Source organism: Falco biarmicus, chromosome 11 (genome assembly GCF_023638135.1).
Source record: "Falco biarmicus isolate bFalBia1 chromosome 11, bFalBia1.pri, whole genome shotgun sequence".
Lineage (NCBI taxonomy): Eukaryota > Metazoa > Chordata > Aves > Falconiformes > Falconidae > Falco > Falco biarmicus.
In genome coordinates, this window is record NC_079298.1 from 9,370,635 (window position 1) to 9,477,384 (window position 106,750).

General features: G+C 40.9%; 5 protein-coding genes across 14 annotated transcripts; 2 read left to right on the forward strand and 3 right to left on the reverse strand.

Annotated features, from left to right (window-relative positions):
* Positions 1 to 8,908: 8,908 nt before the first annotated feature.
* Positions 8,909 to 35,406, reverse strand: PODN (podocan). 4 transcript variants are annotated; one of them, XM_056356686.1, is made up of 12 exons: positions 35,207 to 35,377; positions 34,248 to 34,536; positions 31,562 to 31,818; positions 29,669 to 29,762; positions 28,011 to 28,075; positions 23,705 to 23,814; positions 21,300 to 21,456; positions 19,175 to 19,290; positions 16,505 to 17,162; positions 13,731 to 13,879; positions 11,651 to 11,852; positions 8,909 to 10,336 (listed from the first exon to the last, which is right to left on the reverse strand). In XM_056356686.1, the coding sequence occupies exons 2-11, from the start codon at positions 34,282 to 34,284 to the stop codon at positions 11,684 to 11,686; spliced, it is 1,812 nt and encodes a 603-aa protein (XP_056212661.1). In that variant the 5' UTR covers positions 34,285 to 34,536; positions 35,207 to 35,377; the 3' UTR covers positions 8,909 to 10,336; positions 11,651 to 11,683. The 4 variants fall into 4 exon arrangements, with proteins under 4 accessions (XP_056212661.1, XP_056212660.1, XP_056212662.1 ...); XM_056356685.1 differs by having other exon boundaries at positions 35,244 to 35,371; XM_056356687.1 differs by having other exon boundaries at positions 34,248 to 34,437; positions 35,244 to 35,336.
* A 6,082-nt stretch (positions 35,407 to 41,488) lies between these two features.
* On the reverse strand, positions 41,489 to 63,031 carry SCP2 (sterol carrier protein 2). Its single transcript, XM_056356691.1, has 16 exons — positions 62,927 to 63,031; positions 60,528 to 60,582; positions 59,883 to 59,954; positions 57,860 to 57,991; positions 56,878 to 56,942; positions 55,678 to 55,804; positions 54,748 to 54,811; positions 54,398 to 54,484; positions 53,670 to 53,820; positions 52,622 to 52,769; positions 50,544 to 50,651; positions 48,802 to 48,955; positions 45,762 to 45,855; positions 45,044 to 45,173; positions 43,558 to 43,637; positions 41,489 to 42,396 (listed from the first exon to the last, which is right to left on the reverse strand). The coding sequence occupies exons 1-16, from the start codon at positions 62,966 to 62,968 to the stop codon at positions 42,301 to 42,303; spliced, it is 1,605 nt and encodes a 534-aa protein (XP_056212666.1). The 5' UTR covers positions 62,969 to 63,031; the 3' UTR covers positions 41,489 to 42,300.
* Positions 62,967 to 70,295, forward strand: ECHDC2 (enoyl-CoA hydratase domain containing 2). Of its 3 annotated transcripts, XM_056356695.1 has the most exons (10): positions 63,138 to 63,293; positions 64,730 to 64,797; positions 65,407 to 65,494; positions 66,001 to 66,087; positions 67,268 to 67,360; positions 67,991 to 68,047; positions 68,441 to 68,628; positions 69,078 to 69,128; positions 69,389 to 69,436; positions 70,086 to 70,295. In XM_056356695.1, the coding sequence occupies exons 1-10, from the start codon at positions 63,176 to 63,178 to the stop codon at positions 70,161 to 70,163; spliced, it is 876 nt and encodes a 291-aa protein (XP_056212670.1). In that variant the 5' UTR covers positions 63,138 to 63,175; the 3' UTR covers positions 70,164 to 70,295. The 3 variants fall into 3 exon arrangements, with proteins under 3 accessions (XP_056212667.1, XP_056212669.1, XP_056212670.1); XM_056356692.1 differs by lacking the exon at positions 64,730 to 64,797 and having other exon boundaries at positions 62,967 to 63,293; XM_056356694.1 differs by lacking the exons at positions 64,730 to 64,797; positions 70,086 to 70,295 and having other exon boundaries at positions 62,967 to 63,293; positions 69,310 to 69,436.
* A 146-nt stretch (positions 70,296 to 70,441) lies between these two features.
* Positions 70,442 to 92,867, reverse strand: LOC130157265 (protein zyg-11 homolog B-like). 5 transcript variants are annotated; one of them, XR_008824760.1, is made up of 15 exons: positions 92,772 to 92,844; positions 86,915 to 87,080; positions 83,766 to 84,520; positions 80,963 to 81,103; positions 79,563 to 79,739; positions 79,334 to 79,398; positions 78,596 to 78,695; positions 78,461 to 78,511; positions 77,688 to 77,849; positions 77,535 to 77,582; positions 76,686 to 76,883; positions 76,542 to 76,594; positions 75,799 to 75,896; positions 74,561 to 74,777; positions 73,325 to 73,463 (listed from the first exon to the last, which is right to left on the reverse strand). XR_008824760.1 is itself a non-coding variant. In XM_056356678.1 (14 exons), the coding sequence occupies exons 1-14, from the start codon at positions 92,772 to 92,774 to the stop codon at positions 70,917 to 70,919; spliced, it is 2,097 nt and encodes a 698-aa protein (XP_056212653.1). In that variant the 5' UTR covers positions 92,775 to 92,844; the 3' UTR covers positions 70,442 to 70,916. The 5 variants fall into 5 exon arrangements, 4 of the variants coding, with proteins under 4 accessions (XP_056212653.1, XP_056212652.1, XP_056212654.1 ...); XM_056356678.1 differs by lacking the exons at positions 73,325 to 73,463; positions 74,561 to 74,777 and adding an exon at positions 70,442 to 70,996; XM_056356677.1 differs by lacking the exon at positions 74,561 to 74,777 and having other exon boundaries at positions 71,464 to 73,463; positions 92,772 to 92,867.
* A 2,334-nt stretch (positions 92,868 to 95,201) lies between these two features.
* Positions 95,202 to 97,266, forward strand: LOC130157274 (cytochrome c oxidase assembly factor 7). Its single transcript, XM_056356699.1, has 3 exons — positions 95,202 to 95,401; positions 95,482 to 95,622; positions 96,686 to 97,266. Exons 1-3 carry the CDS (start codon positions 95,296 to 95,298, stop codon positions 97,132 to 97,134), a joined length of 696 nt encoding a protein of 231 aa, XP_056212674.1. The 5' UTR covers positions 95,202 to 95,295; the 3' UTR covers positions 97,135 to 97,266.
* Positions 97,267 to 106,750: the final 9,484 nt, after the last annotated feature.

Below are 106,750 nucleotides of genomic sequence, written 5' to 3' on the forward strand. Positions count from 1 at the left end.
CAGCTATGTGAAGTGACAGTAAAATCCTGCCAGTCATCTATCACTTTACAGTCACTTTGCGTAGATAAAAATGAAGAGGCCAAGCAGATCCAAGATTTGGAATGAGTAGTTCCAAACTACTAAGTGGGTTTGGATGAGTCTGCCCACACACCATTCCAATGTGCCACAGTCTGCCAAGCAGCAAGTGCTACCAGCCTTACCACCAGCACCTTCTCTAGCCACCTACAACCTCTGGCTAACTACAAAGTGCAAATCCTTTTGCCTGCTTGCCTGAGACAGCTTACTTAGTCTGACACTCTTCAGCTTAGCCATGTCTCAAGAGGTCTAAGCCAACTCTAGTGCTAAGAAGCTGTGACTTCTACAAGTAGAACTTCAGATGAAGTAAACCTCTAAAGACCAGAAGAAGCCGCTTGTTGTCCAACATGAGTCCTACACAACAAAGAAAACCATAATTTTGCCCTTTACACTCTGCTAAGTAGGGAATGTGGAAATCTCATGTGTGAAGGCATGTTTTTATGGAATCAACAGGCTGTTTTAAAATTAGCCTTCTGTATTCAAACCCTATTCAAAGAGTGTCCAGTTTTGCTCTGCAAATTTGAAATGCCCTTTTTTTCTTTTTACATATTGTTTGGATCTTTAAAACTTGGGTTTTATACCAATATGTGCCTCCCATTCAGCTGGGAGGAAGGCAGTGGTCCAGTTTCTCACCTGACCTTTATCATTTGTTGTATCATGTAGTGCTAAACACAGGCCTACGTCACTTCAGCTCTTTGTTCTGGTAAATATTAGTTGCTTAGTGTGGTGTGACTATGACTGGAGCATTTGACTGCTACTACAGTCATTCTGCACTGAACACAAGACACCACTGTTAACTGGAGAGAGGCAAACACTGAAGTTAAAACCGTTTTTATGGTAAGTTTTCCTCCATGTTAGCTGTTTTCTGTGTCTCATGGTGTTTGTTGTCAAGCAGCTTGACACATGGTGCAATTAGGCTAGCAGTAGGTGCCGTATCATACTTGCACGCATGGATCTGTTCACATTTTCCAGCTATAATCACAGTTCCTTCCAACAAAAATAATGAAGCAGTTGATTATGGAGTTAAAGTGTAAGCTTTGTGTTGGTAAATATGCTTCTCCTACTTTCAAAGCATAAAAACAAACATGTGACCTTTATAGTTTCAAAACTTTCATATTAAAAAAAATCAATCAATCAACCAATCAATCACTAATTACAACAGTTTGCATGGAATACTTTCAAGTATATGTGGAAAGAACATATTTCTTAACTGGCAACATTCAACCTTATTTTGAAGTTGCCTCCCCTTGCTAAAAAGAAAGGGAACTTAGCCAATTAAAGTATACTCAAGACACCCTAGGGGAGAGTGTTGAGGAGGGAGAGAGGATAATTAAGAAAGGTGGTGCATTGTATACAACTATGGAAGAAATAATTTGGGAAGTAAGCCAAATTAACATATACATACCAGAGACTGTTGTTTTATCCTTGTTAATTTGCAACTGCATTGCTCTAGTGACACTACTGGGAGGAAAGAAGCCACTCCAGATTGTTGTGGCATAAAATATCATTAAAGACATCTTTAACAGGTTCTTGAGGATTTTGCAAACACCAAGGAAGTTTTGAAGTGTTGAATTGCTGTAATAAATCCTTGTGCAAGAATTAGAAGTGGGAGAAGGAGACATAACCACAGCACTTACGCATCCCACTAAATCCCAAGAGCTTTTGGCTGTCATCCCAAATGTTTATGGAACTAATGTTTATGGAAAAGTTTATGGAACTAATACAGTTAGTCATTTTCTCAGCTAGACTTAATTGATGTCACTTAAACAACTTAATTGCAGCTAAGCTTATTTGTGCCACCTGAATATGTATCCCAACATACAAATAAGATATTCTAAATAATTAGCCGGAGCATTAAATTGTTATACTCCATGCTATACTAGCAATTCTAAAGCACTTAGAATGTACAGTAAGTCTGTAACTTCCCATTTGATGAGGTCTCTCAATTCTACAACATTTATTTTCGTCCCCTTGTAACAGCAGCAAACTCATTTGTAATACTTTCAAAGCAGACAGAAAGCTTCATCTTCAAGCCAGATGCATAGTCTTGGAAACGACCTCAGTCCTGTCTGTGTTTTTCATAAAAATGAGGTAACTACTAGCAGAAGGTGGTTGATGTGTGCAAGCGAAATGTGTAACCTGGGAAATGAATTGAATCTGGAAAACTCAGGCTGCCTTTGATCTTGCCCAATGCTAAGTACTCCTGGGTCTGTGTCTCTATTGAATGACCAGGTGCATTTTTACATCAAGACAGCTATCTTTCATTACAGACACAGTGGCAATGAGGAATTGCTGGTTTTCCCCTCCAGGCACTAAGATAGCTGAGATTACAGCTCTCCAGCTGAGGACTAAATACAGTAAGGAGAGAAAGCAGCGTAGGTTTTTCAGCAGGGATTTTTCTTACAGGGATGCTACTGCTGCCTATCTTGCAGTAGGGGATCACATCTTTTTGCAATAGTAATAGCTGGAAAATGTCTGACTTTGCTGCATTTGGAAAAGAGGCCCCAGAATAGACAAATTTAATGTATCCATTCACTAAGTGCCAAGCTGCAAATGAAATACATGTATTAAATTTCTCGCTTTAGCCTATGATTGCAGATAAAACTAAGGCGGCAATATATGCTCAAAATTACATTCCTCACTAACTACTTTGGAGCATACTGATTGATATTTCTGGAATTTATAGGAGGGTTTGTCCCACGAAACCCCAAATGGATGAAAAAAATAGAACAGGAAGGGTGGCCACTGACTAAGTGCAGTTCGTTATTCACTATCACAGATTTCTCATGTGATCTTATGGTCAAGTGACCACAAGAACGCAGGGTTTGCTTTCCATCTGTAAACAGAGAAAAAGTAGTTTTCTAATTCAGCAGGGTGTTGCATGGTAAAGATAAATCACCTGAAGACTGAGACCGTTACATAACACATTAAAGGGGACTCATATGATTACCCTGGATTAGCCACTTCTCCCTCTCTGGATGCACAGGATCGCTACTCACAATACTCACAGGAGTTGCCAGGCTCCTGTTTTAAGTGACAAAACCTCAGATTCCATCATTTATGAAGTAGCAACGGTTGCATCCCCATAGCCTAGAAGATGATATATGGGAATGGATTTGGCACAGCTGAGACTTTTGGCAGATTTGTGTCACAGGATATTTTAGATATTTTACAGGCTGTCAAAGTAAAATCATAGCAGTCTGGTACTGAGAGAGTGGTATTTTAGGGAACAAATAAAGAAGGCTTCAGGAAGACAAGATGGTGAGTATTGCTAGGTGAAGAGGAAGAGTGTTTAATCACTTATTCTCCTGCAATAGAATCAAACCTCCTTTCCTGGCTGGTTTCAAGATAAAAAGGTACCAGCAGCTGGAGATGTAGGGATGGAGCAAGCCATCCCTTTCCTCACAAAGCTTCTGCTTGTGGACAGCCACTAAAGACAGGTCTGCAGGTATCCACAAGCATCTGTGACTCACTGGCTACCCCATCACAACTAATTCTTGGCCACCTCTCACTTACTGAAAATTATCGGAACAGACTATTCAGTTAATGGAACAACTCTTTGCCTTCTCCTATTTGTGCTATGATGAAAACTTATTTGTATTCACAAAGACTTCTGGTGGTAGGGCATCCTGGCCTTTCTTCCAAACTAGCATAAAGCATTCAGTCCAGCACAAGAAGGAACAAATATTGTTCCTAAAGTGTTTTCAATTAAGGCACTACAAAACCCTAGACTTCCCATGCCACTGAGAATTACAGTTGTGCTCATGGTAGGTCGCAGTTCTGCTTTTCAAGTTCCATCATAGGAGTTTGACTTCTGTAAGGTACAGAGTTCTGCATCTGTTGCTTTAAAAGCAGTCATCTTTCATCACAAAGAGGTATCTGCATTTCATTTAGGAATGAAATGTACGCTTGCATGTGTCTGCACACAACGCTAGCTGAAAGCCATTATTTGACCCACCACATGAAACTTACTGTAGTTAACTGTTGCTTTTGAACTTTCCTAATAAGGGTATAATATCTCTGGCTTCTCCCCACCACCACCCCCACGAAGAAGCATATTTTAATAAGATGGAAAAAGCAGGGGAAGCAAAACAAGAAGTGTTTTATGTTCGCAGATATCTCACATTACATCTGCTACAAATTCTGTATGGGCTAAATGGCAAAACCAAAAGAAAAACAAGACTGACCTTGAGATGTTTCATTATGATTTCATTGCTTCTAGTGGTTTTATTGGGTTTTACCACTAGGCTATTAAAAACATGTGGAAATTATACAGAACTAAGTAAAACTGAGTTTTTTCAATCCTAATCTTCCATCTTCTTTTCCATTTAAATATTTCAAATAGTTCTTTTATATTTCATGACTTTTCTTCAAAACAAACTCAAAGTACAGAGTTTTGGGTAGTCTATATTTTCCTTATAGTTTAATCAGTAAATGTATGATCTTTGTTTTAGAAAAATCATCCAATCTTCTAGGGTTTTTTTAATAGAAGAAAGCATTTCTCTGACATGAAATCCTTCCTAACCAAATATCTGGGGAGAAAGAAATCAGGATGGCCAGGAGGGTATCAGTCCAGCACTGTGGCTGGAGCTAGCTTGAACAGAAAGTTCAGAAAGGAAGTCTCAAAACTCTCCGATGGAGAGAATTTCCACTATGACTGCTCATTCTCAGTTGTTTTCTCACTGGTGCTATGTGCAGGGCTAATGTACAGCTCCATACTATACTTTCTGCTCAAGTAATCTGCAGCTCTCCAGAGTAAATTTCACAAAAGGTACTGGAGATTATCTGCATCCCAGAGATTTGTTTGTCCCCTCTCTGAAAGCAGGTGGGAACGACCTAGAAGACTCACTTTGGTTGTTTGTACCTGGTTTGGCATTGGAAGATTCACTGTCATCAGTCCTACCTGCTTTACAGAGAGAGTAGGAACAACCAAAGTGCGTCTTCCAGTGCCAAATCTTTTAAGCTGTGGATGATGAGGGTGCCTCATCAACAGTGCAGCAACTCTACCTTCTTCTGCACATCAGTAAAGTGCTTTGAGTTTTATCCTACTGCTGCATTTGAATTAAACAGACCCAAAACAGAGGTCCACCATAAAGAAGGGGAGAGACCTATATAAGTGCTATAGAAGTAATCAAAGTTAATTTTAATCCTGTGTAAAAGATACAGCCTAAGTAAAGATTTTTAAAAGCTAATGCCTTTGATGACTGTCAACAAACACACAATTATATCCTCAGTAACAAAAGCATGAGATTCATTCATTTCTTGTCTGCAACTGGAGCTGAGAATATTGCAGATCAATCTGAATTTTTATCAGAAGCAACATTCTCAGAAGTATCATAATCCTATGCTAAAAACAGATTCTGGAACTACCATGGGGAAAACTTGAGATAGCCTGTACAACTGTGCGTTAAAACAGCCTTTGCCTGATTCAAAACCATTTAAAGGACTTTATTGATGGACTGTTTAATGTCCTTGGATACTACTGAAGAATTTTTATGGAAACACTTTGTATACTGGATTATTAGAACACATTTATCATCCACTGCCTCCACATATATCTCACAGCTGGCTGACTTTACAATAGCAGTATGAATCAGAGCTACAAGGCACACCAATATTTTCCTCACTAAAGGAAACTGAGTTCTTTAGGGAATTTACTCACTGTTCTTATATTAGCAACATAATAAAGCAATTACAATAACCTCCATAAATTAATCCCATTAGAGACTGAAATATCTTTAAAAAATAGGGCTACATTCATATTACACAAAACTTGATATACATTTAAGTTTCTAGGACAATTATTCCCAAACTCAGGAAGAAAGTCTCACCAATATAACAGCATAAAGTGAAATCAATCAATAGGATATTGGACCATATCATAGAAGCTTTCCCAGAGACTGCTTCCTGTCAAAAATGTTAATTGTGGAATATGTCTATATTCTTACTATGTTTTTGTAAGCAAAATTTGTAAAACTGCTAGTGGGCTTATTCAACATGGTGACAAACAGCATCATAAACTAAACCCTTACTGACCACCAGGAACCACTGTCAAAAGAGAACAACTATGATGTTTCGAAGAGATTCCTCCTGCCTCTCCACTCTGTGTGGACCACTGAGGAGCAGAAAAATGGTAGTCAGGTCCAAGGGAGGAGCTTTATTAATGCAGGTCCGTAGCCTTACTCCTGCACATACCTAACTTGTGCTACTCCAGATCCTCAGCCTTTTCAGAAAAAAGTCCCCTCTATCTGTCTGGCAAAGCAGCAGAAGAGGAGGAAGGGGTTTGTACCACAGATGCCTTAGGAGCAGGCCCACCAGCTCGACTCTCCAGCACCTGCAAGAGTTGCAGGATCCTCTCCCCCACCATCCCTTTAATGGACAATCCTGTAGTATTTAAGGGAGGAAGTGAAGAAAAATAACCTCCAAGTCCCCAAAGCAGCTATACTTTTGTTCAGAAGATACAGCAGATCTTCACCCCGGCGCGGCTGACCCCGCGGCGGCTGTGAGGAGGGTGGCTGGCAGCTCTCCGGGGCAGCAGCCGCGCAGATGCTGCACCGCTGCCAGAGGTCTGCAGCTGGTGGTTCCTTGGGAGCTGCCGCCGCTTCCCCAAGGGACCACCTTGTAGCCTCCCTCCTGCCCCACCACACCCCTGTTCAAATTTGGCCAAAAGTTTTTCTGTGGAGGTTTTTGTTGGGGTTTTTTTTTCTTAATTAATTTTTCCTTAGAAGAATATCTGCTTACTGTGTAAAGCACCTTTTTCTCATGAAACATAACACTTGAACCCCAGAGAGCACAGCATGGCATGTCAAGGCCCTCGAGGCAGAGCAGAAGCCCCCTCACCACACCACAAAGGCCCTTGGCCTCCCCCAGCCCCTCAGCCCACCTCCCTCCCTGGCAGCATGGCTGCTGCTGTCCCCCACAACTCACCCCTCTGCCAGCTGAGGCTGGGGTCGGCTGGTCACCGGCAAGGTCCTGTCATTCCTTGAAGAGGGGCTCACAGGGCGCCATCTTGGAGGAGGGAAGGCCTTGGCCTTGTGCCACCTCCCTCTGCACAGCAGAGTCATGTCCAGGGCACCTCCTCTCCTCACAGCAGACGGGACAGCTCCAGCTCCTTTGCGGGGGACTTTTCCCTTCCCTCCGTTTGGGGCAGGAGGAGCCCTCCACTTCTGTGAACATGGGGAGCAGAAGGCAACAGGCTCTCTCCAGGTGCAGCCTGGCACACAGCCCCTCAGCGCAGGCCCTGCAGCCCCACCTGGCACCCTGGGAGGGAAACAGGCCACAACCCTCTTGTGAGGAGATCAAACTCCTGGAGACACAGTTATCCTCCGCCTTTTTTCCCCGAGCTCCCCCAGGAAGCCGCTGGGGTTAGCCAGAGGGGAGCAAAGGTGGGAGTGGGTGCTGGGTGCCCCAGCCTCGGGGCGAGGGGGGAGCCTGAGGGAGCAGGGACGAGGGGGAGAATGGCTGCACAATGGCCCCTCAATGCTGCAGTCACAGCCGGGCCCTGTGCCCACCATCCACAATAAAAGCTCATTATCCAGGGGCTATTTTTGGCACCCGTTGAGTTCTTGATAGCTCATGTGCCACATTTGTACTCCTGTGGCTGTGACAAATCGTATCCAATCTCAGAAAAATCCCATTTCCCCGCCATTTTGTGCAGCATCCTCTGTAATGAGGAAATGTGGCCTTTGAAAGAAAAACAGCAAATAAACCCAGACCCGGGCTGCACAGAGAATCACGCACAAATACCAAGCAGGTGCAAATGCATACTTAGGAATAAAGGCACCAACTGAATGTTTTAGACTTCAAGTTTTCACTATCCATACATCTACCCCAACCTTAAAAACTTTCTATTCCTCTCTTTGCCAAATCCAAACAATTCACTGGAAGAAAGTTACAGGAAAACAACAGGTCTGCTGCCTCTTCCTGGCCCAACTTTGTGGCCCAAGGAGCAGCCAACTTCCCAGCTCTCCTCATTTTCGTTAAATGAAGTTAGACCCTGTTCCTGGGTCCTGCTCCACCTAAGGTCTGGGCTGGACCTCTGGATTACAGGTACCACCCACAGCCAAAAAGATATGCCGGCTTAGTCCCATAGACTTCTGACTGTTCCTCATCATCTCTCATGGAGCCTCTTATTCCTTTGAAAGAAACAAACAACCATTTTATTTTGATATTTTTATGTCCTATGTCATAGCTGCTGATGATACCAGGTAAGTGAGGAACCCAGCTTGTGGCTCCACCTCATCGATCTCTTACAGGATAATGAAGACATTCCTCTTGAGGTTCTGAGGCTTTTACTGGAGAGGGTGTATTTTTTTTTCCCTTTTTTTTTTTTTTCTGCTGGAAAACTTTCCCCTTTAAAGGACAGATTCAGCATGCAATTATTTTGAAATTAACCTGGAAAAGGGTTTCCTAACTCTACTTGGTCTAAAAGGATATGCTCCTTCATCTATAGGTGGATCTCCTTTGGCAAAGGCTGATACTTAATTAAGAAGTTTAACAGTGTATGTATCATCCCGAAATTTTGGGCCTGATTCTACAAGGTGTTAAAATCTACCTTCACCCCTGCATTCACCACATCAGACTCTAAAGGCATTCAAAGGGATTCTGGGGCACATGACTTCTCATAGAATCAGTGTAAGGGACTGAAATTTAGGGATAATCAAGCAGTTTTCCATAAAACTACAAATTTGCATATTCTCAGCTTGATCAGGAGCATAATAAATTGGTCTGTTTCACCAAAGACTAGCAGAACTTCCACTGGGCTCTGCTGGAGATAGCTGGTTGATCTGAACTATATTCTGTAAATATTTTATGTAGAAATCTATCCCAAAAGTCAGTTGGAAGGCTATTTTATTGCATAGCCGAAATTCAAAAATGTGGGGGTTTTGCAATTTTTAGAGCCAAGCTTTTTTTTTTTTTTTTTTTTTTTCAGGAAGCAATCTTTCCTTCTATGATTCATGATCATGTTGAATTGTCTAAGGTAGCAAATATCAGATTGAAATTACTGTCATGTGCTATGGGAACCCAAAGGAGAGTGCAGAACCAGATCTTCTCCAGACGGAAAAAACTTAAGCCAACTGTGTTTCCAAGTAAATCCTGGAATGCAGTATGCAAAACAACACGTGTTCAATCAGAAATCCTCAAAAGAAAAGACCATTTCATGAAGCAGATTAGCTGCCTCAGATGAAGGACATTTTAATCAAATAAGCAACTTGCCATCCAGGTACCTCTGTAGGTCTTCTTTTCCTTGGTTTCTTTATTTTCCATGATACCAACGGGAGCTGAGAATACTCAACACCATAAAACATGTGAGGCTTTAAGAGCATATGACAGCAGGCACTGTCTCCAGAGTTGAACTAAACAGAAATTTCTCTTGTTTTCTCTTAAGATGCCCCACATTCACTTATCTCTTTTGCTTCATTAGTCTCACTTCAGACTCTTTAACGTGAATGATACACAAGATGTGAAAAATTCTACCACATATATTAAACTGCATACTGTTACTCAATCTCCTGGACATACCTTCAGAGACATCCACACAACTCCCACATGGGCAAACAACGGCAAGACAAAAACCTTACCAAAGCTCTAGAAGGCAGACATACAGATTTTTTATATATATTCACAACAGCATTTGTTTTATCTTAAAACCTTTCTAAAACAGGCATGTACTGCAGGCTTTGGCAGTAGAGATAAAATATTATGGGATCCAGCCTTACTTTTTTTTTTGCATCCAAATATACACATTGTTAGAGGAATAGTTGCATCCAGAATTATTACTGCCGCTTGATGACCAAAATGCCTCATACACTGCTCCACACATGAAACTACTGTTGATATCCGTCTCGCCTGATCAGCAACAGCTTCTTTGAGGTGGAGGAAAAGAAAAGAAGCATATGCATGGTTCACTTAAGATGCAGTGACAAAAACAGCATTTGAAGGCATGTGTTCAAAACAGTCCCATATTGTTATTACAGATGGAAACAGTGAAGGAAGAGAAACAGAAGAAACAAAAGCCAGCTTTTGTGAGTTCCAGAGCAATCCCTTATGATCCGTGGTCTTGTATAAGATGATTTGGAAGCTTTGGAAAGGCATTCAGGGTCTCTCCCTGAATAAGGCACTGTAACACACTGTCTTCCATAAGCCTGGCCCAGTGCCATGACAGTTTCTGCGTAATTCATTGCACATTTTGCTAAGTGTTCTCTGTATATCTATATAGATATATACACATAGACATATATGTGATTTTCCGTATGCTTTCCTGTAAAACATCAGAAAAACAAAATCAATTACATAATGGAATCCAGAATCCAGAATATGCTAAACATAGTACCTGCTGACATGTCACACGTGCCCCAAACTAAACAAGAGATGCACTGATTCACAAATTTTATGCACTTTAAGTCTGTAGACAAATTATTTCTTCTCTCACAAAGTTTTCATATAGCCCAGCCAGGAGTTCTAGTGTTTGACTTTCCAAGAAGCTTCTGCCCTTTTCAAGCCCCATTATCTTTTCAACATATTAGCACTAGTCCTAGTAATTCCTTGTGTCATTCTCCATGACAAAATATCCATTAGGGACAAAACTAAACATTTTTTTCAAGTCTTGGAGTTTACATCTCCAAAAGTAGACAGTAGTGTCTTGAACCTCATCATCTTTGAACACCAAATGCTTAAGAGATGCATTAAGCACTTCCCTATTCTTCTAATGGAAAAATGCACGTTCTTCAAACATCATCCCTTCATCTCTTCTTCTGCCGTTGAAAAGAAATAAGGTTCAGCTAGAGAGATTGAGTGGCTGGCCAGATTGTTTACAGAATAGTGAGATGTTAAGTTCAATTACCAGTCTGGAATCAAAATCAGTAGCAATCACAACCTGTAACTGGCCAGAGGCCTTTCAATGAATCTGGATGAAGTGAGCAATGAACCCTCACCAAGACTTACCAGCAGCAAAAGCACAGGCTGTTGTGAGGACTGGTTATCCTGGACCAGCCCTGCATACCACCTCCAAAAGTGATCTGAAGCAGATATTCTTTCCCCAAGAAATATACCAAGTATAGAATTATCTTCCCACTCCAAGTGGTCAGTACTTGAAATAGAGGTTATAAACTTAGTGCTGTGTTTAAACAGACACCGAGGGGTCTATCCTTCTTTTATTTGGTTCATTTTTTTAACCCATTTTCAGCTCACATGGTCTTCTGCATCAGTACACTTCACAGTTTGTTTTTTTGTTTTCCTTAACTCGGTGCTTAAAAATACCATGAAATACCATGTCATTTTCAGTTATCAGAATTAGTAAATAATGACCTTCACATTTACCTATTGTGCGGCTATAAGATGAAGCCACTATGAACAGTCCACTGCCTGTGACAAAACACAGATATGTACTATTTCATTTCACAAAATAATGTATTTTCAACCCTTTTTGATTCTGCATTTCCCAGTCATGTTTTAGTGGCAGTCTTTGAGCCTAGGGCTCAGACACCCACTTGTTTCAGTCATACTTGTGAATTGGGATTATTTACACAAGAGCCTGAGAACTGGGTCCTTGATTTAACTAAACTACAGCTGTTACCTCCCACATGATGTGATTGTGTGAATTCACATTTTATCTCAGCTGTTCTTCCTCTTCCTCATCTTCCACTTCCTCTTCTGAGTCATCTTTATTCTTTGAACTGTTGCTGAATTCAAGGTTCCCTTCAATATCCAGTACCTGTAAGTGCTTTAGGTTTTGGAAGGTACTTTCCTTCAGTGCTCCAACTGCAATCTTATTAAACCTTTAAAAAAAACAAAAAAAGGCCTTCCTGTCAAAATAAACCCATTTTTATATCCAACAGAATTGTTCCTAGATGAGACTAGGAAGAAACCATTCTCCAGAGTTACTCTAACTTACACTGACCCAAGTTACTCTAACTTTTCACTCACCCACAACAGTACTCTAGAAGTCCTGATTCCTCTGGATGGAAAAAGGAAGGGAAAGCAGGTACTGATTAGCAAGCAGGCAAATGCAGTGACTGAACAAAGTTTGCTGACAGCACTGTATCATCGCAAAGGACCTTGCAAGGAAATACTGGGAAACATTAAGTATCTCGCACTGAATTCAAGGTCACTGACTGAGCTTTCAAAAAAAACCACTTTTCCCTGCCCCAGTCCCTCTTCCCCCTTCTAGAACTGTATTCTGCAAAGAAAAAAAAAATCGTAACATTGGAAATCCTCCCCTACAAATTCTTTCTCTTGGTATTTCGCTGTCTCCTTCCCAGAGAGGAAAGGCATCTGCTCCATAGCACACATTTCAAAGTGTAACTTGATTTTTCATGAGATTCTGTGTAGTTTGATTCTTCTCCCAAAAAACTCAAAATACTGGTACAAAGTATCCCTTTAGAAACAAACCAAGATGCGATAAATTTTCATCTGTTATTTGGGTTTCCAACAATATAAATAAACCAATCTGCAATTTAAGAACCTCTCACATATACTGCTTGGTCTGTTACTCTCAAACATGCTTAAAATTTTATTCTGTCTAATACTTCAGATGTATATTATTATTTCACATCACTGCAGTGATTAATAGCCACCCATTAAGAAATACAACTTCGCTTGGGTGGAGTTACCTCCTAAATATGTTAGCAAAACAGTTTTGCAAATTCCTTTTTTCTCTTTATATAGAAATATAGAATGTGGTGTGTGGTTTCTGGTTTGCATCCAAGCATTCACTAAAATCTCATAAATGCGAGCAGCTGAATAGACAGACTGCTCTAATTTACACCAGACTTTGTAATTTTATTTGCTTGGTATAGAACCATTCATCCAAAAAGTTATGCTTCAGAACTATCCAGAACTACAGAATAGTTTAGTTGCACAGAGACAAAATAAGGCCATATTTAGTCTGGTGCAGCAGGCAGCCTAGGCTTTTTGAACACATCCACTGGATCAGCTTAATCAAATATTCTGTAAGGGTTCATAAATTACTTCTAAGCAATATTTTCAGTAACGTTCCATCAGATTAAAACTGAATATATTACTAAGCCAGATTCTTGCTTCACTTCTTGTGGTATAAATCTCTGCTTAAATCAGTTACATTACTGTGAGTTTACATTATATGTTAAAAAAGTTCAGTATCTGTCACCTATAAAAACAAAGTCCTTGTCTAACTGACAGAGTAGGAAAAAACCCAGAAAGGCTTCTAAACTTAGTTACATAACTGTCACAGTCGTAACTTGTCATTTGTTTCTGACAAAACCATCAACGGAATACACACAACTTCAAGACTAGTCATACATGCCTCACTAGAGGGGGACTTTGCCAAAAGCCAGGGCTAACAGACACAGGCAATGCTACAGTCCTACAAGTGGACTGTAAACTTTTAGCTCACAGCTGAATACTGGAATATGACATAACATTAAACATTAATTTCCCAGAATTTCTAACATGCCCAGTCCATTCTAATAAGCAAAGGAAGGACAAACTCTCCGAAGAGAAAGAACTTATTATGTGTATCCATGACTTTTCTGAGCATAGTTTCATCATACGTTACTGTAAAACAAAGTTGTTTATTTAGAAAGTTAAGATTTTAAATACTTTCTAAAAAGTAAGCAGTTACAAAGTGGATGAAAAAGAAAAAAATCTTGTGTGCTGAAGTCGAAACTTGACCTTACCTGAGGTAAATCCCCTTTATTTTGGGTGTGGATTCAAAAGCATTCTCTGAAACCGTTGTGATCTTGTTGTTCTGCAGATACAGATATTCTAGAGATTCTGGCAGGTCTGATGGGATAGAAGTCAGCTGGTTGCCAGCCATATCTAGTGACTGCAAGGAAGAGACAACAAAGGGCCAAATAAATAATTTAATTTAAATATTATCAGCACTCCAAAAAGAGATTTAAGTTTGACAACCAATGAGCTTCCAAAGGCTGGCTCTATACACACCCCCCCCACCTCCTTTATCCATTGCTTTTTATACATATACACATAAGTCTATAAAAATACGTACATACGTATATATGTACTTATAAAAAAACTTAGTATAGTAACAGTGAAGAAGTGAGATGTTTATGCAAAGCTTATCCAGGATTTTTTGTTTGAAAATCAACTGGAAACAGGCTTTATTTTTCGTATGGGACCTTGGTGAGTCTTGCTTCAGAATCTCCCTTCTGGTGAGGTCAAGAAAATGACAAACACTGTGTACAGTGGAAACTACAAATTGTCAGCTGTGCAGAAAGGTTCAGTTTGAGTTCATGGTGGAAAAAGTGAAGTGATATTTATTATAGCATAAACTAATTTAATCTACCTCTAATTTGCATCAAGGTAAGTGTGGCCATGGCAACTCTGCTTTCTTACACTACTAGTTAGCATCATGATTTCACAGGAGACATCATGCTGTTTTGTTTAGGAGTTCCAACATTTCTTTATCTCTGTCCCCAGGCTTTAGCCCATGCCTGCTTTAAGTGAATTAAAAGCAGACTGGGTTTCAGATATGCTTGATATGACGTGCCTTTTGATACTCCTTGGAAGCTGCTACTGCAAACGCTTCCCTAGCTCAGGTTAGTGAATACTTATGAGTTACGCATAAAAACATACGGAAATATTCTAACATGGAGAATGTATGAAGACATCAGGACTAAAGGCCATGATCACTCCTCAGATTAATCACATTCAAGAAAATGGATCAATACTAGCATTTTGTCATGCTGTATTGCAGCATTTTCATAGCACCGAGCTGACACAACAGTTACACATTATTCAGAGTCACACTCCTACAAATGATTGTCATGATTTCAGTGTTTTCAATTTCCATATAATCCCAGTCTGGAAAACAATTATGTAAATGCCTAGCTTTGCAATTGCAGATAGTCTTCAGTGATTTCCATGGAAACAGTGTCACTGAAGCGTATGCGAAGTACACGCATGATCAGGATCTTATGTGATGGTTATTTGTCAAATCCACTCCAGTGCACCAACTCATAAACCAATTGCACAGTTAAGGCCTTAATGATAAAAAAGATTCATATATATGATCCTGGAAACAGGTAGTAAGTAACACTGTTCCAGAAAAAAGCAACAGACAAAAATGCATTGTTAGTCTAACAGAATTTTAAGTCTGTGCTACTATCTTAACCTTGTGTAATATGCGCAGGGTTTGCTGTGGGGTAGGTACAACTGAAAGGCCAATATTTGAATCGGCAACACATTACTCTGGTTTGACACTGACTACAAGGGAGTGACAGGAGAATAAAAGCAACGTGAAGTAGCTATGAATCAGGCCTTCTGAAAAGGAAAGCTTGTCATTCCAACCAGCAACTAAAGCTGCCTAACAAGTCTCATGACCCACTTTTGTTCGAAAACAACAAACAAATCAGGTGACAGTGCCTACATTTTATTAAGCACTGCAGTGAAATAATTCCAGCATCTGTAATGCCCAACAGCATCTTCCCTCCATACTACTTTTCATCTTAGATATATTTACACCCCCACACCCCAACAGCTCTACAGATACTGTTGCTGCAGTGCTGACACATGTTAATTGAAAAACAACCTATTGTTTACTCCCGGAAACAACCGAAAGGGAAATGTTCACATAGATAAACATTTGGATTGTCTGAAAACACACTGGGGGCCAGTGTGACATACGCTTGATGTCCCTTACCCCTGCTCTACTCTGAGATGTACAAACTTTGCCAGTACAGTGACCTAACCATATGCATCCTAGATGGTTGCCATATGACATAGGTAATACCTTCTACTGTGGGAAACAGGCTGTTGCCTAAAAGGAAATGCAAGACAAATCCTTCAGCCAGCATAACAATTCTGAAAGGTCATTTTGCACAGCACAAATGTGATTGTTCCTGCCTGCCTTATGGTTTGTGTTTAACTTTCTCCAACAATTAAGCAAATGAGAAGACTGCTGATTGAATCCAGACCTCCTAGCTGCTATCCAGGTGCCTTAGCCAGCTGAGCTGCTAAATCCTACAGCTTGGCCTGTCTGACTATAAGCTGATGTGGGGGCTTTGAGAATTAAGAGTGTTTTTGTTTATGCATTCCTTCCTCCTGCTGTCTCTCTTCAGAGCTGATTTTAAACCTTTTGGGAGATAAGCTATTTGAAAGACCTAATTTCAGTTTTAATGACAACATTCACTAATGTTTATCTGAAAATATAGGACACCATTAGGGTTCAGAAACAAAGATATCTTTACATTTCCCTCCCAGAATTAGGAGTGCATTGGTGGACCACCACCCTGGTCAGCAGTGGGCAGTACTCACCTCGGGCACAACAGCACATCATTTCTACTCTAGAAACAGAGATTGTAGCACCTAGAATGCAAGCCCAAAACATGAGGACCATGCACACCTACTATTGCTGCTATACAAACTGGCTTAGGCAGACAGACAAGGACATCAGCATTACTAAAACAATTAGAGAAGGTGATGTTTCTACCTGGAGACTGCTGAGCTCTCTCCACGCTCTTGAATAAATTGAATTTACTTTCAGTTTATTGTTGCTCAAATACAGTTCCCGCAGCTTTGTCATCCCAGACAAAGTCCCTTTTGGGATAATGCTTATCTCATTCTCCTTCAGCTTCAGAATCTGCAAGTTCTTTGGAAAGCCAAAGGGCACGGTGTGGAGATTGTTTCCAGAAAGATCCAAGGACTTTAGTTGCCTCAGTTTACGGAAGGCCTCCCGATGGATCTGGGGACTTTTGAGTTTATTGTAGCTCAGGTTCAGCTCTTCAAGGAAGTAAGTGGTGGCAAAGTCGTTCCTGTTAATCTCAGAGATCTGATTATGAAGGATCATAAGTGTTTTCACTCGCCGGGGCAGCCCGCTGGGAATCCTTTCCAGCATGTTGTTGTACAGGTGGACAGTGTGCAGCTTCTTTAAGCCTTGGAAGGCTAAGGGATGAATACCTCGGGCTTTTAACTTGTTATTGTGGAGCAGAAGGTACTCCAGGTTCTTAATTTGGGTCAAGACATCTCTGCCAATCACCTTAATTGCATTCTTCTCCAGGTGGAGGAGGACAATGTTTCGAGGTAAACCACTTGGAATTTGTGAGAGGTTATTGCTGGACAAATCCAGATATTCGAGACTAGACAATTTCCTTGGGAAAGCAGAAAAGAGAACACTCTTCATTTAGATTCTGCAATGTGAAACAATAACCAACTCCCGCCAGGATTTTACAATCTTTGCTTTAGAGTCTTTTTACCCAACATAGCTCCCACTACTGCCCATTTCTGTCTCATGATATGACTGATTTGGACAGCAAAGCAGGGAGCTCCCGTACTGCCATTAGGGAGCAGGACTAGGCACCACCATTGCTCCCCAGCCATACTAGCCAGAGAACCCGCTGGAGTCCACAGACATTTAGCCACTGGGTTGAGACCTGAGATCAGTTTTGCAGCCTACTGTTATCTCATTTGACACCACAGGCAGCAACATATGAGCAATTTCAGTGAACAAATACCACAAGAACGACACCATGGGAGCACCACCAGGACACAGAATTTAGCTCTCAGTTTCACAAAAATGTAGTCTGAGCATGAGTAATTTCTGTCTCTCTGAAAGTGTGTATTGAAACTGAAATGCAGGTCTGCTTTATAGATGATGAAATATTACTCTTAGGAAAAGCAGAAATGCTAATTCAGTGTCCTAGACTAAGGCAGTGAACTTCTCCTGACCCTCCAGCATTATGGAAGCGACTCAGGGCTAGAGCTGCTTTGTGTAAGCTACTGAATCTGGATTCCACGGACTCAGTTGAGGCTAAAATAAATCCTTAGACCAGCCATTTATACCAACTGGATGTGGATCAATGGCATTATATGCCAGGACTGAGAAGCCTTGTATTCCCTTGTATTTCAAGTCAGTTTCTCATTCAAATGAGACTTTTGATCTGCATGGCACTACATAACCCACTGCAGATGACTAGAAGTTTTCAGGAAATGCGAGAACTAATGCATTACAGACATTACTTACTGGTTACTACACTGCCATTCACAGCTATCCAAGAATGCTCTGAATGAGCAAATATACTCTACGGGTAAAGCACTTCATTGATGCAAGTTGTAACGTTTCCCCAGTTTGGGTACATCTCAATAGCACTGTGCTGTGCTGTACAGACAGTACCATGAGAGCAAGGAGCAATACCCACCCCTTCTGCTATGACTTGTGCCTCAGCTACAGCCACTGTACTCTGTTCACCAGAATCTTAACGGAAATGGTATGTCCAACATAACCTGGAGGTGGACACAACACGGCTAAGGTAAATTACTAAGGGAGGTTTCTGGAACTGGGAAGTGGAAAAGTAAAGCACAGTTTGATACATTTTCATGTACGGAGGTCAGAAAAGGTTACAGAATTAAGCTATGGGCAGGACAGATTATGTGATCTAAATTTTCAGGTAGAACAAGGGCAGCACTCAGTGCAAGCAGAGACACAAATGTTAACTTTTTGAAGTGCTAAGTCCCAGGCTAAATTTAGGACAGCCAAAGGCTATTTTTGCTGCACCAGTTCGTAGCAAAGCTTTTGCAGCCATCTGGCTATTGAACAGCACCATTGCATCCCTGCCTACTCCAACAACCATCTGCCCTGAGGTATAGCTGTGCCAGATGAATTCACAACTGTGTATCTGTGGCTGCTTTCAAGTCACCTTCACGGAAACACAGAAGTGGCTTTAGCAAAGACGAAGGTCTGGCCTAAACTTCCAGTGAACTGCCCTTGAACTGGGAAGTCCCAAGGAACCTCACTTTTGACTGGTTCGGAAGAACAGAGACCAGCTTTCAACATTGTTCTACGTGGCCTTTTCCCAGAAGGCACTTAGTACCTGGTGCAGTCGGGTCTGTGGCAATCAGGGAGCGATGCAGTCTGATGTTCAGTGTTGTGTCTTTTGTATAAAAGTATTCTGCAGTGTGAATTCAAACTGCTCACCCAGACCTTTGCTTTCGAATGGCAGCATCTGAATCTAAGCCTTTTCACATAGACTTAGCAGAGACATGCATATCGTCATGCAGGTTTTACTAAATGTACTTTTTAAGATTTACTTTATTCAGCAGATGTACTACTGTACCAGAAGAGATAGACAGACACAAAGGTACAAACTACAGATCTCAGTCTCACCAGAAAGTTTCATTGTCCATTCCTTCATTAGTCAAGTAGTTATTCTGTAAATACAGCTCCCGCAGACCTGTAAGTTCACTGAAGGCTCCTTTGGGAATCTTCTCTAGCTTGTTGTTCTAGAGTCACCAGAAGCACAAAGCACGTTATTTGGCATGAAACAACACAGGACATTCAGGTTCTGCTCAACTAACACCAGGCAGTGAAACTTCAAAAGGGCTAGACATAAGATATTTCAGGGGGCTTATAATTAAGAAATAAATACTAATGCTAGACTGAAATATTACAACCTATTTTTATTGATTCCTCATGGAATCTTTGGGCTAAGGAGTTAGAATTTAGTCCCTGCCCCCCAGACAGTTTTATTCTGTACTTGTAGTCCTTCCACCTATGTACAAATGTATAATGTAACCTAGGCAACTACCTCTGGAGCTTGCTCAAAACTTCTGGATTTTCTAAGACAGATTTCATCATAAAGAATTAGGTTGGAAGCTGGGAACGAGCCATCCTTCTATCATTAATAGCATTCCAAAAGGTACAGTTAGTTCCTGCAATGTAGATTCCAAAATAATTATTCCTATTGCCTTAGTGTCACTTTGGAGTGGCCTGCAGGCAGACACACAAAAAAATATAAAACTAAATCCCACTTAGAAATTTCATATCAGAACTCTAGGAATTAGAAAAGGATAAAACACCAGGAATTATGAAAGGATGTATAGAACACTGACACTGAATTTGTTAAACTTCCCAGAATCCATGTCTATACAATAACATGACGGACAGACTGGAGTAGATTCATGTGACAACTAATATAAAGTGGATATCACCAAAGACAGATGTGGCTGAGTGTCTCAATGAATAGTGAAAGGAAAAAAAAAAAAAAAAAAAAAGGATTTGTCCCATCTAAGGTACACCTTTTAGACACTTTTGGTCCACCATTGGCTGTCTCTCATTTCTCACTGTCCTGTTTTTTCCCCAGTCAAAATATAAAGGTAAATGTTACTACTGAGAGGCAGTGCACTTGAAAACAAAATGTGCATTTCCCTCTTCAGCTCCTCCACCCTTAACACAACCGGTGACAGCAGGGAAGGACAGGAGTTCAAAGTGTAGTCCTTGCAGTCTGAGACCCCTTTGGGAACTAATGATTACAATAAATGGCCATAAAATTCAGGGGACTAGTAACTTCACACTTTGCAGAGAAAGTCCAGCAGTTTGAAAGATCAGACTGCCTTTACTTATCTTCAAGCTGAAAAAGCCTGTTTTCCAGAAGACTTTAATGGGAATTAGTGGTGAAATGTTCAAGGGAAAAGAAAGCTGGGAGGCAACACAGAACTGCCTAAGTCCAGGGGCTGATAACAGACTCCAGTCTACCCAGGTCCAAGGAGCTGTCAACACCAGGAGCAAGCAGAACCACGACTCCCCACTGCTGCAGCTCTCCCATTGTTAACAAGACCGGGATCTCTAGCACAGACATGATGAAGCATTTTTATCAAAATCAGATGACACAGAATTCAAAATGCTGGAGACTAGTTAATACCACAGCTTCTGCTATTGCACTATTGCTGGAGGAGTTGTAGCAGTAAAGACCCACTGATCCAAACTTCCTCTGTTGTCTGAATTGCCAGTTCAGTAGCAAACAAAAATCACTGATGCTAGGAAACAGTAGTCTATGTGAAATCGGTTAGCGAACAAAGCTAGTACGTAGCGGGTGAGCAGCTGTCAGGGGAAAGAGCATGGTCGTGGCAAACTTAACTGTGAGGCCAGTCACCGGATAGCCATGGAGAATGATCTACCTTCCTGTACTAGTACGCGTTAGTATCACTATATGCAAGGAAGAGACCAACAATGCTACCACACAGGCATCTGCAATACATTCCCCTGAAAACACAGAAAAGCATTTTTGTCCCCTGTGAGCATTTTTGTGTTTTGCAAAAACACACTGTTACTACTTACGAACAAAAAAGTAAGGACACGGGAGACAGCTACTGTTGAGGATGTAGCAAATGAGACAATGGGCCTGGGAATGTTTCCAAGCACAATGAAATGCCTTGGCTGTATGGTTTGAATCCCATACAAACACGGTACTTTGTCACAATTGTAAAGGAATACAAAACCTTGCCGTCATTACCTTTAAGTGTAATTTATATAGTGCTGGAGGGAGATTCTTTGGAACATACTTCAAGAAATTGCTGGACATGATGAGTATCTCCACATTATCAGAGCCATTGAACATATTATCAGGTAACCCAGCATCTGAAAGTTTGTTGTTATGAAGATATACAGATCTATTGGAAGGAGGAAAAAGATGAAGTAAAACAGATAGTGAGATCTGAGGCTTTTTGTTTACCAAGAGAAAGCTCTTTGAAAACTATATTTCAATCTTTTCTTCTTTTCCTGAGGTAATTAGATTTGCTTTTAAAATGTGCCCTTTAATTTAGCAAGGGGCATAGATGCAAAACCAAATGGCTGGTCCAAATACTCTCTGAAATTTACGCCTATTGAAATTCCAGACCTGGATGTGAATACAAATTTCACAAGTAGCCTTATCTTCTTAAAAAGAAACAAAGTGCAAGTCTGGGATTGTGCAGTGCTTTGCAACAAAGAATGGCAGCGCGGTGGCCTCACTCAAGAGGGTTAAAACTAATCTCTGATTAAATAGATATGCCCCCAATTTTAACTTCTATTTGGAATTAAATCTGGGCTTCTTGGGCTTGAAAAAAATCAACCTGTAGATCTTTATAGAAAGGGCTGTCTCTCACCCCTCCATTCTTTCTGCCCCTCATGAAGGCTGGAAATACCCAGGAAACAGTTTTTCTCTTACTCCTAGAACTCAGAAAGGCATAGAATATTGACAGAAAGACAGCAGATTTACTCAGACTGGAAGAGTTTTGGTTTTTATTGAACTGTTGGGATCAAGAGAAAGAGAGCTTCTTATTTTCTCTTTGCTCTTCTTACTTTTAACCTTTAATACTCACAGAAATGTTTCTCCAGTCAGATTTTTAAAAACGGATTTATTCTTTTTTACACAGGTTTTAATTCCGTACAAAACAATAGACCCCTGTGAAGTTATTCTGCTTTTCATTGGCTTAACTGCTAAATGAATTCATTTGACTTCTTTTTAACAAAATAAATTACAGGATTTTATTGACTTTGACTGCCTCTTCCTTTCCCATGTTTACCCCAATATGCAGCAGGCAACTAAAACTGTAGAGACAGGTTAAAGCTGCAAAAGAGCACAGTGTCAAAGTGCACTTTCTTAACTTGTTCTTGGATTCTCTACCAGTTGCAGGGAACTTGGCAACATCCTTCTGGAAGGAAGAAAAGGCTCAGTGTGGAAACACAATTGTGTGCTCACACACTCCAGGGAGTTCAGAGCCACACTGAAAATATTGTTCACCCTGCATGGTCAGCTGTACTTTTAGCTCACAAATATTTGCCTTTCTGAAAACCTTGCTTTCCAAATAATCAGTCTGAGACTGATGAACTCTGCTGAGGGCAAATAAACAAACTGAAACAACTGTGTTAGGATTTTATATCAGCAATCTTGGAAATCAATGGGTTACTGTTCTGATTAAAACGAGTGCTGGTATAGGAAAGTGTGAAAGTCACTTCAGAAAAGTACAGGAATTTTAATATGAAATCAAAATACAGCAGCTTCTGCAACTCAGGTTAAAGAAGAACACATACATAAATCTAGCTTCTTTCATGATTTGATACTGCCAGAAATCAGTGAGTGACTCAGCCTTTTCAGCTACCAAGACCCTATGAGACTAAAGGCCTAGGAAGTACAGAGTGGGAATAGGGAGTTCTCCAGTTCATCACAAGACTGGGCTCTGGGAGTTCAACTGGGTCAGCTATTATTAACTACTTCCAAACTTCCAAATGCTTGGGCGCATAGATCGCTACCAGGAGTTTGAGATGTCTTTGCAGGATTTAGATGCTGCAGTGCCCACACAGATTACTCAAAATGCCTTTGGAAAATCACCTCCCATAGGAGGTGATCTATGTGCATCTCAATTTGAGATGGGCCAATGTGCTGCACTGGATGCAGCTGAGAAAATCACAACCTGAAACTAGCAGAGACCTGTGAAACCAGATCTGAGGGTATGAACCACTTCTGAAGGTGCTAAAGGTTTAGCTTTGATATAGTTAAATTATATTCAGCTATGCTGAGTGCTAGACTCTTAACCTGATTCTATTTATTTAAATTAATGGACTACAACAAAACTAGAGATTTCTGAACAGTTAGTCTCCATTTTAAGAAACCAAAGTTGTTCTTTTCAACTCATAACAAATAAAATGGAGACAATTTAATTTTTATCTATGTATGTGTCTGGCAGCTAGTAAAAGCCCTTGGAATGTGTTTGTCTGAGAGATTATTTGATCTTTCATGCTGAGAATAACAAACAGTCAGCTTCTTTCCAAAAAACATATGTAGGCAATAACGTGGTTTAGCCAGATAGTTTCTTATCACCCACCAACTGCACCCAACCAGTGGCAGAACACTTATTGTTTTACTTCCCAATCCATCACCTCAAGTTTGGTTTCTGTCCAAATGTGAGCCCATATATCTTGGTGAGATAATTGGCTGCAAAATCTGCACTGATCAAGGTATTTGGTAGGAATTTCGGAGCCACTGTTAGCTGTAAAAGAAATATACAATTAAATGCAACAATGTTTTAATCAATTATTAGACCAGCAACATAACACTTGCAACTTTATTTCCGCTAAACAGGCAAAAATAAATTAAACTAAATACAGCTTACATGAACAAAAACAAATTGTCCTCACTCACTAATCTCTCCAGGAAGGAGACAGACTTTTGCTTAGAGATATGTGAATGTTTGTTTTGGTTGGAAGAGTCCTGTCTCTTTTTGATAGAAGAAGTCACAAATTGTTATTCAGAGAGCAAACACTTTGTTTCTTGTTGTTCCTAACTCCCCAGTCTGCTGTGCCAAAAAAATCCAACCCACCTCACAGTGGCCTACTACTTACTCTCTTATGAAAGTAAAATGCGGGGGGGAAGTGTCACTTCATATGTCTGCTCCAATATTGCATACATTTACAATGATCTTTTCAATGGAGGATTCAGGTTCCCAAAGGACAGGGATGCTTCTGAGCCATGGAATATCAAATGGGACTTCAAAGCAAAGACCTACTGTACAGTGATATTTTGTTCATTAAACAAGCGATGTATCAGAAACAAAATATAGAAAGGTCCTGTCTCGAAAACTTTGTAGTTGATGAGAGGTATGGGATTCGATGTGTTTGCGCCTGGTCTATTGCGATTTTCACCAGCGGTTTAAAAAAATAATGCTAGGAACATCCGCATCTGAACAAAAATTGGTGGAGTAAAAACTAGTGATCAAAAAAGCTCAGTTTTACAGAGCATCCAGAAAATACAACAGCTAGATTCACTGCGGGTGCTAATAGCAAAGCCATTCAGCTAGAAACCAGGAATACGGGTTATAATACAGGCTGGAGAACAGTCTTCTGGAAAGCATAAACCCAGATTTATGCATCAAGATTAAACCCTTGGGTAACAGATGCTGTAGTAGATACGACCCTTGAGTACATAAGCAGAAGACTATAATGAATTGCAGTAGGCAGGTGCAATCGCAGTGGCTACAGATGTCAAATACAGCACTAATGAAACCACTCTTAACAGTATTTTATGTACACACTGAGGGGCTCTGGAGAGAACATCTTTTCTAGGGAGACAGTGAATTCTTTGTCATCTAAAGCTTTGAGATCAGGATGGGAAACTTGGGCAATGGAAGAGATCTGCCTTCTGACCTGCCTGAACTTTTTTGAATCTGTAAAGCTTCTTCCTCACAGCGCTGTTGTGTGATACAGTCCTTACAGCCAGCAAGGCACAGCAAGACTCACAGGATGAGAAAATGATTTTTCAAATTTTTACTACCATAAACTGCAATTGGTTATTAATAATAGTGTAAAACAAAAAATATCTAAAAGATGAACAACGTGTGAGAGAACAGACACTTTATTGGAGAACTACCTAACCTGAGCCTTCAACTACATATTTACCTAAAGTTTGCCTAGAACTCTCTTTACTAGTTTGACAAGTGTGCATTGACGGACTATATCCATGAACTTGTCATTTACTGGACTCATAATACAGTCCTATTTTTGAAAGATAAAAGTACATTATTTTCAGGTTTTCATTTTCACCTGTGGCAAACCCTCCATCCTTAAGCTGTCTTAAACACTTAATGGCCACAAACACAAGAAAGATCTCTCCCGCAAATCACATTCCTATCAGTACTTCCAGACAGTATGTAAGCCGTGGAAACAGGCATCCTACGCATTACTACAGTTGCCACAGTACTGCTCTTGGCCTTACCAGTAATCTCTCACCTCCTGATCTGGGAGAGATGATTTCAGGGAAGTGGATAAGGCACTCATCTCCAACTAGGAAGGTCTGACAGTGCCTCAGGAAGTAGTAAGACTCTACCGTGACATAATATTGAGAATTCAAACACAGGAAACAGACTTAATCACTTTCATACACAGTGGCACATTAAAGCTTTCCTCCAGAAACACGGTCTGTTAGGTCATAACTTTTACACAAAACAAAGGGCATGGCTCAGATATGTGAAATGAGAAATATCAGAACCACAAGAAAGGGGAAAGAGAAAGAGAAGTTTCATCCAAAAAGAGTTTTCACTTGCTCAGGAATTTGCTTTGGCATTTCAGCACTTAAGTCATGAGACTAACTGATCTTCACTGGTTGACTGCTTGAAGGATTAACGCTAGATTGTTGTGCTAGCACAAATAAAGTTGACTGAGTAGGTTTGACTGGTATATTGCCTAATAAGTAGCAATTTGCATTTCTCCAGGTGCAATTTTTTTGCAGCTTTACTGCTGGATCTGCCTTTCCATATGGCAGATAGTGTTTCTCCACTGTTAACTAATGAGTTAACCAATGAATTCAGCAGGATTATACAAAAGTTATTACTAGATTTGGAACAAGTTTCCTTGCTTATAACAAGCTTTGATATAAACAGAAGTACTGGATGCAGGTGAATCCCATTTCACTTTGGAGATACTGAGGAATGTAAAACCTTCTGTCACCCAAATCACCAGCTTACCAGTAAATGGTAATGACAGCTCAGGACACAGACTACAGTTTGGTGGAAGAGATTTCTGTTACAACATGTGATAGATACAAATTATGAGAGTGAGGTGAAAAATTGAAAAGGAAACTACAGCATCCATTCTTTACTTGAAGTACTTTTTACTCATAAGCCACAGAAGGATAATAGTCTCTTATGATTTCTTTTCTCCCACCAGCTATGCCAGTTTAACAAAAGACAATTTAGCTATGTCTGATGGGATCACAATTGAAGATAAAGCAGCATTAAGATAATCCATAAAACAAGGAGCAAACTACCAGCAAATCCCTGCTCTCCTCCAGATACCAGAGTTACTTGATCTGCAGTGTTTCCTGCTGTAGAGTGGATGCAATCTGAAGCCAATCTGGTTTGTCCTGGCTTGTGATTTATAAAGAAATGTGTTATTTTTGTAGGTCCACAACTTCTCACTATAACTAGTTCTGACATTCGCTGACGTTTGCATTTTCTTTTGGGATCCTTTCCTCTCTGCAGTAAAGCCAGAAAAACCAAACACTTTGTTTTGTCACACAGGGAAAATTGGAGTGCAAAGTTCTGGAATATTAGTCACAGTCTGGCTTGTTCCTTTTTATGGAGTTATTAACTGCCAAGACTGTTATATGGAAATGGTGCTTGAAAAGGAGAAAAGAACACAATGTTACTGTACTAAGGAATGGGTTCTATTCTCAATCACTCCATACAGAAATCTATGGAGTGATTCTGGATGTGTCTTGGCCTAACTGAAACCTGAATGTGGCCACATGTATATAAACAAAACATCAAAAGGTCACAGATTTTAAGAGGATAATAAAAAATATATACAGACATGTATATAAATGTATCTATATAAAGAGAGAGAGGGAGGGATGGAAGGGCAGGGTTTTTGTAGACAAAAGAAGCTCTGCCTGATGTTTTAACTTATACTTTTCTGTGGCATCCCAGTTTCTTCTGTAGGAAGTATTTGTGGACAATCGCTGGGGATAAAGACAGTCATAATGGGAACCACCCAGAGGTAAGGATATGTGAGAAGTTATTTCCTAGCCTTGGCAGGAAAGATGTGCTTCTGTCATGACATCCACCTTGGATCATTAATAGGAAAGCACCTAGGACCTTCTCCGTTAAAAAAAAATTAAACTCCTACCGGAGCAGCTAAAAGGATAAATTGCTAAATCGCAGTTTCACTCTGTGTGGGTATCCCTGCCCCGCCCCCATCAGACCTGATAAGAATGGGAGCCAGGGAAAACTGGATAGCTTTTCACAGATCTTGATGGCTTAAACACAGGTTTTAGGACATGTTTGTTCACAGATTTTTCAACCAGCCTCATCTGATGAGATATGCAGCATTTCACATCATTACCACACAGCTTATTTGCATACAGGCAGCTACCAAACCTGCATGCAGCTGGTCCAAAGCCTACTGAAGACAGTGGTAATTTATAAATGCAGGGGCTCTCTGTACCTCCCTACACACATAAGGGAAACCTTTCACCAGTTGCACAAATAAGTAAGTGTTCAAAATATACCGGCATGTGTACCCTCTAATTTTTTAGCATACTGATTGTCTTGACCTTAGATGAACCTGCAATGGAATATCACTTTAGCACAATTTTATGTAGGGTGTATGTTTTAAAAGAATTGAAGGCTTGCTTATTTAACTTTCAGAACTCAATTAGAAAAGAACTCTGAAAGCCTTCTGAGCCTCTTACCTTATTGTTTGCCAGGTACAGGTAATTCAGGTTCTCCAGATGCTCAAATGCTTCCTCTGGTAACCCTTAAAAACAGGAATAACTGATCAGTGACATTGGCACCTTATTGCCTCTCTCAGTGAAAATACCAGAAGGCAGCTTTCTCTCTCAGACAGTACCTTTAACGCAAGATTTAAATATTTTTCATTGCCACTGAAACGATCTAATTCAGACCTATTGTTGCCTTTGGTGGTTTTTTTTTAATTAAAAAAACAAAACAAAACAAAAACATAGACTGGTAAGAGCAATGGAAGACCATTAAAAATCCTAAGCATGCAAGGCTTGTGGCCAACCCCACTGGCAAGGCTCAGGTACAGAGCTGTGTAGACTTGCTGCACAGCCAATTATCGGAGCTTGCAGCAACCATGCTATCTGAAAAGCTTCTTTTGTAGTTTGCTCATGAATCTGAAAATCATTTTTCTTGGAAGGACATAATCCGAGGCGGTTTAATGATCAGTCTGATCTATGACCACTATGTTGGCAAAATAACACCAGTATCTGCATGTCATAACCCTTCTCTTGTTCTGCTACCCCACAATCCAGATAGCCACGCAGTAACCAGCTGAGAGCTGAACTCGGAGCTTACCCTCCCCCAATAATTATTAATTTTCAGCTGAATCGCTCCACATCCAGCTGATCACACAAGCACAATTGCTGTCACAGTGGAAAGGCTGCAAATAACATTTTCACCTGGCACTTAGATAACTGTAAGTCAAAGGTGAAGCTATTTCCCACGTCAAAACATACTGGAAACTCGGGGCTGCACTGAAGCTTGTGAAGAAACATCAGGCCTCAAAAGGTAATAATGTCAAAGTCTGAATCAATTAAGCACAGCCCTCCTTGTGCCATGTAAGAGTGCTGTGGTTTGGGTCCCACGCATCATATGCCCACATTCTCAATAAAGGCTGTTCTCTCTCAGTGGAATAGGGATAGCAACAGCATTCAGAGCAACTGGGTAACGTACAAGTTAACAACTGCAGCTTTTGTACTGCATATCCTCCCCTCTTACTATTTACTCCAGTTCCTCTGTCTCTTTTGCTTTCCTTTACAAACCCCTTAAGCTTCTCTAATAAGCACATGACTCAGCAAGCAAAACCCACCTACGAAGATCAAAATGGTTTTAGAAGGGTAGAAGTTGTTTTATTTGCAATATATATTTGTAATTATACTAAATTTGACAAGGACTGAACTGGACTGAACTGCACCAACTGACTGACTAGACTGAACTAAACAAGTGGACTAAGAAACAAGGTCAGTCAGAAGGAAATCATTCAGCGTGTAGATGTTTCTGGTTCTCAAGTGTTGCATTGATGTGCCTGTGGGACCAGAGGGAGTTTCCTGGATAAGAAGATCTCACGCCACAGTACACAATGCTGCTGCCAGGTCTCCTCCACTGGTTCAGAAAGGCTGCATTCTTACAAACTGAGTATTATGTTTCGCATGATAAAGTGCCTCCATGATCTGTGTGATGGCCAAAGGAGTGAGGCTTATAGCTAACTACTCCAACCAAATTAATTCATCACTCTGTGGCTTTCCTTATCAGCTGTCACTGGTCTCAGTACGTTAACTGGTGTTCTGGAGGCACAGGCTCTGTCCACTTCATGGCTCTGCTGGCTTACCTTTTGAAGTTAGCCTGTTGTTTTGCAAATTGAGAGTTTCCAGTCTGTAAAGACGAGCGAGCTCTTCTGGAAAGATTTCTTCTATCTGGTTATTCTAAGAAAATGGAGAGTATTAATCATCAGCAAAGTAATCCAAGAAGGATCCCAATAAACCAAGACTGTGACCTGCAATAAAATTTGGAAATGAACCCACCATGCCAAATCATTGTCAAGAGTTCTCTCTGTAATGAGCCAGACTCACATCTCAAAACCAAGACATCCAAACCCAGCAGCATCTGAAGGCCTGAACCAAGTTTTGTAGCTTGTGCTCATCTCCAGAAATAACTGGCTTATGCACTGGTAGCACACAAAGAGTATGATTACGCCTGGCAAGGCCTACAATCCATCTGCCACAGCCAAACCTTGTAGCTGCAGCGAAGCGTTTGCTACAAGGTTGGCACTGTGGATTTCCAAGTTTACTGCTTCTGTTATTCAAGTGTCGTTTTAAAAACAACTTGTCATGGGCAGGGAGAGTCAAACTTTCTCTGGTTCTGCTGTTGGGGGTGACTGCCATCAGATTTTCATTAACATGCTGACTAACATTTTAACCATTAACGGTTGATTTGAGTGTTTTAGCATCTAGGGACCAGTCAAGGACCCACCATGCTGGAAGCCAGGCCAATACACTGAAAGTGACAGCTGCTGCTCCAAAAAGCTTCTTTGCTTTTGGCAGTAAAGGCAGGAGCCATAGCTAGCACACACCTGGGACAGATCTGCTGAGGAAGGTGCCAGCTTACATTACGTTTTTTCTAACTACGCTGCACTTGGATGGAAAGCTCTGAATAAAATCTGCACTTCACCCAGTGAACAGAATTGGCAAATAGAAGCCATAACAAACCCCAGCTGGTGAAGGGCCAAAGAGGCATTGAAAGCCTGGAACTACAGCCACTGCTCAGGAGGAGACATGGCCGGGGCTGCTGTGCTCCAGCCCTACCCACACTCTCAGGTGTCAGGGCACAGGCAGTGGATGGGTGCCTGCCCCAGCGCTGGGCACAGTGATCAACTAACTCAGGAGCACTGAAACCCGCTGGCGGTCTAGGACAGACTGCTGCTTCTCCCTGACGTTTGAATTGCATGTCCTTGCGTGCCCTTGTCCTGAGCAGACACGACATCTCTGCAGGGGAACTATTTGCTGCAGGCACGACACCAGCCCCGTGGCCACGGGCAGTGCTTATGGTGAGGGGTGGAATCAACCATGTTATGGCTGCTCCTGGCCCAATCCGAGCCCCACAGCCCCTAGCACCGCTCACGGCGAGGGATGGCGATGGCCATGTTACACCCTGGCCGCTGGCACCGCTCACGGCGAGGGATGGCGATGGCCATGTTACACCCCGGCCGCAGGCACCGCTCATGGCGAGGGATGGCGATGGCCATGTTACACCCCGGCCGCTGGCACTGCTCACAGTGAGGGATGGTGTTGGCCACATTACACCTGCTCCTGGCCCAGTCTGCATGCTGCAGGGAGAGATGGGACGCTGGGGGACACTGGTCGGGGCTGTGTCTGCACTGGTATGCTGTGTTTACAACACTAACACGTAGCGAGTGCCGCCACAAAAACTCTTGTTAATGAAGTGATTTAGGCCATCCTTTCCAGAGACACCCCAAAACACAAGGCCTTAGGCAGAAACAGAATAATGCGCTTGGTCAAAATTTCTGCTCTCGGAGGCGGGAGCGCACGTTTCCTATCTGTTTTCCTGCCTGGATCTGTGGGGTGGGAATTAACGCCGGCACCGGGCGCGTTTGGGCCTGCGGCACCTCCTGCTGCCGGCGCGAAGCCGCCGAAGGCAGCGGGCAGGCGCCGGCCCGGCCCGGCGGCCCCGGAGCGGGAGCTGGGGGCGGCCGCGGCTCCCTTACCTGCAGGGAGAGGTGGTTGGTCAGCTCGGGCAGCAGCAGCGGGAACTCCTTCAGGTCGATGCCGCCGCAGTCCACGACGCCCTCCTGTGTGCAGCCGCAGTCGCGGGGGCAGGCGGGGCCCGGGCCGGGCGGCCGCCGCCGCTGAGCAGCGCCCTCAGGGAAGTCGTTGCCGGCGGGCGGCGACGGGCGGGCGGCGGCGCAGCCCAGCGCCAGGAGCCCCAGCGCCAGCAGGGCCCGGCCGCCGGCGGGCATCGCCCCTGCAAGGCGAGAGCGCGGCGGTCAGGCCCCGGCGGGAGGGGGCCCGGCCCGGCCGAGTCCCGCGCTCCCCCGGCCCCGCGTTCCCGCTGCCCCCGGCCGCCTTTGGGGCGCGGGCCGAGACGCAGCCGCGCCGGCGGGACCCCGGCTGCAGCCGGCGGGCTGGCAGCATCCCCCCGCGCCGTCCCGGGCTCCTCGGGTTATTTATTGCCTTTTTCATATTGAGAAACGCCAGATGACCCCGGAGGTTTCTAGAAGAGGTGATGCAATGTTATTCCTATCTAACTGCTGGTCATGCTGTTCCTCAGTTTTGCAGAGGGAAGAAAATGCTCATTAGCGTAAACCAGGTGTGCTGGGAAGTGACTGTGGCTGTCAGGGTGCCTGTCGGAGGGCTGCCTCACCGGCACCCAACAGTAACGCAAGCTCACGGCTACTGAAAACAAAATGGGCTTCCTATTGATTTTGGACAGTGCTATCTGAACCTCAGAGGCCTGGCTAACGTTCAGCTTTTATCTTTCTGGCAGCAGGTTACAATAACTCAAACAGGAGTATCTACCGGACCAGCCAGCTGGCCCTAATCCAGCCCCCTCGGTCTTATCTGTCCCCTTCTCTGATTTGGCACCTAACGATTTGCAGTCCGGGCTTGTAATTACTTGTCTTTTATCCTTTTGGCTATTGGCACAAGTATTTCACAGCGATGAGAAATTCTTATTTAAGCAGATCTTCTAAGGCAAAAAAGCACAACGCATTCATGACCTTAATACGAAACAAGCGCTCTGTTCACCTCTGCTGGCCCAGGTTCCTGCTTTGCATTGGGACAAGAACGTCCCAGAGCCAGACTGGCAGCCGTCAGAGCTGGCACGTCTCTGTTTACATCCACAGGGCTTCGCAGCTTTATGCCAGCTGAATTCTCTGGGGCTCTCACAGACTTTGGGTGCTAAAAAAGCATTGGAGGGATCCTGCTCTCAGCCACAGTCATGAAAATCTTAAATAACTTCTGTAAACACTGACTTGTACTTGAAGAAACCAGGAGAAGGTGGGATTACAGGACAGAGCATCCTGAAACATGGATGGTTTTGCTTTAGTCCTGGTCTTTGCTACCAACATGCTGGATGATTTTAAGCATTTAACATTGCTTGCTTGATCCCTCTTCTCCCTGCTCCACTATTTCACAGCTTCCGTATCTGCAAAAGCTGAATATAATGAAATTAATCTCCTTTATAAAACATTCCAGAGGTCAGATAGTGTTCCTTATGTGGCAGCTAGATATTAATAGTGAATTCAAAACTGGCCGTGTGAGTATGCCAACAGTGGATTACTAAAATCCTTAGTATTTGGTGATCTAATCTCAGAAAATATTTCGGAAATCTTAAAGAAAATAATCTCAGAAAGTATGATATATCAGATCTCTAACAAAATATTCTTCGTATATATCAGCTTACCCTTATAGATACTTACAAAAGAAACTAAAGAAAAAAATATGCAGGTCACAACCAGCCTTGCTGTAGCAATACCAACACTGTTCCCAGAGCACACAGTTAACATCATGGTTAGTTTTGGGCTGTACAGACTTGCAACATACTGACTTTTCCACACATATAGCTGAAAAGACGTTAAAAAATTAACAGGAAATATTTTATCTATTGCACACTAAAATTTGTGAGGCAATCTCACCCTGTTGTCATCAATATGCATGCTTCTGCTACGATGCCTTTGAAGTGAACGCTGCTCTGGTGCCACAGGGAGACACTTTGGATACAGAAACATCTGCTTGCATCTGGAGCGCAGGCAGTAAAACCAGGCATGATTTTGATTTTCTTTTAGTTCAAAGAAAAGTCTGAACTCACTCACTCCATTTCAACTCATTCCCATGGGCCTGATCCAAAGCCTTATTAAGAAACCTTACTGAAGGAGTAGCTCAAAACCCACTAGAAAGAGTCAGTCCTCTTCCCCTTACTGTCAGTGTGTTTTGGATCAGGTCCTTCCACCCAAAGACTGAAATTAACACTGAAATCAGCTCAGGGGTTTCTATGGTTGCATCTTTCTGAGTCCACACAAAACCACTACCGATTTCTGCACTTTGCTGCCACACAGCACCAGAGGCAGAGTGCTACAAAAGGCACAGTCTCAAGAAGTAAACTGAAGTTTCAGCACTTACTGTATGCTTCTCAGTGGTTACAGTTACCTCAATAAACAACAGAATCATGTTCAAAATACCCCATCTCTGTACCTATTTTTCTCCACACACATTCTCACAGGAGACACACAGATGGAAAAACATCCTCTCCTTCAAAATCAACAGGTTAACTGAGTTTGTTACCTACACTGAACATCTTTCTAAAAGCTGCAGCTGAAAGGCAGGCTGCTGGATGTTGTCCGACAATCCAGCTTTAAAAAAAAAAAAAAAAAAATGAAGTGCTGAAAAACTCACCTTTGCTGTCAGAAATCAGATGAATGGAGAGGAACATTTCTCTTGCCCCCACAGGCTCCCTCGGCTCATGCCATGTCAGTTACATGCGCTGAGCTCAGAGTGAGTCTCTCCTTTCCAAGCCAGATCCTTTCCAGATGTGAGCAGCAGAACGAGAGAGAGTAATAGGCAACCCTCTACCAACGAGAGTTTCCTGCACTTCCCAACGAAATCGGAGAGGAATTTTCCAAAGTCACCATATGGGAAAATGTGAGTAGGAAAGAGGAAGCAGCTATAGTCTGAATATAAAGACCTGGGGAAGAAACAATCTCCCATTGCTTTTTGTCAACAGCTTGCAAGATCCATGAGATATGCCAAAAGAAAGCATGCTGGAATTGACAGAAGCAGAGACAGCGTGTGCTTTAGCATTTTGTTGCAGGACACCAGAGCTGCACTATCTGTTCCTAGATCTTTAATTTTAGTCACATTCAACAGAAAAACTGAATTCCAGGTGGGAATGTCATCCCATTCTCTGGGGGTCTGGTTCAAATCATCCAGGAACAGACAGATCAGCAGTTTTTCCTGCGTTTCATCTCCCTCCCCTTTTAACTTCCCCCCTGGATTTCAATCCATCAACTGATCTTCAGGGACCAGGGATAGATAGGCTGAAACTACAAATGTCTTAGAGGCAAAAGTCCCCAAATTTGATATAACACCCCATCTACCCAATCTCTTTTTTTATCTTCTAAGCCTCATATTACACCACTAAACATGAAAACAACCCTCCACCACACATAGACACCCACTCCAGCCCTAGTCACATTTAGCCCCGCAGACTCACATTTCTTATTTTTCCCCTATTAGTAAAAGAGAGGAACATGCTGTTTATAACACAGTATGCTCTAAGTGCAGCAATACCTCCAAGAAAGAAACACAGCTTTTTGCCACTGACAGGAAAGTCACTATTTTAAATATAAAGCCACCTGTTTTGTGAATGCCCCACAGTGCTCCATACAGTACCTCCACAAATCTGCAGAGGATCTATCCTCACCAAGAACACGACCTTCTTGCTCAATTCCAAAAGAAGGTACACTGATTCTTTCCTCTCAACTCCAGCTGAACTAAAGTCTAAAGCAATTAAGTTATTTCCTCCCTCTCCCGGGCTCATATCAACTGGAACTGATCCCCCCCCCCCCCCCAATGCCACGTGTAAGCTGCAAAAGTGTGGGAAGTGTGTTTTTACTAAAACAAAAATAAGAAAAAAAACCAAAGCTGGCTGTTTTTTCTTAGTGATTCAGAGATCCAGGATGCATTTGCCTGCTACCCTTTCTATAGTTCAGTACTCTGAGTCCATACAACGTAATTTATGCAGAGTTTTCAGAAAGAGAAAAAGTGTGCTTATATTGGGGGACCACTCCATCTTACCCCAGTCTGCAGAGAGGAGGAAGAGGAAGAGTAGGTTGATAACCTGGTTCACTATTGACGCCAGAACAGCTGACAAAGGAGAGGAGGAGAGCAGGATTCACCCTTCCCCAAAACTGCCTTTTTTCTGTGTTTTTGTTGTATGTCACATAGCTTTCAGAAGTATTACAAGACATTATGAAAAAGAGGGGCATTACGCCTCCTTTAGTGGGGAAACAGAGGGACACAAGTGTCATAGCCAACCCAGGACTATCCAGCAGGACAGAGCCGGTACCAGAAACCAGATAACCCATGTGCAGAGGTAACACAGCCTTACACTATGCTACAGATTACCTATATAGGCTGGGGTTTTTTCCAGGCTTTCACTTCCTCCACACCTTATCCCGTTACATCAATATATCCCAAACTCACAATCTCCTATCTCCAGGCCCAGTGCTGCATTTCCATCATCGGAACCCATACAAATTCCCAGGAAAACCAGAGCTGGAGTCAAACCTACCTGAAGGCATTCCAACCCACCACTAAGCCAAAGGCTGTGCCCTAGCACTGCAGATGGACTCAGGGAACCACTGCTTCTGTTCACTACAGCTTTCTGGTGCTTTCAGAGGAAAGAACTTCCACTGCAGAACTCGCAACACAGAATTAGCGGCAGGAAATATTTCCAGTCAAACCTGAGTCTTTGTACTCTGGCGTGTTCCCTGCTGATAGCTGTGAGTAGTGGTTGCAGCCTAAACGAAGAAACATTTTTTAGGTTTAAAACCTGAAGCTCAGTTTAAACTTTGGTATGGTCACTTCTTCAGATCATGTAGATGGCAGAGAAACAGGTCCCTGGGCAAACAACTGCTAGGGTACTTCATTGAACAACTGGCAGCTGTGACAGACAGCAAGACTAAACCTTCTGCACTGACTCCAGCAGACAAAAAGCAGTGGTGGTCAAGGATAGACTGCTAACTGAGCTCTTACTTTTCAAAGATACTCTTGCAGACCTCAGCATAAGGACACGTCCAGGGCCAAGCTGCAGTATGCAGTACACTATATTCCACTACTGTAACTGAGAAAACTGGACAATTTTGTCTAGATTACACCAAGGCTGCACTTGCTTTGTGGAATCACTGAGGATCAGGATAGCACAGGGGTAGCTCAAACCTGTGAGACCCACTCAGCTCTGGCTTTGGAACTATTGTCACTCTCCTAAAGAGATTATAGGTTAAATTTAGATGTGATATCACAAACTCAAGTAACAGACACCCCAGTCAAGCAACAACAGGGCAGAGAACAAAAGGTACAACAGAACTATTGAAACATGAGCTCCAAAACAGTGGTTCTACAGGCATCAGCTCACTTGTGATCAGCATGAAGTGAAGCATGAGGCATTCAGGAATTTAAAGTTTTTGGTGTATCTTAAAGGGTAGTAAAAGATTCTCTACTCTCATCTTTATTTATCTGATTTAAATAAGACTCTGCAGAAATACCACCATTCCTGAAGTGTCCACTGCTATGTGCTGAAACTGTGCCTTTATTTGAAAGGAGAGAAAAAAGCCCATTAAAATTCTTTTAAATAACTTGCCGTCATTTGCTTCAAAAAATGAATAATCAAAACACAAAGAGTAAAAGAGGGTTTTGTCTCCAAAACAGGAAGGGAAGTATTTTTCAAACCTAAGAATGCACAACAGAGCCTGGCCACAAGCCTGTTGGCATCTGTGTCTTGATCTGAATGAACTTTAAGATGTCTGTTCTCCCAGAGGACATGTACTGTTTAAAAAAATAAAAATAACAATCCATGACTGCTTTTAATCTACCTGGAATATGGGATACAGACAGCATATTTTGTACTTATTTTATACTACCCATGTTCCATTTAGCCTGCTGCAACATTATTAGGATATTTCTGTTCCTGTATCACAGTATATAACTAACATTACCCAGAGAACCCACCCAGGGCCATATAAAGCCATCTGCTTTTAAGTTAGCAATGAACTCTTCTTAGAGATACAAGGTACAGAACAGCTCATGCTGTCACTCCAACAAATTACGCCGCTATTTAAGTAATAAAGGAATTTGTTCCAAACAGTTGGGGTTTTTTTCCAGCATTTGTTCTCCACATGTGGTTTGCTTCCTCAAGTGTTGATTTTTCATAGTTAAGAGACTTTTTCCTGCCTTTTATCCACCAGGCTAATTGCATTCTTATTCTTTTCTGTTTAACAAGAGCTGACATCCAGCCCAGTGCTCTGTAAAACAGGAAGTGATGTTTTTCCTGTCCCAAGGAGGTAACAGTTTAAACTGACCTCTGATGAATTGGACATATGGGAAATGGACAAATCCAGCCTTGTGATTATTTGAAATTTTTCCTATTGTGAGAGGGGAGTGAAGTCCCTTTGTCCCATCCTCCCGCATCCTGAAATGATCTATTGCTCAAAAGAATAGCTCCTTAAACAAGCTGCCACAAACCACACTCAGCTGTTCATACCCTCCTCGCTTGAGCAAACTAATCTCTCTGCTGCTTACCAAAGGAATCCCAGATTACCTTGTACTAGGAGGACTTTACACAAATAAAGCCACCTGCCAGATTCTCCATTCCCTAACACTTGCAGATACGAGCACCTGCAACAGGCACTCAAGTGTTACACACCCCCATGAAGTTATTCAAGAGGTAAAGTCAGCTCCATACATACAGCTGCAATAACTGCCTTCCACCTAGACTACCTCATCTGCCCAGAGATATGCCATCATTTATTTATCCACAGAGAGCTCTCTCACAAACATCCCAAATTCAGCATTTCGTGACAAATTCCTATTTGTTATCCTGATTAACATAGGATAGGAACAGAGATTTCTTGAAGTAGCACATTTTCTTAAGGAAAGGAGCCATGTTCTGACCCTCAGCATTTCTTCTAATGACTCTAATTGTAATAAAAACAGCAATCACTTCTGCAAACACAAATGGTGTAAAGAGTGTAAGTGTAAAGTACTGCATTGTACCTATTTCTGACTAGGCAAAGCAGCAGAACTGAAACACAAAACTCGAGTTCAAAAATAAAATCTGTGCTCCAAAACCAAAGCATTCACTCAAATCCCTGCAAGCCAGATCTGCCAAGTCAGGCATCACTCTGCTCACTGGCTCCTACTCTGATGAATCTATTTGCATTTCTTACAGCAAGGAAACATGTTTTACTTTTTTCTTTATTATGAAAACTCATATCTGAAAAAGTTACATGAATTTTACAAAAGAAAGTAAAGATATACCTGCCTACCCAACAGTATCTCTGTATTAACACATTTATCATAGATGGTAAGAAAAAAAACCAAGACCCCATCCCAAACAAACAAACAAAAAACCACCAACCCACCCCCTCAAAAAAAACCCACAACAAACCAACCACAAAACAATAGCTGCAAAGGGTATTCACCAGAGTCTGTGAAGAAAGAACAAGCATTTTATGTCTAAAGCTGAAATTTCCTCTTATGTGAACCGGCAGTCTCAGAACACTAAACCCTCTCCTTAGAGGATCAGGATTTTTTTTTCTTTTCACAAGGCCTTTGAAACCAAAAATGTAAACTTTGCTATGTTCAGTGACCGGCCACCTCTTTGCATCTCTAGCTACCTTTCTAGTTCTGCCCTCAGGTTAACAAAACAGAATTGCAATAACACAAACTTCCTAAGAAAGGCTAAGTTACAGAGAATTTTAGCTGGAGAAGAGATACTTAACGCTGCTTGGTCAAGACAGCATTACAGACTGAGAAAGCAAACTTTTGTAGAGATACTTCTAAAATGGTACAAACTTAGGTAATGCTTTAAGTTGTGCAGAGAAAATGTAACAGAACCTAAAGATAATGTCAAAATCTGCTCCGTATCACAACAGCTTTGCCTACTTCCTCATCATGATGAACAGGGCACATTATTTCTGTCCACTGTGGAACTTATTTATTCAAAGTTACTAGATTCTAAGACTGAAGAATCTAAATGGCATTTTTTAGAAAAGACCCCACCCACACCTCACTCCCAGAAAAAAGAAAATTATAAAAAGTATACTTCAAAAATACTCAGCAAGTTATGACACAAAGAAAGTGCTGAAAGTGAAGTAACACAAGACAGATGTCTAAATATGACATTAACTGGTAGATGGGGTAAATATACAACTTTGTCCTTTACTCCACCTTCTAAATACTGCAGAAGGAGAAATACAAAACTATATAGTTCTTTTACTTCCAAGCAGAGAAAGCAGGCTGTGCTAATCTCTCTATTACTCCCTCTAGCTACAATTGATAAGTGAACTAAACATCTACATTTAATCTGGGATTTTTCTGTTATAATATCATATCAGCAAGTGCTTGAACCTAAAAGTCTTGGGTCTGTACCAACCTAGAGATTTCTCTGAAGGCCAGGGTCTCAGACTTGGATATTCTCTCTCAGTAGTGAACAAATGCCAAAGTTATTTCTGCACTGTATTTTTGGGGGGGAAATGTTATTTTGTAGAGAGCTAACGCTGCTTTCATTTGAAAGACAACTACCTACTTCAGTCCTTTGTGGAAGTCAATAATACACAAGAGGAAACCTGACTCATATGGCCAAACTGTATTTCAAGAAGTTTACAGTGGAGCAAGGCCATATTCGTCCTATTTAACACCAGACTAATGCCTTGGAAAAGAAGATAAAACAGTGGGGTGATAAAAGCTGACTCATCCAGACATTGAAGACCACGGCTGAGTACAAGAGCTGCAGACAGGTCTGAACACTGAGTGCCCAGACAGTAAAGCAGTTGAAATTCAATATAAATAGAAGGTATGCATATAGAACAGTAATTTAAAAAAAGTTTCAGCTTCACAGTGCAGAAATAAGCACCAAGTTAATATAAAAGAAATGAGCCCTCAGTTTTAAGAGATCCAAGAAAGCAATAGCTCAAAACTAGCAGGGGTCAGAAAAGCACCTGGGGAAAGAAAAATAAAAGCAAAGAAGGATCTTGTATCTTGAAAGCTTTTTAACAGGCCAATCAGAATGCAGCATACAGGAAGGATACATGGATGTCTAAAAGGTCACAAGGGTCTCTCCACGTGAGACAGTTAAATAGAACGTCCTCTTCTTTAAGCTATGAAGCCTGAAGGTGGTAGGGCAACACTATGAACAGGAGGAGTGCTTTGATGCTGTTCGCTGTTTCTTCCATTAAAAATAAACAAACAACAACAAAAAAGCAACTAAGACTTATAAAACAAAACAGCAATGTATAAGATAAAAAGGAATAAATTTAATTCCACATGACATGTAGGTAAACTACAGAAATTCTTGACCCATCCTAAAAAAGCTGTCAAGGATTCAAAAGGAACTGGACAAGCTCATGAAAGACTATCCACCAAGAACTTTAGGTACAGACATACCACTTCAAATTCGTGAGCTGGGAAAAAAAAATTAGTATCACTCTCATCTAGGAAAGTATCCTGGGTAAACAGATGTTTGGGGCATCTTCATATTTCTTCCAAAGTATCAATGGTCAGAAATTATAGTGGGCTATATTTCTGGTCTGATTCAGTACAGCCATTCTTACTGCTCAGCAAACTCTTAACCATTCACGCAAGACAAGCAGAATGATTGGCTTGAATTAGCTAATTTATTATGATTTTAGTCAAACCAGAGAAGTGAAAGTTTATGCATAAAGTTCCTCAGTTGTGGCCCACACACGAGGATATGAAGTGTATATATACTGGACTGAGATGTAGTATCTACTGACAATGACCAAGGAGGAAAAAATGGATGACTGCAGGCACCCTTCGTGAGAACCTGTACAAAATACTAAATTCAGTGCATTAACATGAAATTCATGTATACAAACCTGACGAAGGGACACACAGGAGAACAGGAAAAGTATATTTAATTTTCTATTAAATTTCCAACCAGAATACATTTTCCCAAAACAGAAGTTAAAGCTTTTACATTACTGACAAGAATTTCATAATGATCAACACCAGATTTTCTCAGGAGAAAGCAGGTGAAGTGTTGGTTATACTCCCTCTCTGCTCTCCTGGCAAATCCAATCTTTTTTCAAGGTGAAGTATTATCAGACTCTGTGAATCTCAAAGCAACGTTCTAGTTCTTCCTTACTCCTGGGTATTTTGTTTATTTTTAAATTCCAAAGTAGTAATAAGAAAAGTATTTTATAGCAAATTCCTAAAGCCTATTCTAAAAAAACGTTGTTAGAGATCCCCTTTATAAGACCACTTTAATTTAAGCAGCAGCAAATTTGTTAGAATGGAAGTCTGAAAGTATTTGTATGACCTGATACTACAGCTTTAAAAAAAGCAACTCATTTCATTGATATGTCAAACTGCTTATAACTTTCCTCACTCTCCTTCCAACTAACCTGAACAACAGGGTAAGCAGCCTCATTCAACTCTAAGTTTCTGTTTTAATCAATATGAAAAGTTTTATGAAATTGTCACAAATACCCACCACATACCATTTGTAAGAGTTAGTGCCTCAAGCTTAGCCTAAAAATCTTTCCCATAGAGAAACTGATGGAATTTATTAAGATAATTAAGGTTCCTAACCACAGATTTTAGGTGAGAGGTCCAATCAAACCCAGCCTGTGCCATATTACTGATAATGTCTAGTTTCATTCTACTTTTTTGTCAAGAATATAAGTACTGACTCTTTACTCTAATGAGCTCAAAGTTTAGCTTTGCCTGGCTGAAGCTGTAGATTCTGAAGTTTCATTGCCATGCCCATGTTCCCAGAAATCTTCAATTTGCCTTGAAAGAATGCCTAAAAAAGAAAGATTATATGAAATGCAATACAACATATTAGCCCAAATTCAACAGAAATGTATTTCCTGACATAGAAAGTAGAATAGTGAACTGAAGAAGTTATAAGCTTATTGTATTTTTGTGATATCTAAAGAGAATGAACTTCATATTGCCTGTTTCTTGGATCCATCGTAATGATGGATCTGCATACAAAGCAGGGCAGATTACCCAACATTTTGGTAGTGACAGTTCATAGAATAAAAGTTTACTATTTTAATTGAAGACAGAAAAGCAATAGTGTACAGAAGATGCCAGAACTGATTCCTTACTCGAATCCATCCCAGCCATTACTGGTTCTGTTACTGATGAATTCAGCTTTACAAGTCTAGTTTGTGAAGCAGACATGCTAAAAATTTGGGTTTTTTCCTCCGGACCTTGTAAAAAGATGAACTGCATGCCCTCAAATATCCAAACTGTAGATGTAAAATTGCAATTGCTCCTGAACTTCCTACACGTACGTTACAGTATTTCTATAATGTGTTTTACCTTCAAATTTCTCGTAGACACAGTTTAGGTTGTGAAAATTCTTACTTACCCTGCGATTAACAGACCAAAAACTTAAAAAGAACGTTACCCAGAGCATTTCAAATTTAGAAGTATGGAACAGCAACTGAAAATTAACTTAAACATCCGGTTTACTTATACACTATGGCTACTTTTGACATTCAGAGGAATAAAAAACTCAAACATAGTCATTCAGTGGATGCTTGCCACTGTTTCTATTTTTCAGCATCAAGATTACTCCTTACGCTAATGCCAGCTGTGTGTGTAAAGCCTGCCAAACAAAGGGCCAACATTCCCCCTTTTCTTAAGTTATGCTGCAAACAGTAGTTTCCCCCTCTTCTCTGCAAACCAAGCACTATTATATCCCCTTCTGGACTACCTACAGGATTGTCTGAGAGAATATGTACCTGTTCATACTCACACGTACCTCATCATACTCTTAAGAGTAGATATTGTCTGTCTTGATTAATCTTAGTTTAGCCAATTTGTTCAGAGAAAGTAATTTTTCAGATCAGCCATGGCAGTTTTGGAGGAGGGGTTTTATTTAAATGATTTCAACTTAAACACACTCACAACAAAAACGTCAGTCCTCTTATCTCATCTTAGCTATACTTACTGTCTGAGGATTCATTTTGCCAGTCATAAGCGCTAACAGATCAGCGTCAGCCATCGTAATTGTACAATCTGCCTTCTTATCTGTAAGACAGAGTCGACCATGAAGATTCAAACTGAGAGATGAAACAACAACAGAAGCTGCAACTCCATGAAAAATCTGTTGATACTACAGGTTAGCAAAATGGTACCTGAAGTACATACAGCAAGAGATCACCCAATAGCCAAGAGGCATCTGTGCCACCTTGTAGCACAAACTATCCCAACACTGAAGAAAGACGGACCTTTCTGAAAGGTGCTAAATGAATTAATTCCTTCAAGAAATAATAATCTACTTTTAATCAGAGAGAATGTTAATTGCAGCACTGGCAATCGTCTTAAGTTTTATCAAGCTTAAGTTTGCTAGTATTAGGATCGACTCAAATAAATGTGGTTCCCTCTGTGACACTCTGAAGATACTCATCACTGAAATTTCAAGCATTTCCTGCCCTCTCCTTCAACGGGAAAAACATGTGCATTCTAAAAGCACTCAATTGAATTAATTCAAACCCAGAAGTTTTTAGGATCTTCTTACTAGAAGCAAGCTGAAACATTATTTTAATGAACTCTGATAGAAACACCGATATATATACCAAAGGGCTAAATACCGCACACATCTTTTCCTACACCCATCTTATTATTAAACTTAACTCTTTGATAAAATGTTGTCCATACAACAGAAAACAGTGTTTTTCTTTTTTGTAATAACTTAGATCAATGAATTACAAATCAAATCCCCTGTCATGATTTTAATTAAAAGCTTTACGATGCAGGTTCGTGGATATATGGGATCCTGCGGACAGACTGCTGCTTTGGCTTTTTATTTACATAGGATGTATAACTTCAGATACAAGGCAGACATCTTCACGGTAAGGGTACAAACCCTTTGTTTCCAATACTTTTATGGGGCTCACCACCAGCACCCAGCCTGCATCTTTTTTACGTCTGCCTTTTTTAAAGTGGAACTTGAAGTTTACACCAGCTGGTACAGTATTGAAATCAGTCAAATTTTATTGCTTAACTAGCTGCAAAGAAGAACTAACCTGACGAGATAGACCAGCTTAACACCCACCACTGCCTCCAACAACACAACTGAAGAAACAGCTACATGTCTGGCCCAAATTTTAAGAGGCGAGAACAACAAAACCCCTGAGGTTTGAAAATCATTATTTATTTATTTTTAATTCTGATTCCTGTAAAAGTCATATGACAGATTTGCCTGGAGCCTCCAAGAAAACACACAATTATCTATACAGAACTAAGAGTAGAAGACATGTAATTCCTGGTCTGAAACATTATGGATTAAGTGTCAGTAGTAAGAAAAGTTTAGAATGATGGTAGCCCTACACCACTTTTAGTCAAGGTCACTACAGCTTAAACAGAATGTGAATTTATATTCTTTGCATTAGTTGTACGCGTTTTCTGCGGTGACAAAACAAAACAGCACTGACCTGAATTAACTGCCACAGAGCCTTTACCATTTTTCACATCTACTACCCAAGTTGCTTCTTTCCCACCAGGACCATCTTTTATTTTGAAGGCAAAGACTCCACCAATTTTCTTGACAAATTGTTCTCCTTCCTGTAATGACCACGTAATGCACAAATTAATCATTTACTTCAAAATAATTTAGGAATAGTTTGAATTAAACAGAAAATAAATTAAAAACCTTTACCCTTTCTACTAACATAGAAATATCTATTTCCCTCTACAAGGCTTCACTTAAACCATTAAAAAACCCCAAATAAAAAACCCCACGAACACAAACTATGACTATTTATATTAAAATCTATCAACTAAGAAAAATGACCACTGTCCTAACAGCCTTGGCTTGATGTAATATGACAAAAAGAATTTTCTTCTTCTAATCACATTTACCAAGCAACAAACATCAAACACAAACTTAAAAGTTTCTTGTGTTGCTCAGTGAGCTCCTCACATACAATCTAAGCTTGCCTTTACTGAAATACCCTTATGCAGGTAGGAACTGTCTGGAAAAAAAAAATTAAAATCATGACACAGTACAGAAAGAAAGTGAAATTCAAAGCTGTAACATTTGTTTCAACAAGCAGTACTGAGGAAGTGATTGATGCTACTATATTCCCATTAGGTTTCACACACATTTTGTCCGAAATTAAAATCCTGTTGTAGATAAAAGTAGTCAAATACCTCTTGGAGCTTCTTTTCAATTTCTTTGAAGACCAAATGTGACTTAAATCCATCAACAGCTGCGCTGAGAGGCACAGCCGCAAGACGGCCGGTGCTGAAATGAAAAACCCGTTCATTTACATATCTTTAATCACATTTTCAGTATCTTCAAATTATCATGAATAGGCCTAACACCAGTGAGAACTGCCACACTGAAACACTTTTAGCAGTATAGAGCAGCTTATGATACCAAAGTGAAGCTTACTCTTTGATGGGCTTGGTAACCTGAATGACAATCACTTGAAGTAGCCAGATGTTTTTGCACGTACAGACAGGACACTAATTTTATTATGAAAGTAAATAATTAATCTTGTTAAGATATATCAGCAAACACTTCTGTCACACCTTGTGTGAAGAGATCTCTACATGCACCATCTCAGAGAAATACCACTGGGTTGGGTTTTTTTGGCAAAACAAATCCCCTTTTCACTCCCAATTCATGTGGGTCTCTTAACTGTCACCAGAAGTACTAAGCATTTTTCCTGATTCTCTGGAGCAGTCACCCTGCCTGGCCCAACCACAGTACAAAACCCAGTTCTTAAATTTCTGCAGAGGCACCTGGAGCCAAAGTACGTATAGAGGTGTCCAAAGAAATGGCAATTCAAACAGGAGAAAAAACAAGTTTACCATTATTACTATTGCTTTGCAGCACAGTTCAAAACTATGGTCAGGTTTGATGTTGTTAAAAGTGACAGAATCACTTAAAAAACATTGCTAGAAGTTATTTGTGTGGTACTAACTATCCTATAGATGTATGCTAGAGTAGCAATAGTAGGGACTGTCTCATCTGAAGACGACATATCAATTTTGCTAATAAAGCAACGCTGTACGAACAGGATGTACAATTTTAAGGTGTCAAAAAAACCAGCAGAACTGTTTCAAAGACTAATCCAAGATGGATCAATGTACAATGATGTACATTCTTGGCAGCTATTATTAAAGCCAAAGCCACTTATTACAGGCTAGATCTGAATCCAATAATTAAGTCTACATGTATTGCTGTAGGAAAAATGGTATGAAGTATCTTCATAAACGTGAAATACACCACCTTTCCCTTAATTACACAATACACAACATCAATTACATAAGCAGCGTCTGAACAGAAACGCTGTTTCATTCCAAAGTCTGATATAAATTAGCGTAACACCTTGTGTCAGGTATCTCCCACTCAAAAAGCCTTTGCGAGAGCTAAAGATTTTTAAGCTTCTCTAATGTAAGACAAAACTAGTATTGCTAAGATTTCTCTATTTTGAGATGTACCTAAGAAAGAAATTAAAAAATTCTCAGTATCAATGAAGGTGAAGTGAGCTGCAGTAAATTAGACTTAATTTCTCCAGAAGTGTTATCTACACATGCAAAAGTTTTTTCTTGATAGGAAGACACTACTTCTAGCAGAACCTCAAGGTTAAGGGTATAAAAATAGCAAGAGATTCCCTGTTCCATAAAATTACAGTGTTTTGAGAGACAAAGCTCAGAGCAATGGAAAACAGTATATTCCCTATAACAGTCTTTTTGCCTCTAATTTAAAAACTGTGTACCAACACCAACTGCCAAGTTTTGGGAGCATGTTTGAAGAGAATCCATGAGAAAACCCGATTTTTCTTGTATCACACATTTTCTCATATGTTCTAGCCTCATACACATTACAGAAGTGTTAACAGTTATCACTTCTGACACCATACTTCAAAAAGTTACTCCTGCAGCCCTTCAAATTTCAATTGCTTCTCTCATTACTTCTTCTACAGATTATACTGTCACCTCCCTGGAATTGTACAAGTCTAGCTACATCAGATATCAGGAATATTAGCCAGGAGAGGAACATTTCTTTCTGGAGGTCCAATACATGATAAATTTTACTGTTCACAGGTTTTTAGAGCAAATAGAAAGTACTGGCATCGAACTTTAAAACCAAAACCATAATACCCACAAAGAGTAGCTCAATCTTTCTAATCAAAGTTGAGAATGAAAACATAAAGGCAACTGTGTATTAAAGGTCTCTCCTGAAATTCTGGTATATTTATAAATTGTAAGTGTTTTCTCTCAGTTTCCATCCTTAGCATAGAACAGTAGCAGATTCTGAGACACCTTCGTAGCACTGTTCTCTCCGAAAATATGCTACAATTGCGAGCGCAAATTCTTTAGCCAGGACTGGACCAGTAACATGCCTGAATGCTAATGACTACTTGGAATACCACATGTAACAGGCAGCTGAAAGCACTTCTTCATGAAACCAAACTAGTAACAATGTTAGCAGTGAAAGCAGTAGGCATCTCTGTTCCCATGAGTGTCTTGCTTTTTTGGCAAGACCCTATTTTCAATTAGTTCCTTTTAGCATGGCCTGTTTTATTCTTGTGGTTTTTTGTTTTGTTGGCTATTTTTGTACAAACATTAGACTTTTCCTTACAGGAAACCATGCAAACTATTTTTATGGGCCAGTTCGCTCTTTTCAATAATTTACAACTCACAGTGCATACTGTTTATCAGAAATAAGGTGCCATGTAAGTTACAATCTCTGTATACACCTGCAGGGCTATAAGTACACAACAGTTGCAACTACTGAGCAAGCTTTAGTTTACAGTGAAATTTCTTCTTTACACAGAGGAAAATTATAATTCTAAAAATAGAAATTTTGAAACACAAAGATATGGGAGCACAGTCAACACAAAGTGAGCTTAGTTTACACCACCACTGAACCACAGCAAACATTTCCAATGACAGTATAACCAAGCACCATACACGGATACTGAACACACACTTTCATTCAGCAGGGCATTTTCTTGCACTACATTTATAGAGTTAAGAGCCTGAAAGGTGACTATTTATTACTGTAAGGTCTTCCAGTACTGGCAGTACTATTCTCCTCCTCAGGAAGTCAGGTACAGGCAGAGGGCAGACCCTCAGCTGCCTCACCACTGCTTCTCCCAGGGCCTTACGCAGCGGAACAGGACCCTCCCGCCTGGCTCAAGCGCTGCGGGCAGGCACAGCGCCGCGGGGCTCTCACCTGGCGGCTCCGGGGAAGCCCATGCCGTACAGGGTCACCACCACGGCCCCGCCGATGCCCAGGTTATGCTGCAGCGCGACCTTTGCCCCGGGGACCTGTCTCCTCCCGGCCAGGCCGCGCAGCTGCCAGCAGAGTTCGGCGCACTGCGCCAGGCCTGAGAAATCGAGCACAGAGCTTAGCTGGGTGAACGAAGCAAGGCACGTACCACAGGTGTATTCCATCAGCTTCCTGCCCTAACAAGATATTAAGCGAACACATGCAACAGGATTTGAGAAAAGTTAATTCTTGACAGCTCAGATCCTAGAAATATATTTTCTCAGGAGGCCCAGAATGAAGAAGAGTCCCTTTCTGTCCCAGCTGTGATTTTCAGGTGCCATTTCCCCTGGTCTCCCCCATGCCATCTGTGGTCCACTTCCACCTCCACCGCACACGCACTTCTCCCCTCTGTCACGCACAGACCTCCATTCCTTCATCTCCCTTCCCCTAGACAACCCTGTAGGCCCCTGGGCAAGGCAGAAGAGGAACCTGCATTTTATGCGCCAAATTTTACACCTTGCCAACCAAAACGTTACAAAGAGGACGAGTAAGATGTTCTGTAATTGAAGTCATAGATGAGAGTTACCAGGTTTCACTTACATTCCTCTCAGCCTCAGGGAGAGAACGTGTACCGTAGTACAACCTGCCCTGGAACAGTTTGGAAATTTAAGACGACTTGTATGACCCCTGATTATCATATAGCTAGCCCTCAGACTGTTCTATAGGGAAATTAAGCCAATAGTCCATAGACATTGTCATTTTCTGCATTTTAATGACTCTCCCCCCTATCCATAGCAACAGAGAGAGGCAGGAACTCCAGCAATTGCCTCTACATTTATCACTGTGTAACTGATGAAAATGTAAACACAAACCTAGGAATTTAACACTCTCATCCTGTTAGGTACTCACAGCCTCATTTACCTGGAATGTTTTTCTTCTGATACTCCCCCCCCGCCCCGCAACTGCAACTTATCTAGCTGTTACAGCTGGTCAGATTAAGGTCTGTTGTTTTACTAGTTTCCTCTTTCTTAGTTTTCTGACAATTTCTCCTTTCCAAACAAGGAAGATGAATTATCTTCACAAATCCAAACACATTTTATCCAAGAGCCATCTCATTTGGAAACAAGTATAGCGGTTTAAAGAAAACAAAAAACAAAACAACAAAAAAAGGAAAACCTATGTTGCTGGGAAACGGTGACTAACTGAGCTTCTGTTGTAAACATCAGATAAATATTTTGACATCCAAGGCTTAACAGAAATAGCTTTTATTACAGCTAACAAGGAACAGTACAGGCTATTCAGATGCAGTAAAAATCTCCAAAATCTGAACTCTGGAGGATGACAACATACGAAAACAGTAATTCCAACTAGACTCAGCAGAAGTTGTACTATTGAGCACTTATTTAGAAAAAAGTTAAGCTGTTTTGCAGGTTGCTTTCTAACAACAACAGGGGGAAAAAAGCACCATAAAATTAAGTAAGTGCAAAAATGATTAAAATCACACTCCAAGCCTTTTGGTTTGAGCAGTCCTACAGTCAACCTGCCCTAATGCTTGCGTTAGAAGTGAGAATCAACTCCAGAGCTTCCTTCTAGTTTTATGAAGCCTTCATGTTTTGTGCAGACAAATAGAAGTGGGAGGTATCTGCCCGCTCAAGAGCTGTATCTCCTGTCTAACTGGCATGACAAAATGAAGTTGGTTTGCATACCTGTAGCACCAAGTGGGTGTCCCTTTGAAATCAAGCCACCACTAGGATTAATAACCCATTTTCCTCCATAAGTATTGTCTCCTCTGTCAATCAGGTCACATGCTTTTCCTATAAAACAATATTTATAAAAGAAAAATGTTTAATTTTTAAGTGATTTTTCAATTCTGCTGTCATTACTGGAGATGCTGCATGTCAGTCAAAACCTAGGAAATACTACAGCACAGATTTTACAAAGAGCAGACTGAAATTAGCCCAGCTACATTAATAAGACTTGCTCCTATGACTGGAGAATGTGTAATGTGGAAAAGAATTAGAAAGGGTAATGTTGATGCAAAAGCTTTTTAAAATTAGCTGTTGAACTGTTTTGTTGACGTACAGTAATACAATCAATATAATGAAGCTTTCAATGTTTTATTAATGAAACTGCAGTGATAACTGTGTTTTTTGTAAAAGAGGGGTTAGTCATAATTTATGACCCCCAGGACATGGATGTCCTGGTGAACATCAAGTTGAACATGAACCCTTGCCACAAAGAAGGCTAATGGCACCCTGGGCTCCATGAAGACATTGAGATAGTAAATAAAAGTACTCATAAGACTAATACTTAGAATTGCTTAGCTTTCCAGACTATTAGTTCCCATGCCTTCAGCAGCCAGTTCTCCCTTTTAACCCGTTCCTTATTCCTTTGTTCCTCTACCAGCTTCTTCAGCCTATGTTATTAATGCTGAAGCCTAAAAAATATCTGCCATGTTTCCTGTATTTCTAACTTACTTCTGCCATTAAACAACAATACCAGGTTAGTCCACATCTAAATCCACAACGTGGATTTCACCATTTCACTAATCGCTATGTCTAATTTGTCCACAGTTCCAAGATAAGTTTGACATACTATTAAGGTCAGACTGACTGAAAGGTGGTGACAATTGTACTATTAAATTGCCATACACAAGGCTTATTAGTCAAAAAGGCAATTACCGTCAGGATTTTTCAGTGTCTTTGATTAAAGGAATGAAGTTAAAACTTAATGTACCTATAGTTAAATAATGTCAAACGTACTATTTTTATTGCAGATACCATAAAAACACAGTAAAGACAACAGTAAAAAGCAAGCATTCATAACCAAATATTTGAGACCTACAAACACAAAAAAAATCTTCCCGAGTTTCTATGAAATGCTTGTCTCAGTGAGAAAGCTTAGCCTGGACACAATACACCATCTAGTGATAGAATGCAATATTTCCTCAAAATTAGTTAAAAATAAATTAGAGAAAGATTACATCAGGTTATTATTTATGCAAAGCAAAAATACATTTAGAGTTTAAATATACCAAATACTGAAGTAGTAGTTTGATGCATTATTTGCTTGATTTTAAACAAAAACCTCTGCAGTAAAAAGTTTTAGTGGTTTGACTTACATACAGAGAACTGAACCCCACAGCCATTTAACCTGTTGTAAATCCACTCACTTCAATGAAACTGAACTAATCTGGATAGATTGTGCACTGTTACACAGCTGATTTCAGAAGCACGTTCACAACTTGCCAACAACTCTATTTTCAAAGGCAAAGATGTTTCAAGATCTTTAAAAAGTCACATCAAAGATAAGCAACTTGTTAATGTCCTCTATAAGAAATTCTTGTCCAATTTTTATCTTCTTAAAGAGTAATACAAAGATGGAGGGGAATCTTGGGGTAGCAAATATACAGCCCTGGAAGAGGGGCATAACACTGAGAATGATCATGAGAATCCTTAATTTCCTTGCTCTGCTTGCTTACAAGAGCCATCCCTGCACAAGCTAGCTGTCTGATTTCACATAGCTCTCCACCACTTTGTCTTGTATATTTTTTCAGAAATCACAGTAACACGCTCCTTTATTAAACTAATTCTAGAGTTTGCAGGCCTTCCTTATGCTACTACAGTGGTAACTTGCTTTTCCCTCTTATGAGGTTAGCCAATAAGACTTTCAAATATACATCTGTCCAGCAGTCAACTGAAAGTTCTAATTATATGAACAGATAAAAAGATATTTTTAATGCTTTCCATTTCAATAAAACAATAATCTTTATTGATGCTATTACCTTCTGGACAGAGTCCCAGAGCTTCATAGGTAATGAACTCATTAACTGAGAAACAGTCATGAAGTTCAATCACATCAACATCTGCAGGTTTTAGGCCTGCTTTTTCAAAACATTTTTCTGCAGCTTTTTTAGTCATATCATAGCCAACCTGCAACAAGAAGTTGTATGTTAAAATATCATTAAAGAAACATAGCTAGCAATTTCATTTCTACACTTAATTTTAAATGTGCTGTATAGTCCTGTATATATCCTGTAAGTGAAAGTAACCTATACGAGGTGGCATTCTAATTTATTTTAAGGCATCACATACCACAGAGTTTAGTATTCATACAGTATGAACTGTACAGAAACAAATAATACATTCTACGTCTCATTGCTGGCATGTGGATTCTTTTCTGAGGAATTTCCTCTATTTTCTCAACCTTGTTCACAAGTCAAACTGCTCCTTTCCATGACTCACGACCAAAAGCCTTGAAACAAATCCTAAAGCTGTCTTGCTACCTTTTTCTATCTGACTAGAACTGTACTTGAAACCCAAACAGAACATGACTGCAGTAGAAACTACTGGGTATTCAATTGGTTTGACTTACATCCAATTATTTTAGTCAATTTGCAGTGGGATCCAAATTTTGCAGTTCAGGTCTTTTCCTTCATTCTAGTTAAGCACCGTAATCATGACCACACCCAAGAGGTTATTTCAGCTTCAGTATTACACAGACATAAATAAAATTGCTTTAAGTTTCACTAATCTTATAAACAGGAAAATTAAAGAAGTGTTTTTTCTTGCCGTTCAAATTGCTTAAAAAGTAGCCTTTAAATAATTTGGTAAAAACTAGGTTATTAATAACCTGTTTATAAATTTCTTTCCATTATTCCACAACCATACTCTTCATTTACTCCACCTGCCCAAATTAAATTACTTTTGCATGCACCACAAAGTATAACTTGTTTGCTTACTGACATGTCTACAGTATTATTAGGACTTGCAGGTACTAAAAAAAAAAAAAAATCCTGAGGAGTATCAGGGAATGCAGAATTGTAAACCTACCATCTTTATACAACTGTTTTCTTCAAATGTGCTTGGATAATCAGTAGCCATCACCTGGGCTAGAATTTCCACAGCTTTGGGCTGCAACTTGTACCTTTTCACAAACTCCTCACTAGCCAAAATTGCAGCTGCAGCACCATTTGATGTTGGACTGATTGAAAGAAAAATAATGTCATCATTCTGAACTAGTAATGTCAATCTTCCATAGAATTATCTTTTAATACAAACCAGAAACCCAAAAGGACAAATAAAAGCCACTTTCTTTGGCTGATGCCACTGAAACTGTAAATTCCAGAGTTTGCTGGACACTTTCAATAATATTTGTAACAGACACTTGAAAAGCATGCTACAAAAATAGAAACGTATCATTAAGGTTTTTCAGTCTGGGGGGTGGGATGGAAGCTTCTACTTAACAACAAGCCCTTCAGGAGTGTCTAAGAAAGGCTGAAGAGAAGAGTTAACACTTAACAGCAACGGATGCACACTGGTAGAAGATGCAGAGTGACATGACAGCCCCACAGTACAAAACATATTTCAGCTTGCTGTATTATACAGTGAACAAATACCTAGATGGCATTTGGTCAAGAAAGATATTTCACGTTTCTTTTCTTTGTAAGAACTTTTACTTAAGTTAATCTGTCAATTTTAATTTAGATGCAAACAGACTTATTTAAATAGATGTCCTACCACATTTGTCTTAACATCAAAATGCTAAGTCCTCTCCTTACCAACACTGTAAGATAGTCAAGTAATCGAAAATTTTGCGAGAATGCAGAACTTCATCTAATGTGTACTCCTGCTGGAACTGGGAATACCTAAGAAAACATATAGATGTCATCTTAGTTTTAGCACAGCCCTTAGCAACAGACATACTAATATCACACTATTAGGCAGCTATATGAGCTGTTTTTACAAAGTATAAGGCACTGGATATAAAATTTATGCTGGGTGTAATTCTCATTCCATAATAAAGAAAGTACTCTGCAAAGTATTTCTAAAACTATTACTCAGTTTTGCATGATTATTTTTTTTTAAACAGCAATATATGTTCAATATAGAGGTAGAGTACATTACTCACGGGTTTTTAGTTGAATGGCTATGATTCTTCCATGCAATTTTTGCAAAGTACTCTGGATTTGTCCCTGGAAGGGGAAAGCAAGTACTTTGTTTACTAAAGAGTGCTAACACAGCATTTTAAATATTGTATCATAAGAATTTGACCTTTACAAGAGATGTGTTATCAAGGCTTTCCTTAGAACTGAACTTGGGTCCAGATGTTAGATAAAGACTACTAAACATGGTCGAGTTTTAGCTAACAGAACATCCTACTTGGATACTTAACACTTACTATGATAAAAATACTGAAAATAAGTGCATTTTATTTAAAGTATTATTATATTACTGAGACTTGAATGTTCACTTTCCTATCAGTGCAAAACAGCTGCAGTGACATATTGGAGTCCAAGTCTAAAATTTTTCCATACAGTAGTCTAAAACTAAGTGCAAATAAAAGATGCTGAACAGGCCAGCCTGCTACCTTGGAGCCAATTCCCTTGTCTGGTGAGGGGGTATGACTCAGCAGTGGCAGCAGCCTAGCACTATATATTAAATAAAATACCTGAAAGCTTTTGTCAAACAATGCAGTCCCAAGCCTATCTACCCGTTCTAAGACACAAGAAAAAAATGCAGAAGTTGTGCAGCCTTTTCGCCCAGACCTTACAGAACCACAAACCATACCATCAGCTTGAATACCGGACACTGTATCACAGCCTTAATTTTGTCTTCTGATGGTTTGGTTTGCCTACACATCACCAATTTTTCTGTAGATAACCCCATGCAAATGTATTCCCATTTGTATTAGCTGTGGATGTTGCAGTTGTAGTACTTAAGTTAAAAAGAAAGGCCAAAGAATGCTATCATTTTTTTAAAACGGAATACTAATATATGTATTTTTTAAAAAAATCACTTCAGTAAAAGAGGTCAAAGAAAAAAATTGATTTTAACATACCATATTTCTCCATATGTTCTTTCCCAGCACTTGCAAACATCTGAGGTGCTACTGGAGCGGTTGCTAAGCCGTATTTATTTATCATAATTTCCAAATGTTTGTCAATTGGACTAGTTCTGTCTGAAAACTAAAAAGAAGGGAAATAGTTATAAAGCAAGTCATAATTTCCTTTTCTTTACAAGATTGCCACAAAAGAGTGCCATGGATTTCAAGCAAAATAAACGGTGGGTTTTGTCTGGTATTTTAACAATTCCACTGGGCAGCATGCTGCACTGCAGTGACATGTTTTGAGGCATTCACGATTTCTCAACTATAAGAAAGAGTAAATAAGCAGAAAATGCTTATTTACATTGTGCAGTGACAAACATTATGATCACTGCACTGATTCATGGCAAGGCCCACTCCAGTGCAATTTCTATCATAGTCACTATTTTCAGCAGAGGACTTCAGGTATTTTTCACCTCAGCTTAAAATCCTATAGTGAATATAGTTCCAAGTTATAAGATCAATACTGTATTAGTATTTTCAATGAAGCTTAGATGAAATATCATAAAGCATGATAAAGATAACTCTTACTCATTTCAATCAGTTGTTAAATTTAACACTTCTCACCCAAACCTCTGCATATATTATCAAATTTGGTAGTTCTGTAGTTAAACAACATATGGGCTCTAATATTGCTTGCCATAAGGCAAAATACAAACAAAACCCCCCACACTTCTTCAGTGAAAACAAAGAAGAGACAAGAAAGAAAGATTTACAGAAGCACTTAGTTTTTCGAGAAAGTGTGTTAACTGGTCAACTGAGTAAGCATCACATCAAAAGCCAGAAGACACAGATTCTTTCTTTAAATTTGCTGCATCACTTGGAGAAAGACACTTCCATTGCTCAGTGCTTCAGTATTCTATCTGGTATTTTCATCATTCTCTATTAACCCTGCCTTTAACGTATTCTTGGCAAAATACTAAAAGCATGATGTACTAAAAATTAATTCTAAAACATTCCATACAAAATTTTTATATCATAACTGCAATCAGAATCACAGAACTCATTAAAAGTTTCCATGGATCAAAAGAATATTTTATTTTCTAATCATCTACAGCCACATCTTAAAGCAACTGGTATTTATGAGAATATGTCTTAAAGAATGAGGTGTATCTACAAATACAATGAAATGTATAAAGTGTTTCAGACACTTACACCTGAAGCAAGGGATCCTTTTGCCATCCTCTCAAAGCCAAGTGCCAGAACACAATCTGCCAAACCTTAAAATAAAATTTATGGCCATTTAAAACACAATGCAATTATAAAGGACATTATGTACTAACAACTCTTCAGTTACAAGAATTATACATAAACACCTACCAGCTGCTCCTCCTCCTTTCTTCATTTTTGAAAGACAGTCAAATTGGAGTGGGAACGGTATTGATACATACATATTGATACTGAAGAATGAGAGGTCACTACTGGGTTTGGGTTTGTTTTTAAACTGTTTGACATCAGTCATCTTAAGATGACCAAGCACTTACATCTCTGCTACAAATACTAAAATAATCCTACAGAATATTACTATAGTTTTCATTACAGAAACATCAGCATTAAAGCGCAAAATGTCCGCAAAGGAACTGCAGAAACAGAAGGAAACAGTCATCTGTCAGTTTCAAGCAGTCTGTCACAAGGCATTGCTCTCTTTCCCTCCCTTCCAAAAATGTGTCAGTCAAACATCAGTGTTAAAGTTAAAAATAAATAAATAAATAATCTTCCTCACAGATTCTTCTCTCCTTTTCATCCTGTAGCCTAGTGTGTTGCAGTACTATACTGCAACTTGTTCTGTATTACTTCAAACAACTTTTCCAGAATAAACTTAACTGGCTTACTACTTATTAGGTTCATACAGCTTATGACGTAGGAAAGGACGTTTATATCCATATGCACCAGCTTACTGCATCACAGACGTAGTCTTAGGTGCATATATAATGCTCCAGTTCACACTGATAGTCTTAAAGTGCTTTGTCTTATATTTGTACATACAACTGACCAACCTTTTCAGCTGAGTGTGGCAGAAAACACAACTTTGCCTATGAGGATCAGACATTCACAGCTCAGTACTCATGCATTCTAGTTCTGCTCTTCATTCAAGCAGTATTTATAGAAACAGCAGCCCCAGAGCAAAACAACTCACCTCCTTCTACTAGTTGTCTGGCCATGAACAAAGCAGTTGATCCAGTAGCACAGTTGTTGTTAACATTAATGATAGGAATGCCAGTTAAACCCAAACCATGATAGATAGCCCGTTGTCCACAGGTTGAGTCACCTTTATACACAAGACACAGTATTAAAATAAGGTATATACTCAAACTTCACTAGTAAAAAGAAATTCTACCATGTACGCACAAAGCTACCACTTAAACTATAAACTTGAACTTTTGCACTGTCATCTTGAGTATGTCTCTCAAGTATCCACAGTACAAGAACCTTCGAAACAAGATGAAAATCATCAGATTTAAAAAACGTGTTTGTCCTGCTTCTGCGATAACAGGCCATGAATCAATGGAAGGTAACTGGACTGGACAGAAACGCCTTAAGACGTGTGGCTTGGAAGCTGCGACAGGTATCACAGCTGACTGACCCTACTTCAGCTGCCATGATACAGTCATTAATAGAGAAACAGGAAGAAAATACATGGAAAAATCTTTGGAATGGAAACAGATTTCCCTATATCAAAATCTGATTTTGACTGCTTTGAGAAATACCTTGGGCATCTGTGAACTGTAGTGACAGGAAAAGGTTCAAACCACTCATTTAACACCATCTCCTCTCACTACAACAAGCAGTGACTGCAAATTAAAGGCTTCTGTTGAGGGTGTCTATTAGAAAATGTGTTTGAGAGTTGTGCTGGTTTTGCCTGGGATATAGTTAATTTTCTTCACAGTAGCTAGTGTGGGGCTACATTTTGGATTTGCACTGGAAACAGTGTTGATAATACAGAGATGTTTTTGATATTGCTGAGCAGGGCTTACACAGAACCAAGGCCTTTTTCTGCCTCTCACACCACCCCTACCAGTGAGCAGGCTGGGGGTGCACAAGAAGCTGTGAGGGGGGACAGCCAGGACAGCTGACCCCAACTGACCAAAGGGGTATTCCATACCACGTGATATCACATCAGCATATAAAGCTGGGGGAAGAAGGAGGAAGGAGGGGACATTCAGAGTGATGGCATTTGTCTTCCCAAGTAACCGTTAAGCATGATGGAGCCCTGGTTTCCTGGGGATGGCTGAACACCTGCCTGCCAAGGGGAAGTGGTGAATGAATTCCTTGTTTTGCTTTGCTTGCGTGTGCAGCACTTGCTTTACAGTCTTTACCTCAACCCATGAGTTTTCTTATTTTTACCCTTCCAATTCTCTCCCACTGTGGGGGAGTGAGTAAGCAGCTGTGTGGGACTTAGCTACCAGCTAAGGTTAAACCATGACAAGGGTCCTGCTGCTAATGAAGGCAGGGCAGCACTGTGCTGGTATGTAAACAATTTAGTTTTGTATATATCAGCTGTGAGGCATTATTCTGGAGACATACTAATGCATGTACTCTCATTAACCTTATACAGTACGTTAAATCATGGTTATGTTTCTGTGTATGTCCATAGGATTAAAATACTTATGAGCATCTCACAGCATAGGTCTGATCTATCACTTAAGAGCTGAATCCATTCAGGTATCTCTCATGTGCTTTTGGACCGAAAAATGCAAGTACACAGTACATGTTTGATCCCCAAAATACCCCTAGCAAGTGTCTTCAACTCAAGAGCAATGGATAAACAAGCTAATCCATTCCAGTGCACTACACAGAGCATCACACAAAGAATAACAGAATTTTCAAGTCTATTGCCATAAACATTAAAATATGGAAGTTTTGCACTACTTGAATAAATATACCACCTGATCTGGCTGAGCTACTTGTATGAAACACATTTGGAAGACACAACTTTATGGAAGTCTTTCCATACCCACAACTAGAGCCATAAACTCCACAAATAAACAGACATAGATCTGTGATCACTAAAAATAATAATTTTTAGAAGTTTGAGACAGTTCTACAAATTGACATGATAAATTATTATAACCTGAAATTGATGGGATCCCCCATACTTTATCCGCACAGATGTTGCAAATGTCACAGATGTCACATCCCAGTCAAATGACACTACTTACCGTAAACATAACCAACACATGCCTGTTGCACTGCTGAATACGGAATCCCAGCATCAGTTAAAGCTGCCTGGCCTAAAAAGAGTTGAAAAGTTGAAAAAAAAAGGTTAAATATTGAAGGGAGGCAGGGCAGAAGCAACTGTCACAACCATAACAAGCAAACCTAGAGTAGTATGTATGAATCATGCATTCACATACAAGAAAAAGAGCTGTAAAAATGACTTATTACGTAATGTGACTGGTTAACATAGCCTTGCATTTTCATTCTCATAAGGACAATTTTGCAGTATTTTGAGTTCTGAACAAGCTCCTTCATCAGAAAATTTCATGCAATAAATTCTGTGTTCATGCATAAAGGTTATTTGTCCCGATGAAATTATGTTTGAATAATACAGGTTAAGCATGAAATCATTTAAGTGTCCAATCCAATTTTAAGCTATCCTTCTGACTTCAGTACTGGAAGGCAGAGAGCTGAACAGGTCAGTTGTGGATTTTGTAAGTGTTCTTTTTCATCAGTTTTAGATTTGCTTTTTATACGTATCTATTTAGTGAGCAGTAGCTGTTCCTTCATATGTGTAATAAAAAGATTAACTGTGAGACTTAAAGTAAGTGTCAGCAATCACACTAAATGCTTTATTATTAAATTACCTGCCTCCTTAGCCATATCAGGGTAATCAGCACTCTCCTCATTAGGTTTTGTGAACTGACAAGAAAAAAAAAGGGAAAAAAAACCACACAAGAACAAAACACAGTGAGGTTTAATACATCTTTTGCTTAAACTGGTACAGGTATAATCTTAATATTTACTTTAGAAATAGGTTTCTGAACAATCAGTTTTAAATAATGCAAACAATTTAGTTTAATTTAATTGACCTGAAAGTGCTTGCACAAAATCTGCACAGTTCCTAAGTGCTACTGTCAGACCCTGTGACGGCTAAAAACATAAAATAATGCAGTTTTATGGAAGCTGAGGACCAGTTTTGCTCAGTCTTAAAGAAGATCCATGACTTGTATGGAGATGGACAATAACCCTGTCCAAAGCCTCTGGGTGGGACAAGAGAGTAACAGTTGTGTTCGCTGCTTCATTATAATACATGACATAATCTTCACTAAGGCTTTGATAAATACCTCTGCTTCAACTTTATTTTGTTATACTTCTATTTTTTAACAATAAAATGCTTGTTCTTTGTATGGAACTTGCTTCTACTCCCTTTCCAAGCCATATTTCGCTTTGTTACAAATTATACCAAACCCTACCCTACCCCTCACCATTGGGGTACAGGTTACATTTGTTTTCTTCGTAGTACAACTCATGAGTGTCCACCAACAAATATATGTGCTTTGCATTTTTACACCATACTAGCTTCTTAAAGTTCCAGAAATTATTTGACGTTCACTGTTAGTATATAAAAGATAATTTGCTACCTCCATATGCTTACCTCCCCAACTCCAGTCTTTTGCAACACTTAGCTGTACTTTCTGTAGTGCCTCCTTCCCTTAATTTAGACAAAGAACCTTCAAACTGAAGGTCGTAAGAAAAATCAGTCAATGAACTGATCATTGTAAAAGTCTGTAAGATTGCCTGATGTTACCTGGGCTAACAAAGCGGGGAAGAGAGTATGGACAATTTCTCAAATCACACAAAACTGATAACTAAGATGATCCACCTCCGAAAATGAAAGACAAGGAAACACAGATTGTTGTTTTGAGAAGGTATACCAATTTTTAGCAGATATTATATAATTAAGATTAAAAAAGAGAAAGGATGCAATCCTAAAAGACTTCATAACAAAATGCTTAAGATGTAATATAGTGTCTGAAAAGTTTTAGTTGTCTCTCCCACACTACTGTTCCTTCCTTGAGCACACCACAGGTGAGGTCCAGTAACTTCCAAAACCACATTCTGCAATCCAGTTCAATGAATTCAATGAACAGAATGAAGTCTTTTACCCTTTATTTCCTTCCCTATCACATCACATGCTGAAGAAATATTCATGCAGCCATAAAAAAAAAAAAGTTATTTAAAAGTGTGGGGGGGTTCTCACTGGCAAATACCAATCTTAAGTTTCATCCACCGAGATGAAGAAGGTTCCTTTAGCTTTTGCTCCTCTTTGAGAATCACAGAATCATTTAGGTTGGAAACGACCTTTCAGATCAAGTCCGACCAGGACTGCCAAGCCCACTACTAACCCATGTCCCTAAGCGCCATGTCTACACATCAGTTAAATCCCTCCAGGGATGGTGACTCCACCGGTTCCCCAGGCAGCCTGCTGCAATGCTTGACAGCCCTTTCGGTGAAGAAATGTTTCCTAACACGCAACGTAAACCTCCCCAGCACAACCTGAGGCTGTTTCGCCTTGTCTTATTGCTTGTGACTCGGGAGAGGAGGCCGACACACACTTCGCTCCAGCCTCCTTCCCGGGAGCTGCAAAGCCGTGCCGTGTGAGCCCGCTGGGGGAACCCGGTGGCCGGGCACAGGCACCCCCGGAGAGTCCGCGGTGCCCCCGGAGCCCAGCGGCCCCCGGCCGCTCACCGCCAGGGGTCAAGCCCTTGACCGAGGTTGCAGTGACACGGGGACACACTCTGGCCACGGCAAACCCGTCATATCGACCGGGCTTCAAAACATTAACTCGGCCGCCGCGTCCGTCCCCGCCGCCGCACCGACCAGAGGTGAACTTTGCGTGGCGCCGCGGCCGCCCAGGCCGGGCCCGTGGGCCCCGGCTGCCACCTCAGGCCGCTCCGCGGGCCCCGGCTACCACCTCAGGCCGCTCCGCTCCGCTCCACAAACGCGCTCCACGGGCAGCGACCGCCCCTCGCCAGGGGCCTCACCGCACCTGAGGGGGCCGCGCACGGCTCCCGCGCCACCGCCCCCCGCGCCCCTCAGCCGTCGCCGCCCCAGGAGACAAGACCCGCCCGGGCCGCCCCCGTCCCACCGCACACGCCGAGTTTCGCTCTGCCCCCCTGCACGGCCCGAACGCGCAGGCGGCGCCGGGGAGGGTTCAGGCCGGCGGCGCGGAGCTGGGCCGGCGCCACGGCCCGGCCCGTACCTTGGTCATACCGACGCCCACCACGAACACCCGGCGCTGCATGATGGCGACAGACAGCAGGTGCCCGCGCGCCCCCTCCCGCCCTCCCCGCCGGCCGAGACCCCGCCGGCCGAGACCCCGCCGAGACCCCTCCCGGACAGCAGCAGCGGAGCAGAGGGGCGGGGCCAACGCCCAGTGGGCGGGGCCAGCGCGCCTTCCCCTCCCTCCACCCCCTCTCCTCCCATCGCCCCCCGTGAGGCGAGGGGCGCCATGCTGCGGCTGGGGCGGGCGGGCCGCCTGCTGCTGCGCGGGGGTGGCGGAGCCCCCAGGGCCGCCCCGCGGCGGGGCGCGGAGGTGCTGGTGGGCGCGGCCGGCGGGGAGCGCAGCGGTGAGTGCGGCGGGGCCGCGGCGGGCCGGTGTTAGGCCGCGGCGCTCGCCTGAGGGGCTGTTTCTGTGGTGCGGAGGTGCTAAGCCGCTCAGTTCTGATAATTCCCGTTAAAACGCATCAGCTGCCGACCTGGGGGGGGGGGGGGGGGGTGTCGTACATATCCCCGGGCCCGAGGGGCTGCGGGCCCCACCTGAGGTGCGGCCCGGCCTGCCAGGCACCTCAGGTGGGGCCCGCAGCCCCTCGGGCCCGCCCTGCGTGCCCCCTCGTAGCGACCAGGGGCAGGTTGCTTCCTATATTTTCCCTTCAAATTATGCCCTGATACATTTTTCTAGAACCCAGCTGCCAAATAAATAGCTGAATGCAAGGGGTTTTTAAGTTATATGCAAGAGGCCTGAGTAGAAGCAGCCCCGGGTTGCCCCAGGGCATGTCTGTGCCTCTACATGCATGAGAGGCACTAAGCCAGGTGAGTTTTGGTTCAGATTGCCAATGGAATTACTTTCTGGTAAGGGTAAGTATCGCAGTTCTTGGTAGTTTGGCTAGTTACATGGCTGCAGTGACCAGAATTGTGAATTTCCATTGTTTTTGTTTGTGCCCACTGTTACCTGTGTCTCCGTCCCCGTGTGACACACCTCTTGGTTCAGGCAGAGGGACAGACACCTTCTGGCAGGGCAGAAGGACCAGGAATGACAGATGCAAGGTACATCTATGCACCTGCAGCAACAGCATCTTTCAGGGTTAAGGCCTGGGAAGTGAGCAGAAGTCCAGCCGAGGAAACAGGAGAGGTGGTTTTTTCCCTCCAAAGCATATAGAAACCATTGGGCAAACATTTGCAAGACACAAGTGCAAGGGAGGAGTAGGTTGATGATGTGCTCTTATTTTTCCACTTGGGCTTAGGAAATTCGATTGAAGTCCTTTCCACTGATAAGCTTATTAGCTTTAAATTAAATGGAGCTGCAATTTCAAAACTGTTCTGTAATGCAAACCGAGAGTGACCAGTCTGCAATATTCTCATGCAAACAGCAATACCAAGAGGATGGTTTTCTTCAAGGAATGTACTTGAACACAGTGCAACTGTACAATAAAAACTGAAATAAATAACATTTGGAACAGAAACCTAAGATGGATCATTTGGGTTTGGGGTTTTTTTTCCATTCCTGCAGTGATTCTGGGACATATATTCTTGGATGTCATGTTGATTTTAAAAAGTCTGTTTATATTCCTCACAGTGCTACTGAATTTTACAGTTGTCCTGCATAACTGGGTTTTATAGACATGGTCTACCACCTCCACTTCTAAAATAACTGATTGTTTTAGAGTATACTTTATATGCATTTTCAGGAAAGAGAAGATGCAGCATATGCAGATATTGTTCCCAGTTGAATTACCGTGTCAGAGAATTAAATGAAGTATAACTGAAATTGTCTCCTATTACTAAGGTATTGCTGAAATCCTAATGAACCGACCCCACGCGAGAAATTCATTGGGAAAAGTATTTGTAAATGAAGTGAGTATGGGCCTGGCCTATAAACATCTTTGGAATCATGATCAATAACTAAATGCAATTAAAATAGTTGTGGGAAATCTGAAACAAAAACTTAATCTCTTGCTGAAGGTCAGTGGGAGACTGGGGCAAGGCAGGTTAGCCTGAAGAAAAAGAGACTGACGTGTGTGTATACTGCAGTAACTTCAGATGTGGACTGGAGAGAGATATTGGAGTTACTTTAAGTTCCTAACTCAGACGCAAGTCCTTACTTGTGTAGTTACAACAAAAACACACTCATTGTCAGACCTTAGCAGATGATCTGTTTGAAGTTAATATATTGCAGAGAAAGTCTGGCTCATGCCTGGACAGGAAGGGGAGTTTAAGGTACCGCAAAGGTTCATCTGTCAGTGGAAGAAAAAAAGAGACGGGGAAACGTGTTGTTCTAAGGCTGTCATGGAAGGATCCTGCTGGCTCCACATATGTGATTTCCAGGAAATTCCTGACACTTGCAGGGGAAAAAAAAAAAAAAAAAGATACTTTTATCATAGAGTAGGAGCTTGCTAAACTTAATTCTACACATGCCATATTCTTAAAGTTTTATTTCTCTTGTTTGTACTCCCTCCTTCGTAGCTGTTCAGTGCTCTGGAACAGCTCCGCTTTGATGAGAAGGTTCGTGTGGTGGTGTTCAAGAGCGAGGTGAAAGGTGTATTTTGTGCTGGTAAGTAACACAGGCTCTGCAAATTAATCTTTAAAAACCCGATGGCTCTTAGGGTTGTGTGCTGATCAGATTGTGCAGAAAAGCAGCTGGAAATGCACACTATAAGGAAAATGGGCTGGCTTTTGTGTAGCTAATAACAAACACATTGTTCTCTTTCACCTGTCTGCCTTTCAGCTTCAGTGATGAAGACGTGTGTGATGGAGTGAGCCACACAGGCTGCGTGGTGCTACTGTTTGGTTTCTTTTTATAACCATCTTCAAGCACAGGTGTCTCTCGTATTGGAGTCCTTGATTTCCAGATTTATGGGTTATCATCCTTACAATAATTGGTGCTCCTTTCTGAAATTTGTTGAAAGGGAACAGAGGAGCACCCTAACCACTGCTCCAGCCCGGATATCCACACCAGCTTCCACTGAGCTTACCTAACCTGAACACTGTACTTGAAGACTTCTGAAATAGTCTGCCCCCAGACAGGGACAGAAGGGAACCTTTTCCTCCTCTATTTAGGTGCAGACTTGAAGGAACGTGCAAAGATGGATGATGAGGAAGTTGGATACTTTGTTAAAAGGCTGAGAAATCTCATGGATGAAATAGGTAAATGATTATCTCCATTGGGAAACTTGTCCTAGACTGCCTGTACTGAGACAATTAGAAATGCTGCAGGAAGGGAAGGATGCTGGCCCCAGCAGGTTATCCATTTTGGAGTAGCTTCCCAAGTGGCTCCAGCTTATGCCTGAAACAGCGATCTGATTAGAATTAAATACCAACTGCCCTGCTGCCCCTCCAAGGACAAGATGCATTTCAGTACTGCCTTTAGCCATGACAAAGAGCAGCGCACACACATGCGTATAAGCAGCACCTACTATAACAAAGCATTCTATATACAGGTCTGTGTAATCCTTGGGAGACGGTGCTGGACAAAATGAGCTGTGTTGGTTGTCCCACTTTCAATACGTGCTGAGAAGCACTCTTGATACGGCAATGACCTATGAAGGTGGATTTGGATCTGTGAATGGATTTGCTGAAAGTCAGGGATTTTGTACCTACAACTCCTCCCCCCCCTTTTTTTTTTGTGAAAAATAATTTCTGCAATTTTTTTTTCTCCTTCCCTATTTATGAATTATTCTGCTCTCACTGGAGAGGAATAGCAAAGTGAAATCTGACTAAAATACCAATCGGAATTGCAGTAATTAAAACCCAAACAACAGTGTAGAAAGAATGACCCTGTCCCGCAAACCACAGAGGCAGCTGGGGGCAGGGGGTAGTTACAGCACAGAACTAGGTCACCTCTGAAGTCTGCTTCCAGCTCCCAGAGTATTTGAAAATGTATCTTGTCAAGCCACTGATCTCCAGGTACCTCAGGTTCCTCAGCTGTGAGGTGACAACAGTGTTTACCAGGTTCAAGAGCCTTGGCCAACAAAAGCACCAGAAGAGCCAGTCATTGTAACAGTGGTTAGGGATGGTGTCTTTGTTTCAACTGTTAAACTGCACCATCTGGATATTTAAATCATAAATTTCCAAGGAGACAATTAATCCTCTTCTCTGTTGCAGTAGCTTGCATTTGCATGCTGCTTTGCATCTAAGGAGAAGTGCAGAAAGGTAGTTTCTACTGTTTAGACACAGTCAGAAAGTTTGTGGCAGAACAAAATTAACTCTTGAGCAATTTTGAATTTGAGAACTACTAAAAGCTTTAGAATTTAAGCATTTACATTCCAGAAGTAAGTGGAACAGAACTTCTGGAACAAAACTGTGTAATACCTGTTGTCTTCTTTAGCTGCCCTGCCTGTACCCACAATTGCCGCAATAGATGGCTATGCTTTGGGTGGTGGACTAGAACTGGCGCTGGCTTGTGACCTTCGAGTAGCAGGTTTGTGTGTTGCTTAATGCAGGGATCTTCTTGTAATCGGTGACTGTATTTTAAAGAGAACTTTGATGCAGGATAGCTGACTGTTAATGGAATCCAGTAGGCTAAGAGAGGTACTTGCAGAGTTCAGGAAATGCATAGGCATTTGTCCAGAAATTGTGATGTTTAGTTATTATTGGGAAAGCAGTTTCCCTGCTTAAAAGATAAAGCTTATTTTTAGACAAGATTAGGATTCCTTCAGAAAACTGTTCATTGGTAGAATTAATTATTATCATGTAATACTAGATCAGCACTCTAGCTAGGTCTAACCTCCCCTACTTAAATCAGTTTGGACTGGAAGACTTCCTTCTTCTGTCTCCATTTTTCCACCCATTACATTCCTTCTAGTATGGACCCAAGGTTCATTTTTCTAGATAAGATTGCTATGTTGGGGTAAGCAGCCATACTACACGTCCCTCGTCTGACTTGAGGTGGACATTGGTTAAGCAGTGTAGTATTCAGACTTTCTAGCTACCTGGAGAAATGGAGTTCCTGTTCAGTACTGACTGTAGTTTTATTCATCAGTTCAGTATGGAAAATTTGTAGTTACATGGATCAAAAAGTAACTAAATCCTCTATTTATTTTTTTAATAGCTTCATCAGCTAAAATGGGCCTTATTGAGGCTACAAGAGGGCTTCTTCCTGGAGCAGGTAACCCTCATTAAATCTTCAGTCTCTTACTTTCTCAGCTGTATAGTAAATATTTTGCCACTAGAGCACCTGAAGTGTTTTGAATGTAAATTAAAGTAGCATCTTACAGTGACCCAAGATTATCTATGAATCAAGAGTTCTGTTCTAAGCCCTGTCTCAGACTTGCTATGGATTTAGGGAAGTCCCTTTACCCCTTTTCCTGTTTATCAAAATAGGCAGAAGGGATGCTGAAGCCTTTCAGATGCCTTGCAGAATGTTTACATGTTCATAGTTATTAAAGAAACATATGATCTGTATTTTTCAAACCTCCTTGTTATACAAGGAGACAAAATAGTGTTGTGTTTGGGGGCATTTCTCAGAAATGGGTAACAGTGGTTTTGCTGTTGTCATAAGGTGGAACCCAGCGCCTGCCCAGATGTGTTGGAATAGGTCTTGCGAAGGAACTCATTTTCACTGGTAGGCAGATTGACGGAGAGCAAGCCGCCTCAGTGGGATTAGTAAACCACGCAGTGCCACAAAACAGTGAGGGAGACGCGGCTTACCGGAGAGCATTAACTTTGGCTGAAGAAATCCTTCCTCAGGTAAGTATATTATTCATGTGGTCAATGTACAGATGGCATTTCTGCTTCCCTTAAGAGAGAGCAAACAAACAATTGAAAATTCCTTTCTATTAAATACTGAAGCCTTGGTTTCCTGATGGGTAAGACCCTTAACTCCGTCCACTCTTTTGAGTGCACTTTCTGTAGGAACAAGTGTTAACATCCAGCTGCTTAACTCACCGGACAGCTTTACCTCCCAGTTGTGGTAACACAGACCTGCAGGACACACTGGAGCCATGCACCATGTGCATCTATTAACTCTCAAGAATGCCAAATTGGGTTTTGGTGTTTTTTTTAAATACTTACTAACTTCCTGCAAATTTCTATAGACTAAAAGGTCATTTGAAGCTAGGATAATGATATAACAACACTTATTATGATGTGGCTTTAATTTTTTTACATGTTTGTTGTGGCTTATTTTTTTAATAAAGGCTCCATTTGCTGTGAAAATGGGAAAACTGGCAATAAACAGAGGAATGGAGGTAATTTTTTTTTTTTAAATACTGAGGTAAATGAAGCGGACAGGCAGCTCGTAGATTACTACAGTAAAAATGTTTAGAGCAGATGAGCTATAGTCCTTGTTTAGATCAGGCATTTAAAACCATTGTAGGAGTATTAAAGACTTTAAAACAAAACTAATATGGCAGGAATTTTTTTCTACAGATGCTAACACTGTAGTTCTAATAGAGGAGTGAAGGCCACTCGCTACAAGTGAAGTTTATTGATTCCCTCTCATCCCCAGGTTGACATTGCATCAGGGATGGCTATTGAGGAGATGTGTTATGCCCAGGTAGGTAAAGGAACAACTGTACACTTTCTAAAGCTAGGTCCAGGTATTCCGTGTCCTTGTGTATTTTCCTCTCTATAAGGGAACACTAACAGCTAAATCTAAAGCTTTGATAACATACTTGAGTGCAGTTCCAGGTATCTAGTTCAGAATAATAATTGCTGTTATGCACTACTGCCTCTCTCTGCCTGAGACCAAAGTCTGTCCTTAAATACCCTTCTCTCTAAAGTAATTGGGTGTTCTTAGTTTCAATGATACAATTAAAGGATGAGCATTATGAATGGTTTTATTTTAACAAATTCAAAAATTGATTCTTGCTGTGGTCATTCTTTATGACAAGTTTTGAGAGCATGTGTCTTTCTCAGCTAACAGAATAATGTAACTACCATCTTAAAATACACTGAGGCAAAGTATTACATTCATGGAAAACTGTTTCCCTGTATAGTTCTCTGGGCTCTGTCTTAGATGCTTTGCTTGTGATTTGCACTACAACCCAGTCTCTTTATTTTCCTAATTGCAGAACGTGGGACTTCATGTATCATTGAAAGAAAAGCAATCTTAGCCTTAGACTACTACTGCCAAATTAATCAGTACTTAAAAACATATCAGACTTGTCAATGAAAAATATACCTTTTTTTTTTTTTTGATGTAGAATATTCCCACAAGAGACCGTCAGGAAGGGATGGCTGCTTTCAGGGAGAAACGACCACCTCGGTTTATTGGCAAATAATGCTTCCTCAATTCCCTTTGATTTCTTGAGATTATTTTTACGACTCCTTGCCTTTGCCTGCATTTCTGAATACTCCACTGGATCAGTCTGCTGTAAGAATTTCCAAATAAAGATATAACTTTGTACAGCTGATCTTTTTAAAGCATGTACACCTTAAGGCAGTGGCTATAGCTCTCAGACAGCTGTCAAGTATGGAGAAGCTTTGGCTCACCATAAGCAAACTTTTTAAAAAAAAGACAACATGCTGCATCTAAACATTGATAGGAAAAAGAGATCATCGCTCTGAGGAGGAAGTTGACTTACAAACAAGGAAAACTTTCTCATGTTTGCTTCCCATTATCAGTGCTAACTCATCAGACAGAACCATCAATATTAGCATGAGCAGGGGTTTCACCCCAGATGGTGTGAAGAGTGCAGAAGGCTGAGCTGCCACTGCAGCTGACTGAATTTGTCACTTAGGGGCTGGTACCAAAGAAAAGGCAAGGCCTGTGTGCACACATGTATGTTACAGCCGCTGCATCAGTTTATGTGTCATCTCAGGCATCTCCCCTCTCCTCCATCGTCTATTTTCTTCTGTTGCCTGACTAGAAGTTATTTTCTCCCTCTGCTTAGAGGTTCTCCAACACAGAGATGTGCTGCACAATTTAGCTCTATAGCTTTTTACTTCCCTAGACCTGGGCTTTCAAGGAAAAAAAAAAAAATTTAGTAAATAGAGGTTATCAGAATATAGTTAAAATGTAGCTTACCACAATTTCACTTGTGCCAAAAGTTAACCAAACAATTCTGTGGGTGAGGTAACCTTATCCAATGATACAAGTTTCCTGTGTAAAGATCTGCAAAGGTAAAACAAAGTCAGCATCTTCAGCCTTCACAAAAAAAAGGGTAAAGGGCACAGGTGAAATACAAGAGTTTAAAAGTCACTTCCGGAATTACTCTACCCTGGCAGGAATTCCTGAAGCTGCACAGGAATGCAAAGAGACTTTTCTGGAACTGGCACATGCAAGTAAATTCAGTTAATATATACCTCATAGGCATTCATACTTTTCAGCCTACAAGAACTCTGCTCACTCTCTCTTTGCCTGAAGCACACAAACAAAATAAGGGTATGGAAAAATCATTTGCAGTCTCAGTGCTTGCTGGTTGCAGAACTTCATAAAGTGCCATCTTCAGCCCCTGAACTGATGCCACCATCATGTGCATTTAGAGCTGCATGTAGATCTTTCACACACACACAAACACACACACAGTTTTGGTTCAGATTCTTCAAGTTCTCCTATTATTAGGAAAAACCAGTACTGTAAGAGTTTTCATCTTTATTTTAAAAATTAAGCAATTGATTTATATTAATTCTGTTAACACCAATTTTGACAAGTTTTGTGTTCCATTTTATGTTGGAGTTCCATAGCCAACATCTCAGAAGGGTGACAGATAAAGGCTTGCAGGCCATTTTTCAAGCCAACCTTCATAATGCAAAGCTAAAACCAATTTTCTTTCTTTCTGAATCAAGAGAACTGCATGTAACCAGATACACAGGAAAATGCTAGCCAAATTATACCTTTGTACAAAAAGTCATTACACAACATTGATTAAATAACTGGATCGGTACCTTTTGAAGTTCCTGAAATACACAATAACTAGATTATTGAAGATTAGAGGTGATGTTTTTTATTTGAAGGATGGGAGTTGGGAGAAGGAGTTAAAAATAGTAAAATATGGTCATCATGAAGAAACCATCCCTGCTAGTAAGCTACCAACCCTAAGTTTTCTTTTTAAACTTAATTAAGAATATATTTACAGAAGAATTTCTGAATACCACTCAGTTGCCATGGAAATACGGAGACTAACCAGATAAACAAAAACAACTCAAAATTAAACAATTTGAATGGACATGCAGTTTGCTTCCATCACTTGTATTTTATGAGGCATCTGTATGCTGTGCAACATGTTTCATTCAACACCATTTGAAACCCACAGGTAACCAAGAAAGAACTAAGTTGTTACAATTAGCATCTTTATGTAAAATTTCACACTCCACAAAACAATGCAATTGACACAGGGCTTACATAGAACACTGGGTGGTATTTTGCACTGTGATGACCTGGAAATATAATTCACTGCACAATACTGACAGAATATTTACAGAAAACAAACAGAGCAATCGTTATTCTCTTATAAATAAGGTGACCAAATATCCTGGGCCTCCTATCAAAGACACACAATCCACTGCATGATGAAGGTAAGTCAGTAATTTGCACTAATGAGCCTTCTCCTTTCCCTATCAGTATTCTAAAAACAAAAGATAGCCCACACAACCAAAAGCAGTCAAACACCACAACTCCCTTTCTCGTTACCAAGTTTAAAATCTCAAGCTTAGTTCATCCTTTTAGTATTGTATCTCATTTTAATCCTGTTTCTATTGCTTTACTTTAGCAGGTTCCCCTTTCCCTGATGCAATGGCAGTCCCCACCTCACCAAGAGTGGGGAGGACTCAAGAGAGCTGAACTGCAAAAAGGCATTGCGCTAGCAGTAAGGAAAACAAAAGAACACGACTTGCAGGCAGGCAGAAAAGTAAAGTTGAAGACCCCCTTTGTGTTTAGAAGGGTTATGAGACAACGGACATTTCGGTCGCCTTAGTTACAAGTCTCATGGTAACCTGCATGCACGTACTTTTGTTTTAATCTGTAAAAGTGCTGAATCTCACAACCACACACAGTTCTATTCAAACACCAAACCAGTAAACAGCGTTATGAACCGCAATCGTAGGGATGAAATCACTTTCTCTCCCAGAAGTCACAAAACAAGATATTCCTAGAAGTCTTTTTTTTTTTTTTCTCCAGATGTGCATATTGGTCTGTACAAGTCCCATCTCTGCACAGCCAGCCGTAGCCCTACAGGCATGACCAGCTCAAGCCGTGACCCTTTACAAGTTGCATATGCGGTTGCCATTAAAGTTGACATTCACCAAAGGTTACCGTACATGGTGCTGGGTACCACAATAATCGGCAAATCACTTTAATGGTGACCACTATATTACAAGTTACTCCAACTACACACACATCAGAAAGGATTATTACAGAGACAATACTCTACACGCCTATGCCCGCAGCTTTCAGTTTGGTTTGTTTTGTTGCTGTTTTCTACTTGGCAGTGGTCTCCCATGACGCATAATGTGTTTTTCCAAACTATCTAGGATGGCAATAGCAATCCTTTGGACATGTGGATCAGTCTGGACGTTTTCCTTGATGTTGTACAAGTGCTGTAAACCACCTTCTTCAATTAACATGCTGCAGTATCTGACAGCTGTAATAAAATTTAAAAAAGGGAATTAAGAAAAATTATCTAGAGTAAATGTAGCAGATACTGTAAACACAGATTTAAATCCACCTTTTGGCTCTGAGACCAGGCAGCATTTAGGACACTTCCTAAAGTGTCCACAGAAGCGCATCTGTACTTTAACAAGTGACAACAGAAGAACAGAGTTGCTTGGACAGGACTCCTATTACAGTCAGGTCTGTTTCCATGTCTGTCTTAGCTGACTGGAAATTGCCTCTCTCTCCCCCCCTGCCTCCTCCACAGGCATTTTAAGTGCATATATATAAATTTTAAGACATGGGAACCAGAAGTACTATAGAATCTATGAGTATCCAAGGTAAAAATATCACCTTTACCAAAATCCTTGGTACAGAACAGTTACCTAAAAATGGTATCAGATATACCACATCATTTGTACAGGCTTGTGGAGTGAACAGGAACTAATTCCTTTGCAAACAGTTTGCCAAACAGTATTGATGGTGGCCTTTAACTAGTTCTAAGTTGCTATGAATGCCTTTTCAGAAATAAAATTGTACTTTCCTTTCCACTTTCATTATTGATTTTAAAAAGTTGAAAGTGCATCTACATCATCTCCAGCATTATTAGGTACAGAGACCAGCTATAAAAAGAGCCACAAGTTTAATGTAACATGCAAGCTTCAGAAGTTGCTACAAAAAGTTCTAGATGACTGTAATGTAATCCACAGAGCATTACCTCAGATGTGCCCAGTTTCACCATTCATCTTGGTGAAGCAACACCAGAGCTGTTTAAATGCTGACATTAAGCATTTCACTGGGATCACATGTACTGCAGTGCTACTAATATTTTAGCTAAACTAGCTCATTGAGGTGGATACGATATAGAGAGACAACAAAAGGAGAAAAAAATAAACAAGAAAAATCAATCATATTAATTCAAGACTGCTTTTCACCCTCATCTAAAAGAGGTCAAAATAAAATGCATCCCCTCTCCAGGCCAAAAAGCCTTCTTGGTGCCAAGCGCCAAAAACTTAATTAAGATTTTCCCCCCAGATAAGTCTTCCTATTTCAGAATTAACCCACTCCGAGGGAAAATGTGTTTATTACATTTGCTACCAAACATGTGATTTCTCTGCAACTTTGTCCAGAAGCTTCCAGCACCAAATACCATCAGAACTAAGCTTCAGAAATACTGTCTTGACATCAAATCAGGAGGACGCCATCCAAGTATTTCCAGCCTCTCCACTCGAGAGAGCAGTTACTGCCAATACAAATCTCTGTGGCATGTTGAAAGCTCAGAGGTTAGAGGAGCACAAAACACACACTAAAAATAAATAGAATAAATAGGACCATATAAGTTAACAGGGCACAAAAAGAAGTTACAGGGCCTTAATTAAAAACTGTTATCCAGAATCTGGCCAGCAAAACAACTTGGTCAGAACTTCAACATGGGCAAAGTCCTCACAGATGTCTGGACAGCGTACCCTGGGAACTCATTACATTTCTCTCATTATGTTTATTACAATACTTCATGTGCAATTATATATTATGCCATGCTATTGTTTGGTCCTGAATAGCTGTCTTTTCCACTGTAGAAATAGTGATTTATGGGACAGGGATAAACAAACACAGATATACTGCTGTCAAGAAGATTTAAAAAAACCTGGCACATAAAATACTTTTAATACTTTAGAGGAAAGCTGCTTTGTATCTGGTAGAAGTTAATGACAATGCACAGACATCATACAGATATATGTCCAAAAAAAAAAAAAAAAAAAAGGCATTAAAGCCCAGGAAGGTTTGTCCACTCTTACATTTAGGTATGCTCAGGGGATTTATATCCTTTCCCAACACTTGTGCATTTCATCACATGCTCTCAAATAATTTTTGCAGATGGGAAAGACATTAAGAAACAGACCCCTCATGTTACAACAAGTTATTGCAAAAATGTGATTAGAGACAAGGATTACCTAAAATTCTCTTCTGATAGTAAGAGATAGCTACCTGCTATAATCATTGTTCTTAATACAAAAGATGTGTTGCCCATTACTGATATTCACATGTCTGAATAAAACCACCTGTGCAAGTCAAAAATGTAGTTAATTTTAACACATGTCCATATTTTGGAATTAGTACTGTGCATTTAAAAGTGAAATTCCTTTAAGTAAAAAAGCATATAAAGAACTTTTACTCTTTTTCCCTGCCCCACTTAGTCAAAGCTTAAATGTGGGTTCTCCAGAGGATTAGGAGTGAATAACCCAGGAATTCTTATTTTTCCCCACTTCATGCTAGTGAATAATACGCTAAGAAATAAGAATTTTAAGGGTAATGTTATCAACACATACGGTTTTTGCTGCAGACGTGCTGCATGGCCCACACTGCCCATAACTGGACACCAGGTGTCATAAAACAGCCAAGTAGTGGAAAAAACGGATTGAAAGACCTATTAAAAAAATAAAAAAAAAAAAAAAAAAAAGAAAGGAACAGCAACTCGCTTTACTACTCAATATTATTACTCCAGAGGTCCCATGTTTACTCATTCAGCTACCGGTTTAACTAGGAGAGACATCAACTCGAGTTTTAGATGCAGCAGGCGAGCCTTCTGTTTAAAGACAGTTACTAGCAAAAACCATATACAGAGGCTATGTGGTATGCTTTTACCATAGCATTTGGATACCTCCTGCTCCTTAAAAACAGGAGTAAAACCAGCAGAAGTTCTAAGGATTAGGTGGACAGTAATTATCTAATTGTACTTTCTGGCCTCAAGCTTCTTTATCTAGGATAGATAATGCTAACCCAGTGTTAACCAATATAGACTTAGACACAAAGATTAACCAGTAAGGTTTTTAGGCATGCAGCTGAATATCTTGAATAGAAAAGCTGCAGAACAACAATACATTTTTCTTTTACAGGAGACCCTGACTTTCTTTGGTCACAAAGGGAAAATTAAGACACTGTATATTTTAAGCCAATAGGTGTTTTTCCACTGGACAAAACCATGTCTGGCTAGCAGCTCACTCTGCTTTGGGAACAAGTTTTAAACCTAGTTCAATTTATTTTCCAAACCCCAAATCAAGCCAGTACTTACCTGTAAGCCACCATCTCACATTCTGGGGTTGGCCAATTCAAAATGGCAGAATGCTGCAAAATACAGAACCAAGAACACTCATTGTTAAATACAAACACTGAAAAAATAAGAAGAGTATGATAAAATCCATCATCATTTCTGTACCAGCTGTTCAAGCAGAGATGTCCTCTGGCTCCGACTGAGTGTCCAGGCCTGCTCTCCTCGAGATATCAAATGAGCAATAATCCCTGCTGCAAAGTAGCTAACTTCCACCTCCACACTGTGCAATAATTTACTGATGTGGTCTATGAAGTCCTTCCACATTAATTCAGAATGGAGCTCTTTAACTTCAGCTATATTATTCTGGAGGGGGAAAAGAAAGAAAAGAGAAAATATCAATGGAAAGAATACTATATAAGGGAGATAAACATGTAAGTTTGAATTACATTGTGTAAACACACACACATAAACACCAGGATGAGATCTTCATACATCCAGGTGGTCACACTAGATGCCAAAATACTACTTCTGCTTTTGAAAACTCCTCCAGTCTAATGCAGGAATTTGCCTCAAAATAAAGGTTTTCTCATAAGTAATTTTAGGCCGTTAGCATGCAGACTACTCTAAACTAAAGGCTAGTTTTAACATTCTCAAACACAATTTCATAAATTTCAGTAGTACACAATTCTAAATTCCACTGATTTTCAACCTACTTTTTGCGTGTGGACTCATCTGAAGCCTCACTCACTGGCCTTTCTTTTTGTTTACTTTAACCATCAATTTCAATATAACTAGTGCTTTTGGAGAATTGGTAAAACAGTAAAAAAAAGTTTCAGTTGTAAAGAATGCACACTATAAAGATTAAAGAAGAATGTAAAAATATTAGGCAAGTTTTCAGATTTACATGGGCTATAAAAAATTTAAAAATCAATTTTAAAAATACATATTTCAGAGTTTGGGGGGGGGGGGGGTGTTTGTTTTGGGTTTGGTTTTTGGGTTTTTTCTTCATCTCACCAGAAGTCCAAGAACTTTCTGTTGGATGGATGATTCAGATGGAAAAGACTGTGGAAAAAAGAAACAAACTACAGGTAACCATTTGTGCTTATTATTGAAGCAATGTTAATTATAAATGTATGTTGATAGTCCACAAACAAAACTACTCCTCACCTCCAAGACTCTCATGAAAAGTTCTAGCCCTTGATTTTCAATGAAATGCCGACATGTTGTTGGTGATTCATCAGTGAGGTTCCAAAGTGCACTCAGTGTGAACTTGAGAGTAGTATCTACAAGATTCTGATTTGTTTTCTGTTTAACTATTTGTAGAAGTTGCTGGAAGAAAAAAAAAATAAAAGCGCCCCAGTTATGACTCCACATCAAAAAAACGTATTCGCTCCTCTGCCTCTTTCTGCACTGACTGGGGTAATGCATAGCTATCGTTTCTATGCAGAGTAAAGATCTACATGTCTAGGGTCAAAATATACAAAATAAAACAGCTATTAAACTTTTTACCTCCTCTTTGAACACGGTTGCCTGCTACCGGAATTCCTTTGTTTTCACCATAATTACATGTGTAAGGTGGCACAAAGCCATCCACAGAACTCCGGACCCCACATGAACATTGACAGCATGAACAGTTTACTTCAAATACTCTTTTTGAACATCTTGCGTCTTGTACAATGGATTTCAAATCAAGAGGTGGCTTGCTATTTTACTTTTGTATTAATTGTGTCAAGATTTTCCATTTTGGCTGCTTTTCATCCTCTGATACTATCTCTAATAACTTCTCTAGGCTTTTCTCTTCTGAAGAGCTTTCACATAAATACAGATTAATACAAAATAAATATGAGAGAGAATTCTAAGAATGTATCTTTACAGATACTGTTAGCATGAAGAGCTGGAGAGGATGGTATTTTTGACTGCCAGGAAAGTATCTAACTTACCCTAACAATGAAGAGTTCTGCACCAAGTTGAGCTGTTTGCTCTGTTGAAAGCTGTAAATAAACAAAACCATATCAACAATTATTTTTTAGACTTCAGAAATATTATCCTATGATCTCAAAGCTTAAATTTTGTACCTTTGCAGCAAGAATGGAAATTATGGCTACAGCCATCCTTTGCATGTTTTGATCTTCATGATTACACAGCCACTGCATAACAAGTTTGGCTGCTTCAAACCTGGAAGTTAAAAAATATATTTATTTTTCAGAAGTCTCATAAGGCTTCGTAAAAGAAAGATGTACACAGATAACGCATCGGATAGAAATGCATGCAAGACAAAAGAAACTGGGAGAAGTATGCCTCATACCAAAACAAATAGTAGAACACACAGTGAAATCACAGGTATCGCATGAGCCTCTGTCAGCTTTGTGTTGTCTGCTTAGGGTCTCTTACTTCTAATTATGTATCAAAGTGCACAGGAATTGCTTCCAAAGAAGGAAGAAAAATTTGGCACAATCTTCTAAAACATCAGACCAACACACTTCAAAGCATTTGGACAAAACTTTAAGTAGAAAAATGTCTGCAAAAAGCAATCCTGTAGTTCCCCAGAGGAATCCCGACTTTTGTAACACGCAAGTAGTGATAGACCCATTCAGGGAAAGTAAAACATACCTGTATGTCAAAGGATTTTTTCAGACCTATATTCAATTTTGAATTACAGGCCCAAAATAACATAGGCCAGACAAATTCAGTATGCTGGAATGATTTAAACTGAGCAAAACTGAAACCAGAAACAAACCTTCTGAAGGTACAGACAACAAGAAAAAAATATTTTGCAATGCTACAACCCATTTTAACTGACATGTAAAACTTGCCTGTTAAATGGAACATCCTGAAGGATTCTGTCACTGCATAGTGAAAGAAGGCAATTCTTTTGCAGCTATAAGAAAAAGAGTTACTTCAGAGACATACATATTTCAGAACACTTTCTTGCTATGAGTTATTAAACATACTTCCATGGGGTCACGCGATGTGGAGAAACCTTTAAGGTCCACAAGACAGGGAATCCTACTGAAAAAAAAAAAGAAAAATTTTGCTTTTTACCTGTTGATGATTTGGGAAGTGTTCCATGGCCTTCAGAAGCAAGTGAGTGACATCAGCCAGAAGTCGCACAGGCATGCCTGCCGCTAAATCTTGCTTGGTTAGGTTAAAGACACACGCACTCGCTGCTAACTGCACAGGCAAGTTCAGGGGGTGATTTCTCATTCCAATAACCACAAGCTGAAACGCAAGAGTTTTGCACATATTACACATTTGCCCACATACCCAGAGAGCAATCCACTGTTGCTTGAGGCCACAACAATGACCCACAGCACCCAACTTCTGCCTCCCTTTTACTTAAGTGACAAATCCATCTGGTGTGATTTTCATTCTCAGGAGGAACATTTCCTTCTGCTCAGTGATTCAAAGCTGACAACTTTTATTTCTCCAGGTCCTTTTGCACAGGTTGTGGCTGCATGGAATGCAAGAGATTCCTAGAAAGGTCCAGGGTTTGCTTTACACACTGAAATAAAAATCACCAAACCCTTTCAGAGCTGAATGAGGTAGGACAGAGTTTCCGCAGTGTAATGGTAATGATGTAATAGCTTCTCGTTTGGTGCCTAACCATTTCAGATCACATCCTAAACTGCTAGGTCAGGATGTATTTTTCACAGCTTCTTCCTGATTTTTTTTCCCCTATGTACGTTGATTGTGATCTCACCTATTTTTCTTGTTGACTATTGATTGCCAAAGTTTTTTTGATATTGAAGCCAGCAAATTCAAAGTAATTTGTCCCATATCAAATAGGATAGGAAAAACAAAAATAATTTGTCTTACTGATGCCTCTTTTTATCATCACAGTAAAAATTAAACCATCTCTGGTGTTCTAGACATGGAAAGCCAATACCTAGAATGATTTCTAAGGAAGTTTCTAGTATTTTCCAAGTTAGAGCCCAATATGGAACACCAGTTAGTTACTCGCTTGCTATCATAGTGACAGGTGACAGTGAAAGAAATACCACTGAATGCCTTCCTTGTAACAATAAGGAATAATATAACTGTTTTGTAAGCATCAGCAGAAGGGACTGTTGTACCTGGGAAATAAGACTAGACAGACCTTTGATTTGACCCAGTACAAATAGGTTCTAATGACAGAATTCAGCATCTGAAGAAAAAATTCATCTCATATTCAAAGTTACATGAAAAAACTAATATAGTTGCTACTAAATTTAGATACTATACATTATTCCAGATCAATTTTACCTAACATAAAACACTACAGGGCATCTTCTACATCACTGTTGTTTAAATAGTTGTTAATCTTTACGCAACATTACAACATTAATCTTAAAAATCACAACCTAAAAATGTACAAGCTTATAAAATACTTTATAGCAGGTGTTTGAGGATGGGCTCAGTTTAAGGAACACTGCATGACAATCACCAAAACCATGTTATTTTACCTTTAAAATTTCAGGCTTTGTTTTTTCCATTACATGAGTCAGGCTGAATAAATGAAAGAGAGCTTCTCTCACAAAGAAGGCCCGTTCACTGTAACGCTTTAGTGCCTCAGAAATCTGAGTTTCATTTGCTTCTCCTGACACCTATGAACAGAGAAATAATCTTTAAAGATGTCATCATTATACTTTACAAATTTTGTTCTTAAAAAGTGCAGAACTGCAGTTTCAAAGGTGGTGATATTTTTAGCCAAATCCTTCAGTAAGCAAGTGATTATTTTATCTGGCCATATTAATCCAGAACTATACAAACTTCAAACACTCTTCAAAAATAAGAATCTGCATTCTAAGCCAAAATTAGGCTTCAGGCATGTCTTTAGGCAGAACTGTATGAAACCACTAAGCAAAAGTACCGTTTCTTAACTAAGAAGTTAAAAAGCTTTACAAGCTGCTTATGGTGCACCAAATGCCTAAAAGCACTATTTGTAACTGAATGCTCTGTCAAATGCGGCTGATCAATTGATGAAGATGGTATTCTGGCTGTAATTTTTTGGCTCTGGGTTCTAGCTCTGGAGAGAAAAAAAAAAAAAAAAAAAAAAAAAAAAAAAAAAAAAGAGACTTCCATTCTTTGTCTACATCAAGTTTCCCATAAGCTGTATCTGTAGCGATAGCTTTCCAGCACCATATTAAAGAACCAACTCAAGCTCGCTGCAAAAGAAGTAATTCTTAAAACCTAAATAATTCTTAAAAGACTAAATACAAGTGAAAACTAAACAACGAGCTAACTTAGGTAATACTGCATTAGAAGCTATAAGCTGCTGACTAATATGAGTTTAAGTTCAGAATATTAAATCAGCAACTAGCTGCAAATTTTTCCACTTCCCAATCCTATATTTTCCATTTAACTATATTTTATCTACTTGATAACTGTACGTTGTGTAACTGTAGATGGTTTGTTCCTCAGTTCTACTATTTAATGAATCATTGCTGCAATCACTATTTCTTAAAATTCTTAGGGAAGCATACAGAACTTGCTCTACTTAACGTGTCACATAAGGGAAAGCAAATGTTCATAGACTGAAGTGTTATATTCTGTGCATCCTGTATTGTATAAAGCCAAATTTTTGGAAACTTGCTAGATCAGGAATATATTACAGCCTTGAGAGAACTGATACCATCTTGGATTTTGTTTTATATTCTCTACTGATTAGAATAGGGCAATCATATTCACATGTTTTGCAGCCAATTATACACTATATGAAGAATTTCCACTTGGCTTCACATTCCCAACTATGTCTGCATCATGTTCAATCTTTCAAGAGTTTTCTATAACCAAATTTCACAGGACTGCTGTAAGGACACTAACATTTTACGTCTGCTCTCTCCCCGGCTGCTGTGTCCTGTTTATTCTTTAGCAATATCTAGACTAAGCAGCTGAACATTTCAGTAGAGTCAGTCACAAATTTCAGCACACACACACACCCCCCGGCAAAAAAATCCCCCAGTCAGTGCCTACAGTCTCTTCTTGACAACTATACCTTAAAATATATATATATATATATGTGCAAACTGCTTTTTGCTAACTACACCGCTACAAGTCCATCATGATTTTCACATTACTAGAACCTTCTTCCTTCTTGCCTGCCTTTTCATAGCACAGTCACCTGTATGAAGCATATATCCTACATAACAAGGATTATGTTAATTATTTTACACCAAACATGAGGTATAACTTCCTGACAACATACACGATCACACCAAATAGGTTGCTTTCTCCAACAATGCATTTCAACATTCATACCCACCACTACCCACTGTGACAACTAAGTACTCCAGAGACTTGGTCATTATCAACTGTCAAAAGTTCCAGGGTGGTGGTGGTGGTGGGGAAGTTATAAAGTTGAGTAGCCAAGTTACCCCAAAACTGAAGTGCAAAACTCAGCTTGCACAGGAAACAGACTAAACTATGGACACATTATGCAAACTCTACTTCTTTCTCTCTGCGGTTTCCATCATCCTCATGGCACAGTAGAAAACAAAACTCAAGAGTCAAAAATTATATACCAGTGACATGTCTAAACCACCTCTTTTTCTTCTTTAATTCTGACCCCTTCATAGCAGGGACAGCACAGGCTCATTCTTCAGTAAGTGCGTGAATACTCTACACAATAGGGAAACATCCTGCTGCCTGGCACCAAAAGATAAATAAATGCAAACAACAGTTCATCCTAAGGGGCTAAGTAATTTAGGATTTGTTCAAGCGGAAGTTTTTTTATCCTAAGTAATTGTTCCTTACATGTTCATCACCAAAAGACCTTTCAAGGTGGGTAGAAATGTAATAGGAAATTGAAGTGGTGATGGAGTCCAACAGTAGCTCAGTTATTAAGTTTTATTTTATCTGCTGCGTTAATCATGAACTGCTCCAAGTTTATGCAAATTGTACCCCCACCTCTTACATATTGCTGCCTTATGCTAAATATTGTGCTGGAATCCAGAGATTATTATTCCAGTAAATGACTTCAGACTAGACAAAGTTCAGCTCTCTTCGATCAGATATGTTAATTCAGGATCTAAAGCTCACTGAAAAGGCACAGAAAATAGATGCTTCTTACAATAGTTATTATGTACATTTAGCAGTTTCTGTACCAGAATTAAGTAGCAATTTGACATAAAGTCAGTAATTACAATTAACAATTAAAAAAATTATTCTACAGCCTCCTGAAACACCCACATACATTTGTCACAAATTATTAGTTCTATTTTTCCTGCACATTGTAATTTTTCAGTAAAATTAATTCCCCCACTTAACCTTTAGGTTTCCTTCGCCTGTTAGGAATTCTGAGTAGCCAGCGTCAGTAGCTAGCAGTCCTACAAACTGCATTGTGGGCCGTTGCTGAATAAACGCTTCTACAGCTTTATCTGTAACATGTTTTCTTCCAGAAATGTCCAAAGACACAAGGTTAGGCAAGATATCTTTCTGTTCCAGTAAACGAAGTGCTATGTCTGATGTGAACTGTTTGTCATCTGAAATATCAAGGTGATTCAGGTATTTTAGTTGTCTTATAACATCCAGAATCTGGGTTGTGGTCATTTTCAAGCATTTCAGGTGGTGCATGGTCAAAGACTTGAGTCGGTCTTTGCAGGTGAGGAGTGCCGTTATGTCAGTGACAGAAGTGTTCGATATATCCAGACTTTCCAATCTAGGAAGGGAAGCAACATCTGCCAAGTCCTCGTTGTAGAACAGAACATTGGTAATACTCAACACACGAAGCCCAGACAACTGACTGAAGCACCTCTCGTATGGGTCTTCCAAAGAAAGAGTTAGTGAGTTCAGCACAAGGCACTGCAGATTTTGTTGGATCCATTTATTGCTGCCAAGTCCACTTATAATGTCTGTGATTGTTATATCTGCATTCACCCCAGTAGCATCAAGTTCTACCAGCTTGTGATGGCAGAATGCTTTCCGGAAAGCCACAGCAGAGATTTTCGCTTTCCGGATACAAGCTCGTTTCAAACGCATCTGGTTGCCTCGGAAGATGCCCACAGTTCCGTCATTCAGAAGCCCTGATGGAGAACAGCATTAGTGTTTGGCTCTACTGTTAGATAGAGCATCACTTTTATATTAAGAACCCAAAGGGTACAAAGCATTAACAAATAAAATTAATTGCAAAGTACACTGATCCCAAAATTTTGTATTTGAGATTCCACTTTTAATATTACAATCATACTTCTGGAAAACTCCAGGTATAAAAATAGGAGACAGATTAAGGTGTAGTTTGATTTAGAACATGGAACGTGCAATAAATAAAATGCAGGTATGACTCAAAAACATTCACACTGCTGCCTGCATTTTCTCCATTTTCTCACTGAACTGGTTAGAAATGTGCTAAAAACAAAATTTCAAAATTCCTGAAAGTTATTCTTCCCTGGTCACAGTTCCATTAACCTTAAGATAGTACCAGTACCAGCAAACAATGACCAGTTCTCATCTCACTGTAACTCAATTTAGCATTTGATTGAATTCATAAGTAGGATCAATACACTAAACTAAGCTAATTAAGTCCTTCTATATATCCCTCACGAAGAAGGTAGGAGTGTTGCTCAGAAACAAGCTGAATGTGAGAAAGAAACCTAAGAAGTGATTCAAAGAGGAGAACGAGGAGGACAAGGCAAGGGTGGAAAAGAGAGAAAGACAGCAATGAAAAAAGGAAACACAACAATCTTGTTTGAGATTATCCTTTTGCTCTGTAGCAAGAAGACTGCATAAGCAGTCTTTTCCTGCAGCATACTGGCAACATCCTAACTGAAATAATGCATTTAGTTCCATGAACAGGATTATTCAAAATGCATTGAAAAGACCAAGATTTCTTATTTGAATCTTATCAACAGAAGGATTATTGCTTTATAGAAAGCGGTATGAGAAGGGTATGGTTGCACAAGCACGCACACAAAAGGAATAAGAATAACATGTCCTTCTAGTTTCACTCTAGGTTATAAATGTCAACACTCCTGTTTTTTTATCTCCCATCTTCAAGCATACTGAACATAGAAAAATGCAAAGTATTTTAATAAAACCACCATTGCCACTACAGTTTGGATTTCAGTTACAAGTTAGTAATTGCCTCTGTGACAAAGTCAAATTAATATTAAGATTTGCAGACTTCTGAAGAGCAAATGGTTTAAGCATTTCTGACCAAGTAGTCAGGGCGTTCCTCTTCTGCAGAGAAAGTAAAAATATGGGGTGAAACAAGTGGTACCCGGCAGAAAAAGAAAAATGTGATAAATAATTATAATTTGCTTAAAGTTTTGCTAAATTACTTCTTAATTTTTTGCTCATCTTTTCATTTAAGGATCAAGTTAGGCTCTCTCACTGGCCTACCTTAGCCACACTCTGTTTACCTGGCACGCACTTTTCTTCAATCCTGTACTGACACAGTGTTTGTGATGTTTCTGTGTCTGGAACTGCCTCCATCACTACTAGCACTGGTAGTAAATTTCTGGTAACTCAAGTTTCCTTGAACCCAATTTCTTGGGACCACTAAAAAATTACTTATCAGAAAGTAGCTCGTGTTGAAGGTTTTTTTAATTTTTCTTTTTTTCAAGGACCATTCCTTCTGTTATAACTGAATAGAGCAACTTGGGATAACTAGAATACCAGTATTTGCACAGTAAGACCCATTCAAATCTGCACCTGTAGGTCAGGGTGCTCGGTCTGCTTACAGGAATTTCTCTAGTGTCATGTCTCATCTCTTACTAAAAGTCTTCAGGACTGAGTGTCCTGCCTCCTCTCTAGGGTAATCTACACATTCACTATTTTCATGCTAAGAAGCTGTTATTGAGACAACATTCTCCTTTGCCATGCTTAAAGCAAACAAAAGGGCAGCCCTCTCACCAAAGATGTGCTGACAGACAACACGATAGGTCAGCATGTAAAATGTACCATCACCACAAAGTGGCTTTCACTGATGTTTATACTACTCTTGAAACTGACTGCCTTCAAATAAATAATTCCACTTCAACAAAAGTTCTAGAAGAGATGAGAAGGTATCTTAATGAAAATGACAAGATCATTTCCTAGTTTAATCACAAGGACACACAGTAAAGAAAATTCAGTTAATTGCTCTGCAAGAGATAATGAAATGTTTGAGTGCTGCTAGAAGTAGTAGAATCAAATACATATTTTTTAAGTGATTGAAAGAATTAAGGAATGTTCACTTAAAGGAACATTAAATTAAAATCATAAACCCAAAACAAAGGACCTTCTATTTAGAACTATCTGCATGACGATGTAACATTCAGCTGAAGCGGTGGAAAAAAAAAAAAATTTCTCTATTAAGAGATTAAGGAACACAGTTTTAACAGCTGCCACAGCAGATTCTGCTAGAAAATACACCAGAACTGCAGTGTCACATTCCAGTAAAATATTTTCACTGATGACCCATAAATAATTGTTTTTACCATGAAATGCCATCGTCTGCAGCAGTCGATCAGCCACTTCTTGAGGAAACATTCCTGGCTCCTGCAAGCATAGCGTTCCATCTTGCCTTTCAGTGCAAAACTTCTCTAGGTTGGCAGTCAGGAAATTCAAACAGATATCAAGTAAAGAATAAGGAGAAGCTTCCTCCTATCATATGCAAAAAGCAACAAAACAAAGATTTAGTCAAACCATTCTCTCTATGAATCTTCCATTACTCAATAATATTGTTTTTAGGCTAATGATTCTGTTTCGTTAGTCTGATTCTCGTTGAAACAGGCAAACGTTACAAAAAGATATCTCCCTTAGAGCCACGCAAAGTCAGGTCACACGATAAACTGGCAAAACTGATGGGCAGCCTCCTCCCCACCGTCACCCCCAGAACAACATCCAGTCTGGTCCGCCATGCTTCAGCCCTGCTTGTGTTCACAGAGGAAGAAAAGTAATTCCTGATAAGATCATTTGAATTTTTGAAGTCTACTGGGAATTAATCAATCAAGACAGACTGAAAAAAATTTAAATCAAATTTTATTTCTTGATTTAAACTATTTCTTTTAATTTTTCTGGTGAGTCACCCCAGTCTACTACCAACCTAGATTAGAAATGCAGATAAGTTTCATATGCTGTTAGGAGCATTTTTGATACTGAAAGGGCAGCTAGAACTTCAGATCAAAAAAAGGAAACTCAAAAAGAAATATTTTAATTCCAAATTTTGTGCAGCAATAGAGTAACAAGTATTATAGAATTCCTTCTGATTATAGATACCAATTCACTCCTTTTTATGCCAAGCACTGGGAAATCATCTATAATAGAACGCCAGGTACAAAGGACAAGGCAGAATATAAATTCGAGCTTTTCCTTCAGAGTTTGAGACTGTACATTGATATACAAACATCTCAAAGGTTTTTTTATTCCATGTCTAATAATAGCCTACTGTTTTCAGTCACACAGATTAATCAACATAAAGAATGACTCGCAGCACTGTGAATCATCCCCAGCCTTACACAAAAGAAGGCCGAGTGACTGGTACATACTCCCCCAGACAATATTGAAAATAACAGCATCAACTGATGCCAGATCTCATCTGTAGGAAAAAATGTAGCTTCCCTTTTATACTGAAAGTCCTGGATAATTTCACCTTTCTTTTCTAGCTCATTTAAATTCTCCTTCTGTTGCTTCATCGGCCTAATATGCGCATCATAGAAGTACAGAAATACGTAAAAGTTTATATAGAAGAAATACAAAGAAAGTGACAGACATAAATCTTCTAAAATAAGGTGCATATATTTGAAAACTGGGAGGTACCACGCTAAGGCAAAGATGGAATAGAGCTTGTCATCAACAATGGGAGACTGCAGTTTAGTGCCTCCCGAAGACTTAAGCAGAGGTTTGGGAACTAGAAACTCCAAATTATTCAAATACAAGCTCTTTCTGCAGCTTTTGACATGCTCCTTCCAGCTCCTTTGACTCGATTTTGCCAAGTGATTAATTTTTATTCTTTCATTTAAAGCTTGATGATTACATTTTGTTGTTGAAGAAAGAGGAGTTACTTTGTGATGCAACTTGCTCACATTACCAAAAACAGCAGTTTTGGCTGTCTCCAATCCTAAGCTGCTACAAAAAGGCAAGACAGAATTTGGAACTGTTAATATCTTTTATTTCTTTATAATGTGCAACAATGCCTAAGTACTTCTGAGGAGGAAAAAACAATGAATTATTTTTAAATAGTACATTTTTTAAAGGAAAGGGGAAACATTTCTTTTAACCTAAAATTAATACACCACCACGAGGATTTATACAACTGCCAATTCAAACAAAAATCAGAATCCTTACTCCAAGGTATGTGAAAATTATTCCCATTGAAGCAAAGCCATCCTTCTCTCCCATTAGATCTTGTGCTTCTAATGTGATGCTTAAATATGACAAAACTAGAACACTGGCTCTTTCACTCCTTCTGGCACTGTTCCATAATTTCTGCCAGAAAAGTTAAAACACTTTTATATATCAGTGAGCAAACTCCAATGAGAATTTTTAGCCTTGCAGATAGGCCACTAGCATATGACTCGGAATATTTTTTCAACCAGTACCTCTAACTGGCTAATCTGCAATTTGGAGATATTGTTCTAATTTTCATATAAAGTAATCACTGTAGAAGTCCATATAGAACATCTCCATACAATAAAGGAACAAAATTCACAAGCAAGCATCAATTTCATTTGAAAAAAACACAGTATAAATTTTATGAACTCCTTTTATACCTGTTACAGGAGACATTTGTAATCTTTCTTCAACTTGTTGCCAAAAGGCTGAAGAAACACCTAACAAAGGCTCCTGAGGTAACTGAGGTAGGTAGGCTAAACATTTTTATCTGTATCTAATGAAGTCCCTTAACAAGCATCATAAAACCAGCTTCCTAGACTGTCTGCTACTGAAACAGAACAGCTTGACCACAGTCTGTAAACCTTTTATGTGAGCTAGCAGCATTCCTTTTCTCAACTTCTCTTTACTTAAAGAGAATATGTCCAGTTAAAGACCTCATAGTAAAAGTGTTCAGTTGTATTTAAGCACTTAGAAGGTCAGGATTTAAGTAGTTCCTTTCTCTAGCTATACTTCTGAATGTCAACTTGAAAACAAACCTGGCATTTGTTTTCTGCTCATTTCACTTTCTGGTTCTAATACTCTAACGAGACACTGTAAATGTGTGTCAACCGTAGTGCAGGATTATTGTTTTCTATTTAATAAAGATCATCCAGCAATATTTGAGTAGACTTTTAGAATGTATAGCTGACTTTTTCACAGCCATCTTAATTACCTGATATTTCCATGTAACCTCACAGTTTCTGTCATCCTATCAAAATAAGTGGCCAGAAAAAAAAATATTCCTCAAATCACAGAATTACGCATTACCTGATGCAAGTCTGGGCATCTTTATGAGCTCAAACACATACGATGAGCAATCGGGCAGATCTAAAAGCAACTAGCTTATGGATTAGTACAAAAAAACCAGAATAATTGCATTTAGATGGTCTTTTAAAGGCTTATTTAAATTACAACTGTATAAGTGCATAACATAACCAAGGCAATAAAAAAAAAAAGTGTCTGGGGTGTGGGGGGAGTAAACTGCATGGCTACTGGCATCTAACAGTAATCCAATACACTAGCAGACTGAAATGCAATAGCTACTTCAGGGTGATGTTACCCAGTTCAGCTTACAGCTCACACATTAGTGTGGTTGGAAAGGTTCTCAGAAAGAACATTATCCTCCACATTTTCTTTTAAAAACTCCTTGAATCAACTTTAGATATTTCTAGAGTATATTTAACTTATATTTCAAACCACAATTAGAAAGAAAAAAAAAGGCACTTAAGGGAACATATTAAAATATCTGGAATAACTTAGAGAATCTTGAGCCCAACATTATGCCTAGATTAACTGGCTGAGCGCAAGTATTAAAACAAAATCCTGTTCCTTTGGGGAAGCATCACCACGCAACCACAGTCATTAAAAATCAAACCTTTTCTTCCATAGGTAATTGGGGGGGTGGTGGGGGGGGGTGTTCTCCCCCCCACCCCCCAATAAACCAGGATATAACACTGAAGACAAATACCAACTTCAGCTCTAACAAAACCACTTCTGTGACGTACTCCCCAATTTTTGTACTCAGTCGCAGACTCAGTATTACAAAACCCAAATGTGTGTATGCCAGGCCCACCTGCTTTTTTCTCTCTGAAGTCGTGAAGGAAATGGGGTACAGGATAAGTTTTTAAATTGAGGCACTTATTTCTCTCAAAAAATTAGCAGGAAAATAAGAGGCAATTATAGAGCCTTCGTCTTTGGCGTTGGACATACCACATTTCTAACTGTTTTCCACCTCTCCACAGCTCCAAAACTTTATTACTTTCTTAATGTGATCAAGAAATAGCAACTCAAGTAAAAGTCATCAAAATTCTTCTCAGAGCTAATAAAAGAAAAGGCAGTGAAAAATAAACAGTTCTGTGATTTATGTTACGAAGAAAGCCTTGTGATTATCCTGCTCAAATTAAACTGAAGGAAACAGATGTAGGCAATTTATTAACCAAATTCAAGGAAGGATTATACTGAAAACTCTCATTTAACTATCCTGGCACAACAAGTAAGAACTACACTGCTGCTAGTGACACAAGTTGGCAGAGGTCAAGAGAGGTCTAAAATTAAATACTGCCACATTAAAACTATGTAGTAAGGCCACTTATTTCAAGATTAACATCAAGAATGTCAGATAAGAGTTCATCAGTTAGAAATGACTGGAGAGAAGAACCTGAATGGTTTGCTTAACCACAAGAAAACAATGTGAGATGGCCAAAAAAGGTATCAGAAGCATCAAGCAAAAATAAGGAAGTAGTATGTAATTTTCAAGACACGGGAATCTCACAGGGCCATTTACATCAAGAGATGCTCGCACCATTTCAATTTGAACATAACAGCTAACAGAATGCTCTGGGGAAACGAAAGATATTGGGAGCAGGAAACAAAACCAGCTTTCCTTAGCTTAGCAAATCAAAAGGCTAGAGAGATGAATGCCACCTGTAAATACAGCACAGTGAACAAAACCTATGGAAGGAAAAAAGCTGTTAAGGTGAAGCACAGTGCCAGAAACGGCAACAAAGGTGCACAGAAATGCCATGAATATGCCGCGAATTTAGATATCAGTACATAGCTCCAAAACGTCAAACAATGAAAAGAGAATTTTTGCTATAAATTTAGATGGCAGTACATAGCTCCAAAACGTCAAACAACGAAGTACTATCCTTAGTCCACTGAATAGAAGAGCAGGCACAAAAGCCACCTACTTTTAAAATAAAGATAAAACGTTTTTTGAGGTTTTTTTTTATACCAAGGGATGAGACCAGATAACCCGGGGAGCTCCCGCCTAGTCCTTTAAAAGCAGTATATATGCACACTCATCTCTCGGAGAGGCACTCAGGACAGCACCCGGGGCAGCCGCATGGTCCGTTCGGCGGATCTCTGTACCACAGCAAGGCTGTTTCAGCCTCGCCGGTGCCGGCCGGCTCCGCGCTGCGGGAGCGCTGCTCGCCCCGCACCGCCCGGCCAGGCCCGCGCCCCGCGGAACCGTGCGGCTGCCCGGGCCGCCCGCACACAGCGCGCCCGGCGGGGAAGGGCCGGGCTGCCCCCGGGCCGGCGGCAGGGTGCGCCGGGGGAGCCGAGGACGGCTGCCTGCCCCGTCCTGTCCCTCACGCCGTCCCGGCTACCTGCGCCGCTCGGCCCCGCAAGGTGCCGCGAGAGGAGCCGGTCAGCGGCAGCCGGGCCGGCCGTCACCCTCGCAGCGCGGTGGCGGTGCCGGGCGCCAGGCAAGGCTGCGGCCGCCCCTCGGCGTGGCGCCAGGTCTCGTCTCCCCTCTGGCGGGTCTCGATCACCCGTTTATATAAGCGGCCAGGCGGCAGCCGCCGCGGTTACGCAACAGCGAGGGGACCGGGGCTGCCGGGCTGGCCCGGCGGCACCTGCGTGCGTGAGGGGACGGGCCCGACGCCGGCCCGCGCGCGGGTCTCCCCTGAGCGCCAGCGCGGGGAGGGGGGGGACACGCGCGGCCAGGCCCGCCTCGCGCCCGCTCCCGCCAACAGCCTCACCTGCCCGGGCGCGCGGCAGCCCCCACCCGCCCGCCCGCCAGAGCGGGGCTCGCGGTGGCGCCGCCATAACGGCCCCGTCCTCCGCGGCGGCGGTTCGCCTCAGCTCCCCGCGGCTCCCTGCGCCCGGCTCCGCCACCCCGGGGCGGGGGGCAGCCGCCCGTCCCACCCGCCCCTCAGCGCCTGCCTCGGCCGGGCGCTGCCCGCGGCGCGCACTCACCATCGCGGCGCTGGGTGCCGGCGGTGAGCTCCCAGCCAGCCGGCTCCCGGAGCTTGGCTTTTTTTTTTTTTTTTTTTTTCTCCCCTTCACCCCCCCGTGTTTTTCCTCCCCCCCCCCCCCCGCTCCGACCTGGAAGTGAATCTGCCTCAGCCGCTGGGGAAGCTGCGCTAGGCCCGCCTCCCTTAAAGGGGCCGCGCCAGGCAGCCGCCGCCTGCTCTGCGTGTCAGTAGGAGCCTTAAAATTCAGGTTTAAAGGTGAAAAAGCGCCAAGTGTCAGGGAACGGGTCTGGCGCTTGGCGAAGCGAACGGGCATCGGGGGTGCCGGCCCTTCCCTGAGGCCCAGCTGCGTTCCTCATGGAGCGAGGGCAAAGGGCCGGTGGGGCTGTGCACCGGGGGGCAGCTGGAGGCGGGGGGGGCTGCTGAGGGGAGGTAGCGGAGGGGGGCAGCTGAGGGGCTGCAGTAGTCCCTTGCCGTTGGATAACTTCCCAGCCGGGAAGAATTCGACCTCAGCTTTATCCTTGTTACTCACAGATCAACCCCTGTGATTTCAGTGTTTCCTGCACAAACTGGTTTATTTCTGGCGGTGTGAATAGCCGCCTGCTCTACTACAATAGGGTTCGCCACCAGCTTGGAGGTTGGAGAGGAGCTGTGCTATAAGCTTTTCTAGGAAATAATTTCAGGTTTCAGATACAGTTGTAGTGATGAAAACCTGTCTCCCCACAAACACATGCTATAATGTGTCATTGGTAAAAATGATACAGTTATTTTTTTATTTCAGGGTACAAAGTAAAGAGTGATACAATGACCCTGTCAAAGTAAATATAAAGAATTTACTGTTAAACCTTTTAAAGAATTGCTGATTCTATATACAGCAGCTTTGAATAATAGTTGTCTGCAAACCAGCAACATGCCTAAATAAGGAGCAATTGCTAAAATCACTTATGTTTCCATCATTACAAGATGACAAAATATTCTACAAATATCCAACAGTTTTGCCAGTTTAGGGACTACGTAACAAAGTTCTAGTCCCAGTTCTTTAGATTAGGATGTTGATGTAGAGAAGATAAATTATGTGCTCAGGATCTGACAAGAACAGAATCGAAAGTCCTCATGTTCTGAATTTAACCACTTAAAAATCTAACCTGCTTAGAAGAATTAATTTATGAGATTATAGACACAGAAATTAGCCTAGATTAGGGAGGGGCTAGTACTATTATTCTTAGTCCATGATACGTTTCTTCCACCTCCTACTTTCAGAGCTTCCAGGCTGTTCTTTCCATACCTACTGAAAAACATACTCATTCCCTCCAAACTGTATATCACTAGATGCCTTGTCTTTACCTTGTTTTTCTCATTCCTTCCAGATTTATGATAGGAACTACCTTCCTTTCTCCTGCTTGGGCTCAGACAGTGAAAAGTTACAAGCGACAGACTGATCCCCCTGCTCTTGGTGCGGCTCTTGCGTTCTCAGACATGTCAGTGGATTTGGTCGGCACATTTTGAAAACAGGATTTTAGCTTCATGTGGACAATGTGTGTTAACTCCAACCCAAATACCGAAAAAGTCTGAAAGGTTTTAAGGAAATAGTTTAACAGCAGTTGTAACTGGCATTTTGGCAGCATGTCCGTCAGGTGGTGCCATCAGTCCGAGTGGCAGAGGTTCTTGCAATTAGCTCCAGCTGTTAGTAAGGCAATCGGGTTTCTTCCTGTGGGAGCCTATGAAGAGGGTTTAACTGAGTTTTATTTATCCCCAAAGCCTGACAAGCCAGCGTTATGTTATCAAAATGATTTGGGACAAAGCATTCTCAAATATTCTTTGAAATTCATTTTAACTCTAAGCAATTTGTCACATAAATTTCTAATGTGCTGCTATACTCTCAGAAGATTCAGTTCGTACTCAAAACTGCTGGAATTGGATAGTGTGACCTGTTTTGCCTGAGTATCCTAACACCACACCTGGTTTAAGGTCATCTGTAACTAGAGAACTAGGGTTTGTTGTGTGTGTTGATCACTTACCAGTCCCCAGGGTTCCCTCTCCCCAAAAAGCACCTGAAAGCTCTGTTGTACTGCAAAAAGGAGAGATTGCTGACTGAATAGCGACTGGCAGGAACTCCCCCGTCCTAAAGTCGAGTTGAAAATTATTTTAGCCGTTAATCCGAGAGCACAGCATGAGGTAGGAAGGCGGGGTAACGCAGCCCTGGCTTCGGGGCCCTGCGGGGCGTCTTAACGCGTACGGTAACGGCTCCGCGTCGGGATTCGGTTGTCTTCAATGGGACCTCGGAAATAGGTGTCCGGCACTGCGAAACTCTGAGAGCAAAGTGCTAGAAAAGTATTGCTGCTTATTGCTGCCGGCCCGCGGCGCCGGGAGGGAGCCGTGAGGCTGCGCGGGCGGACGCGGGGCCGGGCGTGGGCGGAGCCGGGGCCGGTGGGCGGGGCCGCATCGGTCGCTCGGCGCTCGCAGGAGGCGCCGCATCGATAGCTGGGCGCTCGCGGGCGGCCCTGCGGGGCGGCGCGGGCGGCTCCGGCATGGCAGGGCTCGTCAACTTCGAGGATGAGGAGGAGGTGCGGGCCTACCTGCAGAACCTGCACGTCGAGTACAGCTACCAGTGCTTCAAGGAGAAGGACCCGGAGGGTAAGCGGCCCCGCCGTGAGCCCCCTGCCCGCTGCCCCGGGGCCGGCGGGAGCCTCAGCCCCTTCACCGGTGCCTTGCAGGCTGCCAGCTGCTCGCCGACTACCTGGACGCCGTGAAGAAAGACTTCGCGGCGGCGGCGCGGGTGCTGCGCGACAATTGCGACGCGTACGGGCACAGCGAGAGCTGCTACAAGCTGGGCGCTTACCAGGCCATCGGCAAAGGTGGGCTAGGCCTGGCCTCCGCGTGGCTGCCTCGGCTTACCCGCCGTGCCCGGGCTCCCGTTCCTGCCCTCGGGCCTCCAGTTGCCCCAGTCCCCCCCCGCTGCCCCTCACGCTGCGCCGGCGCCGTGGCGGGGGTGTCGCGGGTTCATCACCCGCAGCACGGAGGGTGCCGGGCTGTGGTGGCCCTGCCAGCAGCGTGTGAACCCCTCTGTGCAGGGGCACCTTGACGCGGGGGGGCGGGTGGTGCCTTTGAGGAAGCACAGCGTTTGCATGGTGCCGAACATCTGCATGTCCTCCTGACCTGCAAGGAGGAACCGCCTGTCCTGCCCCTTTTATGGCAACGTAATAAAAGCTGGGAAAAGTTGGAAAACCTTACACTGCTTCCTTCTGAGGAGTCACCTTAGGTTAGCCACATGTATTACTTTTCTTATAATTACATCTGTATAAGCAGTAAATATATCCAGTGCTGAATGTTGCTGTGTGTTCTGTTCTTAAAGTTTGGATTTCTTGTCATCTTGCTGTTCTTTTTTAGAGAAAGTAAGGAAGAAATAAACTTAGACTGGTAACACTGCTTATATAAGTGGGCTGCAAGTCTGTCCAAAATGTATCTGCTGGTACAGTAACGGGAAGCAGTTACATCAGTGAGGCTTCTTCCAAATTACAATAATAAAGGAACTTACTATTTTTACTTTTACTGTAGTTCAAAACTAGTAGTAACCTCACTGGAGGTATAGTGGCAAAAGAACACTTTGCCTAGTGTAAGCTGTTAAGAAATCCATAGATGTAGTAGCGGAAAGAATGTTTAGTGGGTTTGGGATTTTTTTTTTTTTTTGTCTGCATAAGCTGTTGTGATTACTGGGGAGTGGAGGAGGGTTTTCTAACTTGAAGATGTTAGGAAAACCTGTCTGAGACAATGATAGTGCCTTAGAAGTCCAAAATTTTTACTGTAGCATCTAAAGTGAGGGATGCTGTTTCCCAACACTGGGAGGCATGCCGCAAAGCAGAGCGCTTCTATCTGGTTTAGCATGTCCTTACAGTAATCTTTTGGTTTCTTGGCTGACAGGTGGACTCGACCCAGATTTGAAAGCTGCGTACAACTCTTTTACGAAGTCATGTGAGAAAGGTGGGAAGAAGTCAGTAAATGCGTGTCATAGCGTTGGGCTGTTGGCCCATGATGGGAGAGTAAATGATGGTAAGCCCGACCCTGTTGGCGCTAGAGACTATTACACAAAAGCCTGTGATGGCAATTTTGCCCCTAGCTGCTTCAACCTCAGTGTAATATACCTCCAAGGAGCACCTGGGATCCCTAAGGACATGAGCAATGCTTTGAAATACTCGCTGAAAGGGTGTGAGCTGGGGCACGTGTGGGCTTGTGCCAATGCCAGTCGAATGTACAGACTGGGAGATGGCATAGAGAAGAATGATGCTAAGGCAGAGGATTTGAAAAACAGGGCAAAACAGTTGCATAAAGAACAGAAAGAGGCCTCAAGTTCTTTAACGTTTGGGGAGTAAAACTGTCATTATTAAGACTGCAGTTTTAAATAGCAAGTGAACTTGTTATTTAAATTACGAGCTTTTTCACTTAAAATAAATGTCCTGTATTTGGATATGCAAATAAACTTACGTTTTTGTGGATGCAACAAACTACTGACTGCTGTGCCTTTCTAAGTTTTTGAATATAGAAGTTAAGTGTATTGCTGAGATCCTTCCTCTTTAAGGAAACCAAAAACTTCTGGCCTTTTGGAATTTTGTCCACATGATTTCAAGTATGAAAGGCTCACTTTCGTGTCTGGTGCTTCAGTATCAAGCCTTGTGTTTGGACCAGTTCTAACACACACACAAAATCACAGTTGCAAGTATAATCCCAGTGAGGACATTCAGAACTGTGCCATCTCTCTTGCAAGCAGGTGTGGAACTTTGATAGCATGCGCATTTGGTGATCTGCTCTAACACTGCTTTGTACCGCATGGCTGGGGAAGCTTCAGTAGGTTTATTTGCTGAAGTAACATTTGTTATTCTCAAGTTGTGTTCAGACTTGCTGGTATAGTTACTTTGTCATCATACCATCAAAATGGCACTCGTAACTAGGACAAAAAGATGAGTTGTTATAGGGGAAATAATAATTTGATACCTTGCAGATGTTTAAATTATATGTTTAATGTCGTAATTTCATCTGAGAAGTTTTGATTTCTTAATTCAGTCCGTAGGTTTTACAGGTTGTTAGTATAATTATTTCATTTGTGCAAATATTTCTTATTTGATTGTAAATCAATGTTACGGAATTATTTGATATAATTTGATTTCTGAATAATTAACAGTTGGAGCTAAGCCAGAAGTTTCGTGTACATATTCAGTAACAAACTGGGTTCAGGAAGAAAGGCCATGTGGGAAAGCTGTGAAGAAACTGGGGTGGATCAGCTCAGCATACAAGTAAAAGCTGTTGTATAGTTGGTCAGCTTAGATCTAGAAACATTTAAGTCACGTTCAAGTGATGCCAAGCCCAAAACAGTAATGAGCTTGTGTGGTAGTATGTACATAGGAACATATCTGCCTATAGATCTTGCAAGTGAAATAGGCAGGAGAGAAAGGAACTTAATTGGCTCTGCTGGGCAGATGAGCTACAGGCGCAGAGCTTAAGAGAGCAGAAGATTGTGGAAGAATTAAGAGACCTAGGAATTGGCCTAGATCTACTGAATTACCATGTATATCCAAGGCCAGAGATTCCCTTTCAGACAAGGCATGCACATAGGTTTGAATGCCTTTAGCCTGAATGTTGGGTTTAGCTTCTTTTGTCACTGTGTGCCTGACTGCTTTAGGATTGCTCTCCAGCACACCGTGATCACCCCTTACTCAAATGACAGGCAAATTGAACTTGCCTGCCAGCTTCTGAAACGTTATGCTCTATTTTTTATAATACAGATTTAGGGAACAAGGTGCTAACTGATCAGATTTTGGACTCAAATTTATAGCTTACATATACGCAAACTGTTAACTAAATGTACTATTCTGAAGCAGCTGTCTAAATAAGTAGGGCAGTATATGTAAATGTATTCATGCACTGACATGGTCTTTTATAGTATGAATATATGTGAAGTTTGTGATATGCACATGGATGTTTTGCTGTAAACTCACTGCTGGTTTAGAAGATGAATGCTCTGGCTAAGGTCTAACTAAAGGTACAAACTTACTACTGAAGTGAATTAAGTGGGAGAAAAAACCACCACTAGTTTGCCTGTTGTCGCAATTGCAAGCCAAATTGTTAGAATCTCATTGCATGCTGCCTCAGGCAGAGCATGTGTGAGTTAAAGCAGCTCTTCCAACTTCATGCACTTTTAACAGGCCTCTTGGAAGGGCTGTGCTTGCTGCTGGTATAGAAACCCCAGCACATAGTGTAGAGACAGGTACGCTAACGACAGATGGCAGTCCATGAAAACATTCTTGCATACCGTGGGTTTAAGGTTACGGCTCTTGTTTTCAGCAGCCTGAAAAAAATATTAACAGTGGTGAGAAAAATGAGATTAATTTTTCTGTTAACACAGTTAATATTTTATGGCAGTTCGGGAAGGTAAAGCTCTTTTAGAGGAATACACTTTGCCTGATTCTTTGCTAGGTACTGCTCTGGGCATTTTTTTCGCTTGGGAAAGGTAAGTAAATGCTACCTCTGTGGATTGTAACAGTCTAGTAATAAAACAGTTTGGCAGCTGTGTGTTGAGAAGTAAGCAATTACTGGTGGCTCAAGGCATTGGAGAATTAGGTGACATTTTAAGCCAAATCTTTTTTCTGAACTTGTAACGCTTACTGCCTCTGAGTGCCCTGTTCAGATCCCCAGTCCAAACGAACCTGCCCCATAGAGCAGGCTTTCTTTCACCAGGAGTGATTGCCAGTGATTCCCCCTGGGGAACTTCCAGGCAGCACAGCACATGGGCACCTGGGAACATCCTCAATAAAAGTGACATGCATTGCAGATAATTAAAGCCACATATAAAGTGCATGTTGCATTTTTTCATAGCACTTGAGTACTCAGAGACTTGCAGATTTAAACATTATAAAATAAACCTTTTTCATAAAAGCTGTCATACGTGTTAGTATAGGTAAGTTTATGAAGTTATCACCCAATTTTGTACTGCAGGTTGAAAAGGCAAACCCAAATTAAGGAAGGCTCTTTTGTTACACTAAACCATCATCAAAAGCAGTTCAAAGTATTTTCAGGCTGTCTCTGAGCAGTTTGGTGCCTGTTCTGGACACACATCTTTTTTACACAGACATCAGTGATGCTGTAACCGATGCATTAGATGGGTAAAGGCCCCCTCCTGTTTGACCATTTTCCCTCCAAAGTGGTAAAACATCAAAAAAAACCCCAAAACCTAGCTAGTCTCATATCAGTGTATTATAAATTGTATGTAGTTAATTCAAATGCAGTCTATAGCAGACTACAGACACGACTAACAGCAGTCTGCTCTCAACCTAGAGATTATGTTCAGGAGACATACTCAAAATCCGTTATGAGGTGAAAATTGTACTGCAAATCTTGTCTTATAACCATCTTCCTCTGATATTATGAGGGTATTACCAAAAGGCTGATATTTTCCTGCTATTTCTTTTTAACTGATGTTACAAAGGCTAAATTTTATATCCTCTTAGGAAGAAAACTGTTCCTCCAAAGCCTCTGAGGTCATAAATAAAAAGTTATCATAATAGCATACTTGAAAATATGGAAGATGTCTTGATCTTTTCAGGATCAGTGGATTGTCTAAGAAATAAAGGAGTTTATCTCATCTTCGGAGCTCCTAAACCACTGTCTGCTTTCACTTGTTTGTATCGATCTAAGTATACAGCCGACCTCCTTTAGTAAAGCAGCAATATACTTCAGAAGGAATGGTGACCAACTCTTAATTAATTACACAGATTTAGGAATACATGGCTTTAAATGATGAAAGCATTCACTGTGGGATGCCTCCTGCAGCTGTGAAAAGATTGCCAGTGGAGTGTTGGTTTTCTACCAAGATGGTGCCACATCATGTTGTCTTGTTAAGCGTCGTTTGGATTAATTCTGGACAAAAGATGATGCTGGGTAAAGAAGCCGTACAATGTTGCAGAAACAGAAAAGCAGACTTGTTCTGGTGGTTCTGTTTCTGTGTTACATTATAATAAAAGCCCTATCAGTAACAACTCTCTGCAGTGTGTCTGTGAAGGTACTTCTTGCAGCTGTACACACACCCCCAGGTGGAAGGTCTAGGAGACCTTCTATGTCTAATTGCCACACCAAGAAAGCAAAATAAGTGTTCCTTCTTACAGCACAAACTTTTTGTACTATGTGGAAAGAAACTCACTTTGTCAGCAGTTTTTCACTTCACTGTGTGTGAGAGAATTCTCTTAAGTAGCTCTTCTCCTCCTTTGGTAGATGGAGAAGAAAGAAGGAAGAATTCTTCTCTCCCTTGTGCTTCCCAGCATCTCGTCCACTAGACCACCAAATTATACAGTTCTGCTCAGGGTTGGGCTTTTTTGGGGGTGAAGTAAGAAGGCAGAGGGAGGAAAAGGAGTCGTGGTTTAGCAAGAAAACAAATTGGAAAATAAGCAAGATATCCAGCTGTATTATTATTGCAATGATTTGTGCTGGGATAACACCCAGGGGTTCAGTTCAGGTCCTGATATGGGGCCATTTGTGTGCACCTGTAATGACACCCCTGATCCAGAGACCCACGGTCTGATTCAGGATTGTACAAAGTCCCTAGTACATATTTCAGTATCACACACTAGTATCTTGATTTTCCAGACACTGTATCAACAATATGGTCCAGAATCCACACAAAATATATTTATCTAAGACTCTTAAGAACTTCAATGATCAATTCTGTGCCAAATTTTTGAAGTCTAATGTTGTATGTCACATCTGTAGCCTCCCGGTGCTTTCATTTTTCAGTATCCACACTTGAAGCAAACACAATAACCACTAATTACACTACTTTCAGATTATATCGCATATTTCTAATTTGTTGTTACTGCCTTCTACTCTAACACTAGTTACAACTACCAATGTGATTACATACAAATATAATGTAAGCGAACAGCTAATCTACTGCTTACAATTGCCAATGTAATTTGTTCCAAATATGATGTTTTATACTTCTTATATACACACTTCGTTTTACAGTCTTGTTTGTAACATAGTAATCTGGTTTTGTAACGTAGTCTTTTTTTGTAATGCTTTTTTCCCGTAGATTAACTTGTAAGAAATTTGTGTGATACAGAGTTACAAAAATTAAGGCCACTTTGGAGTGGTGATTTCAGATGGGGATTTGTGAACAGTGTAATTGTAATACATACATATGTTTCGATGCGTGAGTATGGTGGGAGTTTGCTGTGAGACCTCATTCTGTCTATGCAAAACTGAAATATGGTGCTTTAAACATACCCTGGAGAGCTTTTCTTTGCAACTGAGAGACTTCTGGTAAAACAGAAGAAAGAAAGAAGATTAAAACTCCACACGTTTATACAGGAGTTGTCACCCACAGCATTCTAGTGCACTTCACCCAGTGAATCACGAGAAATAAGTTGTTTTTCAGCTCACAGAGCCATTACATAGGGAGCTAGGAGAAGAAAGCCCTCAAAGAAAAACATTAATTGCTTGCCCATGATGTAATTTCATGACTTGAAGATAAGGCTAATTTGAATTTATGTTAGGAGTTCCTTATTCTGACAGTCCTCATTTGATACTTCATGGCCTGCTCTGAGCATTTCATTGCTCACAAAGAACACTGCAAAGCAAGCTGTTTTCCTTCCAGCTCTCCTGCGACTGGAAGCACGCCATGTTCCTAGAGCCTCCTGCCCAGGAAACTCTCCTTGCTTTGCAACAACCTCTTCTGCAAATTCCTGAGAAGGAAACCTATATTATCTCTACAGCACGGGAACGGAGAACAAGGCACTGAACACTGAACAACTATTGACTTACTTCAGGTCACACAGTGTCAGTAGGTGCCCAAATTGATTATTATCCAAACAATATTTAGCATGGCAAGGACTTGTCAATTCTTTGACAAGCCAAGAAACACAAAGATGGGAAACTGGCCTTTGAATGTTATTCTGATTATTTTTGTGGAGTATTATTCCGGAAAGATGCAATAGCCACCTCAGCACAAGTGTTACTAATAACTGCTGAAGAGAAAATAAGAAGCTGTGACACTGTCAACACTGCAGGCAGCCTTGCTGTGCTGCCTTCAGGGAAGTGATTTTGTGTGCCTTCTCAAAGTGGAATGTTTTTTCTACGGCATTGTTTGCTTGTTTGTTCTGCAGTTGGTACAGAAGAAATATAACGTATCTTACTTATCAGGTAGGCTGGGACAGAGTGATGTTAGCTGTCACAGGGACGCCAGCCTGCCTCAGTCTGGCAGCTCACACACCATGGTATATTCAGAGAGATTATATATAATTTGAGGTAAAAAGCTTTAGACCGTTTTGAAACGCTGCGCTTATTTAAGTTCTTTTCTGCTGGGTTTTGTGAGTTTTACATGTTCCTCAGAACCTAGGGGCTGATACCAGAGCATGCTAGGGACTGACATAGTTACAAAAGCCATAGAATGAACAAATTCAATACAAGCGATGGTTTCTATAGGAGGAGCACAAAAGTAAAGGCTTTATTATAGCAAAAAGTAAAAACTTCCCATGCCAGTTAACAGTTAACCAAAATATCTCTGCAGTGTACTTTGCTTTGTAATTTCTGTTTTCTGTGTATTAGCATGAAACATCCAAGCATGTTTGCTGACTGCTCTGTTCATCACTCCCGCAACAGCCTATAGACATTTCCAGATCATGCTATCACCCTGTAGTGACAATGCAGATCTATTGATGGTTTAAACTGCAACACAAATTAAAAGCTAGTTGATGCATTTCTATAAATGATAGGAGATGGGTGATCCCTAGTGATCAGCTCTAAGTTTCTGTGAACTTTCTTTCCTAATCTAATGCCATCCTAATATTAAACTAAAGCCTATGGTGAGAATGTATTTTCTTATGCAGTAGCTGTATGTATCCCTAGTGATCTTTAGGTAAGAATGTAAAGCATTCAGTCCTTTCAAATGCAGGACAATTTTGCCTTAGACATTGTGCAGTTACAAGTTGCAACCTAAAGCTATACTTACACCATAGCAGAGCCCTGGAAACATTTTATATATACTATTTTCCCCATTATAATCATTGCGGAGCAATTTCAAGAAAGAGTTTTGATCTATGATTTGAATAAATAACTAACCTCTGCTTCATTTCAGTGACTATTTTCCCTCAGCATTTTGCAGTACTGAGCCAGAATACTTGCTGTCATCCCACAGGCAGATGCATTGCAATATTTGATGAGAACTTCAGGCCAAATTGTGTAAAAATTGTGTATGTTAGAAGCACCAGCTGAAATGCTGCCCTCTGGAGAGCCAAAGGTGAGGTCCTGTGCCAGAGTGCAATGCCAGCATGGTGCACACAACCTGGGGAAATGGCATATAGAGGGAGGCAAAGACATCTGGTGCTCAAGAGCCCACTCCTCACACTGCTGAAGAGCAGCAAGATTCAGGCTGCTCATGCTTCGCTTAGTGCTCTTGAGAGCCATTACTGTTGCCTGGGGACATACATAAGGTGACAGAAAGAAAGTTAGCAACATCTTTTGATGTTTAAGTATGAAAGAAAGAAGCTTTTTGATTCAGTTCCTGTTCAGTAGGCTGAATCACACGTATTGTGAGACTGGGAAACAGATATACCCTTGAAAACTAATTACACTGAATCTTAATAGTGGAAAATTTTCTTTCAGTAAGGTCCTTGTGCAATCTGGGATATGGGATATTTCTCTGCTTTTTTCACGTCGCTGCAAATTGATCAGATGAATGTGTGGAGAGGAATTGATTTGAGTACTCTCTGTACTTGTGGAGTCTTGAACCAGTAAGCCACAAACATAAATGCTGTTTCTTTTTAGAAATCGCTATGTGCAGTGCTGCTCAGCCTATGAATATAGTTAAAACCAAAGGGACTCTGCACACTTTCCGCAGCACATCAAGCATCAGCTTCCCTCAGCGGGGAGCTATGTGATTGTTTTAAAGGACTTGCTGGAGTGTAACTTAGCTTGGCCCGAACACTCCAAGAAGACAGTTCACAGCACAGCTGTTGAAGAAAACCAGGATCACAATACTAGAGAGTCTGAGAAGAAGGGTGGGTTCACAACAAAAATGAGCCAGAATAAATTGCATAGCAGAGGAATTATTTCTAGCTAGAACTTACCTGGCTTTATACAAAATGAGATCAGCTGATCAATTAATTCAAAGTTAATTCTATTGTTTCTCATTGCTCAATCAATAAAAAACAGGGAAAGCCTTTCAATTTGGCCCCTGAAGCATCTCCTGATCCCAGGAAAGCATCATATCAAACGGCTTTCTTCCCTGATGCCTCCAGTGTGCAGCAAGAGCTACAGTAACACTGTGTGTAACAGAAAGCCTGCTAGGACTCCTTATAGATGCTGGACTACCTTCTTTAGCTCTGGAGTTAAACAGATGATGATTTCCAGAGCTTGGTATGTGTCTTCCTAAAGGAAATCATCACAATCCAAAGCCTGTTTTGCTAATTTAATGAAGGAACCAGATCCAGATCATGGCATATTCAGATCAGGTCTTTCCTGGAATATAGTTGCAGATCAGATTAAATTAGCTTTCAAGATATCTGCAAAGTGTCTGGACAACCTGAGGCAGAAATTATTCACAAGTCCAAGACCTCCTCTGTTAATTCTTCTACAATCCATATGGGGTGAAACTCTCAGCAGGAATACATCCCTATGGCACCAACACGTGGCTGTTGATGTGAATTTATTAAATAAGAGCCTGCACAGAGTTTAAACCCTTGTGGCACAGAGGAGTTGAGGGCTGGGACAGAAACATCTTTCATCACAGGCTGATTCACTTTCTATCTGTAGCCATGGCTGAACCAGTGGGTAGGTGCACACACACACAGAGATCTGATTTTTGGAAAATGAACAATTTCTTTAGTCCAGACCCAGCTGTGCATTTATTTGATGGGATTGCAATAGCTGTTTGAAGCATTCCCAGAACCCATTAAAGGCTGAAGAGGGCCCCACCACTTCAGACCGCAGGCAGTCTAAGCGCTCGGAGTGGGTACAAGATTAGAGCTAGCCATCTATATTAAAAAAAAAACAACCCCAACCCCACAACAAAATCCAAATGTTCTCATGATCTGGCGAGCCTTTTGTGTGCTGTCCTCTCTACATGCTGTTCAGCTGTGTTTTTCTTATTTTCCTGTGGGAGGGCTGTTCCCTTGGCTACCAGTGCTGGCCTCTAATAGTTGGCATTTGGGCACTCAGAGCTAACAGGATGAAAACATTGCTCTGTTTTTCTTCCATTCCTGCATAAGCACAGGGAACACAACTGGACAGGTTTCTGGCAGGCAACAGCTCCAGACGATACTACGGCATCAAGTTCTGTGATTTTGCCCTGCTGTGCCCTTCCCCTCCAGGTGCTGCACGGGTAGACGTCTATTTCTGCTGGCCACTGCCTTGTCAGGGAGGTGCTGACGGGAGAGGGGTGAGGTTTGGGGCTTGTTTCTCTGCCCTCCTGCACAGGAGATGGCACTTGCTACCTTCAGCTGCTCCAGCCAGATGTATTTCTTTGTAGCCACATGCATCGGCAGCAGTACATCATAAGGCATAACATGCACAGCTGGTTTCATGCTAACAGGAGGGGCAGGTCATAGCAGACACAGCTAATGCCTGGGAGCTATAATCAGTGTCTCTTAATCTTTCTGGCTTTCTGTATTAAGGACATTGTTGCTTCTGCATTAGAGGAATGAGAATAATCCTGTCTCCTCTCGAGACCTCAAGGTCTCGCCTTCATTTGCCATGAAGTGCTCCATGAAACTCTGTTTCATTAAAGCCTCCACACAGTGACCTTTGCACAATAACCTGCTCTCTGTAGTCCTTCCATAGTCTGAGGCTGCTCTCATTTAAATTACTGTTATTCTGAGGGAATCAAATACATCTTTTCTCTTCTTAAGTGCCTGGAGCAAACTAATGTCCTTCTGCAGTCATGAAATGCAACAAAAGGACCATGATTTAGAGGACAAGGTGAGGCTTGCAATCTCTATGGAAACT

Coding starts and splice junctions, on each gene's coding strand:
- LOC130157265 (XM_056356677.1), bottom strand. Junction 84,521..86,914: donor GCAGACGATGGCATTTCATG/GTAAAAACAATT, acceptor GTTCTCCATCAG/GGCTTCTGAATGACGGAACT. Junction 77,583..77,687: donor TTTTCATGAGAGTCTTGGAG/GTGAGGAGTAGT, acceptor TTTTTTCCACAG/TCTTTTCCATCTGAATCATC.
- LOC130157274 (XM_056356699.1), top strand. CDS start 95,296: ATGGCAGGGCTCGTCAACTTCGAGGATGAGGAGGAGGTGCGGGCCTAC. Junction 95,402..95,481: donor CAAGGAGAAGGACCCGGAGG/GTAAGCGGCCCC, acceptor GGTGCCTTGCAG/GCTGCCAGCTGCTCGCCGAC. Junction 95,623..96,685: donor TTACCAGGCCATCGGCAAAG/GTGGGCTAGGCC, acceptor CTTGGCTGACAG/GTGGACTCGACCCAGATTTG.
- ECHDC2 (XM_056356692.1), top strand. CDS start 62,967: ATGATGGCGACAGACAGCAGGTGCCCGCGCGCCCCCTCCCGCCCTCCC. Junction 63,294..65,406: donor GGCCGGCGGGGAGCGCAGCG/GTGAGTGCGGCG, acceptor CCTCCTTCGTAG/CTGTTCAGTGCTCTGGAACA. Junction 69,129..69,388: donor CAATAAACAGAGGAATGGAG/GTAATTTTTTTT, acceptor TCTCATCCCCAG/GTTGACATTGCATCAGGGAT.
- PODN (XM_056356684.1), bottom strand. CDS start 35,391: ATGAGCCCGGGAGAGGGAGGAAATAACTTAATTGCTTTAGACTTTAGT. Junction 28,076..29,668: donor CAACAGGCTAACTTCAAAAG/GTAAGCCAGCAG, acceptor CCTGTTTTTAAG/GGTTACCAGAGGAAGCATTT. Junction 11,853..13,730: donor ATAAAGGGGATTTACCTCAG/GTAAGGTCAAGT, acceptor TTTTTTTTAAAG/GTTTAATAAGATTGCAGTTG.
- SCP2 (XM_056356691.1), bottom strand. CDS start 62,968: ATGCAGCGCCGGGTGTTCGTGGTGGGCGTCGGTATGACCAAG. Junction 59,955..60,527: donor TGATATGGCTAAGGAGGCAG/GTAATTTAATAA, acceptor AACTCTTTTTAG/GCCAGGCAGCTTTAACTGAT. Junction 50,652..52,621: donor TCTGGGACTCTGTCCAGAAG/GTAATAGCATCA, acceptor ATTGTTTTATAG/GAAAAGCATGTGACCTGATT.